The sequence below is a fragment of the Chaetodon trifascialis genome, chromosome 9, assembly GCF_039877785.1.
Source record: "Chaetodon trifascialis isolate fChaTrf1 chromosome 9, fChaTrf1.hap1, whole genome shotgun sequence".
Classification (NCBI taxonomy): Eukaryota; Metazoa; Chordata; class Actinopteri; order Chaetodontiformes; family Chaetodontidae; genus Chaetodon; species Chaetodon trifascialis.
Window position 1 is genome coordinate 4,808,597 of NC_092064.1, and position 117,650 is coordinate 4,926,246.

General features: G+C 41.6%; 3 protein-coding genes across 5 annotated transcripts; 1 reads left to right on the top strand and 2 right to left on the bottom strand.

The window, feature by feature from the left end:
• Nucleotides 1-6,611: 6,611 nt before the first annotated feature.
• On the bottom strand, nt 6,612-99,175 carry sorl1 (sortilin-related receptor, L(DLR class) A repeats containing). Of its 3 annotated transcripts, none has more exons than XM_070971248.1 (48): nt 98,819-99,175; nt 81,464-81,580; nt 79,619-79,753; nt 76,874-77,035; nt 76,204-76,271; nt 63,213-63,393; nt 46,560-46,661; nt 43,973-44,142; nt 41,598-41,790; nt 40,126-40,243; nt 36,329-36,402; nt 35,263-35,351; nt 34,366-34,544; nt 33,478-33,664; nt 32,856-32,984; nt 32,110-32,195; nt 31,493-31,665; nt 31,092-31,223; nt 30,480-30,571; nt 29,644-29,890; nt 29,328-29,466; nt 28,910-29,083; nt 28,651-28,764; nt 28,434-28,556; nt 26,696-26,815; nt 26,278-26,403; nt 25,340-25,450; nt 24,766-24,897; nt 23,884-24,015; nt 23,571-23,705; nt 22,665-22,817; nt 22,322-22,471; nt 21,897-22,025; nt 21,071-21,197; nt 20,713-20,882; nt 19,722-19,834; nt 19,320-19,424; nt 19,145-19,211; nt 17,667-17,749; nt 17,478-17,568; nt 17,186-17,376; nt 16,433-16,552; nt 15,045-15,209; nt 14,585-14,759; nt 12,329-12,435; nt 11,869-12,061; nt 11,551-11,763; nt 6,612-10,185 (listed from the first exon to the last, which is right to left on the bottom strand). In XM_070971248.1, exons 1-48 carry the CDS (start codon nt 99,137-99,139, stop codon nt 10,118-10,120), a joined length of 6,681 nt encoding a protein of 2,226 aa, XP_070827349.1. In that variant the 5' UTR covers nt 99,140-99,175; the 3' UTR covers nt 6,612-10,117. The 3 variants fall into 3 exon arrangements, with proteins under 3 accessions (XP_070827349.1, XP_070827348.1, XP_070827347.1); XM_070971247.1 differs by having other exon boundaries at nt 22,322-22,498; XM_070971246.1 differs by having other exon boundaries at nt 22,322-22,501.
• A 6,470-nt stretch (nt 99,176-105,645) lies between these two features.
• Nucleotides 105,646-108,526, top strand: LOC139336513 (testis-expressed protein 12). The gene is made up of 4 exons (XM_070970647.1): nt 105,646-105,729; nt 106,054-106,162; nt 106,511-106,562; nt 107,658-108,526. The coding sequence occupies exons 1-4, from the start codon at nt 105,646-105,648 to the stop codon at nt 107,800-107,802; spliced, it is 390 nt and encodes a 129-aa protein (XP_070826748.1). The 3' UTR covers nt 107,803-108,526.
• Nucleotides 108,527-108,955: 429 nt separating this feature from the next.
• On the bottom strand, nt 108,956-113,263 carry LOC139336932 (carotenoid-cleaving dioxygenase, mitochondrial-like). Its single transcript, XM_070971249.1, has 10 exons — nt 113,074-113,263; nt 112,761-112,876; nt 112,547-112,649; nt 111,613-111,741; nt 110,698-110,858; nt 110,395-110,562; nt 110,091-110,228; nt 109,522-109,704; nt 109,248-109,358; nt 108,956-109,072 (listed from the first exon to the last, which is right to left on the bottom strand). Exons 1-10 carry the CDS (start codon nt 113,261-113,263, stop codon nt 108,956-108,958), a joined length of 1,416 nt encoding a protein of 471 aa, XP_070827350.1.
• Between the last annotated feature and the right edge of the window lie 4,387 nt (nt 113,264-117,650).

The window sequence follows — 117,650 nt, forward strand, 5'->3', positions numbered from 1 at the left end:
CACCTCCCACAGGACAGCTGTATAAAGTGCTCATGCAGAGGCGTGCCATCTTAAAAATACTCTGAGCTTTCTTTGCTTTCAGGTCTAATAAAATAGCCTACAGGTCCCTCAGCTGATTCTGGATTTCTGGGTAATAAACATGCTAACACACTAAACTAAGATGAATGTGGTAAATATTATACCTGCTAAATATCAACATGATGGTATACTGATGTTAGCATTTAGCTCAAATCATCACTAAGCCTACGTACAGCCTCACAGAGTGGACTTTTTAATCCTGTTATATTAACAGCTAAGATGCTCACAGCACATTCTATGCTAGTGCCTTAGAAACATCGTAATACGAGCACCAAAGCCTTTTCACCTCCTGACCATATGAAGACAAGGCAAACATTTGTTACAAATATAATTAGTACTGTCAGCATGGAAATTGTAAACTTTCACTTGGATGCAGACCAAGGTATTTAAATTTATCAGGTTATAGATTTATCAACACAGTCATCGTAATATATTGTTTGGAAAATATGTAGATATAGATATAAATATAGATATAGATATATAGACGCGTGCGTGCGTGCGTGCGTGCGTGCGTGCGTGCGTGCGTGCGTGCGTGCGTGCGTGCGTGCGTGTGTGTGTGTGCAGAGTGCAGCCATGCATGTGTTTGTGTACATTTGAGTTGCCGTTACCAGGTCATGTGACTCCAGGCTGATTTAATCTCATTAGAGTGATGCTACTCTCTTTAATGCTGAGGGGCTCTCAGCTCTTCTCCATGAAACATCTGGTGATGTAACACAACCCTCTGCAGGTCACTCAAGTGCGAAAACCTCATGTATGATAGTGGCCTACAGATGTGCTGATTCACAGTTACAGCCCATTTAAGGCTCTTCTGTGTAAGCTTGGGTCATTTATGGAAAATCATCTTCAACTTGTTCCTATGAATTCCTCCAAACCATAAACACTTAGGTGGAGACAATAGTAAAATGACACAGGTCTAGCAGAATGACTGAAATGCATCTTTAATGAGAAGTCACCTGATATGACGGAGCTGCTGCAGAGTCACTCCTGCCCCCTGGTGGCTGTCTCTGACACAGACACAGCTGTGTTTGGTCTGACTCTGAGCTCTGTGAGTGCTGTTGTCCAAAGTGGATTTTTGTTCCTCGGCAACCTGAGGCCCATCTGAGGGGCCCGACGGACTGTACGCAGTCTGGTTTCTGCCTCAGCAATGACCAGCAGTAACACAAGGCTCATCCACCACTTCCATGTTGACCAAACTGGCCTACAACGACTGAACTATTTTTGGGTTTGTGCATCTCAACCAACACTGCGCTCTGTGTGGGTGCTTCAGTAACATTCGCTTCCTGACCAGGACAGGATAAGACTGTTTATCTACAGCCCCTGACCTCCACCTCCAAACTCCAAATCACTGCTCAACAAAGTCACACTCTCCCCCTTCCACTCATTATCCAGCAGCACTCAGTCAGTCTGTGCACTGTATCAGCCTGATAAGGTGCTGCCCCCAACTGCACATGACAGAGTAATATTCTGCGGACACTCAACAAAACGCCCTCAAATGGAAGTTTGAAAATATCTCATATCATTTTAATAAGATGCAACTTTTATCCAACCATCCATTTTCTATACCCGACTATCCCTTTCAGGTTTCAGGAGGGCTGGAGCCAATCCCAGCTGTCAGCGGGCAAGAGGCGGGGTACACCCTGAGCTGGTCACCAGTCGTTCGCAACATATAGAGACAGACAACCATTCACACTCACACTCACACCTAAGGACAATTTAGAGTCACCAATTAACCTAATGAGCATGTTTTTGGTCTGTGGGAGGAAGCCGGAGTACCCGGAGAGAACCCACGCATGCACGGGAAGAACATGCAAAACTTCACACAGAAAGGCCCTCCCAAACTTCATGTTTAGGACTTAGAATAGTGCGCTGAAAAGGTCCTAATGTGTCTGTCTATTGTCTGTCTATCTATCAGGAAAATTAAGAGCTGACTGGCTGCACACATCTTTGGGCTTGAAGAGTATATCAAGTTGTTCCAGGTCAAAAGGCTGAAGTCCAGGTGATGTCAAGTTGCAAGTCTTTTCTGTCTCTTTTGTTGTCACTTTAAAATCACCAAATTCCAAAGTCTAGACTTCTGGCTGATTCCATTATAGCCGGTGTACGTCCAGTGTTTTTGGAGCTTGATCCGTAGGATAAATCACCTTCTGCTTTGTGGGCATTTACCGTTGTTTTTTCTTTCTGTATTTTTGGTCTCTTAAAAGTCTCCAACTTTATGGGAGTACAATAATAATGTGCCAGTGCAGAGAAGGTATCCACAAAAATCTGCCAGAGTTCAGCCAGCAGTGGATGGGTTGTGCTATTAGATGGTTGCACTTGTTTGAAAATGTCTGTAAATCTGTCTGAAGACCTTGAGGCACAAAGCTATCATCTTCTTCCTCCTCTGGAAACAAAAGGTTACCCACCTTCCCTCAATCCATTTTTAGCATCTGCAGTCATATCTGCAGAGAAAATGGCCTTGTTTCTTAAAAGCATCCTCTTCATAATGTAGCTGTGTTAAGTAAAAATGAGAAAGGAACAAAATAAATAAACTAGCTACTTTTCTGTAAAAGGTCAACACAGTTCAACAGTGCACCCACAACCCACATAAACCCTGTGTGATGACTAAGAGGTTCATTTCTCCCAAGTGATAGGCCTGTCAGATGTGAATATTTTGGAAAGACATGTATTACTGTATGAGACCTTTCAATGACAGGCATGAATACAGACACCTCTTTGTTCTTAAACAGAGAGTGGACTGGAAATTTAGTTTCGAGAGCCAGAAACCAACCAAGCCATCACTGAGTCACTTGTATTGTTCAATAATCCTCTCAGCCCCCTGTTAGTCATGTTTCCAAGCGTGAAAAGTGATTTAAAGCTGCACTAATCAATATTTTTCTATGAACAATGGGACAAACTACTACTTGTAATGTGACACGGGTCACTTGCAGTGATGAACCACAGAGAATAATCACCTGACTCTGCACTTGCCCTCAGCTCAGTGAAGTGTTTTATCTCCTACTTTGAGCTCTTTATTTTGGTTTTAAAGCCTGCAACCTTTTTGTTTTGGTTCAGTCTCATGCCTCTCATGATTCCAATAGCAGCATGCAGTTGTTTTCAGCTGAAAAGTCCTGATAAACCCGCTGTACACTCCCTGCTCAGCAGCAAACAGCAGGTAAGACAAAGTTAACGACTCACAGGTGGAACATAGCCGTGCATTTAGCAGCTAAAAAGCCAGATATTTTTCTCAGGGGTTGATGAGGTCCAAAACTGAGCTATAGAGTGAATATTGGACTGAACAAGTGTACACAAACATGACATGAATGACATGAACATGAATGCTGATGATGCTCTGAAGCTGCTGGATGTGTTAGCTATTGCTTACCAACACTATTAAAACTAATTGTTAAGTTATCAAATCTCTCACATTTGCTGAAGCCACAATGTCCATTTTACATCACTGAGTTCCTTATGTCTAAACACTTGGAATTGTTATTTATGCTAAAGAATACCAAGTAAATAGACGGTAAGTTGGTGTTTTTACAGTGTATATGTTGGTATGGTGAGGTGTGCAGTCCTGTGGTGTAAAGTACAACTCTTCCATATCTTTTTCTGTTCTTTATCTCATACTGTATGGGACACATGGCAACTTAAATTACGTGTCTAATTTTGATTTTATGTTGAACTCATTCATCATGGCTTCTTTTATCCACTTGAGGGAGCTGTTTACCAGGGAATGTCAGCATCTCAGTATTTGTTCAGACATGATGATCATGTAGAGAAAGATGGACAGTTTTACGAATATGATGAATATTTTATCCAGGTAAGGTGAAACATCAGGGACGTCATTACATAGATGTTGAATACACCAAAGAAAATTGGGCTTGATGGTTCTTTCTTGTGTTGGCTGCACGGTGGCGCAGCAGGTAGTGCGCGTGCCTCACAGCAAGAAGGTCGCAGGTTCGATTCCCGGGTCGGGCCTATCTGTGTGAAGTTTGCATGTTCTTCCCGTGCATGCGTGGGTTCTCTCTGGGCACTCCGGCTTCCTCCCACAGACCAAAAACATGCTCATTAGGTTGACTGGTGACTCTAAATTGCCCCTAGGTGTGAGTGTGAATGGTGTGTATGTGCCCTGTGATCGGCTGGTGACCGGTCCAGGGTGTATCCCGCCTCTTGCCTGTTGACAGCCGAGATAGGCTCCGGCCCCCCTGCGACCCCGAAAGGGATAAGCGGCATAGAAAATGGATGGATGGTTCTTTCTTGTTATATATGTGTATATTAATATATACAACCTCCAAACTAAACCATTTCCAAGACAACTGAGCAAGTGCATCAAATTAAAATTTAAAACTGCCATTGATATTTTGCTTATCTTAAGCAGATTACCATCATTCATCCATTTGGTCAACTTATTTGTCAGGTTTTCACTACACGATATTAATTAGAACTAAAGTGAAGAAATTCCACTCAGCTTTCACACATTAAATCTGATTTGATGCTCGCCCCTTTTATCTGGAAAACAGATGGAATGAAGTATCTGGGAATGAACATCATATCTCCTTTAACTAAAACCTTCAGCCTTACTGGTCCTGGCATCCTCCAGTCTATCAGGTATGACACCAACAGATGGATAGCCTCACCAGTGTCTCTATGGGGTAAAGCAGAAATTATGTTTTACCAAGACTTACTCATATCATTATATCTAGTCCTTAAATTTCCTCAAAAGTGATTTGGAGACAATAAATCCTTTTTTATTTGATTCCTTTGGCCTAACAAAAAGCCGAGAATTGCTCACAAGAAATTAATTATGCCCAGATTCAGAGGGGTCTATGAGTCCCAGATGTATTTCAGCGTTATCAATGCAAACCAACATGCCAATTCAATTCAATTCAATTCAATTCAATTCAATTCAATTCAATTCAATTCAATTCAATTCAATTCAATTCAATTTATTTGTATAGCGCCAAATCACAACAGAAGTTGTCTCAGGACACTTTCCATATAGAGCTGGTACAGACCAAGCTCTTTTATCTACAGAGAACCAACAATTCCCCCATGAGCAAGCACTTGGCGACAGTGGCGAGGAAAAACTTCCTTTTAACAAGCAGAAACCTCGAGCAGAACCAGACTCTGGGTGGGCGGCCATCTGCCTCGACCGGTTGGGTGAGAGAGGAAGAGCAAGAGAGGGAGAGTGAGACAGACAGACAGACAGACAGACAGCCAGACAGACAGACAGACAGACAGACAGACAGACAGACAGACAGACAGAAAAGCAGTCAGAGAGAGAGAGAGAGAGAGAGAGAGAGAGAGAGAGAGACAGAGACAGAGAGACAGACATGCAGTCACAGTAACAGTGACAGTGGATGTAATAACAGCAGTAGCAGTTGCAGTGGATGTCAGGCAGGGCCAAGGCAGGAGACGCAGCTGAAATCCACAATCCAGATTCAGCCACTGTCCATGGGAACCTGCAAGACGACAAAGCACAGAGACTCCGGGGAAGGAGCTAAGTTAGTAACACGCCGTGGTAGGACATGATAGTGTGCAGATGGAGAGGGACAGAAGGACAGAGGAGCAATCAGACTCTCCGGTAGGCAGCTCAGTTGTGAGTGGCTGGAGCAGACCATCATGTCTACAAATAAGAACATATCCTTGTCATCGTTGTGGTTCTGTCTACCACCACAATCTGATAACACTATCATTAGGTTTTCATGCTCTACTGTGAAGCAGCTGCACAGGAGATTCAGCACTGAGGAGCTTTTTCTTCCATTCCATTTAAGTCATGGCATCACAACGGGCAGGCCATTTTTTTTTAGTAAAACATCATTTCGACAACTTAAAAGTCAGTTTGACCTGGGGGTGCCCCTATAGCTCAGTTGGTAGGGTGCGCACCCCTTGCATTGAGGCTGTCTGTCCTCTGTAGTGGCTGCAGGCTTGACTCTCAGCTGCGGCTCATTTGCTGCATGTTGTCCCCTCTCTCTCTGTCCCCTTTCCTATCATACCTTCAGCTGTCTCTATTATAAAGGCTAAAAAGCTAAAAGGCTAAAAAGGAGCTGTGTCTCACACTAGGAGTGGGATCAGCTTTTTAAGAAGGCACCCTTGTCAAGTGGGGTGGTCTCAAATATATCAGCTTTGACCTCTTCGAATTGTGTCAGATTTAGGTTTATACATGATTTTGGTTAGAATTAACACCCCTGTCAGGGTTTTTTCATTTTAATTTTGCAGTATGTCCCATAGTTTGTTGGAGTCACTGTTGACTGGCTCTACTAAGACTTCATTTTAATCTGGAAGCAGCACAAACCAGCCTGCCGCTCTCAGGGTTTGTGGCTGGAGGAACACCTGATCCTGCTGAACGCGGAACAGGCAACCTGCCTGCTGAAAGACTCTGATAAGCGTCTGAAGGCCCACTGGGACACTCTCTGCAAGTTCCTTGCTTGATTGTGTAGTAAATACTTACGGATTACATTTACCTTAGCAATTAAGACTTGTTAAGTAACACAATCCTTCCAATGCTTCCACTTGAGAAGGCTGTACAAACGATGCATATGAAAGGACATGACAGTTTCATTTTCAGCAAGTTTATTTCAGTATAAGTGGTTTTTAAAACACCTCATACTCTTTCACCAAACATCTCGTTGTTCTTGCAACCTCCGAGATAAGCAAGCATGACATTAACATCTTCAAACATGGCGAAGTCCAACATGATTAAACTCTGTGCCCAACAACATTTTGAAGCAAACTATTTGACAAGAGTCGACATTAAGACATGTGGGGAGCAAACCATCACATGAGAACCAATAATTATACTTTGTACATGTAAAACCTGACTAAAAAGAGACTAAGTGGCTGGCTTACAGCAGCCGACGCAGAAAAGAGCAGTGATCTGACAAAATTAAACAATGCCCTAACAGTGACCTCCTCTTCAGCCTCCTAAGCCTTGTGTGTGTGTGACTGTGTGTATGCATGCGTGTGCACTTGTGTTCTATCATACAAACAGTACAGTACATAAAAACCCAATGTGTTCTAATAAGGCATTATGTGGCAAAACACAAAATCAGAAAACAGAAACTCCACAGAGCAAAAAAAAAAAAAAAAACAACACACAAAAAAAAAACAGCATTAATGCCAGAAAATCAGTTTTTTAAGGCCAAGAAAACAGAACAAAGTACACCATGAAGAGGGAGAAGAGCTGCATGAAATCAAGTTTCAGTACTGATGAAACCTTAAATGTCAGTACAGACACCATTTACTAATCTGGGGAAGAAAGAGATGATGAAAGAAGTATGATGCAGGAAATATCTGGGCTCTACCTGACAAAAATGTTTTTTTGCTCTGGGTTAGTAAACTGGACTTGGGTTGTAACAGCTAACATTTGTCTGCAGAAGCCAATCCACAGAGTAACAACATAAACGTCTGCTGTCCACACTGGAATGGGTTACTAATTCACTGTAGCGAGGGCAAAACCAAAGAGTGTGCATTCACTTCACAGGTGGTGATCGTAGCATAATGAGCTGGGACAGTACCATAAAAAGTACAGATATAAAATACATTCATGAAGACATCTTTACAAACAAAACAAGAACAAGGTCAATAGAAAGCAGAACACCATCAGTTCAAATGGCTCAAGCCAAGAGGCAAAACACAAATATCAGTTAATGGACTACAGTACAGAGTTCGGGGGCAGAACACAGACGATGATTCCCAAAAATGGTTTTTGTGTTAATATATTTATGGACGTGCAATAGTTAGATTCTGTATCTACAGAGAGACAACATCCTCACAGGATATTATCTCTGCTCTCTCAACTGGTACTGAAGATTGGTCTCATCATACTACCCAGAACCATCCAGATCACAAAAGAATCCACGTTTTGTCACATACCTCTCGCAGTTGTCTAGCAATGCAGTTCATTAGAGGTGTCTTACAGCTCACAGCAAAGCAAAATGACGTTTTAAAATTCTCTTTCCAGAAACAGCGTCCCTGTTGGGGCCTGGTCATACTGACACTTGTATCAGCTAATAGATCAAAACCAGTTCATTTTAATGGAATTACCACAGACTGAGAGCAAATAAATGGCTGAATACTTACATTTTATGTTGATTCATCATTTAAGTCACTGAATTGGTAAAAATGCCAAGCATTCACAAACCTACTGCTTTTCTTTGTCTTATATGATGGTAAACTAAATAGCTTTGCATTCTGGACCATTTTGGACACAATGTGCAACCACCTAGAAAATCAAGATAAAACGAAGGAAAAATAATTGACAGTAAAACTAATTGTTATCTGCATCCCTGAAATCTGCACCAGGCTTTTGCATAGAGTTTTGACTAACTTTGAAATGGAGATTCACATCATTAACCCATAACCCTAACCCACGAGAGACAGGGCAGCAAATGGAAGCACAACGCTTAAATAAACTGTGAACTGTCTGTCTAGTGACAGAGCTAACTAGTATGTTACTAGCTAGCAAGTGTCGTTCTTTTAAAAATGCGGGATAGCCTGGTTGTCTGTTGTGGCTGGCTCATGCTATAGCATAACCCTGGTTAGGTCGCCAGCCCACTCGCCGACTAGCGCCACAAGAAGTCAGTATGTCAACAAACTTCTGTTCCTGGAAAGCAAACTGTTTCTGGAAATGTTGCTGTTGAAATCCCACATGTATCTACAACAGAACCCAAACTATCTGCATTACTAGATACCACAACAGTCAGTTAAAACATGTCTTTGTGATTTTGTTTGAATTAAGCCTTTACATTTTTTCCGAAACCGGATGGTGAGCCTGACTCTTCATCACAACTGCTGACAACAAAGTGCATCTTCACCCACAGCTGATCCTGTACCTTCTCAAAGGTTTCTGTACCTATTCAACAGTAGATGGACAGTGCTGCCTAAGCCATGGTGGTGATGGTGGTGCTGCAATGGTGTCCGCTCCGACACAGTTCCCTGAGAACCCACTTCCTCTCCGACTACAGCTATGGCAAAATGCTGGGGACGATAATTTGTGGTCCTGAATGATTTAAAAAAAAACAATAAATACACGTTTTACAGAATGATATGGTGCAGCATTACAAGGAGAGGACATATTAAAAGCCAGTATTTACAAATAGTTCTGATGATCTCAACAATGCTGTGAGGGACTTTTCTCCCTCAAAGCCAGGAATATTCTCCTATCATGGTACATGTGTTAAATACAGACATACAACAGTGTGCTGGTGGTGGAAAATAAAGGTGTATCTACGTATGAGGACACTACATGGTGCCACTGGTATCCAATCACTGAGCTGTTTGGTTGCGCTGAGTGTCAAAGACTTTGTTAATGCGTTTAACGATCACCAGTCTCTAAAGTGGTGATCATTCAAATACACAAACAATTCAAATTAAGTAAATGATGAAACATGATCCACAGCTGACTCTTCCCACTGCCTCGCACTAGGCACCAATGTTACATAGACAGCTATAGTACACACTGTACTATCACCAAAATATGTAACGATTACTGCTCCAATATTTTCTATTTGTACATACTGTATACAGCATTTGTCTATATATTTGTATTTTTTTTCGATGTTGTGTTGTTTGCATTCTATATTCCAGTCTCTGGATGCTTATTTTGGCTTCAAGCAATGAACCGCTCCTATGGATAATGAGTTTGCATGACAAACAGGGTCTCTCTTTCCCTGGCGTGCTTGACAAACTCAAATCCTTCACAGTTGCTTCAGTGTCCACCTCTTCCTCACAGTCCTTTTTTTGACCCCATATATATATATGTATATATATATATATATATATTTAATATTATAAAAAATAAGTTATTGCGCATCCAAAAAAAGTGCATTGTATATTTGAAAAATATCTATTTCTCTCTTTTCCATTTTTCTTCATGTTTCCTGCTAATCGGGGTGATTTCCCATCGACAGATTTGGGATGGCAGCCAAGTTTACGCCTGTTCCTTCTTCACTCCAACGCACCGTGCCACTGATGGGGAGTGATGGGGAGTAGAAGGGGAGTGGGGACAGAAGAAGAGAGGGGGAGAAGGGAGGAGAGACATGGGTAACTGAAGGACGTCTTGCTACGCGATGACCATGGGAACGTCGTCTGAGAAGCCACTGATCATGGGAGCATCTTCATCATCATCACCTTGAGCGGAAGAGGGAGGGAAGAGAAGAAAGAGGAATGTTTCAGAAAATGTCCTGCTGTTAAAGCTATTCAGTATGTTCAAATTAGTGTTTTGTGTCTTCAGGTAGCATTTTTCAGCTCATTGTTTTCCAGCTGAAGCAGGCCGCTGTTCGTAGTGAAAAATGTAAAGTTAGCAACTTGCTTGTGAGCGTAGTGCTAGAGCTGTTGAAGAGCAAAACAGAGCTAAAAAGAGTGAATTTGGGACAACAAGTGCCCCTTGTTACCTTTTAAGACGCAATTTGTCTGATCTCCAAAGTGAGATAAGTTACTCCAAGTTACAAAATTTCTGCTTAACACTAAACTGTGAGATTCTATCTTTTCCTCCTGACATGACATATAATGTTTGTGTTTTCCAAATGGGAGAACACACATTGTGTCTTTTTAAATACAAGGTACAGTATTAAGTGAGTCAAACAACACCTTGACACTTGTTTTGTTCCCCCGATATTTAGTAGTTAATCAGAGAATAAAAAATGAAGAGCGTCTGTAGTGAAGGTCAATATTGATTTAGAGAGAAATTATAATGGGATGTATAAATGGAAACCTGGAGTAGCAAACGGGATAATGTTAGTGGTGAAGTCTGCTCTGCATACTGCTGGAAATGAGGATAAAGGTCCGGTTTATAATCTTGACATACTGACATGACTGAAAATCCAGCATCACCAGTTTTAGGGATTCAAATGAAACAGTTTATCAGTATATCAAAGCCTTTTCAGAACAATTACAATCGCAGCTGAACACGAGAAACGAAGTCATAAAGAGTTTCTGTTGCTTTGGTTACACGGACAGACGGGCGACATTAGCATTCACAGCCATCACATTGACTGCCTCTGCTCGGATGCGCTGTGATAAAACTGAACCAACCAAGTGAATTTCCGCTGTACGTAACGTGTCTTGAGTCATAAACTATTTGTCTTCCTGTAGTGTCAGCCAGCAGCGGCTCTGAGAAATGTGCCTCCATACAACACACAGATGAAAAGGAGCACAGGGAGGTTCACCTCTTCACATCTCTTCTTACATTTCACATGCTTCCTCCAATTCACAAGGAGCATGAATGTGTTTTTTACACTTTTCAGTGTCCAGTTGCTTTTCATTTTTATCTCCCTCAGAATCTCCACCTTCGCCGCTTCACAGGCACCTTGACCAGCCCCTGGGACTTCCTCTGCAGTGACAGTGACATGAGCCCCTGCAGGCTTCCCACTCATAAATTGTGTAAATTGCACTCACTGAAGCATCCGGTCAAGTCCAATACCAGAGCCTGGTACTGAACCCTAATGATCTCTGCAGTCTCAGCCAACAGCTGTAAAAACATTTGACTTGTCTCACCCAGTTCATCCCCGGAGGAGAAGATGGCAGAGCCCAGGCGGGAGTTGTAATGGGAGTTCGCGAAGGCAGTAAAATTGTTCTGCAGTCGCCGGTGCCGGAGGTAGAGCACCACCAAGCCGCCACACACTCCAAGCAGCAGCAAGAAGAGGACCGGGACCACCACCGCTGCCATGTCTCCTGAGTGGCCCTCACCCCGGGAGGCATCACTGGCCCCTGGACGGATGAGAAGTAGCATGTTCAGTATGAATGAAAAAAGTGCAAGCTTTTTCCACTCTGCTGTGAGCTCATGTTTCACAGTGTGGCTGTATGTTGCAGTACCTGCAGTGAGCTGGTTATACAGGAGGAGTGCAGGTTCCCCACACAGCTGGCCATTTAGCAGGCAGCGCGCCTGCACAGAGAAAGTGTAGTTGTGTCCCACCGTCAGGCTGCTGATGCGGAAGTAGGTCTCTGTGGTGTTTCCCAGGTAGGAGGTCTGGTTGGTCACACTGTCATACACATGCACTTCATAGCCCTGGAAACAGCATATACAGGTCAATGGAGGATATTAAGAGCACACAACTACACAACTTTAAGTACAAAACATGCTTCTTTTGGACTGTTATTCAACTTTACTGACTGGGTTTCTACTGCTTCCTGATTGGATCTTACAGTTTTTAAAAGGGTAATTATTCATTAGAAGTCTACAATTAAATATGCCACGAGTCTGTTGTGCAAAGTTAGACTGTAGAAAATGGATGAGTGGACAAGAAGAAAAACGTGTTGGTTGCTGGTGTCTCACCCTGCTCTCATTGAAGCCCTTCTCTCTCACAGCCAGACTCTTCCAGAAGAGGAACACGTGGTCTTTCTCTGTCAAAATTTTCAGGGCTTCAGGAGCTGGAAGAGGAACTGCAGCAGAGGGAGAATACTTCTTTAAGAAATGTATTTCTTTGTAAAGACAAGTGAAGTTTTAAAAAGTGATTGGTGGTACTGTAGTTTAGCCCAGTCTCTTAGCACTGACAGACAGGAGCCTGCACAGGTACAAACATACAGTACCATGGATGTGTTCACATGTGAATCACATGTATGCAAGGGCACACAGTGAAACAAATGTTAGAATTAGGGCTGCAACGAAAGACATTCAATTTATATCTATCAATTTATTATCAGAAAAAAGTACATTGCTCATCACCAGCTTCCTCAGTACAAGGTGTCAGCTTATTGCTTTATTTATTGGAACGGAGATCAATAAAAGTGGTGAACGACACACAGGAGAATTTGGAACCTACAACACTTCATCACTTCAAATGAAATGCTTACTTCATTTGCTGCCAATTAATTCCTGTTCATTGATGAATCAACTGAAGGTTTGCTTAACTTTAGCACTTCTGTCCTCTTTACAGCATTAAGGAAACTTTACAGTCAGCCAAAGTCCTCATAAGAGACAACACTCCTTTGGTTACTTGTCCTTCTCACATCACCTTCTCTTATCAAAGAGATCAATGCATCCAAACAGGACTCTGATAGAACACTTGTAATTAGTGCTGTCAGGCGATTAAAAAAATTAATCTAATTAATTACAGGATTTGTAATTAATTAATTGAATTAATCGCATTTTAATCTCATATCTGCTAAAGGTCCCCAAATAAAGAATTTGAATTCTAGGACATTACAAAATTGTAGTGCATGACTAATCAATTGAATACACCAAGAAGAGAAGATCTGATATCCACATTTTTATTGGTGAAGTGTGCTTCATAAATGAAATTCAGATGACGCTATCTGAAACGCCTCTTTTAGGCCCTCGTCTTCCACGATTGAAAACGGCCTGCAATCAGCAGCAACCCACTTTGCGATTGAGTTTGTCAGTTTTTCTGTCGTGGCTTTGCTCATTCGTTTTCCTAACTCAGCAAGTGTGGGTTGGCGGAGTGAGCTCACGGTAGCACTAGTGGCACTAGCAGCAACTACATATTTAGCATGATAGCATGGTGGAACAAGTGGTAACACTGTCGCCTCACAGCTAGAAGGTCCCAGGTTCGAATCCCGCTGTGGGCGCTGGTGGCGTGTCCTCCACCATGCCTTAGTGCCTGCTGCTCGAGGAAAAAGGGGCCTTTCTGTTGTTCTCCCCGTGTTCACCCGGGGGTCCAACCCATCCGTAATAACCCCCACTAAAAACATGCAAGAAGACAAAGGAGTACTGGTCCCCAGGCACGGGCGTCAGCATTGCCTGGTCTGCTGCGGAGGATCGACAGATCGAGGATGGGTCAAATGCGGAAAAAACTAATTTCACGGAAAAGCATGGCGTGTAGTGCAACTAACACCTTGTGTAATGTGATTAATAAAGTACGTTTCTTCTTCTTCTTTAGCGTTTAAATGATAATTCAGGCTGGAGCTGCTACGGTGATAGGAAAATTCTTTTTTACACAAGGTACAAATCACTGCGTTCTTGTTAATAGTCCCGTCTTTGTTCTTTTCATAAATAAACTTTCAAATAAAGTTTTTATAAGTAAAGTTTTTATAAATAAACTTGCCGTTCAAAGGTCCAAGTAGGCTTGCCTCGCTCTCCGGAGTCGCATCCATGTCTGTTGTCACCCTGCTTTTGACTAGTGGCGCAGGTAGGATGCGACCTGCCGCTGCAGCCTACGGGTCACTCAAAGGGCCAAATTTAAAATGCTTGCGCATTGACTTGCCACTCATGATTAATTGCGTTAATTTTTATAGCACGTTAATTTGCAGCGTAATTAATTAATCTAATTAACGCGTTAAACTGACAGCCCTACTTGTAATTTCATTTTGATTTAGAACTCTGTACCATCAAAATTGGGCCTAATGAGCCATACACACATATACACTGCAATACCAGGACTATGCTGTATGTAGCCATAAAGTGCAGCTTGAATCATTACACAGGGGAATGGGACTTAGCAATGGGTGAATGAATCAACTTTTCTGAAGGAGCTATAACTTGTGATGTGCATTAACGGGATGGGTAGTGAAGTTCCAAATCAAAAGAAATGAAGCTCAGTGGATGTGTAGGCTGTACGTGCTGTGAGTGTACCTGTGCTCAGAGTGAAGCTGGCCTCCTTGCTCATGTTGCGCAGCCGGACAGAGACGCTGTACCGTCCCCCAGGCTCCAGGCCTTTCAGCAGGTACTCCACTGTGTTGTTCTGGGTGGTCAGCTTGTAGTCCCGCTCCACCTTGCGGATCACGTCCCGCACATGGATGGCATATGTCTACGGATACACAGTCAGAGAGAGTCAGAGAGAAGACGGGAAGACACAACAGCAAAGCACATCCAGTCAGAAGAAGAAGTGACAATAACAGATGACACAGCTGGGATAAGTCAGGCACATGACTGGTTTCCTATGAAAAGGCATCTGTCAGTACAGGTGTCAATATCAGGATCTGCATAACTGATTGTGGGGGAAGAATCCTGTTTATTTGATTTGTATCCAGCTCGGGCAGGTATCTGTATCTGATGCATGTCAGCATCACAGCGACATGCTGCAGTGCTGTACCAGAGGCGTGTTTGGGGCGTCGTAGGGCGGCTGCCACTTCAGCATGGCCTGCGTCTTGTCTGCTCGCACACGGTGGAGGTTCCTGGGTGGCAGCCTCTCGTTGGGAATCATTTTCACCACAGCATACTCAGAGGGTGGGCCCAGGAAGGGAGAGACGGCACGCACCTGAAGGCAGAACACAAAAATGACGAGTGAGTCATGATGGCTCCGGACAGTCAGAGAGTGATGGAACATAAACCAAAGAAAAGGCTGAAGACCAACATCAGAATGTGCTGATATAATCAGCTTCTTCCTCTCAGCTGTCACTCTGCTGAAGTGTACAGTGAATCAAATCTAATCCAATCAGCCAACCATGTTGTTAGCTACATGTTGCTCAGTATTGTCTATTTAGTGCTGCAACAATTTGATGTATTGATAAAGCAACACTGGCCGGGTCCAGGCTTTAAAAATATCTTCTTTTCTCTGTTATACATCATTGCAAATTGAACGTGTTTGGGTTTCAGACTGTTGCATATCAAATGATTACTTTTTACATAAGCTTTTCATGAGCAAAATGATCAACATGCATGTTTTCATAACAGGTGTGCAGATTATATAAATGTAGTTTACCGCTCAAACACACGTTTAAAAGACATATCTAATGAATTGATTCACCAAAAAACACTGGTAGATACTGATTGACAATGTTAATAATCATCAGTTGCAGCCACCATGTATTTGTTCACCCTATTCAATCTCCTGCTTAGTATGATCATTTTTACAGTCTTATTTACAGGAGGTGTTGAATAGACATAGAATAACAATAAATATGAACTATGTGGAATTATCGAATGTGATATTGTTTAAAACCCTGGCTATTATTAAACATTACTTTGAATACAGTGTGCTTGTAGTTAAACACAGTAAAGCGGCTGAATATAAATTCAGTCACGTTGCTTCGATCAGCTGCTGGCTTCCCACAGCACCTCACACGCCGGTGATGGCAGAGCTGAGGAGCAGACTGCGGTTCGCCTTTGCACCTGCATTCGTCTAATTTTACACCAAATACTTATCACTTCTGCTCTGACTTTGTTTTTGGTTTGGACAGACTGGGGAGGATTTTTTTCTCGGGTGAAAACACTGAGGGATTGCCTGACAGATGTGATTACTTTCACTTCAGATATTTGGGAGTTCAGATATCTGCCCAGATGTCTGTTGAATAAACACTGGACTGATTATAGCTTTACTGCACAAGGCCCAGAGTAAAATACAAATGTAGCGGTGCGGCATCATTCTCATCAGATACTCAATCATTATATGATTCAAGAGAAAACAGAAGTGGAACTTTAAGGGAGCGACACAGTTCACAATGAACGGTGAGGACAAGCTGTGATGCTGAGGGGACTCACCAGGAAGAGATACTGCTCATCACTGTCAACTGTGACCGTCAGGCTCAGAGACGTGCTGCTGACCTGACGAGGACTGCGGTACAGATCTAGGAAGGAGGTGGCATAAAACACACCATACACCTACACACGTACACGCACGCACACGCACACACACACACACACACACACACACACACACACACACACACACACACACACACACACACACACACACACACACACACACACACACACACACACACACACACACCACTAAGTGTCAGCTCAGTAAAGCAGTTCAGAGTTGTTCTATTTAAAGTTTCATTTCCACAAATGGATCATGATCAATACCACAGTACTACAGAGCACTTGTTCCCAACCCTTTTGGTTTATGGCCTGTTGAAATAAAGGAACATCGACCTGCAGTCCCGACTGGCAGGTTGTCAGGACTTTTGAGACAGATTGCTCTTTTTCAGGTGGTTCAATGTGCCTTTTTCCCCCTGTAAAATCTCATAGCACAGACATATTCTGTATGTCAACTTTAGGGTCTTTCAGATGCTGTTTTCTGATGATACATCTCATCCTCACCAGAGAAGAAGAACAATTCTTCATGTTCATGTTAGTGTTAGTTAGTCAGTTGTTTGTTGTGGAAGTTTTTGTTCTATGACCTTCACACCACTTTCTGGAAATGTGCTGCTGATGTTTTACTCCCGTGCACATGTCACAATATATTGATAAATATATTGCGACGTGTATTTACATGTATATTAATACCTGAGGAGGGGGTCCGCTGATGGTCCAGCTGCAGTCCACAGCTGTTTGGTTTAGGGCTCGGGCTTTCAGGAGGGGCCGCTCTGGCTGTGTGCCGCTGGTCTGATGATGGGACAGGGCGGTGGGACTGTCTCCTATACTGGTGTGAGCCCACACAGCCACCTCATACACTGTGCCTGCTGTCAGGTTTGCAGCTGGAAACAGACAGCACACATCGCTCATTTAATTTCCAGATAAATGACATTTGATTCAAACATGTCATTCACCCGGATGCAGAATCCTACACAAACACTACCTCTGAGGATCTTCTCTCTGACTGTGTAGTTCTGGCTCTCCTTGACGTGGGTGTCAAACTGCCAGGACAGAATGACTACGTACTGTTTCACCTTAAAGAAGCACAAGAGAGCCATCAGTCATGTTTATGCAGACGCAGAGAGGACACAAGCTTTTCAAGTAACACGCTGAGGTAGAGAGAAGCTCCTACCTCGTACTGGGAGTTGAAGCTGAATGACAGGCTCATGGAGTCGGTGGTGATGCTGTCAGCGATCACAGAAGGAGGAGGCAGAGCTGCAGGAAAGGAGCAGGTGTTTGTGTTTTAGTTCAGATGGCTGACAATGAAATACGTTCAGTGTGATTTGTTTGTCTCTTCAGGGCCATCAGTCTAAACCACGGCAGTTTGATTTTCTCCAGACATTTTACTGTAATAGAATGTTGCTGCTAATCCAAACTCAGCACTTCTTGCATGGACAGTATTTCACATGACAAGCCTGTTAGATTTTCAATGCCCTTCCTTCCAGACAAAGCCTTTTTTGTTGAAATATCTGGAGGAAATGTTTAACAGCAGCTTGACATGTTGAAGAACAGACTCTGAACAGAATCTGAGTTAATGAATCAGTGGGTGAAAATGGTATTTATGTTGAAAAGAGCAATGGAAACCCTGTTTACACTTGGTATTAAAATGCAATCTGTGTCCTGACACGAGGTGTAAATTCACTGTGATTGGAATGTGATCGGACCTGCCTGATCACATCTGGAGATAGTCTGACTCACATTATGTTTGGATCTTAGGTAGGTTGCTGTTTTGTAGGCTATACAACATACAGATGTTTGTTTTTAGCCAACACAAACTGTTGTTCAGATTTAGTGAGCGAGAAAGTGAGAGGGCTGAAAGACACACACCTCACATCAAAGTGCCAAAAGACGTGTTCTTCAACAGAAATTAAAGCAGCATTAGTGGGAACTGAATGATGTACAGTAAGAAATAACTGTGTGCGTGACACGATCTGCTGTTAACAGCAGAGGGCAGAGGACAGAGATTCAATCTAAATGAGGATAACAAGGACGTGTTAAAAACAGCAGGTCTAAACGCCGAGGCAGGATCGGATCTTTCTTATCTGAATAATGTATCTGGATACAGATCGCATCTTAACACCTGGTGTAAATGGGTTAAGAGCGATGCATCTGAAAGGTCTGTGTTGCTGTTGTTCTGGTGGATAAATGCTGTGAAAATGCACATTATATTGAAATTACCCCAACAGCAGCTGCTAATTATGTCTTTCCACCTTTTTTCTATATCTATGAATTAGTAAGTTTATTTTGAGAATTTATAAAAGGCAACTTCCTGCTGCTAAGAAGTTCAGCTTAATTGTTTTAAAGAACTTTAAGTAACTTTATCATGTACTGTACCAATAAATTTAGCTGAGCCATTTCACCCACTTGAGTGCTGCTTGGAGATGAGTGTAAACACATGGTCGGTGGTTACGCGGTTATTTTTGACAACTGCTGAAAACAGAAACGTCTGCACTCCCTGAATTAGAGGCAGACAATCCCAAGTGAAGTTATAACAACTGTTTCACACAGGGCACACCAGCACAAGCTGAAATACCCGCCTAACACCAATAGGTGGCACTTTTGGAAAGGTTTTCAAAGCAGAGGGTGGTGACAGTTGGGAGAAGCACACACCTTTCTTAGGGGTGATAGATTTAACTTCAGTCCAGTTGCCCACACCTCGACTGGTCACTGCTGCCACCTGGGATGCAGCATTACAGAGACATCAACATTTAAACACACTGTTTGCACATGAAAACATCACAATGGCATTAAAAGAAAAAACCCTGTGCATGTGTGTGTGCCTTACCTTGAACCTGTACTGAGTGTCTGGCTGCAGCTCCTTCACCTCAGTGTGGGTCGTGGTGCATTTCTGTGACGTCCAGTCAAGACCTCCTCGCTCAGTGTACTCAACCTGACATCACACATGCACAAACACACACACCACCGCACGCACATGGAGACATACAGCAGCCGTCGTTAAGGCAGAAAGGTCGAACAGGAAATGTAGAATCCATGAGCTCTTCTCGCTGTGTGAGAGTGTGCCAGAGCAGCAGTGTGCAGCACATCACTGTCAAATTAAATCTGACAGACAATTATCAAACAAGCGAGACCACATTGTTTCCTCAAGGAGGATGAACATGCAGAGAGTTTCTTTTACTGACTGAAAATGAACATGTGAATCAGTTTTATGCAGGTGAGGAGGACTCACGATGTACTCTCGGATGAGGCCATGTCCTTTGTCAGGAGGGCTCCAGGACACTTCCACCGTCCCATCCTCAGCGTTATCACAAGACAGCTGCAGGTTCCTGGGTGGGTCGGGCACTACGGGACACCCAGACAGGGAGGAAAAAAAGATGTGTCTATTTTATGAGAAACATCTACGAAGTGAATCTTTTCCCAATAGTGACTTTAGTAAACACATTTTGAAATGCTTTGAAAGTGAATCTACAGTCTATGTGTGTGAAGTGTGAGGGGTTACAACTGACATTTCATTGTACAACCCTGTGTTGTGACAATAAATTAATTTTGATAAACTGGTTCTGTTTAAAATATTAACTCCACATCATAATTTTCCCGAGCCCAAAGTGACATTTTTAAGTTCCTTCTTTTGTCCAAAACCACATAAATGGCAAAGAGAAGCAGAACAGCTTTAAATTCAAGTTGCTGAAACCTGCAAATATTTGACATTTCAAAGTCATTGATTTGATTAGTAATCAAAATCAAGACATTGTGTTTCCTGACAAGAGATGCAAACTATCAGGAAGGCCAGAAACTGTGGTTATCTTTAAGGTATAACTTCAGCAAAAGTCAGCATTGGTCATACTTCAAACAACTCTCAATGCAACAAGGAGAAATATGCATAAAGCCATCTGTCTGCTGACAACATGGACGTAATATTTGACAATTCTTCATTGTATGGGCCTTAAACAGAATTTGTTTTGGTGTGTTCAGAGTCATCCTGTTAAGCTGAGACAGACTCCATACAGAAAATTTCAATGTCTTGGACAAATGGGAGGAATTTTGGTCAAATATTATCTGTGCTTAGGGACCACATCTTCCCATGTTTTTGTGTCCAGGTGACCAATGAGGACAATTTTTGAAACTGGTCGAGCATTTTACCTTCATTACATTTCTTGGGAAATTGTTTAGATGGGTATTTCTAGGAAACCTGTTTCCCGACATTAAACTGGAATACTCACATCCCTCTGGTGTCCTGACAGTGATCACCTCGTTGGTCTTGTGCAGCTTGCTGAGACACTGAGTGAGCACTTTGACATGGTAAGTGGTGTCTGGTTTCAGCACGGTCAGTTTGTAGCTTGTCTTGTTGCTGTGAGTGTCCATAATGGTCCACTGCTGCGTGCCCACGAGCCTGAAGACAAAAACACGTGATCAGTGACATGAGGCCTCGGGACAACATGTAGTGCTGAGTTTAAGGAATAATCACAACAACTGCATATTGGAGTAGTAGTGACATCTGACAACAGGTCATGATTTCTCAGTCTAGCAGTAAAATATGACGGTGATAAGTTTCAGAGCTGCAGGTTACTAATGGCTCACCTGTAGTAAATGAGGAAGTAGCAGGAATCCAGAGGAAGGTTTTTGGGACGAGACCAGGTCAAGGTGATGGCACCAAAAAAGTCTGGAGTCCACTGGAGGTTCTGGACTTTATAGGCCAGAGTGTCCACTGGGAGAAACAAAGAGACATGCTGTGTGGATTATAATGTTTCAAATAGCTCAGTGGGAGAAAAACAGCCGGCAGATGGTAGAATTCTTACAGAATACTAAATGCAATCTAAAAAATATTCGAGTGAGTGCAACTTAACAAAGTACATACAAATAGAAAAAACACAAGCAAATTAGGAAAATACACAAGACACAACCAAATATACAAACAAGAGAACACTCACAATGCAACCAGAAACAGAAACGTGCTGCAAGTGGCACAGATGATACTGGATTTGTTCCCAGGAGATACAAGAACATGATGAACCAGGCTGGGACCTGGACCACCTGCTGTGAACGTAGCCTTAGCCTTTTACTTATGATTAACTTGCAAATTCAAATCATCTGTTGAAATAAAAGCAATCTATCTTGAAATGTCAATAGCACGTTTCTGTATTTGGTTATGTTGTGAGCATTTGCAGAGTATTTGTTATTCATTGTCAAACTGATGAGAATATTTTGTTTTTTTTACTCTCCTTGTGTTTTGTCTATTTGCATGTGCTGAGCTCTCTCTGCCACTGAGGTGAATAATTAAAGCAGACATTTAAAGTGGACCTATCATGGAGTGGTTCACATGACAGTTTCTTTGAAAAGCTAATATTACAGTCATACAACTTGCACATCATTTAAAGGACTCTTAACACACTATTTGGGGACCTACGGGTGCAGTTGTCCTCGTCGCTGTGGTCGGAGCAGTCCAGAAAGCCATCGCACCTCTCACTGTCCAGCACACAGGCCTCACTGTCAGAGCAGCGAGTCCCGTTAATGCAGAACAGAGGCCCACGAGTGGCTGGACACAGAGAGAGAGCTTTTACATTACCTGCATCTAAACTATTTCTGCATGCAGTGATGTGGACAAAAATGAATTGAAATTTGCATTATTTAGATGTTCCCTTTTAGCCAACAAAACCAGAACAGATCTTAGTGGACTCTCAGTGGATCTTAAGGTCTAGCATGAATTCAGAATTTTGAAGGTTTGATTCATACTGTCACATTCAACAGTTTTAGCACAACACAAGATCTTCTTCTTGGTTATTACTGTTTCTCTGTGCATGTGATGTATGCAGACAGCATGCAGAGACTCACGACAGTGGGCTTCATCAGAACCATCCTGGCAGTGTAGCTGACCGTCACAGCGCTGCCAGTCAGGGATACAGTGGGGGGGTCGGCGGCACAGGAATTGACCCCGTGTGCAACGGCCAGGGGCAGGCACGGGAGGAGGTGCCTGGGTGGGCACTGGAGGCAGCGTCACAGAGCTATTAGCTGCTGTCACAGAAATACACAATGTTACTGTGGAGACTCATATCTGTATTACTTTTTTGCTTTTGTTGTTCTTTTCTCGACTAAAATATACATCCCAATAAATCCATTCCTAATAAAACCCACATGTACACAACATGTAAAGATGCACGTAAGACAGAGGTGGTACCTGTGGGACATCCCAGCTCATCGCTGCCATCAGGACAGTCAGCGTAGCCGTCACACACCCAGGTGTTGATGATACAAGCTCCAGAGCCACAGTGGAAGCGGTTGGGGGCACACGTAGAGGGACCAGGGGCTACAGTGTGAGGAGTGACACCACCTGCAGGGGTGCATGTTCGAGTTGAACAGACAGTACAACATGTATTTGCATGCATATCAGGCACAACAAATATTTTCCACCATATTTAGGGGACAGATGTTAATGGATGCCTTTAAAATACTAAATTAAAATTAAAATAATTCTTATTATTCATCCATCCATCCATTGTCTATACCCGACTATCCCTTTGCAGGGTTGCGGGGTGGCCGGAGCCACCCTGACATCTCAGCTGTCAACGGGTGAGAGGCGGGGTACACCCTGAACCAGTTGCCAGCCGATTGCAGGGCCACATATATAGACAAAAAACCATTCACGCTCACACTCACACCTAAGGACAATTTTTAGAGTTAACCTAATGAGCATGTTTTTGGTCTGTGGGAGGAAGCCGGAGTGCCCGGAGAGAACCCACGCATGCACGGGAAGAACATGCAAACTTCACACAGAAAGGCCCCGCCTGACCCGGGGATTGAACTGGCGACCTTCTTGCTGTGAGGCACGCGCACCACCTGCTGCCACCGTGCCGCATTTTTATTATTCATTCATTATAATTTTTGTAACTAAATAATTGAGAGCTGACAGTGGTGGAAAACAGAAGTCTAGGAAAACATATGATAGTCCACATCAAAACAGGGACGTTGTGTTACAAGGTGTGCAGGTGTAACAGATTACAAAAGGGAGTTTGATGTCACACATCAACCTCAGTTCTGTTGCTTTTAACAACATGAGTAGCCTCATCACAGACTGACTGTGTACCTGTACACTGGGCCTCATCAGACCAGTCCCCGCAGTCATTCTCTCCATCACACTTCCACCATGTTGGAATACAGCGTCCATTTCTGCACTCATACTGGTAATACCTGGAGCAGCCTGGGACCTCAGTGGGAGCAGCTGCAACACACACAGTTACAATCAGATACTGCCACTTAAGCATAACGGCACTTCCTCACTATTCAGAAAAATCAGCAAGAGAACAAAAGAAATGTCCCGTGTATCTGATATTCATGCAGTACAGGTACACTTGATCTGTCTGCTCCCGACTTCTTATGTGTAAAACTTTCCTCCTCACCACAGTTGGCTTCATCAGAGTAATCTCCACAATCGTCCATGCCGTCACACTTCCACTCCAGGCTCACACACACTCCGTTGGCACATTGGAAGGTGTAGGCATCACACACTTTTCCAAACTCAGATGGTGTGGCTGAGAGAACACACACAGGCACATTTGTAAGTTCCACAAATCAAAGACAAAATCAATGAAAAAAAGATGAACCAGAGTAACAAAAGTAACAATGTTCTACAGTAATGAAAATGTGGGTTTTAAATATGCATTGAAAATATGCAATATGCTACAACATGCTGCTTGAAGGACACAAACAAATACTGAATTAGGGAATTTGTAGAGGAAAAAATTTACAACTTACAATTTTTACAAGTGATAAACAAAATGATTTGATGCCTGTTTAAGAACCGGTAAGCTGTGGTTCAGATTAGAGCCCAGTGACACAGGAATGAGAGAGATACAAGACCAGATCCAAAACACCACGCTCTACTGACACACAAACCTGATTTAATGAGTCTTTGTCGGCGTGCACAGGTGTGTGACAAGCAGGGGAAGTGCAGCAGAAACACATCACCTTTTCATGTTAGCTGCTTTTGTCAGCATGGCTCTTTAAACATCTCGTTTTTTACGAACATCATTGGCTAATTTATATTTTCAACTTTCAACGGGTTTTTGATTACTGCAGTTTCAGATCCTGTCCCTCATTCAAAAGTAACAGATTATAGGAGGACTACACACACTCAAAGCCCAAAACCATCCCCACGTCATACCATGGTGCGCTGAGTGACTTTCTATAGTTTTCCAAGGATTGTGAAGTGTTCCAAGCAGGGATTAAAGGATAACAACCAAATGGACTCAAAGGGCTTTCTCAAATACAGTGTCCCTTACCACATCCAGCATACTCGGTGTCCTCATCTGATCCATCTTCACAGTGTTTGATCCCGTCACAAACCAGGGACTGAAACAGACACTGGGCTCGGTTCTTACATACAAACTCCATGTAGCGAGTACACAGGGGGTCTGTGGGTGAAAGCAAGCAACATGACTCGTCAACACACGACTTTTTCCAACATTATACTTAAACTACCTGCTTTGCAGTTTATTACACACTCCACATATATTTAAACATGAGAGGTGTGTGTGGTACTTAATGAAGCATAGACTGATGTTCTGCAACACACCCCAAGTGATGACAAAATAATAATTTTGTGACATGACCTGTGGGGTTCAACAGGGCTCTTCTCTTGGCCCATTCTTATTCACTCAAAATATGCTATTGCTCTGAGATACTCGGCATTAATATATTGGTAATTAGGCATTCCATTGTTTTTTTATATTCAATGGCATAACTGGATCAGCATAATTCATTTTGATGTGATCTTTCACTAACCAACCCCCCCTATTATGTACTACTCATTTGACTCTGCATCTGATACTACAGCAAATAAGTGGAATCACTCACCACAGTTGTGCTCATCAGCACCGTCTGAACACTCCTGAATGCCGTTGCAGTGCGCAGTGGCTGGGAGGCAGGTGTGGTTGGAGCAGGAGAAGCCATTACACCGAGTTCCCCCTGGAAACACATGAATAATGTAAATAAAATATTTCCGCTTACAGAGAACCATTGCCTTCATGACTGTCCCTTAGTCATAGCTGTTTATGACTGCTTCAATATCCAGCATTGTTATTAAATGTATGTCTTCATATGTATGACAGGTCATAATCACAGGAATATTAAAAGTTGATGACTTAAGGTTTTGTTTTTGCTGTCAGTGTGGAAAAAAGTCTGAAACAGGGAACATTAGACCTTCAAACTTCACTGAAGTACAACAGAACAGCACATAAAATATACTTTGGAATCTGTAGAAATTACTGTATTAGAAACAGCCCCACTGCTTATATGCTTCCACACATAAACATTAATCAAATAAATGTGATGGTATTGATACTGTGTAACTGCACTCTGCTTGGATGTCACATTCAACACTGTAATGGTCCAAGGTGCTGCATATTGTTTGGTTTTCATAAATATCTTCTATTCATTAGGCAGTCCTATTCTTTTTAGCCCACATCACCGTGTGTGTGTGTGTGTGTGTGTGTGTGTGTGTGTGTGTGTGTGTGTGTGTGTGTGTGTGTGTGTGTAACAATAATAATGCAGCATGCACACCACCATGTCAATAATGATACAAGTGCTTTGCAATAATTCTGCACTTTCACTAGGACTGTATTTTCAGTGGGGCTGGTTAGCGTGTTTCTTCTAAAATTACATGGTGAGTTCTACAAATACATGCTGTCAGTACATCAGAGCTGATTTTAAGTTACATATTTTTATGTGGATGTGAGAAACACTAGTAAAGTGTGTCACAATGACACTAATGATCTGTGTGTGTCTTAACTTACCACAATATTGAGGGTCTTCGTCAGAGTCATCCTGACAGTCATCATCACCGTCACACATCCAGCGCTGTGGTATACAGTGACCAGTGTGACACTGGAAGCTGTTGGCCTCACAGGTATGGTGGCCCACTAGGGACAAAAAAAGAGAAATCAAAGCTTGGAGAGGCTGGTAAGACAGAAAGATCCTTCACAGATGGTTTTAACTGCAACACACACTTGATAATGAATGAATGTTAAGTATTTGCATAAGCATATGTACGTCCTTATCACTGTAAATATATGCAGGGTGCTGGATTTGCATTAAAATTGTTGCATAAATAACCATATTATTTGAGTGATTATTTCTATAACTGTGGCAATATGGTGTTTTTTCTCATAACATTATTGCTTTTTTTTCTAATCATGTAGTCACAGTCATCACCTGTGCAGTTGGCCTCATCTGACCAGTCTCTGCAGTCATTGTCTCCATCACAGCGCCATGCCTCACGGATACAAACGCCTCGTGCACATGTAAACTCTCCTGTGCCACACTGGTGAGACTCTGAGAAATGCATGAACAATGTGGTTAGTCCTTGCAAAAGCTATTTATATCCACTGTCATTCCTGCAATGTCCATAAATTAATTAATGTAGTTATACGGCTCAGTTTGGCTGAGATGGACTTGGATGTGGACAAATGTTCATATCCTCCTGACTATCAGTAATTCAATTTTTTCCTCTGTGGAGGATATTTGTAAACCTGAATATCTCCCACCCACTGCATACTACTGAATTCAGTGACACCAAATGTCAAGGGGTGGGGCTTTGGTACCTTTCTCTTTCTCATTAAGGACAATGGTGTCAGTGCAAGCGCATTTTATGGGAAGAGGAAAAGTAAGTGCATAATAGTCTTTGTTGAGCAAATTTTGGCTTGAAATGTTGGCATATTTTAGAAGTCTCTTAGCAACACATTAAAACATTGTCTGAATTATTCTAACTGTATTTTAGCATAGTGTTTAAGTGTTTAAAAAAGGTCCTAAAAGGAGGATATACAATAAAAAAGAAACACTATTACTTACAACATTATTATTCAGATTACAGAGAACCAAGAATCCAGTAGAATTTAGTATTGAATCAATGCCACACAGAAAACGTAAACAAGCATAAACTAGGTTTTTAAGATATATACTATAAAATACAAGGTAACAACAAAACATCAACCTGGTAAACTAGATGTGATCCGTGGAGTCTAACAGGGCTCGATTCTTGGCCCAGACATATTCTCCTGCTCTGGCTCATATACGTTGCATAAAGTCACCTATAATAAGCCATTGCATTGTATTTCAATTACAAACCTATGCAATGTGGAACTGAAAATAGTTTATAAAATCCTGTTAACAGCCAGCTGTGCCTCCTTTAAACCTCTACCTGTTCTGACTGCACCCCTCCTCATGACTAAAAGTGCATTCAGAGCTACAGCAGGAGTCAAGGAAGTGCCTTCATATTATAGTCAGTCTTAAAGTGTCATTTTCATGCATTACAATCACATTTTTTCCCACGCTATAATCCACAGTACAAAGGGCGACAGACTCAAATGATGCAGCTGGCTGAGATGCTTGGAGCATTGTCTGACAGTAAGTGAACTTTCAATGTGTAAGTCATAAAAGATTGTGCACTTGTGCTGTCTGCGGTTGAAGGTTTTGTGAGAAGGAAAACTGACATAACTGACAGAAAAATCATTTACACTTTAATTCTGCTCATTTATTTTAGTCCTATTTTACAATTCTTTGAATTTCGAGTCAGACAGAAATCCTGCAGCACTGGTAGCTTAATGAGAAAGCTGCCAAGGGATTCAGTATGCAGTCAAATGTAGAGATCATAACACACACAATTCAGCCTCCTTTTACAAGCCTTTAGTTTATGTTACAATCAAACTTGTAATGTACTTTCTATCTTGTAAATACATATCATTTCTTTAGGATGTTTCATTTAGTTTTTGTTACACTAATTAGAACATTTCCTGCCAAATTTGATGGAATATTTTTCAAATAATGTTATATATGTACATTTTTCCTCTTATTATTATCTCTACGAAACATTAAAAACTCTGAATTAAAAGTGTTAATAGCATGAATATTAGTCACTGTTAACATAATTACATAATATATTCTCCATACTTACCACAGTGCTCCTCATCACTGTTGTCTCCGCAGTCATCTTCATGGTCACATTTGAAGGCCAGGGGGATGCAGGAACCTGAGGCCACGCAGCGAAACTGGTTGGACGGGTCACATGTCGTAGTGGCTGCAAGTGGACAGGACATAAATAAGGACAAGCATATACGCGTAGTTCTTTATGCAGAAAGAGCTTTTGAACAGGGCTTTGGCTGAATACTTACGGCACTCCTGTTCATCACTCATGTCTCCACAGTCGTTGTCGCTGTCACACTTCCAGATGCTGCTGATGCAGCGCCCGTTAGAGCAGCGGTACTGGTTGGGCAAACAGCTGTGCTCTGATTGGAGGAAAGAAAGGAAGCCAAGCAACCGCTAATTAGTCAGATATGATATGAAATTAAGGCCTCATTTCCAACAGAGACAAGATCATATATTTTACAGCTTAAGTTCATGGTGATTGTGCAGTATGTGTTTTTGTCTGACCAGTCTTGACACAGGTGTTGTTTTGGAGCTGGTAGCCGGTGGGACACTGGCACTGCAGCTCTCCGCTGGGCATGGTTACAGTCGGGGCACCGTCTGGGCACACGCAGGTGTGTCTGTGGCCGGGCTGTGGCAGACACAGTAGGCTGCACGGCTGGTCAGCACAGGCATTGTGGCCTGGTGGACAACAGATTAGGGCCTCAGTTTGAGCATGAATAGTTTTGAAACTATCTAAGTAATAATCCTGATGGGTCACTTGCACTTGTAATCTACTGTTTCCTTTGAAATAGTGCATAGTTTTCCTTTCTTTTTTTAACTTTGTGTCTGAAACTGAAACAGACCCAGTTACTGAAAATAATATCTCATTGATTCCGCAAAGCTTTCAAACTTTCTGGACATGACTGCACTCTCTGTTCCTCACCTCTGTTCTTCCCCTTATAGAAGATCTTGAGGTCCATGACCCCAGTCAGTCTGCCAACAATCAGCTCATTACTCTGGGAACCAGCTTTTGGAGCTTTGAAGATCCCCATTCTGGACCAGTCATCCCAGTACAGATCATTCTAAAAACAGCATCCAACACAATCAGGACAGACACATTACAACCAGCCTTTTTCTGACATAAGTCAAGGGTTATTTTAAATCATAGAAGAGAAGAGAAGAGAAGAGAAGAGAAGAGAAGAGAAGAGAAGAGAAGAGAAGAGAAGAGAAGAGAAGAAGGATTTCTTATTCCTTCTCACCTTGAAAACAGCGATGGCGTACGGATGGGGCAGCCCCTCCATAAGAACGCTCCTCTGGCCCCCCATGAAGTCAGCCCTTTCGATGCGGTCACTGTAGGCTTCAGTCCAGTACAGCCAGTGGTCGTCAGCTGTGATCCCATTGGGCCAGCGGACGCCCTCAGATACAATGCAGGACACATTGGTTCCATCCATGTAGCTCCGGTAAACACCAGCTGCTCGGTCACCCCAGTCAGTCCAGAACATCAGACTGTGGGACACATACAGTGTGAATTTAACTGGAATGTTTAGCCACCATCGAAAACTGATGTATTGCTTAGTTTTTATTATGGGAAAAGAATAAATCTAATGAAGTAATCACTAACACGGACACTTTAAACTGTCTATTGTCAGAAGTTACCAATGAACTCTGTAACACAAGTCTTCAAGTCCTACAAGTGGTAACAGTAATTTCATAACTCATGTAATATATTGTCATTGGGATTCATCACATATTTGATCAAAGGCTGTACAATGTCAGATACATACACTCTGCCTAGTACCTTCCTCCTTATAAATACAAGAGAGACTGAATATGAAAATGGCCTTTTTGCTCCTACTAAAACCAGACAGTTGAAAAAGCGGAAGCAAGTACAGTGAGACAGACAGAATTTCATTTTCTGGGGAAAAAAAAAGGAATAAGGGATAAATCAAACCAACAAAGGGAATGGAAATAGAGGTGGAACAGCTGAACTCATCTTGAATAAAAGCAGAACCATGTTTGCGGAAGTGAAAGCGACTCTTTGCGAGGGTGCATGGGAGAAGAATTACAAATGTGTGTTTGTATGTACACGAGTTACCTCTCTCCAGGCAGCAGAACCAAAGCTCGGGGATGTTCCAGGACAGAAGAGTTGAGTAGAGTGTGACGTAGATCGCCATCAGGGTTAGACACCTTCAAACACAAAGACAGTGATGCATTGCAGAGGTTGATAAGATTCAGTTTAAGACCTCTGGTAAACTTTGGATGGCAGAATGAAATCAACTAATAGAGTCACCAATCAACCTAATGAGCATGTTTTTGGTCTGTGGGAGGAAGCCGGAGTACCCGGAGAGAAGCCACGCATGCACGGGAAGAACATGCAAACTTCACACAGAAAGGCCCGACCCAGGAATCGAACCTGCGACCTTCTTGCTGTGAGGCACGCGCACTACCTGCTGCGCCACTGTGCAGCCCATCTGTTAGCATAACTGTTGTAATTTCTGATTATTTAAGCAAATCCATTCCTCAGAACCAAATCAGTGGGATGAGAAAACGAACAGGATCCTATACATTTCCTGTCTTTTAGCAGTGCTGAACACACTCACTCACACACACACACACACACACACACACACACACACACACACACACACACACACACACACACACACACACACACACACACACACACACACACACACAACACTTCTACCTCAATCTTCTGCGCTCCAGCATCAACCCAGTACAGCAGCCTACTGATGGGGTCAAAGGTCAGAGCCTCCACATTCTGCAGATCTTTCCTCACCACAACCTCCTGGCCTGTACTGCCGTTCAGACACAGCCGCTGCAGGTGAGAGGAGGAACACAGGTAAACCTTGGTGAGCCAACTGAAATCAAATGAGACTATCATGGTGCAATTCAGAATGCTGAGCATCTCATAAGTGAGCAAAAACATCAGCTTGTGTGTAGAAATCAGCTCCTCTCGCATCCCTGCACTCAAACCAACAAGCCTTGTTCCACTTGTGTTTGGACACTAAACAAACTGTTGAATCACTCGAGGCAGAGAAAATGTACTGTTGGTCTACCTGCCCCCAAGTGGAACTCCTCACTGACCTGTATGGTGTCCAGTGAGATGTCAGCCCAGTACAGGCAGTTCCTGTCATAGTCAAAGTCCAGAGCCACGGCCTCCCTGAGGCCGGCCAGAGGCAGGGCCTGGTCTGTGCCTGTGGCCAGGTCGTAGCGATGGATGGAGTTCCTCACAGCGTACAGGATGAACTCATTGCTCTCTGAAAGAGCACAGGAGACATGACTGATGGGAAAAGACAGTCACATGATACTGTACTGACATGATTATGAGTCTCCATCTATCTGCGTACCAAACCAAGCTTGGAAAAGAATACATAATTTCAAATAACATTTATGATGTGAATGTTTCTCAAACATAAACTTCCATATACAAGAAGCAATTCATAGAGGGACATTTTCCAGATTCTTTTAAGTCTTATTTTCATATTAATTCATTGTTCTTACTCCCAAACATTTCAGCGGCAGAGGTCAATTTTTAATGAGATATGGAGTTCCTGACTGGTATAACACAATATTTAATTTGTGTTTGGAAGAAAAAGTTTACAAGAAAGAAACTGCAAATAATAAGTTAAAGCTACCATATGCTGTTTTATAGACTGTTGTAAGTTATTATTCGACATGACCAAAGATTTCCTAAAGTTCACCTCCGACAGGACAAGGCAGCATTTCTCCATCCAGTCTGGACTCCACATCTCCTCCACTACAGCTGTCGCCTGACACCTTCCTGTACCTGCAGGAGGCACAAAAAAAATGTTTTTTCAGTTCAAACACTTGGTGGTGCTCTCACCAAACTCATCTAATGATGGCAACAGCCATGGAGCTAACTGCCGTTCCTCTCTCCACGGCAGTTAGGAAGCAAAAAGAACAAAGTCTGGACTGCATTCTAGGGAATTCTCAGGAAATGATAAACGAAAATGATAAATGGTTAAGAACGGAGGTCTTACTTATGTTATAAGCACCAAGTAAGAGGTCAGAAATTAAGCTCAATGTGACCAGATAAAACACAAAGATTCAAAAGAAAAAACAGGAACAGATTACTGGGATTTATCAAACAAGGGAATATGATTTTTTTTACTTGAAGCTCAGCTTTTATTCTCACCTAAATTACTTTGCCACTCCAACAGTTTTACGACAAACATGAATATAAATAAAAAATGTTGCCACATAGGATTCATCCATCTAGGTTTGGTCAAATTAGAGTCCATGATAGTTCTGAGAGGTCAGTGACTTGAAAATATTGAACAAAACCTGAGAATAGGTCAATAAAACACATTTACTCCTGGAAATGAATCCAGTAGTGCTGCAGATGCCAACATTCAGCTAATAAAGGACACAAAAGAACCCCACGCTGCACACTGCTGCACTTCAGAGTCAGACAATAGAAGCTTACCCTTTGCTGCGGCGGTAGGTGGTACCGACAGGACATGGCACTGGAGGAGCATAGAGGTCACCTAAGAACTCAGGGTCAGGCACACACACCTGCAGAGACAGGTCTTCACTCAGCTTGAAGCCGTAGTCACTGGACAGAGGAGAAGGGGGGGGGGGGGGGGGGAGAGGAGGAGGAGGAGGAAGAGGAAAGGTTGGGGAAGTAAACACAGAGAGAGAAAATACAGCCAGTTAGCTTGTGCACTGTGATGAATGAAACAAATGTACTGATTTGAGAGTATTGAAATTTCATGAACATACAAAAATCAGCCAGCAAGGGCTTCATCTTATCTTAAAAAGCTATTTACCAATCAACGATAAATAGAATAACAACTGTAAATATAGATATATAAAGAAAAATGCAGAAGAAAACGGAAGAAAAAAACCTTTTACTTTTGACTTATAGACAGAAATGACAAGTAATTGACAGGTTGGTCAAACAATTCAAGGATGATCAAAGGAACAGGACACACCTGAGTTCTGTAATATCACAGCAACAGAACACATACGTACACAATACACTAAATATATAAGTGAAGTATTTTTGTTATTATGGGGTATTTTATGTGCATGTGCAGCTTCCTAACCATTCATAGTCCTGGCGTGTGCAGGAGCAGTTAGAGATGGTGACGGGCCGGTCGAACTCCTCTCCGTTGAAACACGTAGCGTGGGGGGCTCGCCTCTTAAACGTGATCTCTCTGCCCAACAGACACTCGTTACCATGCTCATCTGACGGAGACCAGCGCTTGTAGTCAGCCTCAGAACATGGCACACCTGGAGAAAAAACAGACGACAGCTATAGATATTTGGCATTGACAAGGAACTCTGAGCTACTTGCTAATGTTCCCGGTGGTCCATTTCTCAATTGGTCTTCGATTTCGTTCTCCTGCAGCTCTGTAGAGGACTTCCGAGTGATGAGACACTCCATCTGGATGCCTTAGTTGAAAGGCACACAGCTCTTAGAAACACCTGAGCTTACATCTCTCTCCTTTTCTATGCCAGCTAGTAAAGATTTAGCCATATTATACATAATCATCCACCATGTCCTTTCAATATTTATTTCCCTTGCACTATTTGTATTGTTTACAATCTACAGAGCTTTGACTTGTACATATATATATATATATATATATATATATATATATATATATATATATATCATTTTATTTATTTATTTATTTTTTTTTAGTTGGTTGGTTATTGGTTGTCCTTGGTCTTAGTTTTTATGTCTATTCCTGTAGAAGAACAAACAAGAGCACTGTAAAAATTCTTGATTTACACACTGCACAATACTTGTATGCAGCACAAACAACTACCACATACTTGGTTAAAAAAGCTGATTCTATATTTAATGTAACAGCAATAAAATAATAATTCCAAAATCAGAAATTATAAATAGCTGTTGTTGCTAAGAGCTGAGGATCGCTAACATAAAAGCTCTCTACGCTCTCCCTCCCTCTCACTCTCCAACCTACCCAGAACGTCAGAGGTGTTGACCTGCAGGATGAGCCAGCTGTGCCTCTGGTCGGCGTAGGAGCCGAAAATGGTGAAGATGGTGCTCTTTTCCCCAGGTTCAGTCAGCAGCTGGTAAACATACACCTCCCTGTCTGAGAACTGAAAGTTGGTCCACGTCTCGCCTTCATTGGTGCTGAACCTGACAGGGACATGGCCAGTATTTAACCCAGTATTTTATTAAGCAACAATGTTTTTCAGCTGGATTTTTGATAGCCTGCATCTATTCTTTTTATTAAACCAGTTGCCAGAATTTCCTTTCTTCTGTCGCCTACACACTCATGTTTTCTTTTCAGAGAGAGGAAAGAGGAAGATACCATCATCAGGAAAAAAGACATCTATTCAATATGGGGTTAATGGGGAGTACACCAGGCATTAAACTTGGGTACACTTGTGTATATGAAGGCAAAACCAGGTTAGTGAGTAACCAGGGTAAGGAGATGGGATTCTCTCTGCATGTGAATGAGGTCAGCTGTTTTCACATCAATATCCTGTATCACCCTCCCATGAATACCAATAGCCTCCGATGTTGCTGTTGGCACAGAGGCGTTTTATGTTACCTCTGTTTACTGAGGGAAGGTTTGTTTACTTTTTCCCCACAACAAGCTGCTTCTCGTTCACACAATCTGCTCCTGCTGATTAATGAGCACATCCACTGGGGCAGGTGCCGTTTATGTGCTTCACTCCCCAGCGTTGTAAATGGAGGCCTTCCAGTCACAAAGCAGCCTCGCGGGGTTTTATGTTTGAAACCGTTAATTAAGGTGGCACCAGAACCAAATGAATGATAGATCAAGATTCTGGGCTCAAATCTGGTCCTTTTCTACCCTGGAGAAACATTTAAATGGGACATTTGGACTTACTTGAGATGTGTGGTGGCGCCTCCTTGTGCGATAGCCATCAGAATACCACCATGGTCTCCCCATGTGTAGAAATGTGGGCCTGCCAGTGCCTGGACGACAGAGTATGTTCAGTGAACCATCAGAACATAATGCACATCAGGATTAGCTAAATGATGCAGGTAGCAACACTGGACACAATCCCTGAGACAGAGTACAGTGCATTCTAAACTGTTCATCACTGGAAAGTCAGTTAAGGAATAAAAGTGTGTTTGATATGATAATAGGGCTGGATTACACTGAAAATCTTGATTGCTTTATTGGTTAGATTTCATGTCCTCACCTCCCTGTGAGAGATGTGGCTTCACTCTACTACCTAGAGGTCAAAATGTCTATTTCATTGGGTCTTTCAAGTCCAGCAAAATACACCTTCTTGGACATTTATATCTTTAGTTTGGGCAGAGCATCCAAGCAAACTGGTCATTTAGAAAGTAGATGTGAAGCCGCTTGGAAACTCCCAAATTCACGACTAAGTCAATACAAAGGGTTTGATGTCTAGTAGATACATCTGCAATCACAAAGCTCGTTGACCATCATCAACATACAGTTATCGAACTGCAACATGTCTTCAGTATCACTAGCAGCTGAACAAAGCAAAATGTTGAGTTGAATCCTCAAGGTCTAAAATCATTTAAAACTGCACTTATTTATATTTTCATATTAACAATGAGTCAAATGGCTACAGCTCATGGTTCCCTCTGCTCTGTGGCTTATTTTAGTCTTTTACAGCTCAGTGTTTTGTAGCTGTTTTCAGTGAAGAAATGAGACCTACTAATCAATCAATAATGCACTGCATCAATGACACATAAGCAAGCTCAAGTGTAAACTGATGTTCATAATTAGCTATTTGTAGATGTGCTTTGAAGAAAAGGTCAGTCCACACAAGCAGTGCACATGCTTCATAATGCCTGGGTACATACAGAGGCACTGACATGAAATTCATCGTGACGTGTTGAAAACTCTTTGACAGACAAGCAGCTTTTGTAAAAGCAGTGTTTTTCTTGTCATTTGTGTCAGATTTTGTACTGACCTCCTTCCATCGAGCTCCAGCGCTGCTGGATACATACACATTAGGTTTGTTGGCCAAGTTCCTGCCAACAGATCCTGCAACCAGAGGACAAAAAGGCATTTACACCCACACATTACAGGGGTTTTCCCTGAATATTACAGACTTGATGTGACCACCGTTTTTGCTTTCATATATGGAAAATGTGTAACCCAAGAACTCAAACCATAGCATTCTGTATCTTTTCATGCATGTGGCCTTTGTATGCGCTGAAAAATACTTTCCTTTGACAGTATGTTGTTAGAAATCAGCAGGAATGATCTGCTCAGAGGATTCACAAAGAAACATAATGAAATCAAACATGCTGAAATGGAAACTCAACTTCCAATTTTTTCACTTGTTTTTCAGAGACCTAACAAGAGAAGAGCCAACTGCCATGTCAGTGGACTTGTGAGGCCATAATGAGCACTGTAAAGCAAATCAAACTGTGAAACAGATAAAAGATGACGTCCACAGTTTGTTTCTGATCCTTTGCATTCGTGGTGAAGTGCAGTAAGTGGGGGTGTGGGTGGTGGTAGACCAAAGGTCTTTGGTGATCTTTATCAAATGGGGTATTTGTGTAGAAAGCATGAAAGTGTAAAGAAATGTGTTCAGTGGTATTGGATGGTGCAGGGCTCATGTAAAAATGTATGACGTGTTCTATAAATGCATCTCGTAGATGTCAGCCACATTGTCTTTCATATAGCCACTCCACTTTCATGTAACTAAAAAGATCTGTTTCATAAATTTGTATTGCTTTTAATGTCACAGCATGTCATAAGCATGCAGACAGTGTAACTAAAAAACATCAGTGCCTACACAAAATGATTAGAATTATTAGAATAAGCATTGCATTGGGCTCCAGTAATAACACTTCAAATAACATTTCAGCCTAAAGTTTGGGTTAGCTATATTTTGCCAACAACCACAGATGTCTTTCAGTTTCCCTGGCACAAAGTTGCATAATTATGTGCCATGTATGATGCATTTAACTTAAAAAAACTCAATGTCTTTCAAAATACATTTAAGTGTCTTACAACAAGAAACAACATCCTTTTTAGCCAGGCTAGCAGCACGGCTCTAGGGACCACAAAGTCAATACTACTTTGTTCCAGGCTGAAATGTCAGCTGTCGGGTGGACTGATGAAATTTGGCACAACCCTTCCTGTTCCCCGCAGGACGGTCACATGGCTGTGGTTTATGACCAAATATCTGAAAGACGAATGGCATTCACCTCAGCTGCAAATGTTTGCTAACGCTCTAATCTAAGACGGTAAATACTACCTCACACATCCATACAGTAATACCACACACACACACACACACACACACACACACACACACACACACACACACATACACACACACACACACACACACACACACACACACACACACACACACACACACACACACACACACACACACACCCCTTCAAAATGCATTCCTCCTTCCATCCATCAAGAACAATGAAATTTATGGACTGGATGATTAATACCAACAGTGTGTGCCTTCGACAGTTAAGAGTGGACAAACACCTGCTCACATCTGCACACATCAATCCTTGTTAATCAAATCTCATCTCCGGCTGAATGACTTGCAAAAGCGCAGATGAAAATGAGAGTAACATGGTTGTTGTGTTGAGGGATGTGAAAATGTCTCAGACATGGATTACGCTCTGTCTCTGTGTAAAATGGGCTAATGATTCTCATTAAATATTATCACATGAGGAGCCAGAGACTCAAGACAACAAGCAAATGTTCCAAAGCAGACTCTGCTGCACAAATCTGGAACTGGAAAACACAAACAGGTTGTCACTGTGTATGTGTGTTTCTGAAAGTTCTACCAGCATCAGTCATTTAAGCTGAGGATCGCTAACATAAAAGGAGTAATTTAACACCACGCTGAAAAACAGCATTTTGCTGCCCTGAAATATTCAGGCCTCTTTTAGGTATGGTCAGAAATGTGCTCTGTGTCACCTGTAACCACACCTGACAGCGATATTACTGAGTCCTGGAGTCCACGCAAAGTTCACTGCATCCAGGGGATTTTCAGGGGATGTTAAGTTTCTCTTCAGAGACAGAAACTGATATTTTTGGACAACAACTGCTGATAGCAAATGTATTCAGCCCAATCTCTCTAAAGTTGAGAAATCTCATGCCAAAGTGTTTCAGGGTGAGTCAGTGCTTCTTGCAGGGTTTTATTTTTGGACGAGTGGAGGAGTATTATCTTTGAAAATGCGATGATCCATGATGGTAATAATAACGGCAAGAAAGAAGAGAATAAGAAAATAACATATTGTTCACAAATGCTTGCATATCTATGCAGAATGTGACCAAAGTGTCTCCTCAGGTAAATTCTGGCAAAGTCAACCAGTGTAATAATGTCATGTCATGTATGCATGTTGAACACTTTTGTTGGTGTTTTTCTGTTTTTTTCTGATTTTTTTTTTATTTTGTCAGGTGTTTTTCCATTTCTCTACTTTTATTTCCTCGTCCTCAGAGAAACAAAAATTCACTTCAGCTGTATTCTGTTATACTTGGATTGACAAGTCATGTTGAATTTGGTGAACTACCAGCGCAGCATGCTGCACTGTAATAATACATAATCATAATATCTGTGTCAACATATGTTTGTAATAATTACAATAATTCTTAAATAATACTCTCAAACAACATACTGCTCATATGTGATTTTTGAGCAGCTTATTCAGGTTGTTGTGTCTGTAAAGATGGCCGTGCAGTTTGTGTATGTACATGCCAGCCTGTGTGAGTGTGTTTGACCCGTCGAGCACCCACTGGGTGCTGCAGCAGTAATCAGCCCATCTGTTTGAGAATGATTACGAAGCAAATGGCGACTGTGACTGCCAGTCCGCCCTACTCCTCTCTCGCTTTCTCCATGCCCATTATCTAATAAGAATTTAATTAGGGGGTGCAGAGGAAGCAGTGTCCTAGACACTGGAGAGTATCACCAAATCACTGATTTTCCCCAGCTGTGAAGAGGCAAAGAGGCTTCAAACTGCAGGCAGGAACTCGGCTTCTGCAGCCAGGCGGAGGCTTCACTCATCTGTGTGCAACATGTTGACACAGGTCTCCCTCTACTCGTGAATTTCAGGTTCTGAGAGAGACAACAAACTTCAAAATGCAACTAAACAAACTGCTGACAAACTAAACAGGAAGTGTCTAGGACTTTCTGCAGAGTGCAACCATATTTCCTGTGTTTTGGTTGATACAGGAAGCGGACCTTTACTGAGCCAAACTGAAAGGCAGCTCAATGGAGGAAGGCTTGCAGGTTGGTATTGCTCGTTTCCTGTGTAGGCCAATCTTATCGTTGCCATCAGAACAAGAGGAGGGTGCTGAAAAATAACAGATGCTTGAGTGGTTCCAGCTCTGTCAGTGCTCTGTCAGTCCTCCTCTAACAGATGGCATACAAACTCTCTTCAGCTGTCCTGACGAAAAGATACATAGATTCCTACCAACATTACATGTTGTAAAAGATTATTTTTCTGTCTATCACACAGATTCCAGATAATTCTAGCTGTACTGAGTAGTGTAGGAATGAGACTATGTGTGTCTTCAGTGAAAATTTCATTCATTTAGGTGTTTTGTACCTCAAATGGCTACACATGGAAGTTCAAATGAGGTACCAATAGTAGGTAGTATGGTGCTCACACTGAGCTGTGCTTGATTCCAGCACATACTGTGGATGTGTCGAGTGGATTTTTCATTCTGAGATTCTTGAAATACTGTCTGTATGAGTGATGTTGCTGCTGGTCCTCCCACCTGTGGCCATGATGAGTCCCGGTGCAGAGTCCTTGGATAAGATGGGCATCCTCCTCAGCTGGATATTGAACAGCTGGCTCCAGCGCTGGGCCAGGTGGAGAGAGCAACCTTTACTCAGCTGAGGAGAGGAGAGGAGAGGAGGGGAGAGGAGAGGAGAGGAGAGGAGAGGAGAGGAGAGGAGAGGAGAGGAGAGGAGAGGAGAGGAGAGTCAGATGATGTCGTTGAGTTGGTACTAAAAAAGGAAAGTAAGGTTGGAAATGTGCAGTCCAGTGCAACTGAGGTTTGACCCTTTTCTTCATCCCATAAACTACCAGCAGTTTATGAAAATTGCAATAAAACCTGAGAGACATTCTGCTGTAATGAGCTGTCATTGAAAAGACTTTCAATGGGAAATATTAAACAAAAAGTTTAAATTCTAGAATTCAGTGATTTGGTTGTGAATGATGGATATGAGCTTCTAGCAATTATTGTTTTGTCAGATCTTATGAGTGTGTGAGAGACTAAATCTAAAACTACAATGTTGAAGAACAAGGCTGTAACTACGATTAATACAACTCTTGATTTGTCTATCAAATCTTATATAAACTAAGGATGGTGTCATCTATGGAATGAAAAGGGTAAAATGCCTATCACAATTCCCAAGAGCATTAAATTACATATCTGCATTGTCTGACCAACAATGTCTTGATGAACCTGTTTGAGGGCACAAATTTGCTGTTATCCCCAACTGACATCCCACCTACTGTCCGCTGTATAATGTGTATGTACCCAGCCAAGTGTTCCTATGTTAATAATTTGGTTAAGGACACCTTTATCTTAATGTATCAAGGATGAAATAATCATGTGATAATCCCAACGGAGAATCACTAAGAAAGCTCTTGCAGTTTTTTATAGTAGTTGACATTGTACTTCAATGGTACAAATTCCCTCACTAATTTGCACTGAATCAAATTACCAAAACCAATCGACACACATTGAACCTCTGGCCCTCAGGGTAAGGGGCTTCAGGGCAATTGCCTGCTTTACCCCTAACAAACTCCATCCTTATGACCCCCAGTCCACAATCCAAATACAATATATTCCATTTACAGAGTCATGCAGGAAGTCAGTGCATTACACAAGCTTTTGCCAATAACAGTTTCCACTTCTCTTTCAACAGACGAATCCACGAATCACTTCAGCACTAGTACAGATGTAATAATGGAATCATAGTCCCTGCCCCGCCATCGACACTTCAGACACCTGCAAATCCACACCGCAATCATCTGTACAGCAACTCCACATTGATTGGAAGCAGAGGTCGAGTACTCTCTGCAGTGGCACAGTTGGGTGAGCAAAACACTGCTACAGGTGATTAGATACCTTAATCACACCTACCATAATAACAATGGATGATAATAAGCAACTAATTTCTGCTGTCAACAAACACAAATCAAGAATGAAAGTGGGTCAATCAGGGTCTGTGGGGGTACCTGGCAGTCCACAGTTCCTCCCAGGCTGTCGGCAGCAGGCGGCTGAAGCAGCTCCCACGTCCCTCCCTTGTCAAAAGTGATGACAGATCGCATGTTGTCTTCGCTGACCGAGCCATTGATGAGTGTGGCGATGAAGACTCCTCGCAGCCCCTCCACTCGGTGCAGGTCTGCAAAAGGCTCGTTGGCAAAGTACCTGAAACAGAGATGGGATACATCATCATCAGGGTCAGGGAGGAACACCAGAATTTGGGCTTATTGTACCTAAGTTAATGATACACCAGAAAATGAAGGAGCAATGCTTTCATTTAAACACTCTTTACTTTTAGAATAGAGATTTGTGGTAATTCCAGCCTTGATATGAGTGAAAAAATATTTTTGCTTACTAATTTCTTGCATATATTCTTTAAAAGTCACTGCTATTCCCTGTACACATCTGTGTTTGCTTGGCTTAAGAACACTGAGGGCAAACACAGGTGAAGTAAAAGCATTTTGAATTTACAGTTGTATGAGGCAACACACAACAGAGGCATAAACAGGAAGCCTGAACTACATTACCCAGAAATGATGCAAGAAAACTGCATGCATGCATACTACATACATGTGTTAACCAAGTCATCCAGCACAACATGTTTTGTGTTTACATAAAGAGAAAGAAAAGGGATCCACAGCTAATTCACGAACAGAAGACACGGTGTCAAATAAACAGAAAAAATTATCATTAGCAGGCAAACACCTGAGCCAGCACTGCGTGCCTGCTTCTGCCAAAACAACGCAGGATGTCCCTGATGTGATTGTGGAGAAGACTGAGTAGAAAAACAATGAATAGGGAGCTCAGAGTTCAGGTGCAGCTGTGGCATCAGATCAATAGATGCTCTTTTATTAGATAAAGAAGCATTACTCATCTGTACTTGCAAAGCCTTTGTGTTATCAGTGCTATCAGGCATTTGTAATGGGAACTAGAGGTCTTCCTGTCACTACCTGAGGTTGCTAGGGGAACTGATCAATTACTCGCAAGCCTGCAGATTGTGCTTAGTTTGTCCTGCAGGTACACACCAGATGCATTTCTATAGATTGGAAAATTTGCTTGATGGCATTCATGACTTACATAAAGACAAAAAGAGGAGATTAATTACTGCTATTTCTCAAACTGAAGGTTCATTCTTGACCTTGGAAATAGCAGTTAATAATACTAACTAAAGCATTTTCTGGAGATTTCAACTGAATCACCCACTTTCATCAGCAGATGAAGTTTGCTCTGATGTCATGGAAATGGATGTGCTGGCATCAGGCAACTGAGTTACTGTCAAACTACTTTCACGCTTGATGCCAAGGTCAGGCTACACAACATTCTTATCTCCTCAGATGGTCAAGAAATTCTTGCTGTGACTTGAACTCTGAGCAATCATCATTTGCCATCTTTCATAACTTGTGTGACGTACACAGGTGACCTGCAGGGTGCCATGGGCCGAATTCACCACCAACACCAACAACAAATTCTGGTCTTTATAAAGACAGTTTTGTGAGTAAAAGTGAACCTGGAAGCATTCATGGTCCCTCAGCAGCCCATCTCTTCCTTCCCAGTCAGAATGAGGGTGAGTGTGTGCATGAGCAGCTTGCAGAGGAGATATTGCACCCAACAGTGTGACTCATTTGGTATAATGTAACATAACAGTGTGACATTTACAGCTGTGCACAGGAGTGCTCCCTGCACCTGTTGGTCAATGTCACCAAAGAAAACATTTGAAACTAGGCGAGAGGCATCCCAGATGCTGTGCCTGTTGTCTTCCAACGCGGCACACTACATGGAATAAACTGAGTGAACATCATCCCCAAATATCTTCTTCTCTGTTTTTTATTTAGCATAACACCTGAGTATTAGAGTATCATCATATAAAGTAATGAATCATATGTCAGAACAGACAAGAAGTCCTGTAAGTGCTCTGAAAGCAACGGTAAAGGTTAGCGAGTCCACGTGTCAACAGATCCACCTCCACCTCCATCTCCATGACAACTGAGCAAGCTCCATCTGCTGATAGGATCATATGATACAGCTGAAGGCTCTTCAAAAGGTTAGCAAATGGACATTGTGGTGGCATTTTTTTTACTAAACTGCTCCAGTTTAAAGCTGCTTCATACTTCTACTCAGCTACGACTGAGAGGAATATTATGGCTCATGACCAAAAGTGTAGTGTCTTTCTACAATGAAATCATGAAAACATACAGCATGCTATGACTGATTCAGTGTCCCTGCCAAAGGCTGACGAGTGAGTGTGTGTGTGTGTGTGTGTGTGTGTGTGTGTGTGTGTGTGTGTGTGTGTGTGTGTGTGTGTGTGTGTGTGTGTGTGTGTGTGTGTATGTGTATGTGTGTGCAGTACCTGATCAGTGTGTTGCTGCCAGATCCCTCAGGACTGTAATAGAGAACATTCTCCAACGACAGAGAGAAGGACAGGCCCTGTGTGTCTGAGATGTACAGGTGTGTGACGTTGTTCATGTGGTTCACACACACAAACACTTGGTCCTCTGAGGCATCTGCTATGTAGTACTCCTGTTAGGAAGAGCGGGAGAGAGAAGAGGTCATCTTTACTTCACTGACCTGCTGCCTGATTAGACTGAATGGCTGGACACAAAGTGAAAAGCACAGTGGAAACATGGACTTGTATTCTGTACAATGTAGTGTAGGTGGTTCTTCCACCAAAATCAGAACATCAACTGTGTCATATACTTTTAGAAACAGAAGCACACTGCTCATATGCAGCTTGCTTAGTTCAAATAATCCACAGTGTACTGAAATAGACAGACAGAGTGAAGCGGAGCTGGGGATGGGATGATACTGACTGACTCATCTCTGACTCAAGAGCAATCCAATCACCGAATGTATTCAAGCTCATAAACTTTTAAACGTAACATGTTTCAAAAGCTCGGTACAAAACAAACAACAGCACAGCAAAGAAATGTTGAGTGTGAAGGCCCTGCTGACTCAAACACTACGTGTGGTAATATTTCAGTATGACAACCATGACTTTCAGTATTTGACCACAAAAAAACACTTAGTTGCTGCTATTTTCTGTCATGCACATTTCTGGTGTGCGTATCCACACCCTAGACACTACTAAGGATGGTCTTTCTACAGATGTCAGAAAAATGGTGGGTATTCCACTGGGGAGAATGAATCCCCACACCGCTCAGAGCAAGATCATGTGCTCTGTAACCTCAAACTGATGGCAGCACTTTCAGATCTGTCTTGAAGTGTGGCTACGAGAGTGTGTGTGTATGTGTGTGTCCCCAGCCTGAGACATTAATGTTTCTGATACATAAAGCTGTTAGTATGAACAGATTTGTTCCTCAGTGGAACGTGCGGGTGAGGTATTCACCAAACTTCTCTGAGGGAGGAATGAAATCCACAAGCAGTTCAGAGCAGTTGTACCAGTCGATACAGACAGTCCGCCTGTCACCACAGCGGAAAAACACTCGTTTGACTCAAGAATCCAAATGCCTTAATCTGACACCTTTAAATGTGATACAGAGATCAACTCAAATGTAATAGATAATATAACTGAGGCCTGGTTCAGACTACGCAGTATTTTTGTCTTTTATGGAGGTCACTGTGTCAGATCAATGATCACAGTGCCACAAACTCTTGCTGTGTCTTGGTCAGATGACTGGCAAGACTACATGTATGACCCCGACCAATCACAGCACGTCTTATTTCACGATCATGCACAAGTTCAGTTGTCACTGGGGAGGTGAGTGAAACAATGAGCTCTAACATTAAAAGCAAATGCAAGAGGCAGTGTAAACCTATTCTGTCCTTATTTCTACATCTACTGTTTAGCATCCCGATAACTTTTAGCACAGGTACAACGAGTTTCACAGGCAGGAAGTTTATTTCCATAGTTATTTATTCTACAAGGAGCAGCCTTGGCTATTTCTCGCTAACATTTGTCTTTTTTGACTTGGTCACTGTATTCCCTCAAGGACACGTAAAATAGGCAGGGGTACTGTTGCCACAGTTCAATGAACTTTTTCTGTCTTTCATTGTCCCACCTGACAGCAGCAACCTCCTCCTCCTCCTCTCCATGGCTGCCTGACTGCGCTCTGGAGAGAGCACCTGATAAAGGTCAGGAACACGTTGTGGGAAATTTCACACTAGGTGTGTCATGACAAAAAAATTCTGACGTGCTAGTCTTTGCGTCGGGCTGTCGTGGGGCATCCCCACATCGTTCAGAATGTCACATCATGCAAGTATAGATGCCCGATTCTCCTGCACGATCAGCAGAGACACCGGTAATTCAGCGGCCACAATAACATCGTCTCAAAATCAGGCTAGAACAGTCTAAACCAGGCATAGGCCAAACCTAATGCTAAGTGAAGATTCTGTTCATCAACTCATCATTTCTGCCAATTTACCATGAAGTTTTTAAGACTTAAAAGCACGTCTCCATTTCAGTGGTCTTTGTTAGGAAGCTTCTGTCACTCTGGAAGCTGTTTCAGAGTCTTCATGAAGATCTATGTCCGGGATCATCTTCTGTTGCACCTAACAGTGTAACATCACCTACTGTAGCCTCTAATTCCCCTGCCTCATATCTCCATGACTGTCATGTCCCCTTAAACTCATATTAGTCATGTACTGCTTTAGTTTACAAAGATATTTTTTAGAATCTAACTTCATGTCAGAACACCTGCTCTTTATTTATGACACACTCACGTTCTGCTCAGGGGACACATTGTGAATGAGAGTTACCCACGAGTGGAGCAGAACAGTAGGTTTATTTAGCAATTTGAACAAGTGGTTCATTCATCAGGTTGAAATAAGGTAAAAAGTAAGTTTGTCCAGTTCAGAGAGTTCAGTGAAGAACAGTCCTCAAAGAAAGAAGCAAAGGGACTCATGCTGTTTGAAGTATCTTACTCTGAGACAATCTTCATTTCTGAATTATTGATGCAGCACATGTAAAAGAAACTCACTGTGATTGGATGTCGGGTCATAAACTGGGCAGCTTTCATTGGCTGACGATTGTAGGAGACCCAGAGGTGAACTGACGAAGGTTCATGGCTGCCAAATAGTTTCTGGAGAGGCAGAGAACACAAACATAGACACAGTTCATTCATTTACTCTTGGTTTATGTCAAACCCTTGAACATTTCACAGGCAGCATAGTAAGATAGTCTGAACTATTGTTTCTCCGCAGCTCCAACTTGGAATTGACATAGAGGCATCGTCTGTCACTGAGGAAAGGATTAGCACAAATCTTCTTTTTTTTTTTTTTGGTACTTTATTTTTATATTTTTATAAAAGGAACATAGACAACATACAGAAGAGCATAGAACGAGCATTTGGTCACCTATACATTCATTCAGACATTATACTGATGGAGTTACAAATACATGATGGCTCGACGAGCATCTCTTGTGGACATGTACACAATCCATTTTTCCCAATAGTGCAAATATTTATCAGTCTGTAGATTTAACGAGAAGGTCATCCTTTCCATATTTTGAATATTGGTCACAATATCGATCCAGTCTGACTCTGCCGGAGGTGTGGGCTGTAACCAGCTCCGAGTTATGGTTTTCTTACTGGCTGCTAAAAAAATTTTCAAAAGATATTTGTCTCGTCCCGGTATATGGGGTGCAATATTCCCCAAGTAGATTGTGGAGAAAGAGCTGTTGATTTCATCACCAAAAATATTTTGTATTACTTGTGTGATCTTTTGCCAATATGGCTGAATAGCTGGGCAGCTCCAAAATATGTGAAAATGGTCTGCTAGCTGTTCACCACAGTTCCTCCGTCACAGTCCCCTGGCCGTCTCCCCTGTCTGTACATATTTTAACTTAGGGGTTATAAAATATCTAACCAGATTCCGCCAGCAGAAATCTCTCCAGAGACCAGAACTAGTAGAAGTTGACTGCACAGAGCAAATATTCAACCAATCTTCTTCTGTGATGACAGTTTGAGATTCTTTCTCCCATTTTAATCAATTAAATTGAATATGGGAGTACAGTTTTGAAACAAGTTTCCTATTGTCCTTGTTTTTGTACATGTCAATAAATATGTCAATTAAGTTGGTCTCACATTCCTCTAGTGATTTTATCTGATCATTATAATAGGATCTAGTTTGAAGGTACCCAAAGAAGTCAGTTTTTTCTAGCCCATATGTGTCTGAAATTTTCTGAAAACTATCAAATTCTCCCTTGGATATAATTGAGCAGTAAGAAGTCATTCCCCTCCTAGATTAGCACAAATCTTGATGATCAAAAGTAAATGTAAACTGACTGGAGGAAAGCAGGACAGCACCGTCCCCAGGCAGAGAGGTTATGGATAGGAAGAGACTTTAGTTTTCTGGACTGTCCTGATGATGTTTTTCTGTCTTAATATCGCAACAGTAAAGAGCTCAGCAGCTGAGTGAGAAAACGTTACATACACAGACTTAAAAGACTCCCAGTGGGACACAAAAATCTGTGTGAGTGTGTAAGTGAGAGAGAGGGGGAACATCCAAGGGCACGTCTTCATTGTCATTACAAATACATTAGGAGACTGGCTGCTGGAAGGAGCAGAGCTCTGATCTTTTATGAATTACAAGCAAGGAGACCAGACAGACAGACTTGAGCGAATCTCATTTCTGTGCGCCTGATAAAAAGAGCCAGTGAGGGAGAGATGGAGACATCTTCTGATCAGAATCATGGGGTATACTCCAGATTTTTGGATAAGGAACTCTTGAACATAACACGTGCAAAGGGATGACGGATGATGCATACTTGCAGACTTCAAAAAAATACCAACTTTAAGAAGTCCTTTAGTCTCATATTGAGCTTTTAAAATGTATTTTTCATCAATCAAGAGAGAATTCTGTCAATTGTAAACCTGTATGGATAAGTTCATTTGATACCTCAAATGCATCACGGAAATATACCAAACAAGCTGATCCGTACGGGGTGAAATCACCTCATGCCAACGGTCCGTTAACAAAGTCGTGGTTAGTCCTCAGCCTGTGAAAACATGCTGCATAATGTCTTCTGTGTCTCTGGAGGAGCTTTATCAAGTCTGAGACAACGACCCGGATAATGTCACAGCAATGTCATGAGGCTTATCACTGTTTGGGCTCAGACACAACACAGAGTGCCTGTTTTGAGTTTAAATACACAGGCATTTACAAGGAAGGAATGGTCTCAGACCTTCATCAGAGCTGAATCAGAAAGAACCACACCCACCTCACGCAGCGACTGCTCAGGTGTGAGGAGGCGTACGAGGAGGTGAGGATGAAAGCTCTCTATTGTTTCACACTTCCCGTCACTTTTGGAGAGTCAAACCAAGTGCAACACCATAAATGTCAGCATGGTGAGGCTGAAAGTGTGCGTCGTTATCCCCATTTAAATGATCACCATGTCTCATCTCTGTGACAGCGAGACTTTCACTCCGCCTCTGAGTGAAGCCACTTTCCACACATTTTTCTTTAGACATGGTTGAATGGCACTTCATACAAGAGAGTTTGTTTCAAGCATATCCTACCCTTCAAAGTCACAATATCTCAGTTCTCTGCTATTTGGATATTTACCGTTCCTTTTTTCTTGTATTTTGTGAGTCCCCCCAACTTCAAGTAAGTGCAACATTTAATCACTGTAGCAGTCCTTTAAGAAGAAAACACATCGAGGCTCAATAATGGATAAAATAGGTTATAATGTCAAAAATGTAATGATATGATGTGAAGGTCTGAATGGAAACTAATTAGACTTTTGTTCGTGAATCATCACCAAACATACTTTATATACAATATACAATGAAACAACAGCTAGATGTCTGTGCACACTGAAAAAATTCACCGTAACCCAGTGCATCATTACCATCAGTAAAGGACAATATCAAACTCTTTTCACAGGCAACTCGAGTCCCTGGTGATCAGGGATAGACACCACTTTTTAAGACCAACTACAAGTACTTAGATTGGGGTATTTGCTGATACTGAGTACCAATACAAGCATTTAATAATACCATTGCAGTTCAAACACATGCACTGACATCATGCTAGGTAACTACTCATGAAGGCTCAAATTTTAGAAATTCTACTTTTTATCTCCCACTTGCACTACAATACTTGCCAAAATGTGATTTAATCCTCTTAACTTCCTTATCCCTGAATGAGTATGACTGTAAAATTCCACCTGGCAAGGCCTTTTTTTGTGTGAGATGACGAGAGACCCTATGTTTCTCCTTCATATTAGATCTTTGAAATTAAATGTTTAGCCACAAAAAATACTGCTTTATCTCCACTTCTCATTCTCATGTAGAACCAGAAGAAATGTGTCTGTTTTCCTCTCTGTGAATAAACCAGCTCTGTGCTTACTAAAGCTGTGCTCTGTACTCCTAAATGCACTGTCACACTTTTTGTACTCTCTACCTGTTCCATTTCCTTCCCATCCCTCGCCCCCTCAGCTGTAAATTCATTTTGTGATTGTGGCTCGGTTCAAACTAACTAGAGGCAAGCAGCTCCATTATTTTACTTTGGATTAGTTTGGACCAGCCTGTTCAAGGCTTTAGCAATAACACCTTCTGCAGAGTGAGAGAAAACATAGAGAGAAAAATGAAGAAGAGGCAGAAAGAGGCCTTCAGTGAACACGCTTCTTCTTTCGCTCTTATTTCCAAAGCGGCATTCATCGTTTCTTCATAGAAATGTGAAAACAAATGCAGTGTATCCTGTGCTGCTTGTTTCCACTCACATACTGGTTAGATAAATATAAAGAGCCAATCCTGAGCAGTTATTAATACATGCTGGAGATCACATATCACAAGAACGCTTTCTTCCCAACTCGTCAGACTATTTCTTCACAATATTGATATGTCTTTCAGTTTAACTGGGAGATTCACAGCAAAATCCTTTCCAACCCTTTGTTGGTCAAGAGAACAAGAACAAGAGCCCCACTCATGACTGGATATTAAAGAATGGAGGTTTTTATGTTTTTTTTTTCTTTACACCAGACTGACAGCCAGAAGCTTAACTTCGGCCTGTCGTCAGTTTACCGGCACAATTAATGTTAATTAGATGAAGTTGATATAATCCCATGCAAGTGAGGTTCATCGTTTCAACCAGTGAGCGCAAATGTCCCTGCAATTTAAGTCTAATAATGTTACCCACATCACCCTTGGTTAGTAAACAAAGAGTGAGAGGAGATAAAAGGTTTGATAAGAAATTTGTAGGTATTTTCATATACTGGATTTCAGAACTCAACACTATTGATACGCAGTATAGAATGATATGATGTAGATTGGATTTTATATTTTTCTAAATAGAACTGATCACTGGGTGGCTGCACGGTGGGGCAGCAGGTAGTGCGCGTTCCTCACAGCAGGAAGGTCGCCGGTTCGATCCCCTGGTTGAGCCTTTCTGTGTGAAGTTTGCATGTTCTTCCCGTGCATGTGTGGGTTCTCTCTGGGTACTCCGGCTTCCTCCCACAGACCAAAAACATGCTCATTAGGTTGATTGGTGACTCTAAATTGCCCCTAGGTGTGAGTGTGAGTGTGAATGGCTGTGTGTATGTGCCCTGCGATCGGCTGGCGACCAGTCCAGGGCGTACCCCGCCTCCCGCCTGTTGACAGCCGAGATAGGCTCCGCCCCCCCGCGACCCTGAAAGGGATAAGCGGCATAGAAAATGGATGGATGGATAGAACTGATCACAGAATTGTTTCTGATTCCAATTATACAATTTTATCATCAGAAAAACGTCTTATCAGCCTTATCGCTGGACAGCTCTGTTGCTATATGGTCTCATTCTAAATACTGTTAAATATTGACGTTTCACCCTGACCAGATCTCAGATCTAGTTGAAACACTAGAAATAACTCCTTCGATTTTATAACATGTACAGTTACTGAAGTTACTCAAAGTCTCAATGTTGGCTCACGGCAACATTCACTGTGTGTGTGTGTGTGTGTGTGTGTGTGTGTGTGTGTGTGTGTGTGTGTGTGTCTTTGAAGGATTTGTGTCCATCCTTGACTGCCTGAGCATCCCCAGTCTCCAGCAGAGCATTTCAGCCTTTCCCATTCAGTCGATTGATTTATCTAGTGTAGTGCCCACATCGACTGTGTTGTGATGTGAAAGCAAAGCAGCAACTCCACTGAGACAAATGGAAGGAGGGGAGCACATGCAGAAACATACATGCAGAATGATAAAAGGGCTGAAACACTGATTATAAATGTCCACATGGTATAAAATAAGGTAGAAGAGAAGCAGTACTTTTCCTTTTGAGAGGTCTACTTGACTTGAGAAGAATTTCAAAATGAATGTGCATTACTACCACAGTGATCAATAATAATAAACTACTCCTATCCACTGCAACTCAGAAATAAAATGTGGGTTTGGAACTGAATTTTGTCCTACTGCTTTACCCCATATACTCTAACCAAGGTTTTCAGGTCAGTTTACTTTGTGAGTCAAGGGAAAAATGGACGGGAGAATGTCGACTATGTATTTTCACATGTGAGTGGCATGGCGATTATATATTTTTCCACTGAAACCACAGACTGCGCTGCAATGGCAACTTAAAGTGAGCCACACATTCCACCCTATGCTCATGTTCTCTCAAACTGATCCTCTTTAAACTCTGAAAATCCCTGAAATGAGATGTGGTTCTTGGGCAACTCAGCTCGGGTGGCAAACAACAAAATTACAATAGCTTTTAATGGAATATGGCATTCTACATAATACTGTATCCTAAGGATGACTGGAAAATTGGATGAAATCTTTGCAACTGATGTTAATACTCAATTTTGTCCCACTGAACAGTGCAGCTCATATGCACCATCCACTGCTTAACAAAACAATGCTGATATTCCTCACAAGTCATGGCAGGCCATCAAATCTCTCAAGAGCATTCTTCTAAATTAGGTTGGCTTAAGAGGGGTCGCACAAACTACAGGTCAGGATTTAATGTTAATATGTAATGAGCCTACCAACTACAGCTTTCAGATATCTACATCTCTTTCATTTCCAGATTAACAGAGTTCATACAGAAAATGCTGAAATTAGGGAAACCTTATCTTTATGGCCACGCATGTGAAGATGTGTGTCTCAACTACAAAGCCTGGTTACAGGAGTCCCACAGGGCTCAGTCCTGGGCCCCTCCTCTTCTCCCTATACACAAGGGTGCATGGTTCTGCTTTACACTTGCGTGGCTTCTCCTCCACTGCTTTGTTGACAACACCAAGCACTATTCTTCTCATTCCTTCAATCTGATCCTCAGACAGAGCCACGCTTCACTGCTTGCCTGGCAGGTATCTTGGAGTGGATGTCAAGGTACCAAAGGCATCAGTATTCTTCAGCTTGGTGCCTGCTGGATCATGGAACAGTTGCTCAAACCTCTTCTCCCACACTTTTCTGATGTTTCAATAAGGAGGGCAGTGTTCAACAACAATTAGAATTTATTTAATTTTAAATGTATTGCTTCATGTACTTATACCCATTAAGCATAATACATAATACATACACTTCGCACAGTGATTGGCTGGTTGAGCAGAGTTAAGAAAGTTGGCAAGGTTTAAACGTGTCTCTTTTGTCATCTTCACACAGATACTTCCTTCACTTTTGTGTGTATAGCCAAGAGCAACACTGTGGCTACCTTAAAGGAGATGGCTTATCTCCATTGGATCATTTATCACACCTCTGTCTGTACAACAGATTTTCACCCCACATTCAAGTGTAGCCATTTGGAGCAGTTAGATAGACAACAATACACTGTATGAACTTGTTTCAAGCATACATCTGTCTAAAAGCTCAACCTTTGCAAGACTGAGCTGGTGTTCCTTTCAGTGAAGTTAATGATTGATGCCAGCACTGGCATCTGTCCATCATCACTGACAATACTGTAGTGATATAACTGGACAGCAAGGAACTTGGGTCATTGTGAACAAACATTGCAGCGGCAGCCTGCTCCTGTAGATTCCTCCTCCTCCTCCTCCTCCATCACTAGGCGCTCGTCCAGGCACTTTTCAACTCCTGTCTGGATTGCTACAAATGCCACCGAGCTGGAGCCCCTGCATCAGCCACCACAAATCTACAGCAATATTAAATTTTCAGGGTTCGTTAACTTGTGTATTTCTCATGATGGTCATTTCCAAATTTGAATTTTTTGCAATGGTATTTTCATATTACAGTGACAAAGAACTTCTTTGTCAAAACATCATAGAGGTTAAAGAACTTCTTCAGAAGCTTCTTCACTGATAATCTTTTACAGTAACAGGTTAGCAAGCTAGAAAGTAGCCAAGTGAAGCCTTTTGCCGTCTCCATTAATCATGTGACTCTCGCCTCGCAGGTCGCAGCTGTACCTCAACAGTCTCCCACCCGTAAAGCGCCAGGTGCTCAACCATAAATAAAACCCAATTTCTCTCCCAAGCTGTAGTATTTAGTATTCAAACTGAATCAGATGGATGTTTTTAAGGATTTATATGAACCTGCCTACACCAACACACAAGTGCACCCTTAAAATTTCCTTGTAACCCAAAAGGCCACACAGTGAGAGTGCCACTCCCTCACAGTAAACAGCCACACGGTGACATTTGTTAATGACTGGCCAAGAGAAGAGCGCATGTTCACTGTCGCCTTTTTTTTTTTAAGGCTGACATTTTATTATAACGAAATGTACCTGCGCTGATACCAAAACAAGCTGGAAATGTCACAAGCCAAATCCTCTAAGGCAAAGTGCTTTCTGCTTGTTTCACCGAAATGCTGTTCGGTTGAGTCCTATCAGAAACTTCATGTGCTTTACAGCTGAGGCAATGAGGCTCCCTCTCTGCTCTATCCCAGCCTTTATCTTTGGGTTCATCTGTTACATATTCATGACCCACTGGCCCAATGCACCTCAGGCAACGCTGTTATTCATACAGGCTTGTAATACAGCATAAAGTCAACATCTTCTCTTTTATATCTGCAATCTCTCTGCTCATGAGGATTTCAGGTATTTAGGTAGGTGGTTTAATATTAAGTGTTTTTGTCTTTTGTCATGCATGTCGGACTCTTTAAAACATGTGCGGCATCAACACACCAGACCAGTCTGTTTAATGTAGAAGTAGTTAAGATCTTTTTGTCCCTTGTGAAGTCTAGTGCTTGGCTGTAAATTTTACAGAGAATGGATGAAATATAAATGTGATTCAAGCCAGATTAATATTCAGGGATGTGATGAGTTTTCAGGAGTCTACCACAGTTTCAAAGAAAACATCAAAGTAAAGTCATTCCAATATCACCTAACGCTTGAAAATCTATATTTCTGTACTACCCAAGGACGAAGGTTTGGTATCAGAAGTGGGGGGGCAAAATTAAATTAGCACTTGTGAAGACATGTGAATACTTTTTAATATATGTTACACATCCACTTGTATGTTATTCCATGCACCTGAATGCTTGTTGGCTGGTGGAATGTATGCTGTGTATTCTGAGTGTTGACGTATTCCTAAAACCTTTTACTTGATCTACTGAGGCTGGAATTGTACCTCATTTGTACATTATCTTCAACAAAAGTCTCTGCTAAATGAATTAATGCAATGTAAATGTAATATATTTCATAAATAGATTAAATGATGATGTTATCAGAAACTATGCAGTGATTGTAAAAAAAAAAAATGCTTTTTTTAGCCTGAATTAGTGTCTGCGGATCTTCCTCTAAGAGTGCGTGAGGCCCCAAATAAGATCAACCAGTCAGATCACATTATGCATGTAGTCTGAGAGGCAAACCCAAGGCAGAAAACATTTGTAAAGCCTATTGCTGTGAGCACATAACAACCACAGGCACACAGAATAAGCACATGCGCATTTTTATCAACTCTAGTGAGTTACACAAAATGAAAATGGGTGGGGGATGCTCCCTGTTCTCTGTGGAAAGCCACTGATAGAGCCCTACCTTCTGACTGATTGACAATGAGAAATTACATAATGCAACTACTTTATTCATTGAGCAGCAATATTAATCTGGCAATTTCCTGTAAAACACCAAGACTCAGAGGACAGTGCCAGGAATTTTCAGGAGTCTGAGGTATTCACTGAACTGAGTTGTTTATGGAACTGCAAGGAAGCAATGGCATCAGAAGCCACTAGAAAATATGCTCTACTTTGATGGCAGGAATCATTCCTGCTCCAATCCCCACTTCCTGTTTTCTTCCCTCTCTCCAGACTTTCTTTGCAGAGAATCTGTGATCTAAATGAGAAGGAATATGGCTAACAGATAACTGCAGAGAGAAGGAATGGGCCTTATCGACATCCCCATTACATCTACTAAGCCAGTTATCTTCCCCGGGTCTCCTCGATAGGACCAAAGGCTGGGGTCTTTAAGGTCTGATTAGCACTCTATTCCTCAGGATCCCTTTTGTTAGATAAAACTCTCCATTTCTGGCTCTTTAATTAGCTTAAGCAGCTTGGCACTGCCAAAAGCACTTGTGATATTCCATTATTCTAATCCTATTAGTGCGAGCCAAAGACAAAGAGGAGAGAAGCTGAGACTAGACTATAGAGAAGAGAATCATGGTTTTTATAGCTAATGAGCACGGTAGAAAATCTACAGCTAGCAAAAAATACTTGCAAGCAGTAAGTGGCTAACGGAGGAGATGCTTTGTGACAAGTCAGTCTGTATCTGTTCCATTCCCCCATACACAACCATTCCTCAACAAGCCCCAGAGGCAGTGGTTCTGCTGAGGGCTGTACTGGTCTGTCTGACTGGTCTAATCAGCTGTGTTCTGCTCTGGAGGTCAGATTCAGAGCTCAGAGAGGAGAGAGGTCACAGACAGGTCAATCACCACAACTATAAGTGAACCCTGTAGTCTCACCCTGAGAAGCTCTCTGTATGTGTGTGTTTTACAGGACCAGGCAGGCAATATATTTTTCCTCCCGTCAACAAATCCCCTGAAAAGACCAAACCAATAACTAATTACCCTTAGTCACACTAAATTCCCATTTTATTTTCATTCAGCTTGCAACAATCTGCACAGCTGTGTCAATCTCCTCTACCCTTGTTGCCACTTTTCTGTCACTATTTGTCATGGATGCTAGCTATGTAGAGTAAGGCTGTCAACGAATATTCTAAATTCCAATACATCAGCGAATTCTAAAACAATTCTGGCTCCACACATTGTTTTCGGTGCTTCTCGGCTCTCGCTCTCACTCCTCTCCTGATTGTAGGATTAAAAAGTTTGTTTCAACCAAACCGAAGTTGGCGGTTATTGCCGAAACGTTAAAAAAAGACAAGCCAAGACACATCACATCATTGTGAGAGATGTCCCTTGTATCTTCTTCAGGTGCATCAACAGAAGAAGCTAGCTGACTTACTCTTCGTTAGAGGCCCTGTAACAGCGTGGTTAGAGCTGCGATTAGGCAGTCATGACTGCACTCGCTACTCCCACCTGTCTGACTGGTGTTTTTGCTGGTACTTTCAGCACCTAAAATTATGAATAGGCTTTTGCCTGCTCTGAAGCTAGGCTGGTTGGGTAAGTGCCTCCCTTTGTTTACTTTAAGCTGAATTGGCTTTTCATAAAAAACCTTTGTTTGGGTGTCTTTGAAATTAGTGCAGCTGTGTTTGCACTTGCAGTGATCACCTAACTGGTATCAATGTGGTCGGTTCTGGATGCTTATTTTCCTGTTCAGTAGTAGACAACGTGGTTATACTTAGTGGTACTTAATTGCTCCATGACAAGTGCTTTCACTAGTTAAAGCATGTACCTCAAGTGACGGCACCCCAATGAGTAGTTTCACTTCTGGATTTAACTTCTTTTCGTCGTGAGCAAGATATTCAAATGATGTAAATTCACCCAGGTCAATGTCATTAGATCCAAACTGTGCAGAAAAAACGGGTGCAATGCCTCCTCCTATCCGGTTTTGTCTGACTGACTGATAAAACTTGAATTTGGAGGACAAGCCTCTAACGGTGTTGTTATACCCATAGTGTCGTTCAGCTAGGACTTAAATAAAAACAAAAAATTCAAATGGTTTTCAGTTATCAGATCATTAACCAAAACTGATTTATGAGCCAATGATCTTACATTAAAAGAGCTCATTTCAGATGAAGGGATAACAGGAAAGGAGACTGACTGACGTTCAATGTGGCAGCTTTAGCTAACTTCCTGAGTGGTGATTGTTGTGGAGGCAGGGAAGGGGGTTGTGAAAAAATACCTATAGCATGTAGCATGTCTCTCATTGTACTAATTTGTCCTCTTACGGAAATAATGCGCAAAAACAGATATTTGAATGGTTTGAACCAAGAAGGAATAATCAAACATAATTTTTGGTCAACTTTGCCGGTCCTAAAGTAGACAGATAACCGAGCTACTGTTTAATCCTGCCAACAAGGCTCTGTATCACCAACTAGCTGAAATAGGCAGAACAACAGTCCTATTTGAATTACTGAATAAATCATAGATGAAGGCGGTGATTCAGAGGTCTGGAATCAGGCTATGCTCGTCCTTCTCTCAGTACTAAGCACCCACTGAACACAAAATGAATACAAAACAATAATAAACAAGTCTACTTTCCTAAAACAGCTGAGCGCTGTAGCTTTGAGCAAACTTGAGAAATTTACTTGAGCAAAAAAGTGCATTTGTTTGCGGCTATTTTCAGCTACAGGTTAAACAGCTTAAAAAAATGTCATCTTGAGCAAATACATGTGCTTTCTTGAAACCATTCACCTTGAGATAACTTTGTAACTATATATGTCATAGCTACATAACACAGGTCTAGTCGCTTGCAGACATTTTAATGGAGAAACATTATATATACCTTTTAAGTAAAAATGGGTATCTTTGGCACTACTGCTGCCTTCTGGATCTTACTGATGTAATAATGGCACATAGCAGGAACCTGTGACAGTCTCAACTCATCATATGTTTTTCCATGTTGATGGAAAACAACTTCAGAGCAGTACCACTAAGAAAACAGTATACGCAGGCACTCATCAATACCCATCTCTCATCTTTCTGTCTGTGATTCCATCTCTCTGAACAGTCAACATTAAACTCTTTCTGAGCTTATCTGGCAATCAGTCATGTTTAGCCCTCACCCTGCCCTCCTTCATCACAGGCAGCAGCACTGATGAATTGTTCCATAAATGACCATCTCTGTGGAAATGCTACTGAGAGACAGCCCAAACAAGCAGGCCTAGTGTTGCCAGTATTATTTTGCCCTCTTGTCCTCAAAGCCTCTCTGTCTTTTCCATGTCAGCAAGCCCCAAATGGATCAGTATTAGGTCGCAGACTAATTTGAGAAGGTTTTGTTCTCCAGTCCACATACATTTTTGGATTTGATATGATTTAGCACAGTGGTTCTACCCAATTTGTAAATTGTGTGACACTGTTAGAATGAGCACAAACTATAATGTATATGGAGCATGAAAGGTTCATTCTTGACTTTGGAAATGGTTTGGTCAAATAATCTGAACAAAAGGTCCACTTAATACCTTTTTTTGCAGCTTTCAAATGGATCCCAAAGTCCAGGCCACATTATCACATGACTGAAATTCCATATTTAGGTCATGTGATCACAACTGCAAAGGGGTGGGCGATCTGCTCAAAATCTACTATATCTACCTATATGTTATCTTATAACCACAGTAACGGTATATATCATGGTAAAGTAACTTGTTATAGAAATTCAATGGATAACTGGTTTATACTTCTTCACATTAGATCATTTTCTTCTTTTTTTGGAACTTCCATACAAACAACTGCCTCACATGAGATCACTTAAAAACAAAAGACTCGAAAAAAGTAAAACTAACTTTCCTTCAAAATGGAAGCTTTCGAGGTGCATTATCATCCATCCATTTTCTATACCGCCTATCCCTTTCGGGGTCGCGGGGGGGGGGGGGGGGCTGGAGCCTATCCCAGCTGTCAACGGGCGAGAGGCGGGGTACACCCTGGACCGGTCGCCAGTCAATCGCAGGGCAACACAGAAGACAAACAACCATTCACGCTCACACTCACACCTAGGGGCAATTTAGAGTCACCAGTTAACCTAATGAGCATGTTTTTGGTCTGTGGGAGGAAGCCGGAGTACCCGGAGAGAACCCACGCATGCACGGGAAGAACATGCAAACTTCACACAGAAAGGCCCCACCCAGGGATCGAACCGGTGACCTTCTTGCTGTGAGGCACGTGCACTACCTGCTGCGCCACCGTGCTGCCCGTGCTTTATCATATCATATTATATTATATATTATTATTATAACTATCGTTCTCACATAGTAAGCAGTGCAGCTGTCCAAATTACGTGACCTTGCGGGACAGCTGACCTTCCCCAAATATACAGCAGAGACGCTGAAGCTGTTTTCTCAGGTCCAGACATTGTCCAGAGTTGCCCATTCACACATGCAACACATTTGTCGGCGTCAAACAGATTCTCACTTACTGGAAATATTCAGTTTGGTTTTGGCGAGATAGTGCTGAGCCGAGCATGTAGGAGGAGCAGAGGAAACAACACTGTCAAATCTCTACCGGTGGACACATTTCTACCATCGCAAGGTATATACTGCTGAACCTTACTGAGTCATATTTATGACAACTGAACCATCACCATCCACTGATGAAGACCATGAGTGGTTGCAAGCACACAAAAGGCTAGTAAGTGAACACTGAGTTAAGATTATTTGTACAAACTATAACGTGAATGTCTTTCTCACGTAGTGTGTTCAGTTTTGATGATGTTCTCATCACTTAAAAGGACAGTGGTGAACTCTGACTGCATCATGTAGTGAACAGCACCAAAAGTATTTCTGACATCAGTTCAAAAGTGTGACGATATATTATTCTGATGCACAACTTGCTTTATTTGATTGCAAGTTAAGCACCTACTACAAATAACTTCCTTCCTTTTCACTCTACATTTGACAGCATACACCTGGATTTATCTGAGCACACATTGTGGCAACTGCTACATAGCTGTATCTATGGTAATAAAGGCAAATAAGCCTCAGGTCCCAAATAGAGTTCAACGTATCAGATGTCATCAGTGTCTTTCAGTCAATATATCCCAGCTGTCCCTTTGGCTGCTAAGCTAACATTAGCTAACATTATAATACACAGACTGGCAGGCCAAGTTGCTGCTCAGCTCTGAATGCCCTGAAGATGTCAGTTAAGGTTATAAGGATATTGATGTGCTGTACTTTAAAGTGTAACTGAGGGACTCTGGCTAATGTCTTCCAGCCACTGACCTTAGCTAGTTTTAGACGCTATAGCTACAAAGTAAAGGGCAAGAAAGGCTAGATCTGACCAACACACTCATCCCTCTGTTAGACTTTTTTAAGCAGGAAAGAGGCACAGTGCTCAGTGCAGTGGCACTTCCCTCTCTACCAAACAGTTTCATTTTATAGTCCAGTTAACTCACAAAATAAGTGGCCATATATTTTAGAAACGTAGGGTAATTGGGTGCAGGAAGGTTGTAGTGACGCAGCATTTTATGTTTAAAGGAGGTCTCTGATTTTGGCTCAAAGCATGCCGATGCCTCTTTTCCCAACACCCTGCTTCACATTCTGAGCAGTAAGCAAACCCATGCTGAGCAGCTGTTGGCTTCTGAGCACTCTGAGGTTAAACGCTATGTCTTATTGGACCACATTAGTAATTGGAAATGAGGATTACTCATTAGCTTTGACCACAACAGCCACTGGGATTCATTGAGACTGCTCTATATTGGTTTGACTTAGCGCAGTGCTTAACACTGCCTGCGTGCTGTGTTCACATTAAACTGCATCATGTGCATCATGCAGCTGCACTAACAGATGACAACACATGTACAGAGTGTACAGATAGATCATAGATAGATCTTTCTAAATCACATGCTCCTTGCAAACCGCAGAGCAGATAGCTACAAAAAATACAGCCGATTCAGTCATTTAAATCAGTGCACATTTAGTGCCAGGTTGCACTGAAAATGATAACATGGAGGAATATCACTCGTCAGCTGAAACACAGATGAGTAGAACTGACTGTTCTACTGACTGTCACTTCATCATGACAGTGGCAGTTCATTTAATTCCTTGCTTTCTCTGCTGATTTGAGGTTCAGCTAAATGCATTAACTTAGTATGAAGAACCATCTGATATCAATTATCAGATCAGACAAATCCTTAACAGCCGACCTCACTTTATAATCAACTGTTTCTGAAACTCTGCAGCTACAGACACTGCCAGCCCATGCCAAGGCCGACATGTGACGCAGAGGACAGCAAATCTGTCCGAGGCAGCCTGTAAAACAAGGGAGGCTATGAGATCCAAACCATATTCACCATCTGCTCCGCTGTCTGTTTGTCTGCTGCCTAACTGAGGCTTCCACTGCACAAACACTGGAGACTAACAATGACAAACATGCAGCACTTCACGTTACCACCAGCCAAATATTGATCTAACGTCTGTTATGCTCAGCACATTATGCTGAGGTGGGAAACTGACTGCTCACTACATTGCTTAACTCTGCTGTAATACAATGTAGGCTTTAAAAATGCATGCAGGTGCACAGTAAAACAGCAGGAAATGGCGACTTTCAGCTGCTACATTACATTTCAGTCTATTGGCGCCTGGGACAGTTTAAATACTATTCATGGAGAGTTATATTTATAAGCATGGGGAAACTACAGTCAGCATTAAAACATCAGTAGGGTAAACGGGGCTGACTGAGCAAAGTATATGGAAAAAAAAAAGCAAAACAAAACACACTTTGTTTAATTTCTTCCAAATCTTCCAACCGTTATTTTCAAGCTTTACTATTTCACAATACAGTTGTTGGAGTCTTTTCTGGTGTGTACTGTAGCTCTTGTGTGCACTCTGTCTTCTTTCATTAAAGTTCTGACAAGTAGAAAAGGCCCCACTTGGCCAAGCTCCCATCAGTAACAGTGAGTGCTATTCCACCATGCCAGCTACTCTAAACGCAGATAAGAGGAAAGCTTTAAGTATGTCATCAGTACACTCATTCATTCCACAGTTAAACACTGTACGTCTGAAAAGTTCAGTTTAGGTTTGGAATGGGTACACATATGTATGTACAAACATGCAATGTACCTTCATGTTATATCACTTTATTTCTTCTGATGTATTTAATTAATAAAGATGACCTGAAAGAGTACAAACAAACAAATCATCTGCAAGTGTACCACTCCTGTTGGCAATTTCAGAATCACTCATCTTTACAGGTTTCCTGAGCACTGAGTTACACTTTAACAGCATGTTTTATGTCATTAAAACTACACTGAAGGAAATATACTTATTTGCTTTTTTTCTGATGGGGAGATGACAATGTTGGTACTGCTCGCATGTCTGTATGTTATTTATGGAGCTAGAGCTGTGATGTTAGCCTACAGAGCATCGAGAATGGAAAGCAGAGGAAAGTTCAAAGTTTCAAAGTTCAAACAAACCAGCAACTCACCATGCACCTTGTTTGTTTTCCAATTTACAGTAATACAAAACTGGAAAACCATGAGCATTTTAAAGAACAATTCTGTCTATGGACAAATCAATCAGCTACTTGTTTCATCACCATTAGGTTGTACAAGTTATGTGCTCGAAAAACATTCCAGGTTTTGCAGGTTTTGACATCAAAAGGCAAAACAATGGCACAGCTCACCCCACCAAACCAAACATGTCAAACCGTTGCACGTTCAGCTGCTCTTACCCGTGTGGTGGTGGCGAACATGTATTTTTCTCGGAGCTGGAAGCTATCAACCTGCTCCAGGATCACTCTGCGGTTGTGTTCACTCTGGAAGAAGTCGGTGCTGCTGAGTATGGTGGAGACACCCTGCGGCTCGTGCCTCTGGACCAGCACTGTGGTCGGGGGGTCGTAGGGCTCCACGCCCCTGAGATGGAGCACAGGAGAGCGGGAGGAAAGGAACAGAGGGGACAGAGGGGACGGAGGGGACAGAGGGGACAGAGGGGACAGAGGGGACAGAGGGGACAGAGGGGACAGAGGGTGGATTGGAGAGCAGGAAGTTTAGCGGGATGGAGAAAGCAAGGGTAGGTGAGGGGTCAGTGAGGAAGACGGGGAACAAAAGAAGCATTTTGTGAGCCAACTTCCCTCAAATAACATACATACAGTTTTTATGGATGTCAAAATATAACCATTTTTTGTGCCTGCATATTTATATTAAAATCCTATGACTTCCTTCAAAACAAAGTATTTTTAGTGGTTACTTAATGGAGTACCAGTAGGCCTACATAAAATTTTCAACACTCCCTCCTCCACTAAAACCTTCTTCTCCACCCAGCTGTCTTTATGGGCCATTTATGGAGCATTTTATCACCAAAGTGTTTCTCTGTGACCGTCTCAAGTCATGATAAATAATGTTATTCATTTTCGACTGAGGTCTTGTTATTGAGCTTATGGCTGGGTGACATTTTAGTGTCTACCATGCCATGATACTTTTTAACAGAATTCTGTTGTCTGAAAAGATTTCAGGCAAACCGATAAAAAGTTTTTGTTTGACCCGTGAAGAGTTTTAACTGGCAGTTCACACAGTTAGATTATTTTACACATCACTTTCCGTTTTCATTTCCATTTGTCATGTTGTAATATAAGTCAATCATGCTAAATATCTATCCTTTCTGCCAAAGACTACAAGAACCTTAGAATGGTGTATAAAATGTAGTTACACCAGGAAGTGGCACTAAAAAACTCCTCTGCTGATCTTCAGACAGTGGGCAGCACTGGAGGCTTGCTGACTTAGTGAACTCCTGCAGCTGGTGATCTAACACATGATCATCAGTACAAATGATCTAGAACTCCATTATATCTGGTTCTTGACAGAAAGTGAAAGGCACAAGCTCGTGTACATCAAAACTTTGAAGCTGATGACTCCCAAGGTGCATTTCAGCAAGAGACATTCAATCACAGAACTGTAAATTCTGTTCCATGCGCAGTGGAAAGGTTAAAGGTTACAGTGTTAAGAAAAGTGAAAACACTATCTGCAGCTCAAAGAAATTCACTTTTTAATTCTGAGTCAACTGTGGGTGAACTCAGCAACTACGGTAGCATGTTTTGTTCTCAACTGTATTAATGCAGCATTTTGAATTGGCCATGGCTCTGATTCGTGCCTCTGACAGCAGACACTCATAGGCACTGCTGTGCAAAAAATACACACAAAACATGATTTCTCAGGAATAAAGCTGAAATAATCCAAACTGGTGGCCAGAACCTAAACCTACTGAAGCGCTGAGTCATTCAGGGGGGCCCAATACATTTATGTTAAGCAACACTGAGGATACTGTTTAAAAAAAAATTGAAATGGGAACACAGAGTGGGGAAATAGCACTTCCAGCACCAGTGGCTCAGCCACTTCACTCAGTCCACTGGACATTCAAACATGAGCAAGCACACGTTCTTTGTAGATTACTTTGTAACTTGAGCGGGGTGACTACTGCTTACCTCTGCCTCACACTGTCCATGCAGTTTCTTCTGTGTTTTAACACAATAACTCTGAGGTCTAAGGGTTAAAAAAGTCAGACGATGGGTGTTTTGACAGAGTGTGCCATCTTTGCCAAAGTGCTCCGGCCCACCTGGCAGCAGCAGCAGGTCTAAAATGGCCCGGCTGTCGAGCTCTAAAGCCAAAGCTAGCCAAAAAGCATTAGTTGTTAGTGATATTTCCCAAGGGCCGCACAGTGGCTCAGCGGTAAGTAGTGTCACATCACAGCGAGGTTCAGGCTTTGAATCGCACCCCTGTTCCTTCTGTGAGGACTCTGCATATAGCTCCTGTAAGTTTCTTCAGCGTTGTTTTGTTCCCACTGTTCCCTGATGTTGAGATAATGTGAGTTTAAGACTCCAAACTGCACACAGATGAACACATCTTTGTTCATAGTGAGTGTTCGCCCTGCAAAGGTATCGAGTATGCTGTGGAGTATCCAGCAAATCCTGCAATCCAAGGTGTTCTCCTTTAGATGCCTTATTTACGAAATCATTCCAGCATGGAGATCTTTACTCAACATCTTCAGAGGGGTCAGTCTGAAAAACATGTCCTGAATGTCACTGAGCGATTTCAGAGGATCCTCAGTCTAAAGTTTCAAGATAATAAATGTCAGCACAAAAAACAGACTATCAAACCGAAAATATCTGTCTGTGTCAACCTTGAAAAGCAGCGTGGTCAAACTATTTGTGGCCACAAGTGTTGTGAAACCGTGGCACGGACAGTCGAGCAGAATGAATGGACGAGGTTCACTGGGTCTTATCGTCTGCCTTCCAGATCAGTGTGTTTTCCTCCAGAGTCTCGAGAGCGAAACAGAGAGAGCAGTGTCTGAGCTCTGCTCTGCCTCTGTGGCATTCTTTCAAAGGTCCCTGTTCAACTGATGGACACTGTCTGGGCTGAGAGTGCATGGAAGGCTATTCACAGCCTGTCTCTGCGCCTGCCTTTGGATTCATGTCGGCCCCTTCTCAACATTTCCTAAACACACTTCCTCCCCTTCTTGGCAATTTCTCATTTTCTGCCAGTTGTTTGTCATTCGATTCGGGTTTCCCTCAAATGTTTTTGAAAGAGGATACCAGATACTTTTAAGACTGAACCTCTAACATCTATCAAGTTGTTAACAGATTAGGTTATTTAGATTATTATTTAGATTGTAAATGGCTTCTCATTTACAATGAAAAAATACAAATCAAAATAAACCATCATAACTGAGGTGAACACTTTAGGCCCAATTCAATGTTTAGATTCTTAAATATTTAACCGCTTCAGGCAATAAGGATTTTGTAGCTTTGGCTTTGTGATTCTAAATTAGACTTAACAGTGAGTCATTCGAGTTGCCTCCGCTGCCTCAGTGGAGTCACAAGCTAATGTAACAAGCTAATATGGAAAAAGCTAACATGAGTAAAGCAGTTGCATTTCACAAAATCAAACATGCTTGTCTTTATGCACATTCTCTCTATCTATGGTGCTGGATCCAAAATACTTCCACACATTACCTTTACTTAGAATAAAAAGCAACAGCCCTCAGAGTCAGGGGGATGAAGCTAACAGTGATGATCCTCTGGGAGCCTGCTGGGCGGCGTCAGCTCACCTGATCTGGCTACAAATATGAGCTGGGAACAGTCAGCCAGCTGCTGTCTCCCCTGGCTTTCATTTTGTTGTGTTTCTTATCTGAATTTCCTTTTAATTATGTCAAATAAACTGAATTTTAGTAACTACTGTTATGTGTTCTCCCCTTCTTTGTCCAGTCTTGAGCCAAGTTGTGACATAATTGCTGCTGTTTGGATCCACATCTAGCTTACAAAACAGGTGGACGTAAGGCTGAAAGAAGTTCAATCATCCATTACTTAATAAGAACAAAACAGTAAGGCACACACGAATGTGGCACAAGCTACTGCTAGCAAACAAGCTAGTCAAGCTGAAAAGCAGAGTCACCCACTTCTGAATACCAAAACAAGTTGAATTATGAACAACGGCAAGCTCATTGTAATGTTTCTCCATTACTTCATAAGGCTAAATACAGGTGCTGGTCATAAAATTAGAATATCATGGAAAAGTTGATTTATTTCAGTAATTCCATTCAAAAAGTGAAACTTGTATATTATATTCATTCATTACACACAGACTGATATATTTCAAATGTTTAGTTCTTTAATTTTGATGATTTTAAACTAACAACTAATGAAAATCCAAATTTCAGTATCTCAGAAAACTAGAATATCACTTAAGACTGATACAAAAAAAAGGATTTCTAAAAATGTTGTCCAACTGGAAAGTATAAACATGAAAAGTATGAGCATGTACAGCACTCAATACTTAGTTGGGGCTCCTTTTGCCTGAATTACTGCAGCAATGCGGCGTGGCATGGAGTCGATCAGGCTGTGGCACTGCTCAGGTGTTATGAGAGCCCAGGTTGCTTTGATGGTGGCCTTCAGCTCTTCTGCGTTGTTGAGTCTGGCATCTCGCATCTTCCTCTTCACAATACCCCATAGATTTTCTATGGGGTTAAGGTCAGGGGAGTTTGCTGGCCAATCAAGAACAGGGATACCATGGTCCTTAAACCAGGTACTGGTAGCTTTGGCACTGTGAGCAGGTGCCAAGTCCTGTTGAAAAATGAAATCTGCATCTCCATAAAGTTGGTCAGCAGCAGGAAGCATGAAGCGCTCCAAAACTTCCTGATAGACAGCTGCATTGACCTTGGACCTAAGGAAACACAGTGGACCAACACCAGCAGGTGACATGGCACCCCAAACCATCACTGACTGTGGAAACTTGACACTCGACCTCAGGCAACGTGGATTCTGTGCCTCTCCTCTCTTCCTCCAGACTCTGGGACCTTGATTACCAAAGGACATGAAAAATTTACTTTCATCCGAGAACATGACTTTGGACCACTCAGCAGCAGTCCAGTCCTTTTTGTCTTTAGCCCAGGTGAGACGCTTCTGACGCTGTCTCTTGTTCAAGAGTGGCTTGACACAAGGAATGCGACAGCTGAAACCCATGTCTTGCATATGTCTGAATCTCCCCCATAGTTTTGAATGGGTTTTGTCTCACTATCCTCTCCAGGGTGCGGTTATCCCTATTGCTGACTATTGTTGACAAGGTGTCAATGATCGTCTTTTGGACAACTGTCAGGTCAGCAGTCTTCCCCATGATTGTGTAGCTTACAGAACTAGACTGAGAGACCATTTAAAGGCCTTTGCAGGAGTTTTGAGTTAATTAGCTGATTAGAGTGTGGCACCAGATATCTTCAATATTGACCTTTCCACAATATTCTAATTTTCTGAGATACTCAGTTGGGGGTTTTCATTAGTTGTCAGGTATAATCATCAATATTAAAAGAAGTACATACTTGAAATATGTCGGTTTGTGTGAAATTAATTATACAAGTTATACAAGTTTCACTTTTTGAATGGAATTATTGAAAAAAATCAACTTTTCCATGATATTCTAATTTTATGACCAGCACCTGTACATATGTCTGATGTCTTCCTCTGCTAAGGATTTTGCATACTGAAGCAGCTCGGAGTGAATGTTGAAGGTGCACATTGACGTGAAGGGGAACACGGAGCATCGCACAAACTATCAGCAGGGAGCTGAGAGCGAAGTTACAGTCCGCTGAGTTTCAGGGACTCTTTGATGGAAGAAAGGACATCATAAATCCACCTTCCAACTGGACAGATTCTGCTGAGAGAATGGATGCACTTAAAGGAAGCAGGACAACGCTTGGCAGCGTCCTCTGTGTGTGACTTGGTCCAAATAAAAATGAAACTGTCTCTTATGCTGCCTTTGAGCAGTGCAGCATGTGAGAGGGGATTCTCTCATCTCAACACAATAAAAACCAGGTCCAGATCTCGTCTGTCACACACTCGTGTCTCAGCCCTGATGCACGTTCACCTGTCAAAGACGACCGCAGAGACATTTGACCCAAAGCCAGCTGTTGACCTGTGGAGACAGCTTGTCTGAGGCTCACCCAGGGACTGGGAGGTGCATCTTCATCATCTACCATGCAGGAGGAAAACCACACTATGTACAGGGTGAGGACAAAACACATCTCCTGGAAGTCACCTGATCGATGTGCATCCCTGTTCACAGTCAACATGCTCTCATAGTAAACTAGTCAATCCATTACAAAACAAAAAACCTTCACAAGGCAATGTTGAACTTGCTTTGGTTTGCAGTAATTAGTCCTTTGTTTTCATGCGTTTTCTTGTCAACCTTCCCCCTCTGCCCCATCTTTGTTTTCTTGTTCCCTTTGTTTCTCTCAATGCATTTAAAATCACTCTGTCTGGAAGATTTGTATCATTGTCTGTGATCCATATGGAAAAGGGATTGGATTTTTCATTGTATACAAAGAGGATTTTACCACTCAGTCTGTCTCCAAGCAGTGAGATCAGAGGATTAGGAGTTGGGTGGGGGACCAACTCATCAGACTGGTTGGTTTTAAACGCGTCCAGCAGCAGGCTGAGAGTCATGCTTGAGTCTCTTTGGCTTTCAATGCCTTAAAACTGATCTGCAACAGTAGCACCCCTTGCTAAAGCCAAAACAAACAGGATTAGACCCAAATTGGATGGAGCCACAGGGGGGAGAGTTTAAGATCAATCTTTATTTGTGCTGCCTTTGTCCCCAGATAATTTGCAGTTTCTCTTGGCAAAGCTACCACTGCAGTGGTGTAGATTTACCAGACTTCATCAGATCTGACTGACTGACTGACTGACTGCTAAATACCATCAATGGCTAAATTATCAAGAAATCTATCAACATAGGATTACAAAACTAACAACTGAGCCGCAGTAGCAACAGTGCTTGGTAGATTGTGAAGAATATTTGGACAACACAGCGGTTAAACTGCCAAGCAGGCCTAGAAGACTGCATGTTGAAATGTGCAAACACAGAGAGACAACATACTAAGTCAACACAGAGACATGAGAGGATGTCAGCTGGATCTATGTAGCATGAATTGATGAAAAGATGCATCCACACACGTTTCGACTTAAGCTAAACATCTGAGCTAACCTCAAACCTTCGTGATTTGGATTCATAAGCATACAGAGACAAAAAAAATTATGGAGGTCTGGAGGAAAATAAAAGACAGAATTTGTGCTTTAAGTTTGGACACACACACACACACACACACACACACACACACACACACACATGGTTGGCCAGTGCTAGCTAGCCACAGCTATCTTTATTACATCTGCTGTGTGGGGCAAATAAACACACACTACAAAGACACTGCAGTTGGAGGCCAAACCTGTTGGAATGAAGTGAGGTGGAAACTCACGTGTGTTCTAAGGACGTATTATCTGAAGTCTCCTGTGACTACTGCATTAAGAAACCACTGACACATAACCAGTCAGTAGCTTAACGTAGCACAACAGAAGTACAAGTACATAAGAGCCAAAAAGTCTTAAGCTGGCTAACATTAGCTAACAAAACGCACCATTCGCTCCTGGTCAAACCTGACCATGTAAGGCTGTTCCACAAAAACATCTGAGTCAGTAGAATTAAGGTTGTGTTTTATTGATCAAATCAACATTCCATTAGTCACAAAACTAATGACATTTCTGTTTCTTTATTTCTAAATGTGCATGCCAACATGAGGTCCCTAGGGGTCTAAAGGCATGAAGCCATGTGGTCTTTGGGTTGCGCTGCTGTTAGCAGGTCTTTCTCGAGAAGCTCAGAGTGACTGCAGGGTGTATGCCTGAATGCGTGATAGACATGGCAAATGACTTGCTTTTCACTCATTTTCACTTCTACCTGTACAGAAACTGTCTGACAGGAGGAAGAAGGGAAGACCTGATCTGTGAACTAATTATATCCACTGAGAAGAGACGTGAGCCATGATGTGTTTCTAAAAATCTGATGCATAGTTACAAATATGAAGCTTCCATTTTAGTGTTTAAGTTAGCAGAATTTTAAATAAATGAGCTGACCTAGCTGTCTTCCTGAATTCATTAAGGATATTGGAGCTCGTTTTCATCAATGAGTAATGAGGACTGATGGTGTGTACAAAAATGTGGACACACTGGGGAGATTCAGTGTTTAGAAATGGATTCAGCTGCATCAAACAGACTTTTTACAGGGAGGAAGAATTTGTTTATGGTGAGATCAGAAGGTCAAAGGTTTCAGACTGATAATTCAAAAAAGAAAAATCAACCCAGATTCAAGGTAGTCAACGAAACTGTCCTCTTCAACTGAACTTACAAAACATCGAAATCGTCTTCAGCTTTCCTACTTCACCAGAAATTTGAATAGCTTCAATGTTTAGTTCCATTTCAGTCTCCTTCAGCTGCCACTTGTATTGACATATCAACTGCTTTCTTCTTTGCACCTCAGACTTAAACTGCATTTAGTGCTTACTCGTCAAATGACATTTCAACTGCTTTCTTCGCTCTTTTAAGACTCTGTCCCTTCTTACTAATCAGCAAACAGTTCACCAGCTCACCAGTGCTTTCTATTAAACTGTCACACTGGCAATTCAACTGCCTACAGGGCTTAAAATAAGCACATTAGTAATATTTTTCCTAATTACACTTGTTTACACCAGCTGAGTTCATATGCTTTCTCAACTCCTTTTAATGCTTCCACTTCAACTGACACTTCAGACCAGACCTGTCAGCCCTCCTGTAATTTACCCTTCTCTTCCACTGTCACGTCGTTAAATATAATTACGTAGATCTCCCGTATTTTAACCTTGCTTACAAAAAAGTAAATTTAAAAAAAGGAGGCATCGCTGCTTATTTAATGTGTTTGCTACATTTCCCTCCAGAACAGCATGTGGCAGTATGTAGAAGTCACTGAAATGGCACTCATGATTAAAACAAGAAGAATGAGAAGAACAGGAGGGATGAACAGGAGAGGAATGGTGTTCCTGCCAAAGAGGCTAAAAGTTTGTGCAAGTATCTCCTCAAATGGGAGGAGGCTGACCTGTACTTAATGAAGAGCAACATCGGTCAAAGTCATGCTTTTTTGTAAAATATACCACATGGGTTTTGGGGGGGGGGGCAACAAACATAAGATACCTGAAAGAAAGAAGAAGAAAGAAACCTCCTCCACCAATGACTGTATTTCTACCATCTCTCCACCCATTTTCTCCTCTCCTACCAACGGTCTCACCTGCCAGTAGCTTCTCTCACAATCACAGCTGAAGCATAATGTGTGAGTGATGAGTACATATCCTTCAAGTAATACTTCTATAAACTAAGCCCTGGATTTCTATGACCTTTGTGTTTGCTATCATGCAGGGATGTTCACAGCATTTCTCTTTCAACCTGGTATCTGACTTAATGAAGGAACTATCCATCCATCCATTGTCTATACCCGACTATCCCTTTTGGGGTTGCTGGGAGGAGGCTGGAGCCTATCCCAGCTGTCAATGGGCGAGAGGTGGGGTACAACCTGAACCGGTCGCCAGTTGATCGCAGGGCAACATATACAGACAGACAGCCATTAACGCTCACACCTAGGGGCAATTTTAGAGTCACCAATTAACCTAATGAGCATGTTTTTGGTCTGTGGGAGGAAGCCGGAGTACCCGGAGAGAACCCACACATGCACGGGAAGAACATGCAAACTTCACACAGAAAGGCCCGACCCGGGGATCGAACCGGCGACCTTCTTGCTGTGAAGCACGCGCACCACCTGCTGCTCCACCATGCCGCTCATGTAGGAACTAGTTAACCCAATCCTTGATGCTCTTATCTTATTTAGGATTCACTGCGGCAACTCATGTGAATTTATTTTTCTTCCATTTGCTGTTTCAAACACACACAGATATTTGAATATGAGTTTCAGTCCACGTGTTTGTCCTGAATACATTTTGTTACGCTTTGGTTTTCTCAGTGTGAGGAAGAGTTGGCTACCAAAAACAAACTAACCTGTTCTGTTCGTTCAGTATTCATCAGGTCTTTTTCTACTCTGTGACGACGAGCATGTTCTTGGTGAGGTGTCAGGTGGGTGTGCGCTGGCAGATCATATGTGTTCTCTTGTGTCAGTGAGAAAATCCCATTCACAGAGCAAAAAGCAATAGCTTCACCAAAGAGCAGCGGTGAGGGAGACCAGCAGCTCCATGTGATCTGTCCAAAGGCGCTTCCATCGAGCACCCACTCAGACAGGAGGAGACGCAGAGACAGGAGGAGGGAGACATTTATTCACCTGAATATTCATTCATCATTTAACAGACATCAGAGTGGTCTGATGGTGTTTAGTGCTGTCTCCTCATTCTCCCTCAGCCGCTGTTTGCTCTACATTCTTAAGCACTCTCTTATACTGCTTTCATTTAAAGTAACACAATCAGACGGCCTGAGTAACCTTTTCTCTTGTTCAGATGCAAATGCTACTGGCCTCTTTATGTTGTAAATCAATCCCAGAGCTGAAGCACTATTTTTGACTGCTGTGAGTCATGCTGTGTTTGGCTAAAAGGAAATAATTCACACACAATTTGTTCATCCGTCAATCTTAGTAATTATCAGCACCATGAGGACAAAGAAGCTGGAAGGCCACTTACATTTTAAACATTGGCACATTTATGTATGAATACTTTTCTGTACTTTTTTAAACAGAACACATAGACTGCACTTTATGCAGTTTGAGTCATGTTTCCACATCCTGCCTGAACTGCAGGGGCAACGTATATTAATACTAATTTGGAGAGGTATCTCTAAGTTGCCAGGCACAAATTGAATAAAGGATGTAACACACACACATCAATAATGTTAATTAACACCTGACGTGGAAAAACCTCCTAATATTATGAACAACAGATCCTAATGCATCACCGTGGTCTCAGAGGACAGCACAGAGAGTTCAAGGTGTTTTGAGTAGTCTCAGTCAGATGAAATGAGTGTTGCTCATCCCCAGCCTGTCAGTGGGCTCTCTGCCTGGGCGACTAGATGTAGCATGAACCAGCCAGAGCAGGGAAGGCCCAATAAACAGTTAATAAACACCTTCGCCTCATAAAGTGACTTAAAAGATCCCTTAAACACCATTAAGACAAGACAGCAATGGCTGTCTCCCACCTCCAACAACTTACAAATTAGCCAAACACTGACATTAAAGTGTGTGAACAGTCCTGCTAAACACACAGTAGAATCATGGTTGAATTGGGGAGAACAATTAAGGTAGACAAGAAATATTCCTCCTCCATGTTAACGGATCAGGTCAAAACATTTTTTTTTTCCAACAAACTATAATGATGGCATGATGGTTTTAAGGAGGGGTATCAGAGCTGATCCTGAAATATTTGAATAGACCAGTATTGACTAAAATAAAGCAAACCAAAATCTGATCCTTCTCTAATTGCACAGTGTTTTGAGCAGCTCAGCTTGCTGTTGTTGAGCTGCTCTCTTTTATGACAGCCGGGCTCCAGAGCGTGGTCATTTGACTTTACATGCAAGTGAAATTCGAGTGTGTGAATATGAAACATTAGTGACTCTCAGTTCTGACCTCTGAGCTCCAATGCTCTGTTAGCTAATACGAAAGTGAGGAGAGATAAAACATTCAGCTAGCAGCTTCTCTTTCAGTGATCGTCACCACAGACAGGTCAGATCAGATGTCACTAATCAATGTATAGATATACTGCACACAACAACCTCTGTGTCTGCAAATGACAGGTGTGACATGTCAAGATGAAGTACGCCATCACTCCAGGGATTCAATGTGGGGGAGCACTGATTTACTCACTGATTTACTTTAGGCTTTCAGGTGTACTTTCAAAGTAAGGCACCACTGAATTATGAGCAGCATACAGAGGAGGGGCTGGGTTCTCCCTATGATCCAAGATAATCTGGATCACCTTTGATCTCCTCTGCCGCCCGAGCTAAGTAAATTTGTTTCTGCTCAACTTAACTGCTGCTGTAGGTCTACAGAAGAGGAACTAGAGGGCTGAATCATGCCCTCATCTTAATTCTGTCCACTGTGAAGACCGCCAGCATGGTGCATTCAGTAGAAATTACTTTGTAGGTACTGAAAAATAATTTTCTCAATCAACTTCTTTTGAGTGATGGAATCCTACATGAACACACTCACTTGTGTCAAAATTACATCACATTTGGTTATTTCAAATTTGAGATTTCTTTTTTTTTATTTCTTTTCTATCTAATTTTTTTTTTTAATCGATGCTCTTCCGGCTGGTTTGAAGTGGGCTGGACTTGATTGGAAAAAGGTGATGTCACAAACTTCAGTGCTCCATTCCATACTTAAAATCTGAACAACATCTGAACGAGAATGTGAAAACAGCTGGTGGGTCACTGCCAGTCAAATCTGATAAAACCTCACCCACAGAGCCCTGATGAAACAGATGAGTTTGTGTGTGTGTGTGTGTGTGTGTGTGTGTGTGTGTGTGTGTGTGTGTGTGTGTGTGTGTGTGTGTGTGTGTGTGTGTGTGTGTGTGTGAGAGAGAGAGAGTGTGTTAAACTTCAAGCTTAAACTTGATTGTTGCTTATTTAGTTATGAATACTTGATGTTTTACACACACAGGCACGCACACAGGCACGCACACAGGCACACACACAGGCACGCACACAGGCACGCCTCCTCCCTTCACAGTGATGCAACCCACAGAACCCATAAAATAGAAAGCACAACATCAGGTGGTCTAAGTACTGGACACACCCAACACAGGAGGTATATTCAGCTTAGTGTACATAAGCCAGTCCTATGAACTCACTGTGTGATATTTAAGCCAACATGTATTTGTTAATATCAAACATTAATGTCTGGCTTATTTTTGTTTTTTCTGAATTTTTTATTAATGTTTGTCCTCTGAAATGTCAGATTTGGTTTAAATTACTCTATTTAGTTTTTGAAACGGATCAGAGCAAAAATATTAGTATTTGAGACCTCTTGGCCATAGAATTTCTTTAATTATGGTTAATGTGGAGATAATCAGCTGTGCCTTGTGCCCCAAACATTTGGCAACCAGCTCATTGTGATTTCTGATCCTTTTGTGGTGATTTTGCAGCCAAAATCAAATAATATTTACCACCCTGAACCTTATGTGAACAGGATTTGCAAGTCATCAACACTTAAAAGCTGAGAAGAAATAGAGGTTTCAGCATTACTGCATAAACTGGTATTTTCTGACAGTCTGTGTTTACACTGTACCACTGAATGCAGCATGACGTTCAGGACATTTCTCACATACAGTCCATACATACACCCTCCGATGCAGACTGTACTTGTCATGAGCTGAGACAGCAGTTGTCTTACCAAAAGTAGGTCTTCACGTGCTCTTGGATCAACACCCACGTCTCCCCAAAGTCGTCTGATTTCCACAGCTACAGCAGGGGAGAGAGACGGTGTGAGCGGGAGGAGGAGGGAGGGGGGCGAGAAGAAGAGGGGGATGGTGCACTGTAAAAATGTAGGTCAAGCTCATTCCTTCATTTTGGCTCTTACACATGTGACAAGGAGAACATTGGCGAGCCGTTTGGCGCTATTGTTCTTGAACTCAAGACAAGGAAACCAAAAAGTTTCCATGCATAAACATAAGCAACCAATAGGTTACCATAGAGAGCACACAAAGCAGCTCAAGAGGAACAGCAAAGCTTAAACCGAAGCATTTCCTAATGATTAAAGTCTGAATAAAGTCATGTTGTGATTTTATGTATGCTTCTGGTTGTAGTAGTATTGTATTTTTATCTAAAAATATAGCTCTCCTCTCATCTAAACCTTTGGCTATGACAGGGAAGTCTGTTGGTATAACAACTGGTAGAAAAGCCTCTCTGTCTATAAGAAGTGCCTCGAACACAGCGGGGCCGTGCAACTGTCAATAAATACATTGAAACAAGTGAATATGGGTGTCATTCTTCCATCATAAACCAATGATTAGACTAGACTCTGTGAGGATAAAGCTGCTGCTGGATGTAGAGCCAGTCTTTACCTGTTTGTTTGGGTGAGAGCTGTCGTAGCCGAGCACCAGGTTGGATCTTTTGCTGTGGAGCAGCAGGTCTGTTGGCTTGAAGGGCAGGGAGAAGCCCTGGACACTCTTACAGAAGTCAAAGGTGTTCCACAGGTAGTTGTTGGTGGAGTCCACAAAAAGGTACTGAAGAAGAGGAGAATACACACTTTTGAACAAGACAAAAGACAAAAAAAAAAGAGAAGAAAAAAGAAACACAGAAATGTGCACAGTCTTACATATTCAGTGCTCCATCAACACAAGCATTCCCCAGTCACATTACAAAGCCTGGTTATGTAATTGCACTGGGCTAATCCCACTTTTCTCAGCTCACTTTGATGTGCTGTGTCACTGTCTTCCCAATAACCGCTCAATTCTGTGTAAGCAGGGCACAGTACAGCAGAAAATAGAAGTTACTGAAGCAATTGTCTGCTTAAGTGTTTCTCAGGTGCTTCAGCGATATCCCAGTGCAGTGTTGCAGTGGAAAGCCGAGGTGCCAGATCACAAATGTACAGTGGAGCTTTGCTAATTCAGTCCCAGTGGGAACAGAGGCTGTTCAAGTGTTCAGAGGAGTGCAGTATACTGAATAATAGCTATGTACCAAGAAGCAAGTGAATCCAGGAGCACTGGATTGTGCTGGAATGTTTAATTTCCTCAATTAAGAAGGTCTATTTTTATACCGGCACTTTGTTAAAGTCTGTCCTGGGTACCATCTGAACAGAAATGTCGAGGATTAGTTCATTTTCTAGCTAGCAATACAGTAAGTCCAAATGCTTTAAGTGTTCAACTGCTCTAAAATACACTAATTGAACCAGGTAATTAGTTTCTTTGCACTGAGAAGCTGAACTTATTGTAAACTGCTGAGATTTCTTTGCCTCTATTCATTCTTATGAAGTCCTTGTTTACGGACTTCTTTGGCACCACTTTCAGACCTCAACCTGGACTCAACAGGGTCTTGGAATTGACCTGGACTCAGTCATGACCCTTTATCATAAAGAGCACAATAACTGATACAACAGTTAGACTGTATCAGATCAGTTTTGAAACTTCTGCGTGACTGGACGCATTTCAGGTCAGATCTCTTAGATCTGATTCACCTGACTGATACAAAGAGCCTGTTAGATTAGCAGTATGCGGCTGAAGCACGAGTATCTGTGTACATCTAGTTTCACACACATTCAAAGCTTGGAAAACATGTTCAAAAGAAAAATACACTAAACACAAAGGAAAACACAAGCTGCAGCACAAGATAAAAACCAGGGGTAAGAAATAAACCTCTTAGAGAAGTATGTTTGATTTAGTGGTGACTGAAACATGATGCAGCCTACAGTATGTTCTTCTAAGTCTGCATTGTAAAGGTGTAATCATCTCTACCAGCTTACACAGTGAAGCTTTGCTCAATTTTTTATGGGACTCGTGGTGCTTTCTGATTTTATGCAGCCAATATTTGTCCAGTCCACTTCATCTCTGTCTGCTTTCTCTTATTGACTGCCCACTCTCTTTGCTGTATTCCACTTTTGAACTGAACCCACCTCAGCCAGACCTGTAGACACTCTTCTGGCCTGTGAATCTGTGTACATTCCTCAGAAGCAGATACTGAGCTTTTATGGTAACTGCTGTGTTCCCTGCTGTTCTGCAACCAAGCAACTAATTAGTAAAATTTGAAATCTTGTAAGTTAATGATGATGCAGCAAAGTAATGGAACACCTATCATTCAGGGCCTATAAAGTACACTAGAGGGAATAAGGTCACCTTTTGATTTGTTTAACCATTCGAATAATTATCCCCTCAGTGTTGCCATTCACAGCTGCAATCAGACTTCATCCTCATTGGACATGTCAAACAAGCCAGTTTGTTTCAAGCATACACCGACCTTTAGAACTCTTGTTCTGAGTGAGAATGCTTCCACTCCATTTCATTTACTCTGTGTGTCTCTAGAACTGTATTCATAAGACAGTCTTGGTTTATTGTCTATTTTGACCTATTTTCTGCCCACTTGTTTTGGATCACATACCGGAATCAATAGGGTCTTGGAACTCATCTGGACTTATTGTCTTCACTACCTCCACGCTAGCTATGAGAAGCACAGTTGTACACAAAAAATATTTATCTTACTTGAATGTCTCTGGAACGAGTTCAGTCCAACAGTGCCAACTCAAGCTTATTGTTTGAGAGAGGCTTAGGACCAAAAGTTGAAGTTAAAAGTGTATGTCAGAACAGACTAAAGCTAGTATGTCCAAACAACTCGACAAACCTTTGGTAGATCCCCAAGATAGATTTGTGTTGAGGAGCAAATTGAAGATGAAGAGGTATAACAAAAGAATCAAAATCCCATTACCCAGGAGCAGAACAATGGCTTCCATCATTGTAATATGGAACAAGTGGGAAACATCTCAGACACCTCTGAGAGCAGTCTAGCTCCACAACTAAGTAAAAAGGTGTCTTGGAGAGAGACATTATCAAGAATTCAGTGGGAAGAGTGAGATCTCTAGGGATTCATTCAATTCTTTTATATGACACATATCCCCCCTCGCCTACTGTCTCTGGTGTTTGATGTGTTCATTATGCATGCAGTGGATAACTGATAATTAACAATAGACCTCATTTTCATAGCCTCACCTTTAGCAGTGCCCGTCGTCACAGCTCAGCAGCATTTAGCTTTATTTGTTTTCAAGAGCACGTGACCATGTTGCACACCTTTGTCTGTCAGCAGCACTGACTGCGACTTACCCTCCTGTTGTCTGCAGGGCTATGGTAGAACTGGGAGATGACCTGCTTGCTGCCATCCTTGGCCTTGGCCTCTGAAAGCTGGAACTTGTCTGAGACAAGCGTGAAAGTGGTCCCGTAGTCATAGGACACATAAACCTGGAGACAAAGAGGGGAAGAGGGAGTTGTCAATGACTACACCTTACAGTCCATGATAACTGTACAGAAACCATGGCATGTAGATTAGGGCTGAACAATTAGTCATTTTTCTGTAAGATATATTTCAATTATCTGATTGAGTCGTCAAGAGATTAGCAAATGAAAATTTAAGATAACTGAACTTAGTAATGTCTTCCTCATAAAACATTTGCAATGCCACTTTTTTTAAGTATTTTAAAACCTGGACTGTTTACATCCACGATTGTTAGCTGGCAATCTTCTTCCTCCCTGCCTTTACTGGCATTTCCTGATCTACCACCTCTGTAGATCACTGGAATAGTGTGAACGCATTGATGGAAATGTGTGTCACTCGCAGGGTCATTAACAGTGCCATTGTGCTTCTAGAGGTAATAAACTCCAAAGGGCACCTTTAAGCAGCTACAGTGCAGAGCTGTCAACGGTTGTGTTCAGTGTGCTTAGTCAGATATCAAAATAATTATCAAATGTGACCTACCAGCAGTTTGTCAATTTTATTATACGTGGTCAACTATGCAGCTTTTATGAATGAAAATGCCTCTTTAGAATGTCTTTCTTGGCTTTAATTGAATACTGCTACATTAATATTACCATTAATGTAATACAGATATTGAGATATGCGAGCTAAATTGTTGAGTTTTTTTAAAAAAGACAAAGCAAATTTAGTCAAATTACTAGTTTGAACCTCTGGACAACCTCAATAAAGCACAACTATGTCATTTTATGTTGTTCTACTGATGCAGGAACATGGTATGTGCATAGTTGCTTTGTCCAATCGTGTCTTTTTTAATAGACCACAAATACAGGCCTGTTGTTTAATTCATACAAAATAATCCCAATTTAAAGAAAAAAAAGTCGAACAAAATCTAAAAAAAATTAAATGTGTGCCCGTAGTTTCTTTTGAACAAGCAAATACACAGAGCCACAAGGTATTATTCCAAAGTGCAATCATCCCATTAATCTGTAATTAACTAAACGGCTTCAGCTACATCCCTCAGGGGACAATTAAACATTCAAAAATGTCTACTCTTTCAAAATATTTGGCTCTACAGTTGTGGGTGTATATGTGAGATAAGGTATACTTAAAAAATGTTTTAAGTCTTAAAGAGTCTTTATAATTAGAACTCAGCGACGCTGTACAAAGTAAAAAAAGAGAGGTGTTACATATTAAACATTCCATCGGTTGTTAATTTGGGTGTATAGGACAAACACTGGGCTTAGTGTTAAAAACATGTGTAAAAAGGAAACCAATGAAGACACTTCTTTGTCTCTCAACTTCCCATTTGTCAAGCAAGTTCTGAAAGCTGATGAAGTGTAGAGCAGCCCAGGAGGGGAAGTCAAAAGAGAAAGATAGAGATGTGCTATGTTCAATGACTGTGCTTGAGGCTTTCAGCTTTTTCTTCAAAGTGTGTGTGTGTGCGTGTCAAGATAGCAGATGGATTGCTTAATCTGTGGCTAAACAATCACCAGAAACATGAGAAACATGTTAGACAAGTGTGAACACACGCCTTCTGCTGCACTGCTGAGTTAGTGAGGCAATGTAGTGACGAAGTTTCAACTGAAAAGGAAGATGAAAACACTATATGAGGTTATAACAAACCATAAAAGGTCATGGCTGTGCCCCATTTGGCTTTCCTTTGTCTCTTATGCGCACACAGGTTCAGGTGCACTTACAGAACTGGTTTTGGGCCCAGTGGCCCCTGCGCTGTCCCGGGCCAGGGCTACGATCACATTGCTCTTCTCTCCAGCCCAGTGGACCACCATCTGGTTATGAGAGTCATTCAGGTTGGCCTGCAGGACAAAAGACACAGAAGAAAGAAATCAGTATCTCACTGGTGTTTGTGCTGAACTCTGTACTAACTGGTCAAACCTGTGACAAAAGAGAAGCTTCTACTTGTTTTTCTGCTGGGATAGCACCCCCTTCATTACTGTTCTTTGGGGGCCTGAATTTTTGGTTAAGACAATGCCAGTACTGTGATTTGACTGGTGCAATATCTGTGTGGGAAGGCACTAAATCTGTTTTTTCTGCAGTTCCAATGGCCAATTACATACCACCTCTTGGAATTAAGTTGAAGGCATTAATAAAGAACTAGAATTATAGCCTCACGGTTGTATGCCTCCGCCAACTAGTCAAGTCATCAGTTGAGGTCACAGTGACATTGACTTTTGAACACCAAAATCGAATGCATTCATCCTTGAGTCCAAAGTGAATGTTCTTGCCAAATGTGGAGAAATTCGCTTGAGGCATTCCTGAGATTTCGCATTGATGAGAATGGGACAGACGGACAACCCTGAAATATAATGCCTCCAGCCACAACGAGACGAGCATTGTTAGCCACTCTTATTAATGCTGTGAATACATTTCAGATGTTCACATTTCACATATTCACAGTCCAATCCTTAGAGATATCCACAAGAAGGATGAGTCCAACAAATCAGCCTGATCTGCTGACAGTCAAAAGAATAGATGTAGACGTCTCATCAGCTCAACATATGGCTTGAATCTGAGGCTGAAGCACACAGCGATGACTTGTGTCTTCACAGTAAAACCATAACCATAAATCTTGGAAGTCTGTAATGATTTAGACCCGGGCACCTAGTCAAGCTCATTTCACTTCTTTCATTTCTTAGAATAAAGATGCACAAACTTTCTTTCTTCAGTGGCCCAACTGTCAAACTAAAACAATGTAGAAAGATAAAGAGAGCACTCAAAGAGCTGAACCACCCTTCACGACTCTTCAGGGTTTGTAAACACACAAGGCTGTGGCCTCACATAACCTGATGCTATAGTCTGTCAGAGCAGCTCGAAAAACAATGCAAATCACATTTAATAGACAAATTGACTAAGACTGTGTATATTGTGGGAACAGTTTAATGAGCAACAAGGTTAAAGCTGCACTAGTAAATATTTTCAGATGAAAAATTGGCCAAATGACTTTGTGTAACGTGAAAGGTGTTGCTCAAAGTGACGAACCCACCGAGAGGAAAAACCCAACTCAGCGGTTCCCCTCAGCTCTTAAGTCAGTTTTATCATCTTTCGGCTCATTGTTTTGGTATTCTGGACCATAAAATTCACTCTAATTAAGTCTGCAGAAGGAAAAATCTCTCATAAACCCATAGTAAGCGACCTTCCCAGCACCAAAAGACTCACAAATACATCATTTTGAGAAAATAATGCATTAGTTCAGGACGACTTTAAGCTGTGGCTGACGATACATTTGGTGTGCTGTGAGCACGTGCAGCAGCAGGACGGTATGTTGGACAGAGTCAAACTAAACATCAGTGTGTGTGAGCATAGTAATGAACAAACACCCAGTGCACCAGTGTGGCTCACTGATGTGTTTTTAAGAATTTCTAGAGAACAACGGAGCTCTACGACAGGAATGAGCTACAGACAATACTTGTCAGAAGGATCAATTCATTCTTGGTTTTAGTCTTTTTATGAGATAAGCTAAGAATAAGAAAAACACAGAACCACCACGTGGCTGATCGAGGTCTGACAGCGTGTGCGCACACACGTGTAGGCACAGTTGATTTTCCATGTATAGGGTGGGTAATGCAATGATACTAATTCCCTATTCAGTGCACCTCCCATAGGGCACATAGATCAATGAAAAGAAATAGGCTATTTCATCTTTTTCATTGTCACTGCCTCACCACCCATGCTGCTTTCCTTCCCTTATCTTTTATTGATAATTCTGCGAGGGGGGGCGGCTTCTGAAAGGGCTCTTTTTTGCTTCAAAGGTTTTTTCTGCACTCTCCTAGAGGCTCACACTGAGGAATAAACAACAGATATCTTTGCTACTCCTGTCGGCTGTGATCAGACACAACCCTCAACCCACTTCTGAATTTACTAAATCTACTATCAGAACAATGAGGAGGACGACAGCGCCAAAGCATTGGCACTGCCATCGCATGAGAAACTGGATATAATAAAATATTCTGCCTGAAACATTTCAGCAGTTCAGAACAGCTGCTGGCAGTGCAGCATGCACTGCTGGGCCTGTTGTGTTGTTAATATCAGGGTTTGGATTCACCATTCTGCACCAACATTCAACCATAATCTCACAAAGAGAAACACATCGAAGACAGCGCAGAGGCACCGATAGCACCACCCACAGAGGCCTCACAATCTACAACGCAATGCAGCAACAATATATATTGTGTTTTCATTCAGGGGGTGGGTGATTCCAGAAAATTACAGCATTTTATCACAAAACGGGTCCTGGAAAGCATGAAACAGAGACTGATGATATGCAAATGTAAGACGACCCAAGTGTGGATATTTCCTACTGCATGATGTTGAAGCTGTTGCCAGAAAACAGCAAAGCCAACATCCTGCAGGACCAGACTGTGTGTCGCCTGCAAGACACCAGTTTAACCTTTTCCTCATGCGACTTCCAACAAAGGCACGACTATGAGCCGCTGTCATGAAGCCAGCCTCACTGATACACAACTTGCCTTCCCGTCTCTTGCTTTAGTCATCAGCCTCCTCCTCCTCCTCTCCATCTTCCTCAGTCTGCCTCCCTCAGGGCCACCTCAGTAAAAGCCAGAGCCGTCTCTCAGGCCGAAGTGTTACAGCAGTAAATCTCTGCATTTTAGGCATCATTGGCCGTGATGCAAGCAGCCCAAAGGGTGCCAGCAGCTCCGCAGACTGACACAGCTGAATCTAGAGAATGATGATGACTGTGAGATAAAAAAAAAAAAAAAAAAACTATTTGCCAGGTTGCAGCAAACTGCAGGATGACAGTTAATGCCACAAGGGTCCATCCATAGATGATCACTGTCCTGTTCATAGGTGGTGGCTAGAAAAAGAGGCAGCAACACTAAACATGGGCCATCAACATAATGAGGAACATCTGTGAACCATAAACGTTCCCTGTTATCTTCTAATCAACGCAGCATCTCTGTTGTAAGTTCCAGAGTCTCAGAGCTCTACTTCAAGCTCAACTGACTTTTTCATGACCTTCCTTACACAAGCACACCAGGCTACACAAGGGCTTTACAAGCTTTTTTATACCACGGACGCTCACGCTAGACGAAAAGCAGCCGTTTTCCTTAAATTCTCGAGGGACCTCCACTTTACAACATTTTTGTGGTCCAATTAAAATTTAAAATGCACCACGCGCTGTGTAAGTACATCATTACTGACACCTCCCACATTTACAGCTACGTGTTTACCACCACTGGAGAATTTATCTGTGGTGACCTGTCTCTGGAACACAATGTCACTTTAAAACGGGCTGCAAAAGAGGACTGAATCCTCCAGCTGAGGGCTTGTTCCAATGTATGTGACTGCACATTTTCAAGTTCCAATCCTTAAGATGTCGTTCTTGGCACATTTGGTGACACCTGCAGTTTCAGGTGGTAAAAGTGTGTTTTCCCCAACGGCTTCCACAGTTCAAAATGGCACCACCAAAATGAAAGCAACCACACGTTGAGCAGCCAGAAATCCAACAGACCAACCGGTCCCTGTGTATCTGTTTACAGTGCAGCCACAGAAACTGAACTGAGAGAGAATTCATTGCCTCATGTTGTTGACACAATGAAAGCCATCCTGTGGTTTTGCATGTTGAACTCTTTCGATGTGATGAAGAAGCAGCTGGAAATGTTGCTTTAGCTCTGATGTGACTGCAGGAGAGCTACTGGCACACAGAGAAAGGAAGCTTCTACTAATGAGATTTAATTCCAAAGAGTAACACTTCAATTTATATTTTAGTGTTTTTACCGTTTCCTGTGAATCTCTTTTGCATGTGTAGGTAACTTGACTTCCAAACAAGCATGCCTGACTCACACTAAGAACTACTACACAGAGAGGTACTAAATGTAGTATCAAAAATGGGATATGAAATAATGAACACCTTCAGGATTACAGCATCAAAGGACCAAAAAGTGCATCTTTAATATTTTTGTCAGGTGACAAGAACACAATATTTCAGTATGAGAGCTTACTGTTTCTGAGGGTTGGGTGATTGGATGAATATATCATGCATCAGCTGAGTCCATCACAGGTTGTTCTTTGGGGCCTGCCTCCATGGGAAAGTTCTTCCCTTCATCATTCTTGTCTTTACCTCTTCCATCAAGCTCTGAGCCCCTTTGTCCCTTTTCTTTGTCTGCCCTCAAACTGGCAAGCAAAATGTGAAATCATACGGCACAATAAAAGCATGCTCACAAACTGTGTATGCTGCATGTGCCACATCCATTCTCCAGCCTTTCCCACCTTTGCCTCAAAAAACCTGGATACATAACTTTGATATACTAGTGATTTTCACATTGTTCTAGCATTATATTATGGTATTCATAAAAATATATATTTTGTCTACAGTGCACTTTCCTACTGTGACTGGAGGCCCAAACATGCAGAGTGAAGGGTGTTTTAGCTGGCATTTGTACACGAGTTAGGGTTGATTATCTCTCTATTGCCAAGTACTGTTTGACCATGTACTGAGCAATATGCTCTATACATAGAAACGCTATCTTTGCCAACCCTTATCAATATTGCTTCACTATTGTAACAAGGAGGATAAGCTGCAGCCGAGTAACATCTGAAGACACGTCCCATCTACACAGATTATTACTGGACCCTGATGAACTGCCTGCATCCGCACATTTGTCTGAAAATAATGCATACCTTCAGGCTAACAGGAATTCAGTATTGGTCGTGGTAGCACTCCTCTTTAGCATATTGTCTGTGCTGTTTTGATTCCTTTCTTTTATTTCCCCTCACACACACTGCGCTGCGACATGGCAGACAGTCCAGAGGTGGCTCTGTAAGTGACAGGGAGGTGTTATCTGCTCCCTTCCATCAATCTCTGTGACAGCTTTGTGGTCACTTGGGGAGTTGGGGGGTTATATGGACAGGGGTGGAGTCAAGCACATCAAAAAGAAGCCAACAAGGCTACTACACTGCCACGCTTTCGGTCGTCCTCTCTCACACTCGCATGCATAATGCATTGTGTCTCACCCAGCGTTATGGGGTGCAAAGGCTTCAGAGCAGAGAGGATTCTCTAAGACTAGAGAACGAGTCAGGAAGTGCAGAGAGGAGGGCTTTCGCTCGTTTCATGATGGGTCACTCTTCAGCCAGACCTTGAGAGTCGACAGGCTGGAACACTGAGTTTATCGCCATCTTAATGGTTCCCCACTCGCTCTGTGGTGGGGGGAGCGAGATTTATATCTGCACTGCCACATCCTGCTCAAAACAATTAAGTTCTTTGGCAAAACACCCAAAGTTACTTAAACTGGTGCACATAGAGAACACCAAGAGTAAAATCCTGCTAGAGAAGTAAAATTCTTAAAATTGGAAAACGGGTTCTTGGCAATGGGAACGTTCTCATACACACACTGCACAGACACTGCACTGATCATTTTCTGCAACGTGTTAGATGTGTCGAAGAGTAAAGTGTAACACAAGAGAGAAATTAATTTAATTCATTTAAGTTATGCCTATATTTTTCCTGCAGTAAATTTCAGTCACAAATTATGGGCCTGGATCTATCTCATCTGTGCGGATTATTGGCAAAATTGTATTCCAGAGACTGATCAGTAAATGCATTCAGGATTCTTAAAAAGTCCTCCACTGATGTACTGTTAATAACATCGTCAGACAATTTAAAAAATGGTCAAAATCGATGCAGCAGAATCAGGAATGTCATCTTCTTGATTCCTCACATTCTTCGTCTTTGTCAGAATATGGTGTCACCGTCATCACTGCCCACAATGCAACTCAGCCACCGACAGTCCTGTCAGAGGTTTGGCTGTGTTATGCTAGCGGTGGCTAACGCAGCCTGGAGCCATTAGCCTCAAGCAGAGCAGAGGAGCAGGCTGCAGAGGTCTGGTGAGCGCCCTTCTCTTTCTCCACACCCCCACATTCTTCTCATTTCACATCTTCAGCCCCAGCTGGCTGACTGGAGTGAGGGCGTTCATCAGACTTCACACTGCTCCCTCTGGAGATACAAAACACTTTCTTCAATTTTTATCACACATGTAATCATACTCCCTAAACACATTTTCAATCTAATATGAACTGGAGATGGGAACTGATAAGATTTCACTAAAACCAGCGCCATTACTGATTCTGTTCATCAGTCTGATTCTTTATCAGTACCCTTACTGATTTCTGATCAGGTTTCTGCGTGGGAAAAACAGACCTATAAAGGTTTTCAGGTTCAGCTGTTTGATTATTTCTGAGTGTAAACAGCATGAAAGAAGGGCTACATGCGACTCAGGTCTGCATAAGCTCCGCTGCTAAAACACGGTTTAGTTTGGAACCAGTCACCGAAGTTTTCTTAGTCAAAGAAAAAAATCTGCCTTTGAGACGCTAATGCTATTATAACAAAGGTCACTTAAACTCACACTGAGTCCGAGCTCATAACTGCTGTGTGTAAGCTAAAGACAAGCAGCGGTGTTTAAGGAGCAAAATGGATTTTACGAGTTTCAATGTTTAACACCATTCAACACCTAAAATGAGCAGTCTTACATTTCTTTTTTTTCTTTAACATGTTTAGAAGATGCTAAAGTCAGGTGTGCTGTGGTGCATGAACAGACAATTCCTCCCTTCTGATGACTGTTGTTTTTTCTTTTTTTTCTGAGAAGAAGACACAACTCTTCTCTTTAACAAAGCACAGACTTAGTCAAAAAATAATGAAGTTAGGCGTGAAGCGATTGATGAAGGAGCCAAGTTGTGCAGGAGCACTTCAAGCAGGTACAGGTAACAGGGAGCTCATTAACACGGGAGCCTTTGATGAGCTAATGATTTTTCTCTGCTGCACAGGGTTTAAATAGGCCTGTGCATCAGTGTTAAATGGGTCCATCAGGTTACCACTGGGGCCACTGCACTACACTATACACACTACACACAGCTTCTAGACAGAGCTGATGAAATTGAGCAAAGGGAACACGTAAATACTCTTTAAATCTCTTCAAACACAAAGCCTCTGTTCAGATGGAACTTTACTCATCAGTTAATCAGTCAATGAGCTGATGAACAGCGGTTGTGGACTTTAATGAATGCTGGGTCAATGGGAAGAAATTCGACCCGTGTGCTCTGAATACAATTAAAACTAGACTAGATTAAGGCTAGAACACGCAATAAGAAAACCATTTTTACTCCTGAAAGAGAGAAATGGTTTTTGGGGGGCAGTAATTATTTATTCTATTATCATTAATCTTTGTGTTTATTTCTCTTTGTGTTTTTGATCAGCAGTATTAACAATGAAGCAGTACCTGTAGCCTGGAGCTATGCAGTAAAACAATCACAGGAGGGAATCATGATAAAATTTTTACATTGGTAATGATTTTTACTTGATACTAGAAGACCTCCGCCCATCACACAGCAGACATAAACAGGACAACAGCCAATCAGCCTGCAGTTTTTGGCTTGCTTGTCCAAGTTACACCAATTTCCTAGCACACAGCATTGTTTGAGCTACTGGTGAAGAAAGTGGATGTGTACGTGATGTGGACGTTCAGTGGCACTGGGGGGCACAAAAGCCACTTCAGCCTCTCTGCCTCGGCTCTCTGTGTCACTGGCTGTTTGCTCCAGGGTCGGGCTGAGCTCCTCACACACAGACAGTGGACAGTAGAGTAACTTCAGGGCAGAGCCCACAGAGGAGGGAGTGAAAGAGTCAAAAGAGTCAAAGCGCATCAATAGAGAGACAGTATGATCAATTCATCAAACACGTGGTTAACAAGTAGATGCAAGCTTGTACTTGCACGAATGTGACATCGTTGGCCACTTTGCCCAAAGTTAGTACGTTGCAGCTGATGCTGAAATGTTTTAGTCAAGTGGAGTCAGTGTGCATGCATTACTTTTTTCATTCATTTAAGAAACTCGAAAGGCAGGTTGGTGAAGTACTGTAGCTGCAAGCTAACCACTAATAAGCAACGCAGCCCACAAAATGCCCAAACTAGTAGAGTTAGGCAGCCAGCAGTCAGCTAGGAAGCTCGTTAGTAGTGAAGTGGATGTGACAATCTGCAAAGATCTTCTACCTCTTGAGGAGTAAAACAATGCCCCACTGAGCAATGAGAAATATCCAGAAGCTGATTTACCTGTTTCATCTGTTGCACCACCCTTAACAAGAAGCATGTCAGTTACCTGACATGACCGACTCTGAGAGGAAATAGATTCATGGACGGAATTCATTAACAATACACTGAGAATTAGAAAAGTGGCAGCTACAAAACAGCAGGGGTGAACTCAGGACAGTAAATCAGTTAACCACTGAGGACAGTCAAACTAGCCAGAGTGGATAAGCTCTGACCACAGACTGCTGGAAAGCCCTCTCAAATGAGAGCTTCATCACTTCATCGGTGCTGACAGGGGGCAGGGTTTCTGTCGACTTTGACTGAGGTGTGCTTTACAATAATAAAGTTACTTTGTCTTAATGAGTCTGGTGGCTTCGGCAAGAGTGATATGATGGCAGCTGAAACAAAAAGGATGTTACAAAAAGGTTTATCTCTGTCCATAACGTTATCAGACACTTGAACCACGATCAGGAGTTTGAAACTGCAACTGTAAAACTACTCCGATACAACTGCATACTACTTCAAGGCAATGTGGCATTAACCTCTCATCAGCTGAGCAGTTCGAACTACGACTGACACTAAATCAAACCCTAGTCCCAAAATAAACACTTTTCAATCCCATTATATGGAATGTGGTGTCCATATGCGCTGACCTTCTTAAATGTGTCACATCCCAAATAGTCGAGCAAAGCTTTTGCTTTCACTAACAAGCTATGACATGCAACTGAGAAACTGGCTGCATTCCTTATTTGTGCCTGGACCCAAATAAAGAGCCCCTGGTCGTGTCTAGCTGCAGGGCTTTCAACTGGCTGTCTGACAACAGTTAAAAGCCTCATCAATGTGCAGTATATTGATTACTCGGGATGAAACCAATGCCTTTTCAGAATTTTCAGCTGTACTGTTTAGTTTTCACAAAGCATACTGTATTAATTGCTATTGGAGAGTGTTCATAAAAGGCCTCACCAGGCCTAGATGTAACACAGCAAACCAGCCTTTGCGGTATTCGTCAGCCAGATGAGATAAGTGCAGGTCAGACATATCTCGTCGGAGGATTAAGCTACATAAGTGAAACTTGCACCACCAACACAGTTAAACTCCAGACAATGCTGCTAACCAAGTGTATTACAACAAGCTAGAAACTCCTTCCCTGAGTAGGTGTAGGCACGTGTAAAGTCTGCGTTATATCCCATCATCCCACTGAAATAGAGCTCAATTTGTCATCCCATAACTCAGCTCGTTTCCAGGCTTTATACCTCCGAGCCCTAAAATCGGATTTTTTTGTCAAGTGAGAAAAATATCTGCCATCCAAGTGAGATCATTTAACCAGTTGTCAGGCAGATTCTCCTGTCGTTTCACTCTGGAAACAGACAAAAATGGATTTCTGCATTAGCATCAAGAAAATGACACTCGATAGGATTTTTTGCAGCACAGGCTTTACAGCAGATACGGAAACCACTTTATTGCTATCTGCTGCATTCCTCTCCTTTCTTCCCACCCTTCTGGCACTTTGATATCCTATTGGCAGCGTGGAGGAGTTGGGCTCTGTGTCTGGTACTACCAAGGAGCGGAACGGAGCAACAATACGCCTGGGCATTTAGCCTCCACCCTCCCCCTCCACCCTCCCCTCTCCTCCGCTCTGAGCTCTCCATTATTCAACTGTGGGGGGATGTGTGGGTGGTGGGGGCATCGTGGCCAGGAGAGCATCGGCGGCAGAGCCAGTCTCAAACAATGACATCATCTCTGCAGGACTGGCAGGCAATGAAGGCTCGCTGCACGCTCACCAGGCGCCGAGCGAGCTCCAATTTGCATGTGTGCGTTAGTCTGTGCTGTTAGCTACCGGCGGATTTCTGCCTACAGGGAGGAACCACAAGTGAGCCACTGTCCTCACAATGTGACTGCGGACATCCCCATGCAGGCTCTTTTTCAGGTTAGCCTCTGCTGATTGAAAGCAAGGTGTTGACGAATTGAGACACCAAAATCAGACTTAAAAAGGATACAGAGGTACAGGATAATTGGCTGTGAATTTGTGTACACAAATCTGAGTGTTCACACAGTTCTAATGCAAGGCTTGTCAGTATGTGGAATCGAGGCACTCCATAGAAAATGATAAATATTATATTCAAGTTCTTTAAGGCTGAATGAGAAGTGGATTAACGATGTTCCACACCAAGAAAGCTCTGCTTGAAACGTCTTGACAGCAGCTGCACAAACTCAACCAGACAAAAACTAATGAAGATGTTTTCATACTGGAGCTAAGTGCTGCGTTACAGCACACACGCTCAGCTGGCTGTTATGCCTGCTGCCCAGGCTCAGGGAGTTAAAAGTGAGAGTCAGTGATGAATTTAAGGAGGCTTTGAAAATCAGAATCCACATGCATGAGGTGTGGCATGTGTTGTGAAGATGTCCAAAATAGTGTGTTTCATGGTTTGAGGATGCAGCATGTGGGAGACTGATGCTGCTGTAAACACTGCTCCATCTCCAGGTGATCTACTGCCAATCAGCTGGATTTTTCATTAGCTCAAATGCAGAGAGAGAAAGAGAGAGAGAGCAGAAGCCTGTGAAAACCTGTGCTCTGTTTTCCTGTCAAAGTTGCACTGAGGTTTAACTTTCCAAAGATCACACAAGTACATAAGTATATTGTATTGTATTGTATTGTATTGTATTGTATTGTATTGTACTTCTCTCCTCTACTGTGACACCCTCATGTGACTGCTAGGATGTGAAATTGGTTTCCATGTGGACCTACAGACAATTCTCACCAAACTCTCATGTTTGGGTTTAGTCTCTTCACTCTCATCAGCATCATTTTCAGCCACAGCAGGCAGCTGCTTTCAGAGGCAACTGTATGCAACACAACCAGCACCAAATATCAGACAACATGGACGAGCTGGACTGGTCTGATTCGTGATATATGGTATATGTTTGCTTTGCAGTAGCTGATGTGAACCTCCTCAAAACTGTAACTGATCAGAGAAGAAATGATAACACTGATGAGATCTTGATGGTTGAGACAGAATGATGTTAATGGAGAAAACTAACCAATAGTCTTGTCCTTTTCACTTACACACATTACAGCTGAACTGCAATATGACAAAGTGCAATCTTCAAATAGCAGGAGTCGCAAAGGGGTTATCAGCTGGGTAAATCTGATGCTTAACTCTGAATGAAAACCTACACCGTGAGCAGCTCCACCAGGACTGTCAGCGCGGGTCATATTTTTTATGGTGATATCTTGTGTTTTCAACTTACTCTATTAGCTCCATTAGGATGTAATGTGGATTTCTTTGTATGTTCAGCCATGTTGATTATCATGCTAACAACCCAGTCAAGCCTCTAATTGAACAGCAGGTTGATAAATGTTGCTGATTTTTGTACAGATTTCTTACAGTACATTCATGTCATCTATTCACTCTAGTTCATGCCATCTATGGTAGCTGGCTAAGCGCTGGATAAGAATATACCAGAACATATATATATATATTAGTGCTGTCAAAAATATCGCGTTAACTCATTAACGCAAATCAATTTTAATGGTGTCATTTTTTTTATTGCAAGATTAACGCTCTTTGTGACCTAGTTTTTTATAAGCTGTGGCCACAGCTAGTAACATAAGAGAAACTACAGGATCCAGTTATCGCGAGTTAACTACAACATTCATGAGATTAATCGCGATTAAATATTTTAATCGATTGACAGCACTAATGTACACACACACACACACGCACACACACACACACACACACACACACACACACATATACATACATACATACATACATAAACACACACACATACATATACACTCAACCTGAACCAACACCCAGACCTCCACACTACATTAACACCCCTCCATTACCAGGTGATGTTGATACTGGACAGAAACTGTACTGCAGTCTGCCACTAACTGAACTCTTAGGTAAACTGGGCTGACCCAGTTTTCTTAAACTTTTCAAAAAACTGAAATGTAAAGCGCATCACTTCCTCAAAACATTTTAAAAGCAAATCAGGGTCAAGTGTTTGAAAGTGCATGCAGACACTTTAATGAGGCAGCCATGGGTTCAATCGCTCTGTGTGATGTCTAATAAACATTTAGATTTAGTAGATTAGAGCAACACATTAATAATTCATTTAAATGTAAGTTTTTGAAAAGGCTAGAGAAATGATGTTGCTGGACATGGTGTGTCCTAACATACCACAACACACAGGACAAATCTGTCCACACTCTGCATGGCTTCTTACTGTTTGTTTACACTCCACAGTACAGCGAGCACATGATGATTAAGAGAGGTAATTGCAACATCGGGACACCAGAAATAGCAGCAACACGGTCTTTGAATAACAACAACAGCTGGTGAACAAACAGCAGATATGAGGATTTAAAGCCATCTGACTCGTCATGACGACGCTCCTCTCCTGTTGTAAGTTGACCAGTCCTATATTTCTAAAGAGCTGAGCTGACCATAAGGTGTTAACACAGACAGGCAATGAACTAAAAAGCCAATTAATTCAACACTACCCAGCACATTATATTCTAGGCCAGTGACTTGCAGGAGGACAAAGGTTTTCAATCAACTACACAACACTCAACACGACACCCTGCAATCGTGCAACGTGTTCTATCTTCACAAAGCTTCTCTTTGTCCATGTTGACTGAAACTCTATCAGAGAGATGTCGATTCGACTCTATGTTGATTTTTTTTCAATATTAGATACACACATTTATGTCATACTGTCAGTGACAGCAGTGTTGTCATCAGTCTTTCAACCAATCACAAGCCCTGAGCCTGTCTTCAGATAGGTAGCTTAAGAACAATTGCTCCCAAATTTAGCCAGTTAGCATCTGTCAGCTAGTTCAACAAGGGCATCCACTGTGAAATAAGTCAGACAAACCTCTGTTATTATGAAAACATGAATGTTAAGGCAGCATTTTAAAATAATGAGTTAAGGTTTAATCATTTCTTTCAGTGATAATCTCAAAATGTTTCATTTAAATAAATGTCTGTTGAGTCACTATCCTCTAAAACAAGTCAAGTTAAAACAATGGTGACTGAGCATGTGGCCCACTGATGTATGTTTTGTCATGTTCGTGAAAAAACTGCTGTATGTTAATGCCAATGCAAACCGAACATTTCCGACTGCTGTAGGTTCACATTTAAAGCTTTTAACTGGCTGAACATGAGCTGACATGAACTTGCTCATTGCTCATCAAAAAATGCACGATATGCACGAGTTCATTGATGAAAGTTTCTGATAGCCATGAAACTTAAGTCTCTGTTGTTTTGTAGCAATGGGTTAGTTTGGTCTCCCAATGCACAATGAATAATAATCAGACGAGGTTGGTAAACGTTGAATATGTATTTGGATGTGTGGTATTCCCATAACATTATCTATTATTAGCTCTGTCGATCATTGTAGAGCCGAACTGAAATGAAAGGAAGCAAGAATGAATGAAGGATTCAGATTCTGTTTACAACATGTGTTTAACCTACTCATTATTTTCAAGGGACACTTCACGAGCAACGTGTTTTAAATTTACCATGGTGAGTATTTTCATTTGATACACCAGGAGTCCTGTAGAGTAGGCATAATCACCTTTGGACACTATTTGGAGACCAACAGTAAATAAACAAATGGGCAAATCCTGAAGCATCAGTCAGTAGCTGTTCTCTGAAGTGTGGTCTTTCCTTTGGTAGAGGCACTTCTTCATCAGAGGTCATACGATGTAGAGATGCTGGGTTTTAGTGTGGTTCTCCGTGTGTATCCCATAGGCTTCAACAGAAGTGGCACCAAAGTCTGGCGCCAAGCAGAGTATTACAGCAGCGTAAGTGACCAAGAATTTCCTGGACCAAGACTAGGAATTGAAAACAAGAGCAGAGCATCCATTGGTTGCGTTGGTCATGGACGTTCCAGTGTTCGCTGTACAGTCATACCCCAACCTGTGAGGGCACATTAAAGCTGCAACTCTGGCTTTGGGCGACACTTGACAGTGAAATGGAATCAAATCAGGAAGAAGAAACTTGTTTGCATTCAACAACAGAGGAAATACTTGTCAGTGAGGTGCCCTGGCTCAAAGTTTGTTGGAATGAGAACAAACCTGGGTGAGCTGCGTCCTACAGAAAAGGAGACAGATTCTGTATCTGCGCTTTAGGAGCTGATAGCACATTCTCAGGTGGAACATTAACGTGTGAAGCAGCAACAACACACAACACTCTCTCCAGCAGTGAACCTCGCCATGGCAAAGATGTCAACACAGGTAAACCAGCCACATTAAAACCACATTCATCAAATTTAAAAAATATAACACCTAATTACCCAATTACTTTTTAATATTTTCACTTTCTTACCAAATTAATGTTATTGTTAACCTATATCAGTATATCAGAGTCGGGGATTTGCACTCTAATCAACGATCACTCTCAGGACAGACCAGGCCTCTTCCACTGGTAAGTAAAATGAAATCTGTACACTTCCTGAATTCATTAACATCATGCAGGGCAGATGGGAAGCTTTAGCGGGCCAAACATGGCCCACGGGCCACCACTTAGCGATCACTGCTGGGCTGGACCCATGTTAAACTGACGTTCAATTGTGGACCAAGGTCCAAACTTTGACAAGTCAGGCTTAAAAACATGCAGACTTACTTCATTGTCCCTCACCCTATCAAGTCTAACGAGCAAATCAAACCTCACGCCAGGTCAGTTACCCACATATTAGGTCAATGGATGCACGATTAAGTATTCAAATTGAATCCCACTCAGACCGAGCCATTATCTCATATTACCATTCCTGCTCAAGCTTCTTAACAAGTCCAGTCCATTACAAGCCAACAGGGACATGAAGCTGAGGAAAAAAACGTGACAAGCTAATCATTTAATAACAACCTCTGCCGGTCACATCTTTCACAAGCCATGAAACATGATCTCAATCTGACTCTCTGGAGGCTATTTGTCCTGTTCGCTGTGTTTGGACTGCGGGTGACACTAGACAAGAAAGAGGCGGTCAGCATGAGACAGCAGGCTGATGACGAATGACAGAGAAAAATACTTCCCCCTGCTCATTTCTCCTCTGCCAAGCTCATTCTGGCTTTGTCAATGGCAGACAACGACACATACAACGACAAACACCGACACTGCTTTTTTCTCATGTTATCCCTCTTTTGCATAAAGGTTATTTTCATCTGTTTTCCCCTTCCTGGTCGGGCCCTGAGGTGGCCCCAGAGCTAATTTATCTCTACTAATCAATCTGCACATTATTTGCTGGATTCACCATTTGTCAGATAATGCTGAAGTCAGTCACAAAGACCTTCTGTTTGCTCTTATTATAAGAAGACAACCTACAGATGCTCACATTTGAGAAGCTGGAACCAGTGAATCAACTGTCAGAGTTGCTCAAAGATCTGCCAATCACCACACCTTTTCAGCCTCGCTCCTAAAATTTGTAGAAAAGCTCTAACCTTTGACCCATCTCTCCTTTACAATTCCAGCCAATTCGAGTTTAGGGCGTTGGTTCCCAGAGGAGTTCAGTCCTCTGAAGGTTTCACCATGACGCTGCCCTATCTCTCACTTTCTTTCTCTTCTTGGAGGTGAAATGTTTCTGAAGGCAATCATGTTTCACTGAGACTTGCAGTTTGCTCTGCGATGCTTCATTACACATCCATCACAGGGTTTGTGTTCAGGAACTTTACAAAGCCGGGAGGCCTGGTGAATCTAACACCCAGTGCAAGACATCAGACGACTGGATAAAATGCCTCTGTAATGAATGACAATGCTACACCAGCACTAATGACTGCACCGCTGCCAATAACCCTGCACCAATACTGTAAACCAACACTGGACTGCTCATCAGCAACCATCCGGATCATCCTGAACGAGAGCAAGGAGGATGAGGACAACTACGACACCAAGCATGGACTTCCCAAAAAGAAGAAATGCAAATAAATCCAATCAGGTATGTTTATATAAGAGTTAAGCGTGTTTAAATGGGGCCTATTTGGGAGAGAGTCTGGACAAAGAGTGGCAGCGGCTGCTGGACTGCTGCAAAGGTACATATCAGGAGGAAAATGTTTGCTTTCGATTGAAGCAGAATGGGGTCAGTGAACTGGAGCGAGGACCACTGAGCTCAGAGACCCCTGCACCAAACTGCATTTCAAACGTGGCCTTGCATGACTGAAACGTCTCACACTAACTGTAGTTCTACAAATGCAATGTCTGATGCTGAATTCTATTTTCATCCAATTTATCAAACAGGAAAAATGTTGTTCTGACAGATGATCCATAATCTATAAAAATAAAGCTCTGTTTGATGCTAAATGACATCTTGCCTGCTGACAATTCACAAACTGTCTCGTCATTTTCTCCCAGGAGTGAAATGTTACAGCATCTGATAAACAACCAAATTGAACTGCCTCATTTTTAATGGATGTGCATGTGTGAGGTCCTCGTCTGAGACACTGACATCTGAACACAAACTTTTCCATTACACACAAGGTAAAGGGCAACAATGGCTTGGTCCAATTTTCTTTCTCTCGGAATTAGCACCACTCTTCTCTTGCCCTCCTCTTCGGAGAACAACTAGTACAAAATCCCTGTTTATCGGCAGACAAACACACCTGGTCGCACCATAATCTCAAGGCTTTCCTGGTAACTTCGATATGAATTCAATGTACGTAGCAGCTGCTTCGTATTCGTGCGTGTGTTCAGCTGGAACGAAATGCAGCTAATGTTACGTGGAAAACACCAGGTGAGCCGCCGGATTCACACACGTTTCTCCTGTTCGCTGGATATTTCGCTTCGAGGTTAAACAGGTCACTCTGCGACCCTTTCCCTCCCTACAGCAGCGGGCGCAAACAGGGCTGCTTCAGCAGAAGGTGCAAGAAATGATGGGACTTAAAAAGCAGCCGTGGGGCTTGCGTAATTCCTTTGATACATCCTCGCCAGCTAAGGGCAGTCTGAGGTGATGCACAGTGTTCATATGTAAGAGGTGTACCGCTGAGAGGCACTACATTACCTGCCCGTACACCTTTGGCATGGTCGATTCACCAGCGCTCCGGCGGCTTCGATGCTGCCGATAGACACCCGAGTCCGACCCGCCTTCAGCGGCACTGTGAGCGGCCAGAGGCTGCGCTGGAGCCGCGGCGCCTCCTCCATCTCCGTCTGCTAAATCCTCATTTGGTTCTATCGTGAAAAATCCTCTGTTTTGCGGCAGCATGTAACGCTGCTCCGAGTGAAGACGAAGGGTCGACGAATTTATTCCAGCAACCCAGAGAACTATTAAATATAGCGAACACCGAAAAGAGGACTGCATCTTGCTCGCGGGTGATATCGCCATGTTTGTGTATGTTTGGCTCTTGGATTAGGTAAGACTGGAGAGCTCCTTCTACTGGCAGTGATGCCCCGCTGCTGCGTTCACTGACCATGGGAATATCGGTCAGGACGGGACGAGCTGTACAAAACACGCTTCTGATGCCATTCTGCAGACACAAAGACAGTTAGCAAGCCTCCAGTGCTCCACACACAGTTTTTATTAAGAGTCAGCAGAGCAAGAGAAACGCAAATGTATTAAATTCATGTATGTTACACACAGTTCTGAGCAACCTCATGTGCAGGGTATGGATGAGCACTTATTTCACTTACACTTATTATTATTAGTGCTAGTAGTAGTAGTAGTAATAGAAGTAGTAGTATTGCTGCCATCAATGGCCTTATGTTTTATACCCAGAGATGTTTAAGAGATTCATATCTTGGTCTAAGCAACATAGCAAAAGAGTTGACAAATTATATATGTATCTTTATATCACCAGTCCAGGTCTCAGTTTCAAGTCAAGTTTCAAGTCTATCAATTCTCAAGGCCTGGAGGCCAAGTCCAAAAAAGTCAGTGATAAGTCTCTTAGGTCTCTGCATGCTGACCATTGATTGTCATGTCGTTTGAACATTTCATCAACTAATAATTAAATATTCAAAATGTGTGGCTATGTTGTTGTTTTTTATTCATAAATACTTTTTTGGTCAAAACTTTTGACTTGTTTTTGAAGTCTTAAGTAAGTGGAAATAAATATCACGTCAAGTAATAGTGGGAAATGTACATATTCACATTATTTCTCAGATGAGGAGATTGATGCCTGAGTTTCTAGATGGTGTTTATCCATGTACAACGAATCCCTATATCTGTATGACTCTACTCCTCAAAAAGAGAAAGACACTACCCTATGTAGCTCTTAACATGGATGTAAAGATACTGGCTGAGGTCCTCGCTCAGACTTGTTAAGAAGAAATTCTCCACCCTCCCTGAAGTATTTATCTCCTTCAATGGTGAGAAGGTGTGAAGAAGAATTTTGCACTTGGATTTGCCTTTTGCAGACATTTTGAAGGTAACTTCCTCATTTCTCCTCCACTGGTAGGATAAAGTTCTACTTTTGCTTATTGACAGGATTAACACAGTTAAAATGAATAGCTGATCTCAGTTTCTTTACTTATTCCAATCCATCAGATCAATTAATCAAGCTGCCAATACGTTCATCTGGTGAGGAGGGGTATCAGGGTCAGTAGAGGCTTACTTCAGAGATGCAAAAAGTGGTGGACTTGCACTGCTAACCTTTTTTTTTTTGTATTACAACTGGGACAGCGAATATTCATTAATTGCCGTTCTGGCTGCATGTTCCAGACACCTTATGGTGCCAACTGGAGGCTTAATCGCTCACTTCGACATCGCTCCCTGCTTTGCTCTCCCCTCCAAACCAGCTCGTTTACTCACCAGTACAGTCCTCTCCAACTTCACAGACACTTCTATTCTGCATCTCTTCAGGCCCATTTTGATAGAACTAATGTATTTTCCCCAACCCTATCCGATCATGCATTCTCACTCTGGAAAAGGAAAGGCATACACTGATGATTTATTTCTTATTTTATATCTATTTATTTATATTCTTCTTGTTATTACTTTCTCTGTGCTCTCTACGTCTTGGTGTTACAAGTTGTGGGGGGATTGGTGGGTGGGATTGCTGTTTGTAATGCCCTGTAATTTCTGTAAATTTGATTAAACATAGATTTAAAAAACTGTTCATCTAAGTCTCAGGTACAATTGTCACATTTCCAGCTCTGCCGTAAAATACTGCTTACCTCAGCTTTGCAGTAAACACTGTCACTGACTTTTTGTTTAGCGATAAGGCCTGAAAGTTCCTAAATTTGGACATTACCAACAGAGAGTAGTCAAGAGTAAAGACTAACACATTTCACATCGATGTTGTATTTCTTAAAAAACGTGGCATGGAGGTTGGCCTGGCTTCTCTTGCTCTGGCATGCATGCTAGATTCATTGTTTGTGTTCTAAATATAAAAGCGGACAAAGACCAATGTAATCTGCTGCCGACAGAGCTGATCGTAGTATCTTGATGGTTTCAAATGAATTTAAAAGTACCACCCAGGCACGTTTCTCCTCATTGTCTCTACTGGGACATCGATTCAGTCTGCTTTGTTCTCATTGATTATTTTCTTCAGGAATTGCATTCATAAACATCCACCAAGAATCTCATTCTTTCCTGCAAAACCCTTGAATTAGTTGGCTACTGATTGGATTCCCACTTCCACAGGAAAACAAAGTTGGTCTGTGTTACAGCACCACAGGTAGAATGTGAGCCCTTGAGGAGGTTTCATCATGGCTTAAAAAGCAACTTTGTGAAAGGCTTGCTTCTAAATTTGGTTCAATCTTTAATTATGCAGTTTAGAAAATGTGGTGACCTTTTCACATTCAAGGCTGGTGTAGACATTGTGTATTTATGGACTGCCTATTTGATTGTCTCCAGTGAATCAATTTAACAACAGTCTTTATGTCAGTGTGATATATCAACCTTCATTATTCATTATTAAAGTAATTCAGTTGCACAAAACGTGTTGCTCTCCATTGATCTGAATTTATTGAACCTAATAGAGTTTCTATGGGATGTGCTGTATGCGCTCTGTATGTTCAGTTTATATGATGAACAGTATAATCAGTACAGCAGACAGTAGATGCACCTTGTTTTCCAATGCTCAAAACATTCAGGACCAGTCACTCAGAATGTAGAACAATGTCCATGGAGGGAAATGTGTCACTTCTGCATTCTTACACATTTGCTCATGCTGGCTCACTGGCATGGCTAATTAGCAGCCCTAATGAAACTGAGCTATATAAACTAAATTTGTATCACCTGTGCTTTTCATGATGACAAATCAAATGTCTGACATGAACAAGCTTTATCAATAAACAGGCTTAAATGCAGCCAAATTCTGCAGTTTTCTTCTGAGATTTTGGTGGTACTGATCCAAATATGGCACTCAGTGGGTCACAGGAGAAATATTACACATATTACACACATACAAATTACACGTTTTATTTAGTACGTACAGCAGAAGGGACCAACAGTTAACTGAGAGGACAATGTTCACAGTGAAATCAGGAAGTACATCTCAGACATTTCTAAAGGGATTTCCAAAAGGATGTATTTTAACTAAGCTCCATGGGGAGAGGCTATTTTGCCAATGTTACTTGTTTTCCAGCAGTATTGTTCTACATGCAGTTACCAGTGTGACTGACAAATTCATTTCCCTGACCAATTAAGATAAAGCTGAAAATTCTCTCAATGTCCTCAGCCATTGTTCAGCAGGTTTACACCTGCTGATGAAAGCATGTGTCACTTGTTCCCACTTACCTGTATGGTATCTGCTCATGCTATCCAGGTATCAGGTCATTCTGTATTCCCACTGTAAAAACATTTCACTTTAAAATATTTCATTCTGTGGAAAAACACAGACCACAAGTGGGTTCCTTCAAAAGTTGCTTTAATCCAAAATACCATGGGTGTATAAAAAGACTGCAACTGTAGTGTGATGTTGCACTAAATTATGAACAGGACATTGCATATTTTGCAATAGAATGATTACAGCAAGCAAAACCCATCAACCTCATCGTCCTGACACCTTTGTACTTTGCCTCATGCTTGTGCACTGCTGCATTTCTTTGAAAATGTATTTTATTTGATTTTCTACATTCTATGTGCTCTATTTTTTACCTATCTATATTTATTAGTTCATGCTGTGATTTGATGCTTTATCCTTATTTCTAATATGATTTTTTTTTTTTTTTGCATCCTCATTCTACTCTAGTTTACTAACTCTTTATTCTATGCCTTGTCTTTATTTTTATTTTTATCATTACCAAGTGGGGTTTATTCTCCATCTTATTTTACATTCATTTTCTATCTGTTTTATGTTCATTCTGTCTTTTTCATGTAAAGCACTCACTTGCTGCATTTGATTTCCATCTTGTAAAGCACCTTGAGCTGCAATTCCTGTATGAAAGGTGCTATACAAATAAAGTTATTATCATAATGTGTTTCACCTGACTATTGTATTCAGACAGAACGAATGAATTGTGAACCTATCCTTGAACTGGAATTAAAGAGATAAGTCTCCTACACTGCTCATCATCTACCTATTTTAAGACACTGCTTTCAACTTGTCTGTTGTGGTTTGTGTAATGTTGCATACATGTGCAAGACATCCTATTAAGCTCTTTGTATTTGAAAACTTTGGTGATTAACAACATGATAATTCTCTATGAGCTATTAATGTAAAAATGAAAATGCCACTATACTGCACCTTTCTGTTTCTTTTCTTCAATTTTTTTTCCACACTTGGATCATACAGCCTTGATCACTTGTAAATGCATTCTCTTTGGTTTATGTTGCTGCTTTATGCTTTTATTTGACACACTGAAATAATCCACTTAGCTGCCACCAGGCAGCAGCATTGATCTGTTGTTAAACCCACCTAGCAGCTTCATCTGACATCCACTTTCCACGCAGCGTAGTTCTAATCTTCCTTTGTATAATCCCATTGATTTAATCCACCCAGGCTACATGAAGGGATGTGAAGACATCACATGTCCATGACAGCCAGTTTGTGTTAGTCTCATTAAAAGATACATGTCATGTGCAAACATCTTAATACCATGTGGGATTGGATCTGTCACTTTTACAGCTGCTCAGGACTTGAATAATGTGTTGGTTTTAAAGTGCTTTAAACGTACAGCTTTAAAATAATATTGAGCCTGATCTCTGTGTGTACTGTCAACAGCAGCGTGTTGCTGTCGGATATGTCATAGCATATCGCATATTAATCTTATTGTCACATAACTTAACTTGATATGTTGCTACAACAAGAAACTCCCATATTTGCTTCCTGATAAGCATAGTTTAGTTTACAGTTTTTATGTCAATGGGGGTAAAATAAAATGCTGCTGCTTCTCTCCCAAGACTGTTTTAGGTACACACATTTTGGCCTATCAGCTGGAGAAACTGCATGAAATCCACAGCTTCTGTGCAGCCTCAACGTGGGAACTCAGCCTGGCCAGCACTATGAAAACTGTCTGGCTCTGCCACTGGCACACTCATTACTGAACAGACCATCACAGATTTCATGGGCACAAATAATGCACATGAAACAACACAGTAGTGTCAGCCAGGTCCACTCGGTCTGTCCACTCCTGGCACATATGAGGGATATGATCCAGCTTTATTGACTGCATGTTCATTATATTATATTATCCAGTAAAAAATACACCAAATGGAAGCAGTTAAAGTTAGACATTGAAGTTACATTTGAAAATTAAAATAAAATAATCCATCAAGTTTTGACAACTAAAAGTGAAAGGTAGCCCATGTCTATAGTGTGTATGATGATTATTCTGATAGAAGTTCAATGATAGTGTTTTGCAGTCTTATCCAACATAGTTATTCTCCAATACTTTTGCTTTGTCAATCGAAACGTCTTTTTTCCCGCTCTTGAATTAACATGCAGAACCATTCAAGCGAATTTCCGAGAAGCCCTGAATGCAGCACGTGCCATATACCCGCGATAGCGCTGTTCCTCTCAAAGATGACTGAACGCACCTTCGCGACGAAATGAAACTGACCGTCATGTTTTCCTCTGTTAAATTGATATATGAAACATCCAGCTCGTCGACACAGACCATGCATGCCTTGTGAATACTTTTAGAAATCCTAACGTTTGGTAATTAACGTTGCTTAATATGTTACCAGGCTGCTAGCTTAATTTCATTTTCTTGGTTTGTTTTAGCTTTATGTTAGCTGGCTAGCCCAATGCCAACTTCTGTATGATCTATGTACTGTTGAGTTGACTAACTAAATGGTTAAACATGGGTTAATAACATTATATTCAGCCATGAAAGATCTGTAGCTAACTTGTGTTAGTGACATTAAGGGGTGAAACAAACCATGAAAAGACACCTAAGTTAATGTTAGCTAACTAAACAAGATAGTCAAGATGGTTTTGTTAATTTTAATTTAATTTAATTAATTTACTTTAGTTAATCAGACAGAAATATGTATATATCATGTATGCAAATGTACCATTGTGGCATACTGTTGAGGTTAGTCATTGTGCAAATTACAACGTATAAGCAACTCTAGTGTTATTTAACTGTTCATTTAACTTATTCAGGTGATATCATGAACTGTCCAACCAAGAAACTGGCTTTATTAAACTTAGGTCAGTCTCAGTCGAGTCAGCTTTATGTAGGCCAAGATCAAAAAATAGAAATTTGCCTGAAGGGGCTTCACAGTCCCCCTCAGGTAAATCGTGGCCCCTGCTGTTTGCAGTGTTTATCATACAAATATAGAATATGCTATAAAGGCCTACTGTTGCACAGACTAGACTGTACCTTGTGATGGCACTGACCTACAAACAGACCTCTGTGACTGAAGAACCAGCCCTAATCCAATTGTCGAATTTAATTTCACGTCTGCAGTAACATTACTTGTCAATGAAAAAAGCAACACCAATGGCGGGAAAACTGATTCCACCAGTGCTAAACAAGAGGGCAGCAAACAACAACAAAGACCCCATACAGACAACACCACAAGAGGTAAGAATAGGAGCTGTCAAGCGGTCTAAGTCTATTCAATCATTTACAAGATCCTTTATTTAAGTAGATGTTCTCTTGAGTCAGTAACAGCTCAGAAAGTACAGTGTTCTAGTAGATACTGCGATGAAAATGAGGAAAGTGAGCAAATGACCTGCTGAATGTGTGCCATACTCTAATTCAGTTCAAAATATAAAGGTTAAAGTAGGAAGTAATTTCTACTGCTTTTGTATTATTGAGAGTTTCACTTGTTTTGACATAGATAAGCAGATTTTTCAGTGAATGAATTATGTTTAAGCGCAACCAGTCTCCTCAACATTGCAATAGATGGAATGCACATCTGCAGATCAAGACAGATCTCCACCAAAAAAGAAGAAAACTCCCTCTAAACCATCCATGTTGAAGTCAGCAGATTTATTTGAGGTTACAGCTGCAGGTATGTGCTGTGACATACTGCCAGTCACACAAAACACTGTGTCTGTCTCAAACATGAGCTCACAGCAAGGATGACATGACGTGACCACATGAAACAGGACATGTCAAACTGTCTGTTGCTGATATCTGTTTGCTGCTCTTCTCTCCTCCCATTGAAATGGTTAAAATTTTGCTTGCTTCCCAACCTCTGGCTTGCAGCCACATCTCATTTTTTTGTCAAGTCACATAAGTAAAATATTGTAATAATGAAATGAAATGGCAGTTGATTTTGATTGTCAATCTAAAATATTTGTTTTGCTGTTAAGTGAAATTTGTAGTATCCTTCTTGTTGTTTTGCTTCCTGTTATAGGTACAAGTAGAGAGGTCAGCAAGCTGTTTTCAGAATTTGCTGAAGTATTAAGGTACGTCATATTAATACAACTACAATATAGATTAGACTGTACAGAGTTGTGATCCGTGGTTGCTTGATCTACTTGATTATACATTATTTAATCCTTGTTTATTTAAACATGCTCAAAGAATGGCAAAGTTACAGTATGAGCTTTCTATCTGAAAATGATGCCAATAAAACACTGAAGAAAATAAAAAAGCACTACTCTCATGAGTTGCTGGCTCTTAGGTACACATCAATAAAGTCAATCAAGTATTTTCAATTCAGTAGATCAGTTTTCCACCTGAAAAAGAAAAAGATATACTGGACTGTTTTTTGATGCATAGACACGAAGCTTACAGACATTCGAGGTCCCAGAGGATGAGTCGTAGTCACTCTGGTGGCCCCCTGACTTCTGCCATTTACCACTCAGTTTTTTTCAGTTGTTGCAGACAGAGTGCAGGGGCAGAGGGGTTGTTTGGTTGTATATGTCAGTCTAGTCTGCCTGACTCACTCCTTCTTCATCTGACTGAGGTTTGTGCAGATTAGAATCTCAGGCCATCACCATGACTCACGTCTATAAATGCTCTATTCTCTGCTATATTGTAGCCTGTATACTCTATAGAGTAGTGTCACCTTCACGATCAAAGTGACAAGGAGCAACGTGTAGTCATGGATGAACGAGAGGATCATAGAGACACACTGCTGCCTGTAATATTTCTATAATATTCCATTAATATTTCAGAATCATTCAGTCATGTCTGCTGCTGAAAATACACCCCCAGACAAAGCCACCTCTTCGACATAGTATTTTAGAGGAAACATGACTGTCGATTAAGTTTGTACAACACGTGTGGTGGGAGACGTCCTGAAACAATGTGTACATGGGCTCTCCTGTTGCATGAGTGCTGTTAAAAATGAACAAATCACCGACTGCTTACAGTCATGAATACGCAACTCTACACATGCTGCAGGCTTTCATTGTTGTGATTGCAAAATAATTCGCTTCTCTCTGTTTGTCACTGAGACCACTCGTGAGCTCAGCACACACTGACATACGCCTGCTTTTGAACTCATATTGTCATCGTCACCCCTCTTTAACAGCAGTATGTGTGGTTCGTTGCAGTGAAAGAGCTGCAGCAGATGCCTCACAGATGAAGGAGCTGGATGTCCTTTTGGCAGAGGCTCAAAACCTTGAGTCCTACCTTAAAGAGAAGAAAATCCATCTGAAGCAGACTTTGGCTCTCATTTCTGATAAACTGCAGGGTTAAGTCTGCTGCATGGACTGTCACTGAGCTGGTGAAACAGACCTGTTTATCTCACTGAGGAATGGCTTCTTTTGTGAAGAGGTTTGTGTATGTACAGGTGTCTTCTGCAGTTCATATGTTCATCATATTAACTGATAAAATGTGACATTGACAAAGTGCCAAGCTTCATACAACATGGCATTGCTTTGACTGTCAAGAATATGTTCACTGTTTGAGTTTATTGAGTTAGCAGTTTTAGCAAAAACTAATTTTGAATAGGGTGTTAATTATTCTTCCTAAAATCTGAACACATCACACTTTCACTTCTGATCCTTCACACAGGGCTTGCAGTTTGTGATATAGCCTAAATGTAACTAAGTACTTTGTATGTTTTTAAAGAATATTAAAGAATGCTAAGTGTGCACAGATGTATGTATTAGTGTTTATAAAGAATTTAAGTGCCCAGAAAGTAAAAAAGGTGGTTATGTTATCATTGTTGTTAGAAAGTTCACTAAAAGCTTGTTTTTCATATGAATCTCCTTAACTGTCTCTGCTGTATATTGAACAGGTTGGGTGCAGTTGTGTTCTATAATGCCCACCTTTAATCAGCAAGCAAATACATGCACACACCAGATGTATACATACAGGTTTTTTTATTCAACATGTGGACCGTGTGGCAAACTGCATTTACATGCATGTTTCTGGTTCTTACAAAGTAGGAAGCTATAAAATGAGTCTTTGCTGAGCCTGAACATTTTCTTTTGTGTCATTTTTCTTATTGTAGTCACTGTGTTTATACAGTACTATGCATGCATTTGTCTTCATTTTGCCCCAGATTCCCCATTTCAGCCACTGATGGCCTTTATCTTAAAATGTGAACTTGCCTGAATTGAAATATTCAAAACAATGATTTAAACAATTGAAAATAAAAGTTATTTCCAACAGGACATGTTTTCAAAAGGTTCCTCTCCCTATACAACAGCATTTTAACCTCCAACATGAACCTTTAACTATTCAATTTCATTTATTATTACTTTCATTTTCATTTCAAACTATACATTCATGTCCATGTAGGGAGCTCTAACTAAGATCATGTATATGATAAGACAAACATCTGTAACGTCTGTCTATCAATGTGGGTCAAAGGTGCGCTCCTCATTTAGTTCCTCCTCACTGTTTATGTTGTGGCATTGAATGTCCCGTGGAAACCATAGGGGATGCTGACAGGCACCATAGCCCTGCCCAGCTCCTCAAATGTTTTGGCATCTAAGACCAGCAGGAACGTACTCTTGTCCTGGAAAGAATTGTGACACAGGAAGAGAAAACATGTTGTATTGATATTGTGACCTGTAGTGTTTTTGAAAACCAGTCTAAAGGTATCATGTTGTTGCCATTGATAAATGAGAAATTCACAGCCTTTATCTGAGGTACAGCCCTTTATCCAGAATATTTGATTGAACCTGACTGACCTTATTTGGAGTGATGACCACAGACAAGACCACACCATCATCCTCCTCTGTGGCATTAGGGGAAGGTACAAAAACCGGCTCAGAGGGATAAACACCAGGTTGTTCCCACACCTGTGAGAAAATACAATAGTTACTCATGAGTCTCAGAGTTTGTGCAATTTGGCTGTTAGTAACACTCACACCACATTTTACACTACATATATGAAAAAAAGAAGTCATTTTTGTCATGCTGTAACAGCTGGAAACATCTGACAGAGGCATAAATTCAGCTCACCTTCATGCGATTCCCATGTAGGTCCATCTTGATCAGCGAATCTCCTACAAGATGTCTGAAGCCACAGCCGTAGAAGTAGCGGTAGGGTTTTGTATTGTACTTGCTGTAGTTTATCTGAGGGAACTCCAGACCTCCATATAGATGAAGATCCTCCCCATGGAGGTCCTCATGGGTGCAGAAAACCTACACAGAGACAAAAGCAATGTAGGTAATGAGGCTCAGGGAGCAGTGGCAGTTACAGTGCTGTATTTCATTTCTGAAATTAACAGTGGTATAATTCAATTAAATGTATTCACGCTCCCAAAAAACCCATTAATGTAATGAACAGTTGAGTTCCAGCATAATGACTTCATTTAAAATAGTAAACAAATATGCACCATAGTAATTTGTCTTCACAAGGGTGTGATAAACCTGTATGTTTGAGTATCCTTTCTGTAATTGTTATCATATTATCAACCAAAGTCTTCAGTTACCTAATGTTCTTCTGTGCAGTCATGTACGTCTCAAAGACTGCCTTGACCCTCCTCAATTTCCCGTGTTGATACATATGTATGATGTGTGCTGCCTACCTTGTTCTTGGCAATTCTTATAGAAATGGCTGCACTGTCGGGGCGGTTGTTCAAGTTCTGGTTGAAGGGTGTTTCATGGTCCACATTGAGAGGAAGAACAAAACGCCGTGGAAAGACTCTACACAAGGTGTTGTACACCTGGATGAAATATGGACATCTTTTCAGCCTCAGCAACCCACCTACAGTTCAGCTGAACCAAAAGCAACTGAAGCACTCCACTTAAATTTCAACTATGTTTGGATGAGTGATGGAAGCTTTCGAACATACAACTTGTTGAACATTGACCTTTACTTAACCTGCTTACCTCATCAAGAGCTTCTCCAGACTTACGTAGGTTCTGGATGTTGAAGTTAGCGATTGCCTGGCCATCATCTGAAGCACACATATCTAAGATCAAGAAGTCGTTCTCCTCATATGCGTTGATCTGGTGGAAGGTTGACAGCGGCTTGGCAAGGTACTTGATGGAGCTTACCTGGAATACATTTTTAATGTGAACAAACTGAACAAAAGAATGTCATATTTGCAACTCGTATTTATTTGATATACAGTCCAAGCACAGTGAATAGGCTGCATTTAAGAAAGCTGAAGGTCCTTGTTTGAGCCGTACCTCGCCTGTCTGCTTGTGAATCAGGTGGAAGATAGTGTTGAGTTTTGGGTCCCAGAAAAAGCCATCGCCGATGCTTTTCCCTCTTAGTTTGCCTGTCACAATTTTCAACAGGTTCATCTTGATGGGCTGCTCAATAAACACCACGTAGTTTTCAGACATTGCTGTAATAGATTGAGAAAAGTGTATTAGCCGTAGTATTTAAAATTCTGAAAGATTCAATTTTAGTTGGCATTGTGTTCAGACATCTTCATAAGAAAACAGATGAACCAGTCCAACCTTTTCTCTCTGGATACCTCAACTGAGAGTACAGTTCCAATTTAATGCCAGTACTTATTCCCACATTCAAAATCTGTATACTTCTCTGCATGGATCTCAATATTTTGATAACCAAATTGTGAAAAAATTTCTCAGGATTTGCTGCTTCCATCTCTCATATATCATAAACTGAAAAGCTTTTAGTTTTGGACTTTGGGTCAGACAACACCTACACATTTTTGACATCTGATAGGTCAAACAATTAATTTAATAAATAATCGACAGATTAATCTACAGTGAATATAATTGTCAGTGCAGTCCTAGATCAGCTTTTAGTGAAGTACAGGTTGCTGTGGCAGTTCCAGAGACAGCTGAGTCTGAATGAATGTGACTGAGAGCAGAAACACTGAATTTGATAACATCGATGCAGAAACAGAATTTGTCTTGTCTGGTCGATACCTAGTCCACTTTACAAGGTCAGTAACTGCACCAACACTAAGCAGACTTAAGGGATCAGTGCATCCTTGAGGGAAATCTTTGAAGACATCTTGGCAGAATATACATGAAGAGTGAATCTAACTCCTATAAATGGATGTATTGTCAAGGCTCAAGTGTGAAAGCAGTGAGTGCTTTGATTTGAGTGTGAGAACATTTGCTCACCAAAGCTGTGGTAGTACGATGGTTTGGTCTTGTCCACTGAGGGAATTGAGCACAAGATTGTGGCTCCCTCCAGGGTGTCCTCTGCTGTGCTCTTGGTCGGTGGCACTCGAATGATGTTGTAGTACGCGCCTGTCAGCACAGATACAATTAGTTTCTTGCTGAAGAGAGCATCTTGACCAGCTGCATTTCTGTGTGGTGTGGAATGTGAGGAGAGTGGTGAGGACAGCGGAGAAAATCATTGGGACATCTCTCCCCTCCATTCAGGACATTGCACCTAAACGTTGCATGTCCCGTGCCAGAAACATCATCGGTGACTCCTCACACCCCCACCATGGTCTGTTCTCCCTGCTGGCCTCTGGAAAGAGGTTCTGCAGCATTTGGTGCAGGATCACCAGGTTCTGTAACAGCTTTTCCCCCCAAACCTCTAAATGTGTATCTTTTGCACCACTGATGTCACCTCAGGTCATTCTTCTCAAATGCACTTTAAAATTACTTCAATGTATATTTGTGCTGCTTGTTTTTTCACGTACCGCGTATCCCTGCTGCTATTTAACTTATCCTACTGTTCATTGTACACACTGTTTATTTTACATACTGTTTATTTGCATACTCTATATACCATAATTATTCTGCTATTTATTTTAACATACTTTAAGTTACTTGTACATATCACTACATACTTTGCATTTATATATATACATATATTGTACATATATTTACTTTTTAAATATTTTCAACCCTGTGCTGAGCCTGCTGCAATTTAAATTTCGTTGGGTGTACACCTGCTGTTCACTGAATGACAACAAAGTTTGTCTATGTCTATGAAGGTCATCAGATACATGGGGAGCAGGGTTGTTGTTTTGCACACTTGGCCCTTAATATACAGACTTTTATGATGCTGTGTGAACAAACTGATTTGGCATTTCTAAAGAACCTTTAGATGTGTAGGAATTCCCCATGTTGTACGCTGTTCCATCAGGCTCAGTGTGAGGGTGTGCAGTTGCTCCATTAACAGCAACAAATTTGCTCCAGTCCACCTAAGAGGTACAAAATACATGAGTGCAAGACTTTAACACCTTACTAAGATATCTCAGCAGAATTATCAACTGCAACTACCAGTTTTACAACTTCATTCAACATCCTGTTACCTTTTTAGTTGACTCTAATGTCTCAGGGTCCACTCTGTGCATGAGACTGGTTTCCGTGCTGACATAATAATCACCTTTGTAGTTCACAAAGCTCACATTGCCATTATCAGTGGGCTCTGGAGGAGAAGTAGAAGATGCCAAAGTTAACGACACAGAACAGGACAAACACAACAATAACTCACCGTTCACTCATATTCTGTATACCTTTATGGAATTGAGCTAAACTGAGTAAGGAAGTTTACATTGAAAGTACATCTTAATTATTGCAGTAAAAGAGTAAGGTTCCTGTTCAAGAGATGTGATAAATACTCACTTGGTAATTCAAATCTTGACACAAAGCGCTGGAAGACGTTTTTACAGGGGTCTGGCATAGTGACGGTGCCAAACTCTGACACTGTGATGCGGTTGTGCTCCTTGTTGCCTTGATAACTGTCACTGGACAGGAAACGGCTTTTGTAGGTCACCTGACCGTTGGATATTTTGAACTGGTGCAGGAGAGCCATACCATCAAACCAGTGGTTGAACCTGATAAGAATGGAGAGAGCAAGAGAAAGTAGTCAGCTTTGTGATGGTTTGGCTACAATACATGTATCAGCACTGATGTTATACTTACTTCTGGTTTCCGATCTCAAACTTCCCAGGCCCATTTCTCAAGAAGCTCCCATTGATCCAGTCTGGGATTTTGCCAAAGATGTCGGTGCTGATGGGCTCGGGTGTGTCCTCTACTGAACTCACAATCTTCTCAATGCAAGGCAGACCATGCACATCTGTGAAGTGGTTGGTGGTCTTCCTTGACTTCTTCCTAGATTTTTTGAGTGCTATGCAAAAAAGCAAACAAAAAAAACATAGCAAACTGTATTCCAGTGCAAATCATACTCACATTTTCTACATATAAAACAGACTTAACGTGAAAACACTGGTAGAATCAAATGCCTACCTGAGACATTGTTCTGTTGATGTGTGATGGTGTCCATGGCTGTAGCCTTGTGTCTTGAGTATGTTGCAGTGGCAAAGGCTTAGACACTACTCCTGCAGGTGCTGCTGTTTCTCCGAGACTTGCACTCAGCTTTATACTGTCTTCCTGGCCGCCCCTTTGAAACAGACACATGCAGGCAAGCAGACTGATGTCATGCTTGTGTAAGCCTCATAATAGTATTTTGTGATCACAAGATTGCTCAAGTGGTAACTTATTCACAGAGATAATCACATAAAAGTGGCAAAATCACTGTGGCAGCATTAATCATTTTATGCATGGAGGTATTTATTCCCCATGATAAATTATTCTTTACTTTGTCGTGCTAGATATACTTGCATATGCATAGTGATGGTGAAAGCAGATGAACTTATATTGAGGAAGTGGTAGGGACATTTTTATGGGAGCACATAAGAAGCCTCTTTTTATCTTTGTCATTACAAATGTGTATTTCTGGAATAAAGCATTTGGGAATTTCTTCTTGCTAAATGGGATTTTCAAACTGGGCTAACTGGGTGTATGTATATAGTGCCAGGTATGTCCCATTGCAGTTCACCTATGCATAGCACCCATAAAAAGGTGTACTAACCATTTTATGGTTTTCTGTGAGGTCACACAGAGTCGTTCACTGTTCTTTGCGTTCTTTGCAGACATGCAGGTCATCTCAGCTGCAGAATTTTAACTGCCCATCTAGAAGAGGTAGTAATAAGTCACCCATGGAGTTAGGACCTCATGGGGGAATCAGATGCAGATGATTTCTAAGACTGCCTTATTGATTAGTTTATCATTTTTAAAATGGAACAATAAATAAAATAGGCCTGAAATATATGATCGTATGTAATATTCAATTTGCACTTCTTGACAATTCTATTATTGGGGGCATTAAAAAGTTTGGGGCCAATTCTCTTCAAATCACTTAACTTAAAAGCACAACACATCTTCTGTGATCTCTTAATCATTTTATTGTCTAAAAGCAGGGACACTTTATCAGCTCCCACTCTTTGTGTTATCTATACATGTGTAGTAGGGGTGAACAAAGGGCATTGGTTTCTAAGGTTAGAGTTACATTTACTTCATTGGCTCCCATTGGATAAAGGTAACTGCTGCATCAAACCAGACATTACAATAAAAATAAAAAAAGAAAAAAGAAGGAGCAAATTAGTAACAAAGCCATTCACACGGTTAAAACTTGTATGATTCGAAGGCATACTGTGCAGAACATGTATATCTTTGGACTGAAATTACAAGCAACAACACATCTCACTCTACATGCACTCTACACTACAGCTTAGATCATGCAGGGAAAATGTTTGTTGTCAATCTCCTTAGAGATAACGGCAGAAATGAAAGTGATCATAGCACTGAGATATTTTGATGGGTTTGATGGGACGGACATCTACATCATCACATCATCAGCAAATGAAGACATTGTTGTTAACAGAAAGAGGTACCAGTGCATCAGTGCTCAAGTTGTTTTCAGTGCCAGCTACAATATTTTGTACATTGTTGCAAAATGGGCAGGCTGAACACATGATGTCTGAATACTGTCTATCACAAATTTTAGGGGAAAAAAAGGTGTCCAAGCAAGTTTTCTCTGCAGTGGAAAATAACATTTTTGAAAAGTTTCAGCCTGGTTTCTGGCCTGCATAAGGTCAGTCCAAGGGCTGACCTGTGTTTAATGGTTGCTGCTGATGACATGTGCTCGGCCCTTACAGTCCTGGACATTAGCGCAGCCTTTGGCATGACCGATGGCAGCATCCTGACACGTTGAGCCACTGGGTGGAGATATCTGGTACAGTTTTAGAATGGTTTGCATGTTACCTGCCAAATAGGAGGTTCTATGTCTCTGTGTACAACTATGACTCTCCATTTTCATGCCGTGCCTCAGGGATCCGTTTTGGGGCCAGTTTTATTGTCTTTATACGTGCTGGTGATATGCAGATGTTCCATTGCCTTTGTGATATCAAAAACTGGATGTGAAAAATTGTTCTTTGACTGAACTCAAACAAAACATAGATCTTTGTTGTTTTGTCCTGGCACATAGCAAAATAAGTTCTGCCATATACTGGTTCTCTATTGGATCATATAAAGCGTGTTGTAAAGAATCTTGGTGTCATTAATGTCAGTAATTAAAATTGTGAGCAACACACCACAAAGCTTCTGCAACTGTGTTTTTAAAATCTTAGAAGTACTTGAAAAATACGTCCTATCATCTCATCATGCCTGGATTACTACCTTTTACTTGCCCAAACCAAAAAACCTATTTCTTAACTCTGGTCACATCACTTCGGTTTTAGTGTCTTTACACCAGCTCTAACTTTTTAAAAATAGATAGTAAGATTTTCCTGATTGCTTTTAAGGCTCTTAGTACTCTATGTGCTGATACACACATAGAGTACCCCCCTTGTCACATGTCTGTCTTGTGTGTATGTTTCTTTGCAGGGTGTGGTGGGCAGGTCTGGTCTGGCCTCATCCTCTCCTGAGCACACCTGACATTGATCATTCAATCAAGAAAGTCTGCTGACCAGCATAAAGCTCAGTAGTTAACATGTTGATTAATCCAGAGAGAAAACCCAAGTCTAAATTAAATGAATTACATCTTGTGGATGGTTAAGTGCTGGACTCTTTCTTGGCTCTGAACAGCTGCCTGGTAACCAGCAGAGTTACTGTGCCTGGCAAAAAAATAGTTTGGCACATAACCCACTGTAAAACTGGCAGTTTAACACTTCTAGGCCAGGCTAGTTCTAAACTAAGATAACTGGTTGCTGACTATAACTTCATAATAAACCCACAGATTTGACAGTGGTATCAATATTCTCAGTCTACTTGCCACAGTTAAGTGAATAAGTGCGACAGTCAATATAAATATTTAATCCTGAGTTTCCTAATTGATGAAGTTGGCTTTCTAATCTTGAGTCAATACATTGCAGTCTCCTTTTCCCTGCCAATACAGTAGTCAATAATAGGAAATAATAGAAACAGTTGAATATACAATAGGCAAAAGTCAAAGTCAGAATAATAAGTCTGATATTTTAAACATCACTGTAACTTTCACCACTCACAGCAAGCCCCAAGTTATATCGTCTAGACATCATCAATGACATCAGATATGCATCGGGTATTTAGTTTGACATTTGCCACTGGGCTTGACCCTGCCTGTGCAGCTACTGTGTAACATGGAAAATCATTTACAGGTAGATTTATGTTAACATTATGTTATTTCGAGTGCAATGACCTCAGTGATTTGGTCGTCTCAGTATATGCTAACTAGTGTTTCCAAATTGTCCACTACATTGCAACAGCTTTATTATACAACCATTATGCACAAATGTAAGTTATTCTGATACACTTTGGCATGGCAGGGAACAAAGAGTAGCTTGCATTTGTTGATCGGAGCTGCAGACTGACCACTGATGGAAATATCCAGTGGATTTATAACTGAAACCACAGTACCATCACCAGCCATCACCTCATTGTTTGTCAATGGTAACCTGGGATCCATTCTGTAACACTGTCATATGGTGTGTATACAGTGCTGCACAACAAGATCTCAAAACTAAATTCCTTAAAACAAAAGAAACTTGAAGAGATTTTTTGGAATCACTTATTTGCTTTATTTCTGAATGTTAAATGGGAAGCTAAATACCATTCAAATGTGAGTGAGAAGGTGAATGGCTTAGCTTAACATTAAGACTGGAATGAGGAGTAAACAGCTAGCCTGGCTCACTCCAGAGTTCAAGAAGTCACTCACTAAACCCACTTTTATCCCATTTTTAGCTTGTTTGTTTAATCCATACATTTTAATTGGAGTTACATGAAACAAGAATGTCCTTCTCATCACATGAAGCTATTGCATTTACTGACTTCCCAGAATCTTGTGAAGACACACTGAAGGTAACTAGCACTAAGACCATACA

Coding starts and splice junctions, on each gene's coding strand:
- LOC139336513 (XM_070970647.1), top strand. CDS start 105,646: ATGGCGGGAAAACTGATTCCACCAGTGCTAAACAAGAGGGCAGCAAAC. Junction 106,163..106,510: donor ATTTGAGGTTACAGCTGCAG/GTATGTGCTGTG, acceptor TTCCTGTTATAG/GTACAAGTAGAGAGGTCAGC. Junction 106,563..107,657: donor GAATTTGCTGAAGTATTAAG/GTACGTCATATT, acceptor GGTTCGTTGCAG/TGAAAGAGCTGCAGCAGATG.
- LOC139336932 (XM_070971249.1), bottom strand. CDS start 113,263: ATGGCTCTCCTGCACCAGTTCAAAATATCCAACGGTCAGGTGACCTAC. Junction 112,650..112,760: donor CATTAGAGTCAACTAAAAAG/GTAACAGGATGT, acceptor TGTACCTCTTAG/GTGGACTGGAGCAAATTTGT. Junction 110,229..110,394: donor CTGGAGAAGCTCTTGATGAG/GTAAGCAGGTTA, acceptor TATTTCATCCAG/GTGTACAACACCTTGTGTAG.
- sorl1 (XM_070971246.1), bottom strand. CDS start 99,139: ATGGCGATATCACCCGCGAGCAAGATGCAGTCCTCTTTTCGGTGTTCG. Junction 28,557..28,650: donor GAGTGATGAACAGGAGTGCC/GTAAGTATTCAG, acceptor GTCCACTTGCAG/CCACTACGACATGTGACCCG. Junction 24,016..24,765: donor CACCGAGTATGCTGGATGTG/GTAAGGGACACT, acceptor GTGTTCTCTCAG/CCACACCATCTGAGTTTGGA.